The sequence below is a fragment of the Cryptomeria japonica genome, chromosome 11 (genome assembly GCF_030272615.1).
Source record: "Cryptomeria japonica chromosome 11, Sugi_1.0, whole genome shotgun sequence".
NCBI lineage: Eukaryota > Viridiplantae > Streptophyta > Pinopsida > Cupressales > Cupressaceae > Cryptomeria > Cryptomeria japonica.
The window spans coordinates 267,192,280-267,336,458 of record NC_081415.1 but is presented as its reverse complement, the minus strand read 5'-3'; the positions used below and the strand labels follow the sequence as shown (position 1 = coordinate 267,336,458).

General features: G+C 36.6%; 1 protein-coding gene across 1 annotated transcript; it reads left to right on the top strand.

Annotated features, from left to right (window-relative positions):
- Positions 1–32,922: 32,922 nt before the first annotated feature.
- On the top strand, positions 32,923–108,689 carry LOC131069725 (uncharacterized). The gene is made up of 5 exons (XM_058005260.2): positions 32,923–33,541; positions 43,543–43,654; positions 96,659–96,751; positions 103,810–104,007; positions 108,084–108,689. The coding sequence occupies exons 1-5, from the start codon at positions 33,219–33,221 to the stop codon at positions 108,333–108,335; spliced, it is 978 nt and encodes a 325-aa protein (XP_057861243.2). The 5' UTR covers positions 32,923–33,218; the 3' UTR covers positions 108,336–108,689.
- The last annotated feature ends 35,490 nt before the right edge of the window (positions 108,690–144,179 follow it).

Here is a 144,179-nt window from a genome sequence, read left to right as displayed (position 1 = left end):
GTATGTGGGGATGCTATGAATAATTTTATGTGCAAATTTATTAGAAGATCATATGCACTTTGAGAGGGAGTTCTAATGATGATGAAAACATACATGAGCTAGGTATTCAACCTTGAAGGTCTGCAATTCATCTTTTATAATCTTGTTTGAGGGGATTGGTGTCTCCTATAGGTTGGTGCCTACAAATTCATTATAAGGGGATCGATGTCTTTGTTGGGTTGGTTTTCATAAACAATTGTAGGTTTTATATTTATTTGTGAGGATATCCTCACCGTGGGTTTTCCCTTTTTTTGTTTCCATGTATATTTGGTATTCTCTTTTGTGGATGTGTGTTTATGTTTATCATTTTCTTGGTGGTTTTAATGATAAATTAAGGTCCAAAATTGTTGGTAATGTTGAATTGGATTTGAAGTCGAGAATTGTCCTATATTAATACAACCCCCCTCTCAGTATATTGTGTTCCCTTCATCACTTTCTCCTCCTTCTATGTATTCACCTATTATATATTTATGGAAAACTTATGTGCCTCCTATGTCCTCATATGTGTCCTTGGCTCACTCACAATGTCATACATATAGGTCATTCCCAATACATGATTTCAAGTGTCTTGGTTTCTTTCTTTCTTCTCATACAATTTTGGAATTTATATTCTTCTACCTAACAGAGTGTTTCTTGTTAAATTTTTTATTCATATACTTCTATTATGTACATTTTCCCTCTTTCTTATTGAATTAGTTAATTATAAAATTCTTTATAACATAATTAATTCGTGTAATTAGGATGTACATGTATTCTTCACCTATAATAGCTAGACATAAAAAAAAATCATTCAAAAAATAATTTAAACATTTAATTTTATAATATTAAAATATTATCATATAATCATAATACACATGTACGTACATAATCTAAACTAAATGCATCCATAAATAACAACAATCCATATGAAAATCTCACAATACATGCAATAGGTTGGTAAAAAAATCTATATGTATAAATATCTCAAAATATTTACATATGAATCACTCAATACAATAACAAGAGTCCAACACTATAAAAAAATATTATGTGAATACACACATTGACATCTAGGCATGTATCTCTAACCTCTCAGCTAACACATTGTGATCCTTGGGAGTAAGTGACATGTAATAACCCACCATAATTCATCCCACAAAAATTGAGTATATTTTTTTTTCTTTATTATGTTTTATTCAATTGCATACTCTAGGCATCCATCCAATTAGGATTAGGCATTCATCCATTCGGGATGAGCTTCTAACCATACGGGTTAGGCAATTGTCCATACGGGACGTAAATCCATCTATCCAATACGGGATAGGCATCTACCCATACGGGGTAGGCATCCATCCAAACGGGATAGGAGATGCTCTAGCCAGAGACTTAGACTCATCGAGACCATTCGGGTCCTGAGCCCCTCACTAAGTACTACATTCTTCTAGCAAGAATGCACCGAGGTCGCCGTCCTTAGGAGTAATTTAAAAATAACACAAGCTTGAATTCCGCCTCGGAATTTGGCTTAAAGCCTCGGGAAGTCAAGCGAATCCATACGGGATTCCTTCCGAGTATGCATTGAATTAAATTGATTATCTTATTTTTCATTTAGGATTCTTACTCAATCAACCCTAGACCCCACCCACGAACGCCTGAGTACGAGGGACAACTCCGTCCCAAGACTGCCTACATACCCGCTTCGGCACGGGATCAAGGCGTAAAGTATGTAGTTCTATTTTCTAATCTATGGTTTGATGTAAACTGATTTGTGGGTACGCAACCCTTTCTAGGGTCAGTGTCCCAGACAGTTTCTCTGCGGTTGCTACCCACGATGGTAGCACTTAAGCGAAGGCTCAAGATGGCCTATTGCTTGTGGCCTAAACAAAAAACTAGGTCCTAATACTTATCATGAGTGTCACCCAATTGCAAATCACCAATATCCCTTCGAGATGAATAAATAAATAAAGAAAGTAAATTTCATGAGAGCTCTTAACTTGACCATCCCTAAGAGGGGTTTACCTTGGTTTATCTCAACGGATGTGAAATTCATTCAAAAGTTATCTTATTAAATTATCGATCCAAGGGGGATTACCCGCCCCTCGGATTTTAACTTCCAAATGTCCCTTATTACTCCCCGACGATTTATAGGGACGATGCCACAGACGTCGTTAATGCAGCTTTATTAGGCGTTAAGTGCAGTAGTTCAACACGACGTCATTACTCGTAAGCGTGACCCAGAGGCACCATATATACCGAACACTGCTAGTTTTGGTTTTCCAACTTCCTTTGTTTAGTTTTCTAACTACGAATAACAAAAAGAAAGCGTAATTAATTGAAGTAACTACTTTGAAGTGTAATTTGCATAACAAATGAAACTTGCATAATAGTAATTGCATGAAAGATATAATTATTCTATAAATAATTTGCATGCTATGAATCCAAAATAACAATTAAATTTAAGCATTTGTATTAAAGACCAATCAAGTGTCCCAACGATTCTTAATGGGTTGAGTAACTAAATTTTAAAAGAATATAGTCTATGATTTTAAAACTTACTAAGGCAATTTAATTATGAGCTTGCTACATATTAACCCAATTTTTCTAAGTCGAAATACATTATCTTATAGCTTACACAAAAAAAAAGAATTCATTATTCTTAAATGCCATTTCTATCAACTAAAGTAAATAATAAAAATTTAAATTAAATAACAAGGGATATTAATTTACATATAAAAAAATTTCCAATTTAAAATGTCAATTTACAAATTTAAAAAGGGAAGAGAAAACTTTAAAATTAAATACATGTATTACTTGGTAGTGATAGGGCGGGGGTGGGGACCACGGGTCCCATCACCCCTGCGGCCCTGCATGCGCAGGTCCGCAGAGGTGAGGGGACCCGCGGGCCCCCCGTACTCTGCGACGGTTACTACGTAACCGTCCAGGCACCTTTGCCGACGTCCAATTAGTGCGAAAACGCCATGCGTTACGGGGTGTTGGGAGATTTTTCTAACGTTCGATATGATTTCTTATTTTTTGGTTATTTATATATATATATATATATATATATATATATATATATATATATATATATATATATATATATATATATATATATATATATATATAAATTTATATATATGTTATAATATTATTATTATCATTTTTCTTACACAGGAGTATTATAATTTTTTTAAAATAAATTATTGAAGATTACTCAGAGCAGGGTAAATAATAGGCAAATAACAATGTTGCAAATTAATTCCAGGGACAAAATGAAGCAGTAACCAGAGGGGTTCTTCTGCTCTTCTTTTCCCATTTCTTTTGTTTTCTACACAGGGAGATTCAATCACAGAGAAGGGAATAGTTTATCTCTTTTTCATTCCTTTTGTTTTTCACACAGGGAAATTCTTTCACAGAGAAAGGAATAGTTTATATCTTTTTTCTTTCATTTCTTTTGTTTCCTACACAGGGAAATTCATTCACAGATAAAGAAGTAAATTATATCTTTTTCTTTCATTTCTTTTGTTCTTTACACAGGGAAATCTATTCACAGAGAAGGAAGATTTATTTATACACACAGGGAGATTTGTTCACAGAGAAAATTGTTTGCACACACAGGGAGATCTAATTTTTATCAAAAATAAACTGAAGGCAATGAATCTAATTTCCATTTACTCTACTTCTTTCAAATCTGAAACTAATTTCTTATCAGAATTAAAACAATGAATCTCATTCTCTACAAAATCTGAAACTAAGAATTTAAACAATGAATCTCATTCTCTACAAAATCTGAAACTAATTTCTTATCAAAAATTTAAACAATGAATCTCATTCTCTACAAAATCTGAAACTAATTTCATATCAAGGATTTAAACAATGAATCTCATTCTCTACAAAATTTGAAACTAATTTCTTATCAAAAATTTAAACAATGAATCTCATTCTCTACAAAATCTAAAACTAAGAATTTAAACAATGAATCTCATTCTCTACAAAATCTGAAACTAATTTCTTATCAAAAATTTAAACAATGAATCTCATTTAAACAATAAATCTCATTCTCTACAAAATCTAAAACTAATTCTTAACAAAACACAAATGAATTTCATTCTCATAAATAGTTTAATCAAATCTAATCTACCACAAGAATAAGATGCATAAACTAAGTTGAAGGAACCTGGGTGCTTGCAAAATGGTGTAGAGTCTTCCTTGATCCTCCCAAATTGAAGAGAAATCCTCCCAACAAAATCTTGGCTGCCAATGAAAATGGACTACAAAGGAGAATTTAACTTGCAGAATTTCTTATGGAATAGCCAACACTCATTTTGAAACTTGTACCTATTTTATAAAAGAAATTTCAAATTCCCACTACCTAATTTTTTAATTGAAAAAAAGAGATTCTCTCCCAATTTGGCCTCCATGCAAATTGATTAGGCTTAGTGGGAGGAGTTACATGCAAGGAGGTGGAGAAGCCTCTAGAAGCTTCTTATTCCTCCTACAACATGTGCCTTAATTTGGGTGAGGGAAATTAAATAACTAATTAAAATATATATGCATTTTCCATGTGTGTGTGGTTTATTATTTTTATTCCCTTACAATATTCATTCAATAATTTATCCAAAGAATATAATAGAGTTTGTATTTTAAATCAAAAAGGTGATAAAGGAGGGTTGTGACATGACAATGTTAGTGCCTATAGTGATGGTTATCTATGTGTCTATGATATTGAAGTCCCTAGCTATATATGAGTTTATGGAATATTCTAATCTTGTATACCTTAAATCTCAAGTTTGTATTTGATCACTCTCTCACACAATCTTGCAACCTTGCATAGAAAGGCATACACTTATTAGTTCTATAATGTAAGATTTGTAGGACTTGATATAGTGTTGTGGCTCTAAACTAGTCCACCTTCATTTATAATGTACTTCCTTTCGCCTATCCTTAGTATCTCTAATCTCCTATTTTTATCTCTAAAGTGAGAGCTATGACCTACATGAAATATCTATTTGATCTCTCATGCACTTAGTCCCTCTCTAATTTTACTACCTATGCCTCTGAAGTGAGTGCTATGACCACCATGATAGCTCTATGTAGTCTATTTTATTGATCCTTGTATGAAATTCTTACATGGGTTGTGGGAGTAAAAATATTGGTATGTTTTCCTTTGTTAGTTATGGTTATTAGCTAATACACACATCATGCTCTAGTTGGACTTGTGGAACAACTATTTCCATTACTCATTTCATAAAGTTAAATCTCTCTTGGACTCTAGCTGCAAAAATCAACTAAAATCATAATCAATACTATTCTATTTTTAGTGTCAACTGTAAATTTTACTCCCTTAATTATGAGTCTAATTTCACACTCTCCTAGAACTTGCTTTATTATTCCACTCCCCTAAGAACTTTGGGATTGTAGGAATCTAAAAATGGTCAACACTTGTGGTACCATACTTTAACATGTCTGTGTGACCTTCTTTTAGGGTTTTCGCATCTTATTGACATTTCCTCTATTTCACACATTCGATCTTCATTGTTTGTCAATATTGTGTCATTCCTCTATATTTCTTTCTTATTCAATTCTAAGTCTCTTGCATTTGAATTAGGTATGTCAATATAATTTTTCAATTGCAATAGTTGGTTGTGATCAATTTTTTCATATCAATGCTAATTTGTGTCGAATTAGGGTTTTTGTCCTAGCTTTCAATCATTTTCAATCATGTTCAATCATTTTCGATCATTTTGATCCTATTTCAATTGTCTATTATCAGTTAATCTTGTCAATTTGTGATTAATTTATCATCAGGCTCTGTCAATCTCAGTATCATGTCAACTTTCATCAAGTCGACCTTTTATCAATCTTTGATCAATTTGTCATCGATCTCAATCAATCATCAATCTTCGTCAATTTTGGATCAATTATTCATTGATCCTTTATCAATTGTCGTCTATCAATTTGATCCTTTTGTCAATCTTGATTAATTTGTCATTGATCTTCATTAGTCAATATCGATTTCTTGTCAGTTATCAAATATTTGTCATTTTGTCCTTTTGATTGTGATCTTTATTGGCTTCAATTTTTTCATGACCTAATTCCTCCTAGGGTTTAATGATTTATTCATTTAATCCTACTAACTTTTCTCTTTAGGATAAATAAATTTGTTTATCCTAGGTCTGTTGTGTCACAATTAAATACTTCATTTAATTGGCAAATTAGTCTTTTTTGTCTTAATTAATAAATGAGAATTTGTCAATTAATGTCACCTAATTCCTATTTCCTAATTTTCTAATTTCTCTAATTTCCCCTTTTTCCATCTAATTTCAAATTTGTACTAATTATTCTCACTAATTGGCTCCTCTTTTTGTGCTCAATCATGTCATAAGTTATGATGCTATTTTCTCTCTTATGTGTCATTCAATCAAGGAGCAATTATTGCTCTCAATTTGTCATAAATCAAAGGGCTATTTTTCCTCCTAATCATTTCATATTCATTTTGCACCAATATCTCCTAATTTGTCATATTTTCAAAAGGAATTTGTCATGAAATTTTTCCAATCAAATTTGTCATACTCTTGTCACAAGTCATGCCAATTTCTTATTTTGTTGCCCTTTTTGAATCCTCATCAATAGGTTTATAAATGGAGCAATTTTTTTTTCAATAAAAAAACTAACCATGCTTTGAGTACCCTTATGTTGTCGTTTTCACTTTGCAAACTTGCTTCCAATTAAACTTTTCACTTGTACGTGAAATCCACAAAATCCCATTTGAAGGTGAAAGGACAATGGAATCACATGGAGGAGATTTTGCATTTTGGTTTGTGTTTACTTTACTTTGAATCTTGTCTTCATGCTTTCATTGATTGAATTAGGAGTGTTTTTCATAACTTGTTAGTTTTCGTGGTTAGATAATGCTATGTTATGAATCCTTTATCGAAATTCGTAGTTGCAGGGACCATCTCCAAAGTTGAATAAAACCTTCAACTCAAGAGGATTGGTCTTATCCTATTTTAATTTTCAACACACTTTATTGTACATTTAATTGTTGTCAATTAAAAATATTGTCTGGATCCAATATTATGATCCTGATATCTCACTTTTCATAAAAGCGAGGCCTATTTTGTCAAGTCATTTCCAATTCACTCTAGTGTCTGACTCTTATATGTCAAAATTTTGGGAGATTAATGTGTTGGCCTTAACATTGCAGAATTTTGTCTCAATTTTTGGATATGGTTGTTTTATGTTGGTCATTTATCAAAATAAAGCTTGTAACTCATATATAAACAATTTACTTTTCTCATTTGTGAGATCAATCTAGAATAATGCAACTTTATGATATCCTTATGATGCAAAATTATTGCCAAAAGTGAGTCTATTTAAGTCTGTAAATACAAGGAATAATCAACAACATCAAATATTCATCAAACATTGTTCATCATGATGAAAAATTCAATGAATGTTGGAGGATGATAGTGAATAACTAATTGATGATTGGCTTGCATCTCTCCTTAAGGGTTTGGTACAATTTCATGTCATTCTTACATTTTTACATTTTAGCTTCAAATATGAGTTCTGCTTTGATCTATGTTCATTTTTGTGATTCATGTATTCTTGAGTTGATATATGCATCATATTTGATCGTCTCATTTAGGGTTCACTCTAACACACTTGATTAGGGCTCTTGTTTATGTTTATTCTCATCACAATCTTAGACACACTTAAGGTTCAAAGCACATACTATTGTTTCATATTTAAATTAGCTATCTGTGGAGGTGGAAATCACCAAAGTGAGGGGTTAACCGAGGCAAGCCCCTATACAACCACAAAAAAATTTCCCTCTTCTTTTATGTGTTTATAAATTCATATATAGGTTCAAACCTAGATTACAGGTATAGGAGCATAGTGTATACAAAGATAGAAGTTTCCAAAAAAAATTTACCAAAAAAGGTATGGTCTAGGGCACCTAGCACCAGTGACTTGCCCATTTGACTTGAAAATTTAAGGGAAGCAAGTTTAAGGGCCTCTAAGACCATATCTGGCATTCATATTCATCTGGATACATGTTAGGACTGGCATCTAGTTCTAGTGATCGACCATTTTGAGCTCTACTTGCTATCATAGGTATACCTCTGTATCATTGTTCTAGTTTTGTACTTTCCTATAGATTCATGTTTATTTATTAATCTATTTTATCAGTTTGTATGTTCATTTGTGCATGCTTTAGGACCTAATTAGCTCACATCTATACCAGTTTATTTTATTAGTTTGTATGTTCATTTGTGCATGCTTTAGGACCTAATTAGCTCACATCTATACCAATCAAGCAATTCTTCATGCAAGAAAGGAATAGAGACTAGGTTGCTTGATTCTCTTTGAGTAAGGGTTAATCAAGCATAACACTTTTGTGGTTTGTATTCCAATGTTTAAAATGAAATAGGGTTTGCTTCTAGTTACATTACTAGCTAATTGTTTATTTCTCTTTCATCATAAATACTATTACATCATAATCTAAATTATAAATACGCAATTTTATTATTCTCATGAATAATAAATAAATATATTCATAAATATATCGAGGCCATACTTTGGTCTCCCACTTGTCAAATAAGATTTGTGGGTGTTTTCACTCTTAGTGTTGGTTTCCTTGTGCCTAATCTCATCTCTAATATTTATGTTACAACCTTGCTTCTATCTCCCTAATACCCATATGGCTACACCAATAGCCACAACCTAAATTTGTTGCCTTTACCTCCCATCCCCTAAAACATCCTTTCAACACTTCCTACTATATTGCCTATCCTCCTATTTCACATAATCATATCTATCATCTCTATAATATCCTCTATATGGCCTTATATGCCCTATCATTGTATTTATAAGATAAATGGGTGCAGGCCTTGTCTTAACTCACTACGTGATATTTTATGTTGCCATGGATACATCATCCATTTTTGGAGTTAAACAGGTGTTAAATCTAGACTCGTCATCACCAACTATTGATGTTTTTTTAATCAATAGGCGATGAATCCCTCTTGGTCTCATTACACTTTGATGTGATCTCATACACATAGTTAGTTGTGGGGGCACATTCTCCACAAAGACAAAATACTATGTAACCATCTCATAGTGGAACTTGCTATGATATAATCTATTTGGTCTGTCAACCATTACAACCTTCAAATAATGCAACTTGTGGTGTGATCCTCACCCAAATTTGTATCCTTATGTTTATTATGAACACATCCTTTGTTATCACTATCATCTCTCCTTCGGGCAACAAAAATACAAATGCATCTAGATCCCACTACCTCCACAATATGATTGACACCTAATTGTTGCAACTGGTGTTGGGTATCATGTACACCCAATATAATTCAAAATTACATTGGTGTAGTTACCCCTCAAGTGTGAAGTCTTAATATTGTTCACGTAGCAAGATAAGAACTTGATTTTGTGACCTCTTCTATAGCTTAGATCTATCCTACAAGCATGATTTTTTTTTTGTCTATTGTACTAAAAACACATTGTAGTAATATTCAATTCTAAATACTTTATTTGACCATCAATTTTTGCAATACATTCACTTATAAATACTTTATTTTTACCCTCAAATTTTGAATTCCTTTTCTAACTTTCTATTAGATGTTTGCCCAATTTGTAGATGCTTCTATGTTTCATATGTCTTTGATTAATTTCTATATATTTTTATGTCTTGTAGATGCCTACCATCTCTTATAATGCTATATGATTCATAGATCCCTATACAATTTGAGGAATCCACCACATTTTGTTACCTTGATGCCACCCTAAAATTATATTAAAAAAATACCAAAAATAGAGATGTTAAAACATATTTTTATAACCCAAATTCCTCACTTGATCTATGCTCATAATAGTTCTAATCTAGATGGGTATAATAGTTATCGAAGCATTTTAAATCCACTAAATTTAATATTCTCATATTGTATTAATTTAAATAAAAACTAAACCTATACTCTTTTTTTTTTTTTCAATGAACCCTTATGATCCTTTCTCCTCTACCTCTTCTATGGAATTTATGATAGATTATGAATCGTGACTTTAATATTCATTTGGTAACTTCCATATAAGTCTCTACTTTACATTCTTCCATAACATCTAAATTTCAGCTCATCATTACTAATGATATTTTCTATACACTCTCTTTCCAAATGTGTATTTATTTCTTTTTCCTATCACCTCTATTGTCACTCTAACTTGCTACTTTAATTTATTGTGATATATTTACAGGTATATTTTGCACATTCATATGTATATTTTTCTCTATTCGTGGTCTTGTCTATCATTTCATTTTAGGAAATCTCACAAGGGAAATACATTCGCATCAATAAATTATCAATTGTTGATATAGTTGGAAAATATTGAAAAAAAATGATGACTCGATATCAAGAGCATATAGGAAACTTTTAACGTAAATATTTAGTAAAAAAGACATTACCAGAAACATGTTATGTGTTTTTGGAATTTCCTTTATTATAAATTTGTATAGCATTTTTCACATTAAACATTTCAAGAGCGGTATTCAAACTAGTAACAAAAATTGAAAAACATAATGAATTCATCTAAAACATTTCACTAAAGGATATTTGGCTAGATTGTATGCAATGAAAATTGGTTCACTTGTAGATACAGTTAGGTCTTGGCCATATAATGCCAAGAGGAAAAGAAATTATAAATGGGATCTAAGTATTATGACAATTATTCTAAGATTCACCATCATACCTACATATTAATTAAAAAAATGAGTTAACTTTTGGTGGCTGAAGCAATTGTTTTACAAGACATTTTGTAATATACAAGGAGATATCACACTTGATGCTATTATAAATACATCAAATTGAGAGTCAATTATAATCCATGTGATTTGTAATGGAGGATTATAATAAATAAAATCATATTGCTTTTGAGATAAAGATGTTCTACCTATTGATCAAAATATAATTAAACACGAATGATAGATCACCTCAAGACGACATTGTAGAAATATTATGGATCTAAAAGAAGTATATATGAAGGGTAGAAGATATCTTGATTGACAAAACTATGGAGTAATGAATATTGAGGAGAAGATTACACAAATAAAGAAATAAATTTAATCAACACCATGAAAGAGAAGAGGTTGCTATTAGCCAATGATATAATATCAAATATAATATATGAAAGCTTTAATGTTAATAAAAATAAGCACTTGATATTATCACATCACATTATTACCAAGATAATGTCATGCCATTATGCATGACAATTAAAGGAACAACAAGAACAAGTATATCATATCTAATTCATGTGATTCTTCATGCTCTTTAAGATGTATCAATTCCACAATGTTGTCCCCTACTATTAATTTTACTTATTGGAGTACACTTTTCAATATTGGTGCATGAATAATCCATCTAACACTAAGAATTCCAGTTACATATTTTGTTGAATTACAAGGAAAAAGACACACAAAATTTCAAGAAGAAATTCGGTATATAAAATACATATTGATAATTAGATGAAATAATATTTTATTAAACATAATTTGCCACAAAATATAGATTCATGATTGTGTCAAATATTATTTGAAAAAGCAAAATTGAGTTTGGATATGAAGACTAATCATTTTGGTAGGAGATTTGGGAAAACTACCCCCCATTAGGGCTAAATCACCACATGATATAAATATGCATACAAAATTACTATAGGTATATTTTAATTTAGTTGTTACTTTGGGTAAGGTAATTATATGCAAACGTGAAAGCAATGACTAATAAAGTGTTGGCATTTTGGATATGTTGATATGGTTTTGTCATTGATGTCAACACCTATCATCACTTGTCAACAATTATCAGCACTTGGAGATTTTGGTTATGTTCACTAGCAAGTCAGAGACTTATGCACAGTCACCAGTCACTAGTACATTTGGGCCTAATTTCTGACAGCTAATTGTCCGAATTGCGACGACACCACATCGGACTTGCAACCAACTTTACCGTCGAAAACTCATCGTCGGGCTTCCCAACGATGCCATTTGTGTCGATTGTCCGACAACGTTATGAACTCCTCCAACGGTGACTATATTTGCTCCTCTGACCACAAATTTTGGCGGATTACCATCAGAATTCCGACGGATGCTATGTTTTCTCCTCAACGACTGTCTGACATGGAAGTGACATCGAATATACAACATCCTTGTTGAATGTTTCTTTAGTTGTCATCAAAATTCTGACGGTGAGAGATGATGTGGGTCAAAAGGCTTTGTCATTGGTGCATGAAAGCATTGAACGAGTTCTACTTTTAAAAATTGCATAAAACATTTATTATTTATTTGATTCAGTGTTATTTGCAAAAAGGATTATCAATGATGTTTCCTTTCTCGAAGAATTGTCTAGGATCTTTCCGTCAAATAATATGTAACATCGAATGACTAAATCTTTTCTTTACAAATGCTTATTTTATTTAATTATTATTTGAGCGTGAATTAAAATTTATATCTGTACGGAAGTAGAACATACAAGTTGTAGAATCATGTGCAAGTAAATTTTGTAAAAGAAAGCAAGCAGCCATTATCTTGAATGACATGGAAATAAGCTCATCAGCTGCCTAGAAGAGAGAAATTAGAGAAAAGAAGAGGAAAGTGTTAAAGGGTGATACATACATAGAGACTATGCAATACAAACAAACAATGTCTGGAGTGTGTGATGTGACGCATAGAGACTATGCAATACAAACAAACAATGTCTGGAGTGTGTGATGTGACATCTCTAATTTATGTCTGGAGGGACTAACTAGTTTTGGAGTTCTTGGGAAACCTATTGGGCCACGCTTGGAGGAAATATTTTTTCGATTATGAGAATGATGCTTTTGTACCAAAGGATATTTGGAAGACAATATCCAAAAATTTCTATAGTGTGGAACCAAAGTTGGCGAACTCGAAGTACTTTTCAGCTTCCAGAAGACCAAGAGGTTATGTACACAATCTCCCAATAGAAGGGCGATTTCAAGCATTACCTCTCCCCCCCATGACTATTCATGAAGCACTTCCTCAGACAAAGGACTTTTGGCCTCCATGGGATCAAAGAAAAAAATTGAAGCATAGACTCTATATGATGTGGTAGCATCCTTCATGAAGAACTCTGCACTATAATTGAAAATTCACGAGGGAAACTATAAGATAGTGAATAGAAATACATTCTTGAAAAGTGGGAAGAATGGATCTTGGTTTGGGTGGGGCCAGGTCAGGTGGTTCCTCTAGAGGTTGACGAGATAGAAATCATATTAGGATTTGAAAAAGATCACACTCGTGGAACTTCATGTGTGACTGATCAATTGCATTGTTTGGGTAATGCATTCCAAATAGATACAATTGCATACCATTTATCTGTCTTGATTAAAGCCTTTTATACTGATGGCATTAAATTAAAGTTCTTTCTCTATTTTTCGGTGATCTCTGGAGCAGAGGTTGCTTTGCATCGACCTGGGATACATTTAACTTGTGTTGTATCTGCAGAAATATGTATCCTAGGTTGATGCAATGCAACCTCTGCTCCACCAATACCAGATAGAAGAGAAAGTACTTTAATTTAATGCCATCAGGATAAAAGGCTTTACTCAAGACAAATAGATGGTATGCAGCTATATCTATTTGGAATGCATTACCCAAACAATGCAATTTATCAGTCGCACATGAAGTTCCACAAGTGTGATCTTTTTCAAATCCTAATATTATTTCTATCTCGTCAACCTCTAGAGGATCCACCTAACCTGGCCCCACCCAAACCAAGTTCCATTCTTTGCACTTTTCAAGAATGTATTTTTGTTCACTATCTTGCAGTTTCCCTCATGAATTTCTAATTATAGTGCAGAGTTCTTCACGAACGACATCACCACATCGTCTACAGTCTAGCAATTCAATTTTTTTCTTTGATCCAATGGAGGCCAACAGTCCTTTGTCTGAGAAAGTTCTTCCTGAATAGTCATAGGGGGGAGAGATAATGCTTGAAATCACCCTTCTATTGGGAGATTGTGTACATAACCTCTTGGTCTCTTGCAAGCCGAAAAGTACTTTGAATCCCCCAACTTTGGTTCCACACTATAGAAATTTTTGGATATTGTCTTCCAAATATCCTTCGGTGCAAAAGCATCATTCTCATAATAGAAAAAAGGTGGCCCTTACATGAACACATTGATTTCCTCCAAGTTTGGCCCAATAGGTTTCCTAGGAATTCCAAAACTAGTTAGTCCCTCCGGACATAAATTAGAGACGTCACATCACACACTCCAGACATTGTTTGTTTGTATTGCATAGTCTCTATGTATTTATCACCCTTTAACACTTTCCTCTTCTTTTCTCCAATTGCTCTCTTCTAGGCAGCTAATGAGCTTGTTTCCATGTCAATCAAGATAATGCCTGCTTGCTTTCTTTTATGAAATTTACTTGCACATGACTCTTCAAATTGTATGTTCTGCTTCTGCATAGATATAAATTTTAATTCATGCTTAGATGATAATTAAACAAAATAAGCATTTGTAAAGAAAATATTTAGTCATTGGATGTTACATATTATCTGACAGAAAGATCCTAGATCCAATTCTTGGAGAAATGAAACATCATTGATAAAAAAAAATTCAAATAACACTGAATCAAATAAATTAAAAATGTTTCATGTAATTTTTAAAAAGTAGAACTCATGCAATGCTTTCATGCACCGATGACAAAGCCGTCTTACCCAGGTCCCACACCATTATCCATAACAGAACAAATCACTATAATAGGCTATTATAAAGAATCTATACAAAAATATGAAAGAACATTAAATTACCATTACAAACCCATAAACCATTAAATAGTGAAAATAGATATAAATTTGTAAATGTCTCCCTACAAACACCACAACCATAACCAAAACAAAAAAAATCCTTACCCACAAAAACTAAGTAGCTGGTGAGTTGCAAGTCTACAACATCTCTCAGATGATCGAACCGTTTCTTAATTTTGTTCTTCTGATTAGTTAATGGATTTAGTTGCATGTACAAGTTTTCTATTTGAAGCCTTTTGTTTCCTTCTGCATCATTCTTCATGTCTATAGTATTGGATAGTTGTACAATTTGTGATGCTACAATATCTATGTGACCCTTAATAATATCCTTAGTATATTTAGGCCATTGCCTTTAAAACATGTATGTCGCCACTACATCCTTTACACTTTTCTTAAAAAAAATTATGCTTTCTTGTAGTTGGATATGTGTTGTTGCACATCTAATCACCAAAAATTTTAGTCTTTTCTCTTCCACCTTCTACTCTACATCCTTCAAAACTTTGGCTTCCAATTTGAAAGAATGTTCCTTAAATCCATTAAGTATCAATTGTTTTTTCTCTGCACTTGATAAAGACTCATCCAAAAATACTTCTAGAAGTCCTTCATGAAGGACTTTCACTGCATCATTAATAAGTTATGATCCCTATATTTGAGACTTAATAAAATTCTTGTGAGTAGAATGGTGAAGTTTATCACCCAAACAAATCATATGCAAGGGAGACAATCACTTAAGGTCCATTTGATCTTGAGACATTGATGCCCACTTTAGCATGTCACATCCTAAATTGACAAGACTCATGATTGGGACCCAAAATATGACCCCTCATTTCTTGCCTCATGTGTGAGAAAAAATTCAAACACTTTATGTATGATTAGGTATAAAAGGAAGCCTACCCTGTCATTTGAAGGGGTATACCTACAATTCAAGTGATCTCTTAATTATAAAATCAATTCAATTCCAAGTGAACAAGAAATCAAGCATTCATCAAGCATTGAAGGAAAATTCAAGTTAAAGCACAAAATTCATGATCAACAATCTGCATGGCATCCTAAAACCTTGTGAGAGGATTCAAGAAAGATTCATCAAGGTATCATGTTCAATTTTAAGCATTTTTAGATTAGATCTAAAGGGATCATTTTAAAGAGGGAGGAAGAGATCTTTTCCTAAAGATGTCTACCTCCAAAAATAGAGGAGATATTTAATAAAGATAACATCTTTTAAATTAAGAAATGGGCAGGAGATTAAGAATACAAACCTTCCATATTGCACACTTCAAGGTATATTCAAACCTATTTGACCTAGGAAAGCCCCCATCAACAAACCTATTTTCGTCATTTTGTGTGTAGGAAATTGATTGAGGAGTTACATGTGAAGAATTTGGCAAAGTAAATGATGACAATCAAACTCAAATCTTGATGGCATGAAAAGCAGAAGAGTAGGCCAGTTCACACCTCCTAGTCCCAAGAAGGAAAGATTTTGATAGTAGATTCTGTGTACCATCCTAATCCAAAAAGCATTCATTTTGTCTACAATCGATAGTCATTTCTAAAATCAATTTAACATGTATTCATTTAGGGACCTTTCATAAAATATTCTCAACTTACACATCATAAAAGGATCTTAAAATATTCATTGTTTATAATGATAAGAATTTGGTTGTTCCATACACCTTCCTTTATTATTTTAAAAATATCATCGACCAAAGTATTGTGTAACAGTAGTATGGAGTGCATTTCATCATTTTATGCCCAAATATTTCATCATACCACTTTCTTTTCAAAGGCGGCTGATCGATTGCGTTGTTTGGGTAATGCATTCCAAATAGATACAATTGCATACCATTTATCTGTCTTGAAAGCCTTTTATCTTGATGGCATTAAATTAAAGTTCTTTCTTTATTTTTTGGTGATCTTTGGAGCAGAGGTTTCTTTGCATCGACCTGGGATACATTTAACTTGTGTTGTATCTACAGAAATATGTATCCTAGGTCGATGCAATGCAACCTCTGCTCCACCAATACTAGATAGAAGAGAAAGTACTTTAATTTAATGCCATTAGGATAAAATGCTTTCAAGACATATATTAGGTATAAAAGGAAGCCTACCCTGTCATTTGAAGGGGTCTACCTACAATTCAAGTGATCTCTTAATTATAAAATCAATTCAATTCCAAGTGAACAAGCAATCAAGCATTCATCAAGCATTGAAGGAAAAGTCAAGTTGGTGCAGGTGCATTTGGAAGACCAAAGGACTCAATGAAGCCATTAAAGACTTTTGAAGGTCTTAGGAGTGAAGAGCCAATCAATTATGATGTCTTAAGGTCCATTATGGCCTTTAATGATGAAAATTGTAATAATTTTGTAATTTGTCCTAAAGGGCCTTGTAAGGACCTTAGGACCAACAAAAGGATGTAATAGGAATTTATGGCTTAGGGAGTCTACAAGAGTTTAGGCAAGTTCAATAAATCATTTCATGACCTTGTGTGTCAGCAATTAAGAGTTTTTGATCAAATGGTTGATGTAATGCTTTGTAGGCAAAGAATGCTGGTGTACGGACTAGGACAAGCAATAACAACAAATTTTTGTTTTCTTGAAATTTTTTGGTGTTTTGGCTTCTGGTAACTTTGTCTTGAGTGTGTATTCGAATTCCTAATATATTGAAGAGACCTTGAACATATTATTTGCAGGGAAGATGCACTGATAATCTATTTGTCTTATACTTTAGACTAGTTGCATTGACTATTCTAACATATTTGTGCAATTTGGCATTTGATTTGGTTGATTTACAATGAGAATGGTCATTCCATGAATGTAAAAGGCCTAATATTCATAGTTACAGGACATAGTTACAGGACACCATATACTTTCCAAAGCAACCATATGCAATCTTCTGGTATGTTGAAGAGAAGACAAATGGGTGTCTGAATATCCAAATTTCTTGTTTAGTTGTTTAGGAAAGTTGAGAGAAAACAATTCATTTTCCTTGCTGGAGGACTAATTGGGCAACTACGCCTAGAAGGCTAAAAAGAGGGCTTTACACTTAAACAAGTTCTTGGAACCACAAAACCAATTAAAACAACTTATTTGGAGGTAGTACAAACATTCCATACCTTTGGAACCATTTGAAAAAGTGTTGGTTTTCATTTGACCTATTTGAGCCATTTGGGTGCTAGTAGGCCTAGGACCTTGTAATTCCCTTATAAATATTAAAGGTTCATTTATCACACCCTTCCTCTGCATCACAAGTTAAAGCACAACATTCATGATCAACACTCTACATGACATCCTAAAACCTTGTGTGAGGATTCAAGAAAGATTCATCAAGGTATCATGTTCAATTTTAAGCATTTTTAGATTAGATCTATCCTTCCCCTCAAAAGGAAAACATTATACTTCAAGGTTAATTCACAACCCGAGGTTTGACCTAGGAAATCCCCCATCAAAAAACCTATTTTTTGTCATTTTGTGTGTAGGAAATTGATTCAGGAGTTACATGTGAATAATTTGGCAAAGAAAATGATGACAATCAAACTCAAATTTTGATGGCATGAAAAGCATAAGAGTAGGCCATTTCACACCTCCTAGTCCCAAGAATTTTTGACAACCTTTTGATAGTATATTCTGTGTACCATCCTAATCCAAAAAGCATTCATTTTGTCTACATCCGATAGTCATTGCTAAAATCAATTTAAAGTGTATTCATTTAGGGACCTTTCATAAAATATTCTCAACTTACACATCATAAAAGGATCTTAAAATATTCATTGTTTATAATGATAAGAATTTGGTTGTTCCATACACCTTCCTTTACTATTTTAAAAATATCATTGACCAAAATATTGTGCAGTAGTAGTATGGAGTGCATTTCATCTATTTTATGCCCAAATATTTCATCATACCACTTTCTTTTCAAAGGCGACTGATCGATTGCGCTATTTGGGTAATGCATTCCAAATAGATACAGTTGCATACCATTTATCTATCTTGAAAGCCTTTTATCTATGGAGCAGAGGTTGCTTTGCATTGACCTAGGATACATTTAACTTGTGTTGTATATGCGGAAATATGTATCCTAGGTCGATGCAATGCAACCTCTGCTCCACCAATACCAGATAGAAGAGAAAGTACTTTAATTTAAAGCCATCAGGATAAAATGCTTTCAAGACATATATTAGGTATAAAAGAAAGCCTACCCTGTCATTTCAAGGGGTTTACCTACAATTCAAGTGATCTCTTAATTATAAAATCAATTCAATTCCAAGTGAACAAGCAATCAAGAATTCATCGATGTATTTATCACTTAACAAACCACCTGATCCTAATTACTACTGTCCTAAACCTTGCATTGACCGTCACAATTTCATAGTGAGTTGAGTTAGTCCATTAGTGAGATTGGGAAAGAGTTTGGTATTGAGTTAGGTGTTGGTGGAAGGTTTAAGGAGGTACACTATCATCATAATTAATGTTAGAGAGTGTTGTGTGAAGAAGAATGGCCATGAAAGGAGTGACTGTCCTAAGTGCTTGAGGTTGTCACAAAAAGTGAGTGTTGCAGTAGTGAATCTTCCTTTGACCTTTGGGTGTTTGGGAGGGTAAAGACCCATGGTGGTATATGTTGAGTGGTTGGGAGGGTAAAGACCCACATATAAACTATCTATTTTGACATCCTAGGATGGTGTCCACCTACTCTAAAACCTTGTGGGCACTCTCTGTCTGATATTAACATATATATAACATGTGCCTCTCATATAACCCTATGTTGGCTAGGCCCCACCATAATTAGAAGATCCTAACTACTAAAAACACTAGATTCTCCCCTAAAAGGTTGTTGAGTCATAGGAGGCCTGGCTTGATAGCCCTATAGTCTCTCATACCTAAAATATCCTTGTGTCGATGATGGTCACATGTGACTACCCTATGGCCCCTACTATGCTCTAGACCTTTGTCCCTAATATTGATACTATTGGGTTTTTCTTTGTAAATCATATAGTAAGTCTAAATTGTCCTTTGAAGGATGGGGAGGCCTATGGACACTTTAGTCCCTTCATCAAGGTTTCAAACTCCTCTCATGCCTCTTGTGTCCTCCCATGTACCTCCTTTTCCATAAGAGACTTTGCCATAGCAACCCTAAAGTCATTTGGATTGGCCATGTGTAGGAAAACTGAAATTTTGGGCTTTCCAACCCTAATGAAATAATTGACAAGTAACTTGTCTTGAATGTAATCTACAAACTACAAGAACTCCAAAAACTAACTCTCATGTTGAGCCACTATGAAACCTTATTATGTAAATTGTGAAACTCATCTATGCATCTCTGTCAAAAATATTTTGAAATAGAACACACTTTGAAGCACTCCAAAATGGTATCTGGAGAGGGTTTCCAGTGTGAGTTGGTGCATTTTATCCTCCCAGTACCACAAGGTGGAAGCAAGTCCTCTCAAAAATTGCATTGAAAATTATGCCTTTAGGTTGCTCACATATAGATGCAACGCAAAGCATAAGTCCAAGCTAAGTAACCAAGACTTATCCTCAACCCCATTTGTGGATCTTAAAAATGTAGATGATTGGAGATGAAGCAACTCTCAAATATGATCCTTTGGCTCATGATATGTGCTTGATATAGTATATACCTCTTGTATTTATGCGTGATGAGGCTAGGTAATGTGTATTGATCAATATTCTATCTCCTCTATGTGTATTTCCCAAATTCAAGGTGAACTCCTAATAAGCTCCCAAGATGCAAGTATATGCTCCTCTACTACAAGTGGATCCTCATGGATTGTAAGATTTGAGGTCCATACTCGGGCTACTCATCTTGGTGAAAACTCTCAAAGTGATATGACCCTTCCTTCCATTTCCTACACCCTATTTTCTAACCCACACCTCATAACCTTTACCTCACTTCCTATCATTGTTACCTTCCATCTACCTTTCATATCCCCTATCTTAACCTCCTCCACTTTCCTACATCCTATCCTAAACCTTAACCTCATACACACTTACTTTTACTTCACCTACCTAACCCCATTCCATCCTTCGCATCCTTTTATCTCCCCCCATTCACTTTCCTGCCTTCCAAACCCCTAACATATCCTAACTTACTCTTTCACCATTACATCCTTAATCACTTACCTCCCTCTCTTATCCTAACCCACACCTCATAACCTTATACCTCTCAACTTCCATTTTATACCACCTTCCTAATGGTACACTTATGCTCCCTTCCAAAACATCGACAAAAAATAGCACTCGATCACTACACAGTGCTGTCACGGTTTTGCAGCAGGGATTTTCTGTCACAACCATATATACCAGCATCCATAATTAGGATATATTTTACATAATGACACTCGATCATGCAAGTTTAGGTCATCCCTCTCCTTAATTAGGATATATTTTAAATATGGAAAGTAGTGTTAATATGTTTCAAGCTTACAATATTGTTCATTATTTAAAATACAGTGTTTAATTAATACATGATTGTAGGATTGTTCAAGGGTTTAGGTCTTGTAAGAAATTATTCTTTTAAATCGATCATATCATATTACAGAAACCTCTCACCATCTCTGCTATTGGCAATTAATCTGATAAATCTATAATAAACTCTGAATCTAAATATTTGAATATGCATAACAATGAATTGGCTGATTATACCCTACCTTTCTTCTTCAACTGGATCTTGGGATGATAATTGAAATGGATGCCTTGACAAACACATCCTTTGGCTCAAATGTGGAAGGAAAGGAAAGCGATGCTACAATAGTTGACCATTCCTACATCCTGCAACGATTAAACCCACAGGTTCCCTGCCAGAGGAGACTTATCCAAGTTGACCATTCCTACATCCTGCAGCGATCAAACCCACAGGTTCCCTGCCAGAGGAGACTTATCCAAGCTGGAGCTTTTTTAATGGCAGAGGTTGACGGGATGAAGAAGCGGGATTTATGAAATGACTTGGTCTTTTTTTTTTTTTAAAGTAATGCCTGCGGTCGTCGGAATTTCGACGAACGCGGATACTTTTTCTAAAAAACACAAATTTCATTGCCAAATCCTTCTCCGTAGAAACCAAATGTTGCATTATCATCAAAATTCCGATGAAAGCGGGCATTTTTTCAAAAAAAATCAAATTTGATCACAATATACCTTCTCCGTCGGAAACCGCCGTCGAAATTTTAAGCCAAATGTATTAGTGGGTATTTGGTTCATCGGTAGATTATATTGTTCACCGACACTTGGAATGAATTGGAAAATACTTGGTTATATCAAAGACATTATTTGATCACTTGGTTTTGGCAATTTGGTTAATTGTTTATCCGGGTTCGCATATTTGTTGTTACCGACAAATTGGTCTAGGATATGCATCAATAGGTATATCTATTCTAGATCAACACGACATGTTATAGAGATGATTTATTATTATTGTAAATGCATTGAGCTGACATCATGCATCAGATATTGATTTACTTGTAATTGATTTTATTGTAATATCTTTTAGTGAGCCGACCTATTGAAATTGGTCTTAGGTTATGATATAAATGTAAGATCTCATTTGTGAGATTAAAATGTGATTGTGAAAAGGATTGTAATAAGGTATATGTGAAAATAAGTAGAGCTATACACGCAGACATCATTTGAAGGTTGAAGGAAGGCTTTTGTGAAGGCAATCAGAACTAAACTGGTACTGAATCCAGCATATGAAGATGCTATTTTGTGCAGTACATTATCATTGGATATAACCATCCAATTGTAGTCCGTGTGACTCTCATTTTGTGATTGAGCAATGAGCTCTAGGCAGTTGGCCTTTCTGCATGTGCAGAATCCATATTGTACACACATACTATCTACAGTAGTATCATTTGATTAAGGGTAAGGCTTCCCACGGTGGTTTTTCCCCTTACAGGTTTTCCACATACAAATATTTATGTTATGTGTTGTGGATGTTATTATCTTTCTGTTTCATGCATTAATCTTTACCAGTACTGTAATTAATTGTTAAGACTGTCTACCGGCATAAAGTTTGGTTTACCGGTATTAAGCATTAAGTTTTGGTTAAGTTAATTTTGGTTGAATTTATTGGACAACTGATTCACCCCCCCCCCAGTTGTCTCCGGGACCTAAAAATTGGTATCAGAGCCTAGTCTTCTTTTTGCAGAAGTTTAACAGCTTGAGGAGATCCAATGTCTTCTAACTATTTTGGGAAGGACAGTTTGAAACTTGATGGAACTAACTATGGCATATGGAAGATCAGGATGGAGACACATTTGAATTGCATTGGAAAGGACATATGGGATGTTACAAAGAATGGCTATACTGCTCCTACTCGAGGTCAACCTAATACACCTAACTTGGCTAAAGATGAGAAAAATGATTGCAAAGCAAGAGAAGCACTTTTGAGCAAATTGTTAGATCAGCAAGTCATGGGATTATCAGATAGATCTATTGCTAAAGGTATTTGGGATAAACTAGAAACATTGAATGAAGGAGATTCCACAGTCAAAATTGCAAAACTTGAATGCTTCTAGGTCAGGTATGAAAGTCTGAAAATGGAAGAAGAAGAAAGAATTTTTGCTTTTATGGAAAGAGTAAATGAAATTGGTTTGGGTATACAATGTTGTGGAGGAACCTTAAGTGAAGATGAGATTGTTTCTAAAGTTTTAAGAGCTTTGCCACCGGCATATAAAATGAAAGTTAATGCTATAAATGAATCGAGAACAATGCCTAATGCATCAGTATCTAGAGACACTTTGGTTGGAAAACTTTTAGCTTTTGAGCTTGAGGAATTTGGTCCTATTACTACTATCAAGATAGATCTATCTTTCAAGGCATCATCATCAAATGCAACATCATCATCATTATCTGATAAATCTGATTGGAAAGCCTTCTATGCAAGAGAACTTGAAGAAAGCAGGAGAGAAAATGAATAACTTGAAGCACTATTTGCAAGGAAAATGCCTAAAGGTCCAATTGGAAGCAAGTATGAAGGTAAAGCACCCTTTAAATGTTTTAACTATAATAAGATTGGTCATATGGCTTCTAGATGTCCTGATAGACATGCAAGATTAAAAGAAGAAGCTAAAAGAACATATAAGCCTAACCCTGACTATTAGAAATACAAGTTTAGGAAGAATAGAGACAAATCTTGTTATTATGCTGATGAAGGAGTTACTGATGATTCTGATGAGGATCCGACAAACAATGGATGAGATTTTGTTGCTATAACAAAAGATCAACTGACACCTACTGTTCAACTGGTAGAGCAGGCCCTGACAACTAAAATTGAAGATAAGGATGAATGGATTATTGATTTAGGATGTTCACATCATATGACTAGTGATAAGAGTAAATTCTTAACCTTTCAGGATTACAATGGAGGTCTAGTAAGATTTGGAGATGATAAAGCTTGTCTAATCAAAGGAAAAGGCACTATATCTTTTGATGGTAAGCATAATACTGATAATGTTTACTATGTTGAAGGTTTGAAGCATAATCTTTTGAGTGTTGGTCAATTAGTTGAGAAAAGATTTCAGTTACAATTCAAGAATGGTAAATGCAAAATCTTAAATAGAAATTGCAACCAGTAATCAAACTAGAGGTAATATCTTTCATTTGAACAACAATGAGAAAGCATGTTTGATTTCACATATTGATGAAAGTTGGTTATGGCATAAGAGACTTTGTCATATAAATTTTGATTGCATTGTGAAAATCAGTACTACTAAGGCAGTTAGAGATTTACCTAAGATTGTTAAACCTCACAATCTGGTATGTAAGGAATGTCAATTTGGAAAGCAAGTTAGAGCAACTTTTAGGAGTATTCCAGAGAAGTCTAGCAATGTTCTTGATTTAATTCATACTGATTTATGTGGTCCAGCAAGAACTAGAAGTATACAAGGAGATAGGTATTTTATTCTAATCATTGATGACTATTCTAGAATGTGTTGGGTTACTTTTCTCAGGGAGAAATCTGAAGCATTTGGGAAATTCAAACTATTCAAGGTGATGGTAGAAATGAAACCAACAAGAAAATCAAATGTTTGAGATCAGATCAAGGAGGTGAATTCACATCTAAGGAATTTAATACATTCGGTGAAGTGAATGGGATCACAAGACAATTATCAGTACCCCGGACACCCCAGCAAAATGAGTTGTGGAAAGGAAAAATATAACTATCTTGGATGCAGCCAGAAGTATGATATCAGAAGCAAATCTACCTCATATATACTAGAGAGAAGCGGTCAATACAACAGTTTATACATTCAACAGAGTTCACATCAGAGGAGAAACCGGCAAGACCCCACATGAACTATGGTTTGGTAATACTCCTACTCTTAAATATTTCAGAATATTTATTAGAAGAGATGAGTATATTGGCAAATTTGATCCTAGAAGTGATGAAGGAATATTTCTTGGTTATTCATCTAAGAGCAAGGCATATAGATGTTTTAACAAGAGATTGCAGAAAATTGTTGAGAGTGCAAATGTGAAGATTGATGAACAGTTTAGAGGAAATTCATGGTACACAGACTCTGAACCGGCAATAGAGATAATCACAAATGAACCTACAATGAATACAGTGGTACAGAATGGTGATCTAGTGACATCGGCATTATCTGGAGATTCAATAGTCACTGAAGAACAACAACAAGTAAAAACACCTCGGTATGTAAGACTAAATCATTCTGAAGATCAGATTATTGGAAACAAATTTTAAGGAGTTATGACTAGAGGAAGATTGGCAAATGAAGAGGTATGTCTTATTTCTCAAATTGAACCTACATCAATTAATGAGGCATGTGAAGATAAATATTGGATTAAAGATATGGAAGATGAATTGGAACAAATTGAAAGGAATAACACTTGGTCATTAGTTCCCCGGCCTAAAGACAAAAATGTAATTGGAACTAAATGGGTTTTCAGAAATAAACTTAATGAAGATGGTATGGTAATAAAAAACAAAGCAAGATTAGTGTGTAAGGGGTATTCACAGAAAGAAGGAATTGACTACAATGAAACCTTTGCACCGGTAGCTAGAATTGAGGCAGTTAGACTTTTATTGGCTTTTGCAGCACACAAGAACTATAAAGTATATCAAATGGATGTTAATTGTGCATTTCTGAATGGAGATCTTGAAGAAGTTTATATTGAACAACTTGATGGATTTTCTTTGATAGATAACAAAGACATGGTTTGTAGGTTAAGGAAAGATTTATATGGATTGAAACAAGCTCCTAGAGCTTGGTATGCTAGATTGGACAAATATCTTTTGAAGCTTGGATACACTAAAGGTAATGCTGACATCAATCTATACTACAAAGTGACTAATTATGACATCTTGGTTATTGAATTTTTTGTTGATGATATAATCTTTGGAGGAGAAGATGGTTTGTGTAAAGACTTTTCTAACAAAATGCAACAAGAATTTGAAATGTCTATGATTGGAGAGATAAAATTCTTTTTAGGATTGCAGATTTCACAAACTGATAAAGGTATATTCCTATGTCAATCTAAGTACTTGAAGGAATTACTGAAGAAATTTGGCATGGAAAATTGTAAACCGATAAGCACACCTATGACTACAACTAATAAATTATCTTTGAAGGATGAATCTACACCTATTAATCCAACTAGATACAAGTCTATGATAGGAGGTTTATTGTATTTGACACAAACAAGACCTGATATTATGAATGCAATATGTATTGTTTCAAGATTTCAGAGTAATCCTAAAGAAAATCATGAATCAGCAGTGAAAAGGATTTTCCGGTACCTACAAAGCACTACAAATCTTGGTTTATGGTATCCTAGAGATGAAAATTTTGACTTATGTGCATACACAAATGCCAAGATGTAGATGACAACAAAAGCACCACTGATGGAGCATTTTTTCTTGACAACAGACTAATTTCATGGTTGAGCAAGAAACAAAGTTGTATAAGTCTATCAACAACATAATCAGAATATGTTGCGGCAACAACTAATTGTACACAAGTATTATGGATCAAGCAAATGTTGAAGGACATAAAGGTAAAATTCAAGGAACCTATAACTATTTACTGTGATAATATGGCAACAATTGATATATCAAAGAACCTAGTTTTTCACTCTAAAACTAAACATGTTTCTATCAAATTCAATTTTCTAAAGGAAAATGTTGAAGCAAAAGAAGTGAAATTGGTTTATGTGAATACTAAAGAGCAGATTGATATTTTTACGAAGCCTTTGCCTAAGGAAACATTTGAGTATCTCAGAGAGCAACTTGGAGTCCTACCCCCACCGGTAGAGACTTAGACAGTTGATGTTTGTCATCAACTGGCAAAACTAATAGATAAGTATTTTATTCCAGCTTTGATGAGGAGAGCTACTTCTCAGGGGGAGTAGTTGGTATAATAAGTTGATATTTTGTATTTGGTTTTGTATTACTTTGGCATTTGATGTCAAAAGGGGAAAGATTGATATGGAAAAACACATTATCTTTTTCTTTTAGGGAGAGATTATTCCTAGGGGGAGATATATTATGTATTTTGATTTCTGGTTAATGATCTCTTTGAGAGATTGTTGGTTTTTGGTTTGTGGCATTTCTATTTTGGCACTTTGATGGTTTTTGCATCTTGTGTTGCCATCAATGCCAAAGGGGGAGATTGTTGGCATTTTGGATATGTTGATATGGTTTTGTCATTGATGTCAACACCTGTCATCACTTGTCAACACTTATCAACACTTGGAGATTTTGGTTATTATCACCGACAAGTTAGAGACTTATGCATAGTCACTGGTATTTGGTTCACCGACACTTGGAATGACTTGGAAACTACTTGGTTATGTCAAAGACATTATTCGATCACTTGGTTTTGGCAATTTGGTTGATTGTTTATCCGGGTTTGCATATTTACTGTTACTGGCAAATTGGTCCAGGATATGCACTGACAAGTATATCTATTCCAGATCAGCACGACACATTATGGAGATGATTTATTATTATTGTAAATGTATTGAGTCGACATCATGCATTGGATATTGATTTAATTGTAATTGATTTTATTGTATTGTCTTTTAGTGAGCCGACCTATTCAAATTGGTCTTAGGTTATGATACAAATGTAAGATCTCATTTGTGAGATTAAAATGTGATTGCGAAAAGGATTGTAATAAGGTATATGCGAAAATAAGCAGAGCTATACACACAAACATCATTTGAAGGTTGAAGGAAGGTTTTTGTGAAGGCAATCAGAACTAAACTGGTATTGAATCCAACATATGAAGATGCTATTTTGTGCAGTACATTATCATTGGATCTAACCATCCAATTGTAGTCAGTGTGACTCTCATTTTGTGATTGAGCAGTGAGCTCTAGGCAGCTGGCCTTTTTGCATGTGTAGAATCCATATTGTACACACATACTATCTGCAGTAGTATCATTTGATTGTGGGTAAGGCTTCCAACCGTGGTTTTTCCCCGTACAGGATTTCCACGTACAAATATTTGTGTTATGTATTGTGGATGCTATTATCTTTTTGTTTAATGCATTAATCTTTATCGGTACTGTAATTAACTGTTAAGACTGTCTACCGGCATAAAGTTTGGTTTACCGGTATTAAGCATTAAGTTTTGGTTAAGTTAATTTTGGTTGAATTTATTGGACAACTGGTTCACCCCCCCACCCCCCTCTCTTAGTTGTCTTCGGGACCTAACATAAAGGTTTCATCAACCACTCATAAATATTAGAGATGTACACCCAACAATCGATGACCAAAAATGATTGATGACAATAATTGATCAATTGTATTACATCTAACAATTAAGGAAAATTTTGAAAAAAAATTCTATCTATTTGAAACAAATGATAATGTACATGGAGCCATAATATAATAAAGTTGTATTTATGTGAACACTGATAACTCATAAGATTATGTAACCAGATAATTGAGTATTGATCCATTAAGAGACATTAATCATGAATCAAATGTTGACTTATTGATTTCTAAGGATGCAAGGGTCATGTTAATATCTAATTCATGAATAGAAGTAGATCTAATATATGAATCTATATGATATGTTTAGAGTATCATATACAAATCTAGAAGTGCCCCACCAAATACACTAGCATACACGATGATTAGATTTGACAATTACTCTAGAATTCCATTTGAAAATGCATCTTCAACTTTACTTTCAATTTCAACAATAAAAATGGGATGTACATATCGATTGCCTTTATAATTAGCTTGAATCTAGTCATCCACAAATTATAAGGATTGACACTTTTTAAAGCAACAATTGATATAAGATAAAGAGAACTTAGAGCAAGGTGATTATCTGTTACTATATCACATGTTAATTCTTTGGATTGACCAAGAATTTCTCCTCCAGTTTTCAATGATCATTATGAAAAAAATGAAAAAATGAAAAAAAAAATTCCAAAATGAAAGTTGAGGAAGAGAGACTGAAATATTTGGAAATATGTAAGTTTTATGTAATTCATACATTTTTAAAATATACTTTTTCCATTAAACTTATTATTCATCTAATATCATGTACATTCTATTTTTATATAAATATGAAACAACTTGTTGATCACTTTATTATATGTTATATATTGCACATTTGGATAAAATAAAATACTTAAAAATGTTCCATTAATAGGATTTATATTATATATTTCGATAAATATGTATACTTCCTTATTTGTAAAGGAAAATAATAGTTTACAGAAACATAAAAAAAGATGTTAAATTAACATTTTGCATATCACATTGTGGATGCTACTAGTATATATATGTTAAATATATCTAATATATATCTTAAATATATCTATTTAAAAGACACTGGGAGATATTAGCCTTGAGTTGCTTATCTATTTTGAATTAAAATCTCAGTATAGACACCTCAAGATTGATATCTCTTAGTGTCTTTAGATAGACATATATAGGATGTCTTTTACTTAAGATTTTAATATATAGAAGATTATAGATAGTTTTAGTTGTATTAGTTTTATAATAATATATCGAGTATGTATTAAAAGTTAAATAACATAATTAATCGTAAAAAGTATGCACTATTTTCAAAAAGTTAGATTATGCATTATGTTTACAGGGTTTAATAGATAGATCTTTATTGAGTCACAAGTTTAATTTGGCCCCACATTTCAAGGGGGACCTTCCCTCCTTTAATAATTTCAATTTAGAACCATTTAGTTAAATTTATTCGAGTAAGAAGCTACAACAGAAGCCCAAGAGTAGGCACTGAGAATTTGAACTTAAAATGTCACTTTGGAGATTCAAACATGGATCTATATCTTGAGAACCTTATAATCATGCCATTTAAGCACAACCCCATTGGCACAAGTAAATTAGATTATATTTATATTAATTATAATATAATTATAAAAAAATATTATAGACATACATTAAAATTATATGTATATTATTTAAATTTTATTTATATATTATGATTCTAATTATAATATAATAGAAGTACAATATAAATATAGTTATATTAATTATTATAATTGACAATTTATTATAAATCTATATTTTTTATTATCGGTGAAAAGACATAAGGGACCTATACATCATATATTAATTTTGAACAAATAATTACAATTTTGGCATCACCAATGTAGGCCACTTCTATTACAACACAAAATTGGTCTTATGACAAAGACCTTACTGGTCATGTGATGTATCATACTAGATTATTATGTATATCTATAGGGAAAGACTACTAGTAAAATAATTGTATACATAATATGAATATTAGCTATATTTAAAACAAGGCACTAGAATATTGGGATGACCTCACATTAGTTGTCCTCTGCACAAGCCACCAAGGTGAACAACTAGTCCACAATGCCTCCATTCAAAACTAGCCCCTACAAATTATGAGGCAATAATTAAACTTACCCTAAATTTGCAATCTAATTTCATGAAGGTGTCCTTAAAACCATCTTTACCACCCTCAAGACAATCATAGAGCTAGTCTTAAAAACTATCTTTAGCCTCTTCTTTGAAATGGCCCCAATGAAGGTAATTTGGTGAGATTTGGTCATCAAAAACATTGATGACTCCATAATCACACCTCCAAATGATTGTAAAAATAATGAGCAAACAAGGAACCACTTCTAATTCATGGATTTGTGACATAACATATTAGAATTGCATCTCACACATCACACAAAGTTCCTAGGAGGAATCCATTAGCCTAAGGCCCTACAAATGTGTGAAGGCTATCATTATTGGAGTGTGATAAAAACATGACAATATGAGCACCATCTAATCATAAATGAATGTCCTGCTAGCCTTTGAATCATCAATGGCTAGGTTGGCCAAAGAGTCCATATCCTTATTTTCCTCACAATATACATGGACATTGTTGAGTTCATCAAACCTTTTAAAAAGCTGCAAATGCATTCTTAGCATGCTATTTAGTTTCCAAAATTTGAGGCTTCTAACTCTTAGGACATTGATTATTATTAAGGATTCCTTTTTGATTACTAGGTTTTTGAAACCAAGTGCCATACCTTAGACTTGAAGACCATGGAGGAAGACCTACTATTCAACTACATTATTTGTACTGAGGGGGAGTGAAATACTCATTTTATTTAATAATTCATCTCTGCATTTTTTGACGATACAACCAACACCATAAATACTCGAGTTACCTCTAGAAGCTCCATTAAACTTTAATTTAATTCATCCATCTTTTGAAGGTGGCCACTTAGGATTAACCCTCGAGGTCCCATGAATATACTTGATTGAGAAGACTTAGGATTAATCCTTGAGGTCCCATGAATGGGGGAATAGACAAGCCAAACCATGCTTTTTTTATTTCATCATCGTTCAAAATAAAGGAGTTATGTTTCAAGTTTTTGTTTCTTGCTATATTGTTGACCACCTCAACAATAACAACTTCAAACTTCTTGGAGAAGGTATCTAGATCCATAGATTTGTCTCAATTTTTTTTCCTTTCCTCTCTTTCCAAGTCTCCCAAATAATAATAGAAGGGGTTGGCAACCCATAAGTTGGCAAAAGTAGACCATTTTTGTAGGCATGACTAAGCATTGGCAAGAGATAAAATACAAGGGGGAATGCAATACACTATTTCAATTTTCACAATACCCATTTCCAACAATGCTCTAGAAGGGACAACCTAGAAGAAGGTGGTCTACATTTTCTTCTACACTTTTATAAAGCACACAAACATGTGGGCCAATGAAACCCAACTTCTTTTTTTGAAGAGTTGCCCAAACAAAGACACTAATCTTGGTAACACACCATTTACTCTAGCAAAGGTGAGCACCAAATCAACATCGTTCAACATCCTTCATTGCGCTGCTAGATATTGTATAACCCATTTTGATGCTATAGGATTTTCATCAATACAAGAGAGGTAATCCCTAACATGATGACCCCATAAGTGTTTTAGAGTCTCTTAGGCATCATGTAATTCTTGGCAATTAGTGAAAGCGAGAGCTCCATTCTAGGAATCCTCCTAGAAAAAAACCTTCCCACCACCTTTGACATTCGGTTCACATTTAGCCTAACGAGGATTTGAACCTTGGTGGCACCATCAACAATGCCACAACTTAACCATCACACAATGAGAGATGAACCTCAATTCTTTATTATTTTTATTTCCTTTTATTACTCTAAATTATATTTGTGTTTGATATTATATTCATATGTTACAATTTCAAAATAATATTATCCAATCTTTTTAATATGTTCTTCATTAGTCAATATTATAAAAAGATTTGTTGACAATATTAAATCAATTCTTTCATTTATTTCATTTTAAATTAAATATTACAAAATTTTTATCCTCACATAAAATTCTAAAATAAAACCAATTCTATAATTATAATTCTTTACACTTATTCTAAAACAAATCTAAAACAAACATTTTTCATCATTACATATAATAGGCTTAGCTTAGGAACAACCTAGTCTAAAATTTAAAAGCAATATAAATATAATTTTTTCACTGAATACTAATCTGCTCCAGAGTAGATTCAAAGTGAGTAGTAATGAAATTACTGTGGTTTTAATCATGCTACCCAATAAATAGACACGCTCCATTTCATCTGCCAAACCATGAGAGATCAATGTTCCAATCGTTACAGCCCTGTCATTCTCTACAGATGTCCCGAATGCCAAAATTATAATATTAATCATCAATCAGGCTCTTTAATATATTAATCATCCAATCAGGCTCTTTAATATAAATAAATATTACTTATCCAATCGGGCTCTTTATTATCCCTACATGTCGGCCACGTTTGACCCCAATGCAATTTTGGCATTGGGAAATCTGTAGAGAATGACAGGGCTGTAACGATTGGAAAATTGAGTTCACATAGTTTGGCAGCTGAAATGGAGCTTGTCTATTTATTGGGTAGCATGATTAAAACCACAGTAATTTCATTACTACTCAGTTTGAATCTCCTCTGGAGGAGATTAATAATGAGTGAAAAAACCAGTAGCTCTGGAAATGAGAAGGATGAAGATTCATTGATACTGTACGAGGGGAAGGTGTGGCACGAGCGAAGGCAACCTGTTGTTCACAGGTTTGATTACACAGTGAGATATGCTCTCATCAATTTGAACAACCCACCTCCTTGGATTTTGCCTATCATCAGCAGCAACCACATGAATGCCAGCCAAGTGCAGGCCATTGCAGGCACTAATGGACCAGTGTGAGTTTTTAATTCGCATTAGTACAAATTGTTCTTAGGAAAGGCCATTGTTTTAATAGGTTTTCACTTCTGAGATTAAATTTCCAATCTTCATCTGATTTTCTTGATTTAAGTAATTGTGCGATAAGGCCATGAGACTACGACTGCAAAATATACTAATTGAGCTTGTTATCAGTATAAGGTGGGCTGTTTTAAAGGAAATGTAACCTAAGTCATGAACCTTACAGGATTCTTTGTTATCGAGGTGGGCTCATTTGCCAATGTCTATGTTTCCCTGTCTAGTTGTCCTATGGGAAATTTCCCCCCCTTGGATGAAAAGAAGGGAAGATTCATGTTTTTTAGTTCTTTAGCTGTTCTATAAACAGCAGGTCTTTCAAAGCTATATAATTCCTAGCTAGGAAAGGCAGCAATGATACGCATCTCTTTGTATTTGTTGGTGGAAAAAAATGTACTCCGAGGTGCGTATTGTTAGAAGGCTATCAACGGATGCCTTCTTTTAAATTGCTTAGCGAATTCGTAATCAAATCCAGTGGGCGGTGTGCTGTCAGGCTTATCACCCACTCATAAGAAGTCAACTACTAAGCGTTTGTCTAGAAGACTGTTCCATGGACGTATATTCTACCGAATAATTTGCATGGGCCTTGACACTAGTCTCTTTGGTTAAGCAGGACCGTCTGATGAGTATCCATTCCGTCACGGAGGAAAAGCTCAATTCCATGTGTATCTATCACAGAAATATTCTTGTGGAACTTGAGCCTTCCCTTCTCAGTAATAAGCTTTGCAAGGTGGCTGTTTATTCTGCTAAAATTTTCCAACATGATGTTGGCTATTTGATTTTGGAGACTGATCTTCAGGGCTCAAGACAGAAGAAGAAGGCTGAAAAGGCCCTCGCTCTTCATCAAATACCACATCTCCACTGAATATGAGACGATAAATGTCAACATCGATCAATCTATAAGCCTCGTTAGTGTCACTGTAGCTTGTGAACATCAATTTCTGGCTCTTGGAATCTAGCTTCGTGCACTCGGCATCTGAAATCCAAACACATGCAGTAGAGCCAAAAATCTTCAAATGACCGATTTTGGGTTTTCTGCTAGACCAAGCTTCCTCTGGATTCATCTTCTTACTGGCATGTGTGGGAGACTGGTTCAGAAGATAAACTCAAGTGTAGATTGCATCCACCCAAAATTTCTTTGGAACATTTCTATGCTCCAAAATAGATCGGGCCATCTTAGTGACTGTACAGTTCTTGCATTCAACAACACCATTCTGCTGAGGGGTGTAAGGTGTGGTAAGCTGATGCTTAATGCCATGTGATGCACAAAAGTTGGAGAAATCTATAGAACAAAATTCCAGCCATTGTTGGACCGAAGAGCGACTATTTGACAGCTAAACTCTTTTTCCACTAAGGCCTTAAACTTTTGAAACATGCTGAACATCTTTGATTTCTGCTTAAGAAAATACACTCACATGCGTCTGCTGAAATTATCAACAAACAGTAGAAAATACCTTCATCCAGTGACTGATGGAGTGTTCATGGGACCACAGCTATTTGCATGAACCAACTGCAAGACCTTGGATGTTCTTCAAGTATCACCATCTAAAAACAGAGTCCTATGTTGCTTTCCAACTTAACAAGCTCCACAAACTCCATGATTCCGAGTCTTAATCTCAAGTAACCCAACAACTAGACCCTCCTGAACCAACTGAGAGAGACAGTGAATATTGAGGTGCCCATATCGCTGATGCCAAAGATTGCTAATGGAAGTACTTTTGGCTGCTAAGGCATGCTCCCGAGAATCACCAAAATCAACAAGTCTATAAAGACCATGATCTTCAATGCCAACAACAACTGTAGTGCGGGTCTCCCTATCAACAATGTTTTGGATTAAGGCAAAAACAGGTTTTGAAGGGGTCCCAAAACCCTTTACAAAATGATTCTAAGAGGGATAGAATCAGATATAAACATCCAAAACAAAACGGGCTGCATGGATAAGCATAAGAAACAACAGCCAAAGAGACAACAAAAGCCCAGCCAGGCACAAAAAGACAGCAAGGAGACCAAACGTAGGCACAAACAGAGCCACCAACCAGAAAACAAAAAACAACACAGACCCAGTTACATAAGGCTTTTGAGGGTCTCAGCGACCTCAGCCTCAAGGGCATTCATTGTATCAGTAGCAGTCTTCATAGCTTTGTAATCCACATTCTGAATAGCCGCCTTTTTCTTCATATTCCCACGAGTCCTTTTCCACCTAGAGTCACCTCAGCATCATCCCCAATAATAACAACAACCCTATCCGGCTTTTCCAGACTATTCACCATAGTATTCATAACCACTGCAAACTATTTGACAATTTTGTGACTGCTTACCATAATAGTTTTGAGGGTGTCTTGGATCTTGTTATAGCCTTCCTCAACACGGGTAATGCGATCGTCTAGCCTTTTCTTCAGCTGATCAACCCCTTCATCCGTCTTCTTGATGCAATCCATAACCGACTTCTTCTCAACCTCAGTCCAACTCCTTCCTTATTCTGATTACCTTGAGTAGAACCGGCAGGGATCGCTTCCATTTTGCTTCCCAGGGCTCTTTGGTTGATCCTTATCTCCTTAAGTTCATCGAACAACCATTTGAACATGCTGAAAGTGTCAATAGCATGTTCACGAGCCATGATCAACACATTATCATAATCCTCCCTCTTATCGTTAAGCTCATCACTTTTGGGATGAAGGTCTTCAATACCAACCGCGCCCACATTACCAGTCTCCTTATAGGAAGAAGGAGAGGCCGGGACATTACGACATTTAGGGTCCTTACCATCTTCTGCCTTCTTGGTGGAAGAGGGGGAGCCATTCTTAGCAGAAGTAGAGGAGGAGGACATAACAATGTTCTTTTGCCCTTTGATACCCTTCCTCACCTTAGGTTTTGAACTCGAGGGAATTTCAATTTTAGCTTTTTTCAGGGGAGGGGAATTCTCTTCAGACCCATACCCAAAGGCTTCATTATTAGAGTTGCCCACAGTAGTTTCATCATTCTCAGAAACAATGTGGATATATTCATCAGGGGGAGGAAGAGCACAGAAATGGGCATCAATAAGGACCAGCAGGCCTTCGTGCAAGATGGGAAACTTGGAAGTGTCCTTGCGGTGGTCACTAAAATTAACCCTAAGAGCTGACATGAGATAGAAAGGGAAAGACATCTTCACACCATGGCGGAAATGATTCAAAACAACAAAGTGATGACCATAGCGACTATCCAAAGTAAGGTAATTTATGATTACCTTAAGAAGCTTCTGCCAGAAAGACTTAATGACCGCAATGTCATAGTAGCTGGCCGTCTTTCTTGGGGAAATTCTACATAGCTTGCTCAGTATACACTCTGTCTCTGTAATACTTCATAGTTCATACCCTCCATAGATAACCCTGTGACTTGTGCAATAAGGGCTTCATTAACCAGGACCTTCTGACCATGGAGAACAATCGTTCCATCCTTCCAGTTTTGAGCAAAATAGTTCGTGACATCCTGATTACGCCCTTGTAGCCTCTCAATGTAGGGAATGAACCCCCCTTTCTCCAAAATCTGCCATAGCTTCTTTTCATTCTTCAATTGCACACAGCTAGGTGGCTCAATTCTTTTTCTCGCACCACTCATTCTATCTTGCTCTCTGTTACACTCTCTGCAAAGAATTTTCAGAGTGAAAGTAAGACTCCAGAAAATATTTAAAATTGCCCACAAAGCATGCGAAATAAGTTCGCATCGATTCTCATGTCCTCTCTGGCCACCTGTCTCAAAAAGGAAGGTATCAGTAACTCTAGAAACACTCGAAGTCATTATGGCACAAGTTATCATTAAATTTACTCCCCTGACTTCGCTCGTGGAACAAATGCATAGCAAATTCCGAGTCCAGCCTGTCACCACGGGTCCAACTAAGCTGGGCTTTACACGTCACTCCCCTATTGGCAAGGAAGTCGACAACCACATTAGCTTGTCTGTATACATGAACAATAATGCATCTATCAAAGGTTTTAATAATATCTTTTGCCTTCTTCATCCAAATATCAACATTCCAAGCCGGAGTAGATTTGCCCTTTAGGTAGTTGATAATATTCTTTGAGTCCCCCTCGACCCAAACAAGCTTAAAGTTGTTCTGTTTAGCAAGTTTTAAACTGTGATAAGCTCCTATAGCTTCTGCAACATTATTAGTCTGTTTTCCAAGAGGGAGAGCAATAGCAGAAATGAAGTTGCCATAGTGATCCCGTATCACCCCTCCACAGCCAGCTTGACCAGGGTTCCCTCTAGCCGCACCATCAAAATTGATTTTCACCCATCCTTGGGGTGGAAAGTTCCAACTAATGTTGTCCCTAGGATTGACCTTAGGTTTGACCAAATGAAGAAGATGACCAAAATCCCAATCCTTGACAACATTGGCTTCATACTCCTTAAGGATTCCACTTCGAGAGAGAACATTGGAGCTAATAGTTGAGAGATTATCAGAGATGGCTCTAGAAATTTTCTTGAAGATAATATCAAGAGGGAGATGGATATTCCTGAAGATACAATTATTACGTTCTTTCCATAAACCCCATGCCATGTGAGGAAACACAAAGGACCATAGCTTCTTCAGGAAGAGATTTCTTGAGGGCGGGTTCCATTGGTGAACGAACTCCTTTATGGCCCCCGGGAGAGTCCAACAAAGATCCCATTTCTGAGGCACCAGACCCCAAATCTCAGAAGTATAAGAATAGTGTAAAAACAGATGATCAACAGATGCAACATCCCTCATACACAAGTAGCATCTATTTGGGATAGAAAAGCCTCTCTTAACAAGATTGTCTGTAGTTAAGATTTTTTTAAAAAAGAGGAGCCAAAAAAACATATTGACCTTAGGGGAAAGGTCCTTGATCCACACCTTAGAACATCAAGACACATGGGGTTCATTACAACAATCTACAAAAGCAACAGAAAACTTCCAATTAGGAGTGAATTTCCAAATAAGCTCATCTTCCACACCATCCTCCAAACCAAAAGAATTTAGGGAAAGTTGCAAATGAGTAAAAGAAGGATTAACAACAGGAAGATTCACCCACTTACCCTCCTTCCAATAGTCAGCCACCATTAAGCCAAAAGAAGCAACACAAAGATCCCTTAAAGATCCCAATGTAGGATCAAAAGCAAGCGAGTGATTCCTGATCCAGCAATCATCCTCCCTATCAACAATATTGCACTTGTGTGCACTAAAGACATCCAACTTAGGAGAATGATGCATAATTTGACTGATTGACAGTAGATTGAGCTTTATACCTGGGACAAAGTATACATTGAGAAAGATCAAATCTCTCCCTCCAAATGAAATCTGAACATTGCCCTTGCCGACAACAGTATACTCTTTGCCTCCTCCAAAGATCACTTTATTAGTGAAAGGTGTGTACTTTGTAAACCAATCCTGATGATGTGTTAAATGCTGAGAGGTGTAGAAGTCAATGTATTGGGCAAATGAATTCTCTTGATCGGATGGGCATGTGGCCACTAACGCATAGAAGGCAGACTCCTTTTGATTAGAATGCGTAGCAGCTTGGGCCTTTTGTTTAGACCCACCCTGTTGAGATTGCTTAGATGCCAATTGTTTCTTGCAATCTTTCTACATGTCGCCAAACTTGTGACAATAGTTGCACTAGACACTTTTCTTCTTGGAAAACTCCTAAGATTGACCTTGTGTTTTGTACTGGGAGGATTGAGGTTTACTCTTATTTTCATTCAAGGCTTTGGTTGTGAAGGCTTGTTCAGTGGAGGACGAACTAGCACCATTTCCAAACTGTTGCTTCCACCTATCCTGCTGCAGAAGCTTGTTGCAGAGATCAGGAAACTTCAGATCAACACTAATAGAGGTAATATTGAGCATCTCAATGCAATGCTCATAGGATTGGGGTAGGCTTTTCAGCCTAATCACTACCATATCCTCTTCCTCCATGTTGCGGCCAATAGCCTCCAACTAGTCACAGATGCCCTTGATCTTCGTGAGATGTGCTTGGAGAGATATCTTCTCATCCATCATGATGGAAAATAGCATATTCTTCAAAAAGAAAGCTTGGCTCTTGTCAGACATTTCATGAAGATCCTTCAAGAGATCCTAGATCTCTTTAGCTCTTTTTATGGATGGTACCTGAGGGAGCTGATCATCTGTGACATAATTTGATTAGCACATTAGCCTCTCGATTTTGCTCATCAAATTTGTCTCGGTCTTTACTTGTTGCTTCAGGATGCATAATCTTGCCCAAAACAACTTGATCAAGGCAACGATACTCAAAAATTGTCGTCATGCGCTATTTCCAGGTGTTGTAGTTGCGACCATTGTACTTCTGACTGTGCTCCGACATGATGTTGGTCAAAGAGGCCATCATAGAAACCAAGGCCACAACCTTGTGAAGGCACAAAAAATGAGGTAGAAGAATTTGATTAAAAAATCAGAACAAAAACATTCGGCACAGGCGCAAAATTCTAGAAAACCCAGAAGATAAAAAATTCTACAAATCTGAAACCTGTAATTTTCCTGAAAAAAAAATCTGCAGAAAGAAAATACTGGCCGAAACCCTAGGTCGCGGCAGAAAAAAATGTGTAGAACAAAAACCTAGATCATGGGCTGCAAAAGGTAGGAAAAAAACACGAAAACCGCCATCGCGTCGCGTGCCCATGAAAACCGCCATAAAAAAAATCAAGAGTTGTAGGAAATCGTGCTCAAAAACATAGTCGAGTCTGAAAAAACGCAGACAAATAAATTCGCCCAAAAACCCTCAGAAATTTCAAACAAAAACTACCTTCGAAGATCCTAAGCTTTGATAACTTGAAAAAATTATTGGATGCTTTATTCATGAATGTACAATGTATATATAGAGAATTACAAGACGGTGTTCTAAAAAGAACAAATCATTCAACTGAAGCTTCAATCTGAAGTGAAAAAGCTAAATACGCTTAAAAATGCTAAAGAGCTAAAAACTAAAAAGCTAACCACACCTTCTAATAAAAGAAGCAATAGTTAAACTAAAAATCTAAATGAACTGGAAAATTAAATGACCATCAATAATAGAACTGAAGATAACTGACTAAAATATAATTAAATATTCTAATACTTTGTGCAACTATTTTTTCCCTGTTGGTGTAGGTTTAAATTCTCTATAGTCCTCTCCAGAAAAAAATGAACCAACCTTCAAAACCTAGCAATGGCAGCTTGGATAAAAAAATGCAGTTTTTGGCCATTTGTGTTTGTCAATCGAGTTACAAACTTGTTAAAACTCTCACTTTAAGGCAACCAATGCTTTTTGCAAGTGTTTATTTTTATGAGTTTTTAAATTACTTTTTTAGACCCACTAGCCATGCGTACATCAGTTCCCTTGGGCACACCAAAAACTACATCCACTTCCCTAATAGGGATAAAAAACAGTTTTGAATCTAGTTGATAATTTCCCATTTAGAGTTTTATATGATGGCGTTTACCACCACAAGGTAACCGTTTCCCATTAGCTATCATGACTTGAAAATTAGAGACTAGGTAAACAAAACAATTAAGCTCATTAGCTAATCTTCTATCAATAAAGTTATGTGTGCTACCAATATCATCTAACACTTTCACAATTTTCTTTTTGTATTACCAATTACTTTGAGTGTTTGTGGTGCATTTGTTCTATTCAATGCATTTAGGGAGATGGTAGTGCTTTCTTTTTCCTTGGAATCCTTATTCTTGAGTTTTATATCTGGTTCTTTTGTAGGTACTTCTTCAACCTCATTTTTTTTCTCACTACAAGAGTACTTATGACACTTTCACCATTTGCTATCACAATTCCAATATAGGCCTTTTTCTCTCTTCTTTATCTCTTGTGGAGGAGAGAGCTTACTAATTTCTCCTTCCTCCATATTTTTGCTATCAGGATTAGTCACATTTTTGTTAGTTATTCTCATGGTTTTACCGTAGTGGTGTTTTGTTTCTCAATATGCAATGCTTGTTGCATAGCTTTCATAAGTGTATAAGGTTTCAGAAAACGAACATGTTGAATTGGTTCCATAAGTCCATTGATGTACAATTGTAGCTTTTAGTAAGGTGTTGTCTTAGGAGCTTGAATTGCCAATCTTAAATGCTTAGAATTATATTCAGCTATAGACCTTAATTGTTTAAAATTTTTTAGTTGGCTAAAATAGCTTCCAATGCATGATTGTTCATAAAAGGTTGCTAAATCCTCACCAAATTCTTTCCAACTTAACATTTGTCCTTGCTTGTCACTCATCTTCCATTGGTAAGATCCTAATTCAAAATATTGTAATGCTTTGTCGACCATGGCATTATATGGTAAATTAAGGAATGTTTTTGGCATCTAATAGTAAATTATAAAGAACTAACCCTACATAAATTTTAATCAACTTTCCAAAAATGTAAAATTTGTTAAAAAATTCCATAAATTGAAGCCTATAAAGCAAATTAATGAAAATTTTGACTAAACTTTGATTACTAAATTAAAGGAAATATTTTGTCTAACAATAAAATAAAAAAGAACTAACCTTGCCAAATTTTTTTGATAAGCTTTCCAAAAATGTAAATTTAAAAAAAAAATTCAGAAAATTGTGGTCTATAGAACAAATTAATGAAAAGCAATAAAATCTCAATAAATTTCAGAAAATTTACTTTCAAAGTCATTAATCTTTTTTGAGAGCTTATCTAATACATGCCTCAAAACCTAGAAAAAATTAGATCCAAATTTGTACTCGTTTGGAAGTTATGGTGGAAACAAAAATGTTGGCCCAAATGGTAGCTCTGATACCCTTGTGATGAATTTGTTGGAAATATTTGTAAAAATCAGAAATATAGCATATCACTTTGAGGGGGTGACCTCCAATAGTCAGATAACAATATATGAATTCAATATTTGGTGATACAATGATTTTGGATAGAGTTCTCTTCATTATTTTTAGGCTTAATTATGTAGGGACTTTCATCCTAATTAAGAAGGATTAGTGTATTAACTAATATTTATGTCAGGATTAAGCATGCCACAATTGTTATCCTTATTATACTTAGGAATATATCATATTAGGATCATAACATCGTTGGCAAAGAATTAGGAGAGTGAGAGAGGAGGTCCACATTTCAAAAAACAATATATTAGTTAAAACATAATTTTATTAACAACCATTGTCTACACGAGTATGCTGCCCAATAAATTCTTCAAGCTTATCAGCTCAAATACCAAAATGGATTGACAATAGAGGACAGTTTTGTTTGATACCATATTTAGCATGAACAAAATCAGATAGACCACAAAAAGTTCCAGGATTTGCCAAGGACTATTTTTAATAATGTCATAATGGAATTTTGAAATACCAACATCATGCAGCCTCTTGGAAAGTTAAATGTCCTGGAACAGAATTAAAGGCCTTCCTAAAGCCTACAAAACAGCAGAATGCTTTAGAAGATTGATGTGGAGTTTCCTCAACAATTGCCAAGTGTAAAAATGTGGTCAGTAATCTGGAAGTCTCTTTTGAAGCTTAACTTCTCCCTCCCTTTGAGAGATCAACTGAACTTGCACAATGGAGGCAGCTATTAATGCCATTTTCATCATGATTCTCATGGTGGCCAATTAGACAGATCAAAGTAAGTTCACTTTGGTCACCATCTCTGGAATAGCATTTTCAGTTTCTTACTGGAGTGTGGGACTTGGCTGCTAATGGCACCTTTGCACTCTTCAATGTTTATGGCTACCAGACAAAATGAAAATCTTGATCATGCCAAAAAAAATAAAAAATTGAAGAAAATCCAGTTGTCATTTCAAGACATTTTATTTAGTAGTATTAATCTGGTTTCATAGCTTCATTTTGTTTCAAGGGACTAAATATTTTGATTTGAACCAGCCTCATGCCTGCACAACTGTTATTTTTTCTTCATATTTCAATTAAAAATTTGCAAGGTTCCATGAAACAAGTTTGGTAATCATAACAAAAACCAAAAATTATCTTGCAGATATCTCCTTACAATGCCTACAAGTGTTGGATATGAACAGAATCCTCTAAGTGTTTATTACTGCTATGATGTAGAAGGAACCATTAAATTTCTCAGAAAATGCATTGCTGAGGTGAGCTATAAAACTTTGTTATAGTTTATGGTTTATTAATTTTAGCTACAACTTGAAAACTCACCTTGAAATATTGGAATATTCCATGCAAGCCAGTTTTGTCATTCTTTTTATAAATTTTCTCATTGGATTCTTCTTTATTCTTGTTTAGTACTTCATTTTTGAGTTAGAATTCTTAAGTGGTCCTTGGTTTCTATAAATGCTTGATTAGTAGAAAATACTAGACAAAATTTGGAAAAGTGAGCTCCCAATGAGCATGATAAATAATACACCAATTAGCATGATCAATTTGAAAGTAGTAATTCACTATATTAAAAAATTTCCTCTTGGAACATCTGGATTACTTGCCTCTATTAGGAATGAAAACAATAAGTCACTAGCTTGCTTGAAGACCAAGTAAAAACTTTGTACTTTTTCTAACTATATTCAGTGTTCACTAATGGATAAAATATCCATATTTTTGCATAAGTTATAACTAGATTTAATATTTTCTCCAAAATTTGCAAATGCTGTTAGATATTCTTCAATTTCAGTACATACTAGAATTTGGTATCTGTCTTTCCTATTGTATCAAATGGAAAGCTTTGCTCACTGATCAATATTTATTAAAAGAAAACTCCAGTTAAAGTTTTGCATGCTTGAAGCAGTGTTTATTATAGTCATTAAAATATCTCAAATCAGAAAGTCCATTCAAGGGGATCTCAACATAATTAGGAGCTGTCACAATCTACATTCAAGTCATTATCACTCTTAATGAATTATGACCCCCAAAAGGTGAATAAAACTATAGATAGCATGATCTTTAAAACCATAAAGTGAACGCATCCAGGAAAAAGAACCATATGAAAAAATCCCTCAGGAAAAGTTATAGAGGAAATTCAAGAAGTCATATGATATTCTAGGAGAACAACTTGACTGGTTTATTAGTAATGTAAACCTCACTTTTGCATGGTAGCGTGCACCATGGATTAGATAAGGTCTAGTGTCGTGTAATTGTATGGCCTCTGTTTCATGGCATGAAGTGGTTCATTCAAGCGTTGGATAGCCAGGTGCAAATGCTTAGAGGTTAGCAAAGACCCAGTTCCTCATGTTGTTATCCTAAACCCCTTAATTACCGTCATCCATTAATCGTCTGTTATCTGGTAAATGATTAACAGGATCACCAGAAACTGAAGTGGTAATTAATTGAGGCCATATTGACTAGATGTTATATGGTTGAAGTGTGGATTTATTTGCTAGGAGTCTTTTACTAAAAATTAATGCATCTAATGATATCATTTTGCTGATGATTTGTGAAGAGGCATTGCATGATGGATTGAGCTGGCCATGTTGCTTGCTCTTGGAGAAATCATGCTCTATATAACAGTGTTGAATGTGTGTCATATTTTTACAATCCCATAGAGATTGAATGGGCACATATGACTTAGTGTGGTGTAAACCTGGGTGAGCAATTTTTTTTTTCAACCCTTGCAATAAATTATAGGAATTTGCAAATCCCATGTAAATGAACCAAAGGATTGCTGTCAGACCAAGAAGGTTTCTGATAACATTTGTGTTTAAGCTTTTGAAAGCATAAATCCTTCAAAACCAACATCTGACACCTTTATTTCATGTATTCTGTGGAAATGAAGGAATCGATAAGAGTTGCCAATATTTAATGTTTGAAAATTCTTTCATCTTCTTTATTTGCCTATGAAATCTGAAGATGAGGTCAGATATCAGCCTTAAATTGGCTATCTTTTTTGTGCATGCCTTAAGTTTCTTGCTTTTATGAGGACGGAAGGACCTTTGCTGCCACTGGTCATGAATGATTGAATGATATTTGTGATCACCACCTTTTTAATCCCTTTACCTTCTTAGGGTGAAGATCCTTTACAGCTTTGAATCACATATCATCTCATGGCCCTTTGACACCCATCCTCATTTTATTCTACAATATGAAGTGAGTCTTGAGATTTGATCTTGACCATAGATCTTAGTGCAATGATGGTGAAAGATATGAATGTGTCATAGAGCTGCAGTTTGGGGGCTACTTAAGGAAATTAAATATTCACTATTGACCAGTCCCAGCTGTAAGTTTGCTTCTGTGAAAATCTTGTACTTTCATTGAGGAGAGAGTGAATGAGAGTTGTAAGTCATGAATAATTGAATGGTATTTTGTGACCTTCCTTGCATTTTCAATTGATTGTCAGATTTGAGAGAGAAGGGAAATTTTGAACATTGAAGAGCTAATTAGTAATGATCTAATGATCATTCAAGACTTTTATCATCATTTAACTACTTTCAATGAGGAATAACAAGCTTTTGTAGCTGTTGATTGGCTTACCATCCAATAGTCCTTCAAGATCCAACCTCTTCTTGTACCAACCACTTACTTTTTTCCATTTGTCATCCATTTATATTGCAATCATTCTAAAATACAGGGGTTCTTCACTTAACCGGTTGCTTGAGCAGACTTTTCCTTGTGCAATTCATTGTAATATAAATTATCTTTATAAGCAATCAAAAAGTTTTTCATGTGAACAACGTGGGATAATAATTGCACCACGAATATGCTAGTGTATAGAACACAATGGAATCAATGGCAGGTTTAAGTCTTGACTTGCAAAGGGTATTAATGGCCCATCTAATTTATTTCAAGGATTTCAAACCAGTAGTGAATTAAAGGGAGGACAGAGAAATGAACTGACTGGTTCCTTATACTTTAGATATTCAAACCTGACCAGAAACCTAAAATAGGACAAGTAATAAGGTGGTCTGAAAGACGCTTTGGAAAAAGTTGAGTACAATCCAAGCTAGCAATTTTTTTTCTACTTAGCTAGAAAGGATCTAGTGGATCTAATGATGAAAATTGTAGGACATTTATATTTTGATGCAAAGTCTTATATAACAAAATAAGGTAATGGAGAAAGGCCATTGAAATTTTATTTTCTTTCTTACCATTGGAATATTCTAAAACCTATTGAATGTTTATAGAGGAGTTTGTAAGAACCCACACCTGGTGGACTCTAACCAACCACAATTTTCTGCCTTTGTTTGATTTTTCAATGTTTTCAGTGTTTGGGTTTTGCTTGAGTTTTCAATGATGTTTCACCAAGGAATAAAGAAAGTACAAATAACATATGCTGCAAACTAGAGTATGGAAATGAGAGCTACAGCCATAAGCATTTTATCGAACATTTGCCATGCAATTCCTATTATGAAATGTTGACTTTCAGCTAGGGACATTAAGACAAACAGTTATCTTGCAAACTGAAATAAATACTACAAATATATCATATGCAACTCCTTTTTATTGATGTCCCAATTACCACAGATATGAAAGGGCCAAGACTCTTGGCTGACAGCTGAATATGATATGAAACAAAATACCCAGGTCTGAATACAATGGCAGCATACAACCAACTTCGAATGTCTATTAAATACTGAAATTAAATGCAAGAGAACCTGATCCAATGAAGCGCCTACGTTGTGGGTAATGTAGCAACTCAAATACCATGTAAATTGTGAAGCAACATGTGTGGCTGCTGCTGCTATAGTACGGCCTCCAACAATTATAAATTCTGCCCAAATTTCAATGTCATGACAGCAGCAACTAATCTGGAAATGAGCAGCAATTAAAACCCTTGAAGAACCCTTGAGTAGACTCAACTAAGATGCAATATATTGTAGCGATTTTACTATTCACGCATCACTGTAGCGCGGCACTATTCACGCGGGTACTATTCACGCGAGTACTATAGTAGTGGATGAAGAAACTTGCACAAATACTGTAGCGCGGCGCTGTTCACGCGCACTGTTCATGCGCATTGTTCACGCGCACTGTAGCAGCAAGCACAAACTTGCAATCTGCTCTTAAAACCTTGAATAATTTGTTGATAATCTCTCCCAACAAGAATGATATAACTCCATGTGCCAAAGAAGGATGATTCACAACCAACTATAAATGTTCTTCAACAATAAACTTCAAACCCTTGTAGAAAACTCCACCAATTTGCACAAATGAAAGAACTGAAGTATTCTTTCCCACAACTGCAATAATTCAGGTGTTATTTCACACCTTTAAAATTGCTATCAATAGGAAGTTTCCGTTTCCTATGATCAAAGAAGAAAATTGCGAAAGCCCTAGGCTCCACAATAAAAATCAATCAAAATACTATTCATCAACTGGATGCCGAGAATGAACTCTTGCCTTTCCTTTTATTCTTTCCTTAAGAGAGCTCAAACACCTTCCTGGCCAATGTGGGATAAAAGATTTATTCCCACATTAAATTATTCACTTAACGAACTTATTATATTAAAGTGACTTTATTATTATAAAGTTACTTTAGAACTTTATAATAATATTAAAATATTAAATAAATCACTTAAGTCACTTAAACTTTAATATCTCTTGATGTACTTGTTTGATTGCTAAACCATCTGAGCCAGGAGTCGACTCTCCTTGTTCTCCATGTGATTGGATGCTTGTCTAAAAATAGAAACCCTGAATAGTAACTTACTATAAATAGTAAGTGTGCCAATCTGAGTCAAAAAACCTGTGCAAAGGCCAAAACCTGAATCCAGCTGAAGAGTAATGTCTCTAATCACCAAGTAACTGCCACACGAGGCCCTCTATCAATAATTATTAGCCTACGAGGGTCAAATGATAGTCTAATTCTTACAAACTCTGATGCTCGCAAAATGGGGACATTACAGAGTTTCATAGTGAAGAATGTATAATCAAGATCTTACGTAAGAAAACTATGAGATTATAGATAATAGTATGTGTATATAATAATGTGTGAATGTAATGAGGATTTCTCTGATTAAATAAGCTCTGAAGTGCAAGAAAGTATGCATGTAAAAAATGATCAAGGTTGGGAGGCAAGGGAATACCTCATCTCAAATCTATAATTGTAGAGGTAGTCACTATTAAGAATGTGTGGAAAATGAAGAAAACAAAAGTCAAAATAATCTGAAAGGATAATGGAATTTTATGAGGTGTATCCTTGTAATAAAAGAGGGTGGACAAAAGAAAGGCCTTAGGAGAACACGATTATATTGAGAAGTTGGGGGGGGTGGTGTGTGAATCAGTATAACACAATCCTTTACTTATTAAAATTCAACAACCACAATAAAGCATCCACACAAAATCTAGTGACTAGGAAACACAAGATTTACGTGGAAACCCTTTGGGAGAAAACCACAAATGATTGCTTGGATCTTGTTGGCTTGATGATGATTGTATTGTATTCATCACTTGTTGTCATTGATGAAACACTCTCACACACACATATGATTACATTGACTACCGGTGTAACTTCAATTGGTTTACACTGTCAACCGGTATGTTTAAGGTTTATCTCTAACTGGTACTCTGTGTGAACCAGTATGTGCTTAAGAGATAACCTGTGGCTACACTAAGTCGACATCAAAATGAAGATGAAGATGAAGATGGAGATCAAGCGAAAGATTCCAAGACAACGGATCACATGTTTTGTTCCAACCGGTATTTGATTTTGTGATGAGTTATCAGCACCGACTTCTTGATGGTCATTTTTGTGATGAGTTATGATTACTTGTCTAGATACATTGCACCTAGGAAATTGTGTTTTGATTTACTTAGGCCAACATAAGATTTGAATGTCTATATTAAGACATCTTAGTGAATCATTTGAAATATATAGTGATAGAGAGGAGATTATGCGAATACTGATATGCATAAAGAGTGAAAGCTTTTGTTGAAGAGCGATAAGTGTTAAGATGAAGAGTAGTGTTGAATGTACTTAGAATGATCTGATCAAGCAAGTATTGTGCTACTCAGAACAGATCAAACCATTCTTGTTGTTCTCTAATCATTACAACAGAATCAAATCCCCTAACCGGGTAAGCTCTAACAAGCTTCATTGTACAAATCCTCTAACAAGGTGATCCATTAGTTTGGATTCTCAAATCCTCTAGCGAGGTTACTCCTAACAGGGTAGTACTCGTAACAGGGTATAAGCTTCTAATCAAGCTTGGGATCTCTAACAAGATTCGCTCCTAGCAGAGCACTTTGTAAGACCTTAACCGGTCAGTTATCTATTACTACAGATAGTTAACTTGTGAGTTCCATCTCACCGTGGTTTTTACCTATTTGGGTTTTCCATGTATAAACACTTGTGTTATGGTGGATGCTTTACTTTTTGTGGATGCTATTATATCCTTTTGGATAGCATGTATTTTGTTTAAATGCTTGATTAAGTTCATCTACTGGTTATTGTTTGAAGTAGTGTTTTATTTGGTGTCACTGATTCACCCCCCCCTCTCAATGCTTTTCAAGTCCATCAATTGGTATCGGAGCCTAACTTCTTTGAAGCCTAACCGCTTAGAAGGGAGTCTTGAAACTACTATGGGGGATAGGAGCTACTTCGAGATGGCTAGAGAGCTAGAAGCTAGTAGAAATGAAGTTGAATCCCTTAGGGGCAAACTAAAAGCTTTTCAAGTCAAAAGGAGAGAGCTATCTGAAAAACTGTTAGAAATATCTGATAATAGTTCTTTAGATGAAGCCAATATTGAATCTTTAGTAGATGAAGTTGAAAAGGTGAACGGTGAGAAACTGAATCTAAGGAGACAGCTAGAAGGTCTCACTATCTGCATGATTCAGGAACTGGAAGCCAAAAGAGCTGCTGAAGATCTTATCGAGGTAAGAGATTATAAAGATCAAACAGGAAAAAGACACTATGCATGAGAACTTGATTGCTGAAACTGAAGAAAAAGAGAACCTAAAGCTAGATCTTGAGTTAGCATCGTCTCTGAAAGAGAACCTGTCTAAGCATAATGAAGATCTTGTCAAAAAGCTTACTGAAGCCAATGAGAAATTGGAGAAGTTCGTCAAAAGTTCTACCATGCTGGAAGAACAAATTCAATCATAGAGAATGAAGGGTGATATCTCTGGACTTGGTTTTCGTACAACTGAAAAAGGTGAATCCTTCGGTACAAAGAACAAAACTGCTCCTAAAGTCAATAAGACTACCGGTAAGAAGGTTTTTAAACCTGTCTGCTTTGTTTGTCATAAGCCTGGTCATACTGCAAATGTTTGTAGAGACAAACCTAACAGAAATACAAATTACAACACTAATGCTAGGTATGTGTCTAGAAAGTTTGAAGGTCATTGCTACACATGTGGAATGTATGGGCATAGACATATTGAGTGCAGATATGGATCAAACAATCCTGTACCACACATGCATCCTAGACCAAATGGTGACCGGATAAGGAACTTTGATAACTGGGTAAACCTGAACTGGCAAAGATCCTATGGCAACCGGTTTAGTCCATTCGAGATGGAAAATGTAACAATGTTGTTTGTACCTTCTGTAATAACTTTGGTCATGTGGCTATGAACTGCAAAAGAAGAACAGGAAGAGGAAATGCAAGACCCTGGAGATCATTTGGTATGGTTTGTTACCACTGCAACAAACCGGGGCACTTAGTAGCAAAATTTTGTAGATCAAGAAATAGCAAACCGGTCAACTCTTTCAAGGATCAGAAAGGCAAGCAGAAAGTTGATGTTGAGGAAACCAGAGAAGATATGAATCAGATTTGGAAAAAGAAAGGTGATGACTTGCATGGAGAAGAAACTGTTTCTTCACCCAGTGAAGAGAACCCAACATCGGTGACGTAAGCCTGTTTAACACGGCTAAGGGGAGCTTAATGGTAAAACATCTCCGGACCCCTTGTAAAATGAGCGGGAAAGAGCTTTTGAATTATGAATTTTGGTGACTTTTTGTTGACGTGTTATCAACCGGTATTTCACTTAAGCGGTGAAATTAGGGTTTGTAACCTAAAGTGCAAGCATTTATTACAGTTGGTAAAAAGGGACAAAAGCAAGTTTTACTTTATCTTTTTTACCCTAACTCTTTCGAGAAATAAATTTGAAGTGATTGCAGAGCTGAACAAGATTGTCTTGGTATCAATTGGTGAATTGATTTGTGATTAGAGGAATCAAGTTGAATCGAAAGTTGCAGAGAGGTGGATGGGTGTGCATTTGGACATTTCAACCGAGAAACGGAGCATCGTGCAAGAAACAAGGTATTTCTTTGAGTATACCGCTTCGAAACTTGTTTATCTAGAATGACATCTACTTCTAAGTCTGTAGAGAGGTTAATGATCACTGATGAGCCTGAGGAAGCTCTAAAGGTAGACCAAATTATGTCTTATAATGCATTGTCACAAGTCCCGAGTGGTGTTGTGGTCAAAGGTGACTTGTCCAGCTATATAGATTGCAAGATAGAAGATTTAGGAACTCTACACATCTATACACAGTTGAAATCACTCTATGATAAGAGCGGAAAGATTGAAACAAAATATGCTAGTGTTTTTGAAAAAGGTTTTCATAATGCCGCCTATTTTCTTTAAGATTTTGAGGAAGAACACATAAGAATCATTTTAAGTCGAGTCCATGGAGAGAATATGTATTTGGAAAGGACTCATACAATAACCAAGGAAGCTATTAGGGCTATAACGGGTTATTTCTCAACCAGTGAAATTCCTGTGCTAGGAAGAATTTCAAAGGATACTGTCTTCAAATTAACCGGTTCTACATCTGATAAGCGTGCTTTTTCTATCAACAATATTAGAGACCCTACAGTGAAACTAGTAGCAATGGTGATAGGCTACTGGGTATTCTACTCCAGTAGACTTAACAATGTTCCATCTGCAGCAATTCACACAACACATAGAATGATTGTTGATAATGCAGATTATGATATCTGTGAAGCCATCAGAGTGCAATTATTTCAAAATTTGCAATCCATTAAGAACAACACTCAAAAGTTCAAATATGGTCAACTATTAGCCGGATTATTTTTCTATTTTCAGAACTTCCTACCGGGTATTGGAGATATTGAATGGTCCAAAGACCTACCGGTCACTGCACAGATCAAGAACAACATTAAGGCTGTGAAGAATACTTTTTCAGCTGCCGTGAATAAGTATTTTAATGAATTTCAGAAAAAAGATGAGCATGAGAATGAGGTTACCTGAAGATGTGGTAAAACACTTCGAAAAAGACATAGTCTTCATTGTTACCACTGACTTTTGCTTGATGCAAGCAATTGAACCTAGAGAGGGAGAGATGGAAGATATGAGCTACGAGGTTAATCATGATTTACTGGTTGGCTATGCTAATACCCTGTTAGCATCGTCTAAAGATAAAAAGAAGGCAAAATTGGACATTGTGGCAGTCCAAGTTGCACCAACAGAAACCGGTACTGCACCTGTAGCTAATGTGAAAGGAAAGAAAAAGAAGTCTGATGAAAAATCTCCTGTGAAAAAGACCACAAAGGTGACTCAGAGTGTCCTAACCAAGAAGGAACCAACACCTAAAGTATATGTAAAGAAGGAGAGTGCACCAAAGAAGAGAAATCAAAAATTGATTTTGCAACCAGAGTTTGAGGGTACATAATCTGAAGAAGAACCAAAGAAGGAAAAAGCAACCGGAAGAACACCCAAGAAGGTAAAGGTAGTGCCGAAGGCAACTACACCTATAGATATTGCTACCTACAAACCTGACACAGTTTTTGAGAGAACAATGAAGACATTAGGAAGAAATAGGTTTGACAATGTCAGTATATTTTGATTTTAAAATGAGAAGATTGAAGCTTCTTAATGCAAAAAGGACAGTTATTGAGTCTGAGACACATCAGCTAGCCTGTGTAATCAAAAAGAGGGAAGAGGTTGTCCACTCTAGCAATAAGGATAATACTACAGATGATGTTCCTCGACCGGAAATGGATGAAGAGGAGATTGTTCAAGCTGACATAGTCTATCCAATCAAGAAGAAGGATGAATCCATTATTCTTGTTGATGAAGATGATTAGAATACAGTAGACCTATCTACAGACATTACTGCACCAGATATGGAGCCTCCTACAATCATTGAAGTACAGGTTACATTAGTTGATCAATCAGCTGTTCAACTAAAAGTGGATAATGAACCGACAACAGAACAACTGGAGAAACCCCAATCTCCACCGGTCATTGAAAATACTCAAAAGGAGTCTACTAAGAAAGTTGTCACTCAATTACCTGGAGAAACTATAGAGTAGAACACAGAGAGAGCTATCATTAAGAGTGTACCCCTTGAATCGGCGAAGCAGAAACTACTTGAAGATGATGATGATGACTCTTTGTATTTCAGGACCCATTGACATGAACACCTTGAGTGCATCAGAAATGATGAAGATTGCTAATGTTATGCAATCTCGACCACACAAGAAGAGACTAAAAGAGCAAAGGATTGAAGCAGAGACAATCCAGAATGCAGTAGAAATTTTGTTTGGTTTACTACCGGAAACAGCTGTTGCACATCTTCCTACACCCATTAGCAAACTTGGTCAGTTAGTTGTTGATGCATCTGATCAAATCAAGTCGCTTTAAGATGCTGCTCAAATGTCTGCTGAGAAGAGCCACAAGAAGAAATATGGAGATAAATTGGCAAAGAACATTGAAAGTGGCAAAATGGCTCTATCTAATAATGGAAGTCTGTTGAAGAAAGCTATTGAATCTAGAGGAAAGTATCTTGCCTCTACCTCCAATGTTTCTTTCTTTTACTCTGATATTTCTAAGAGTCAAATTGAAATAGAGCAAGAAATGGAATGGATATGCAAGGCATATGTCCCACTCCAGGACTCCATTCATGCCTTTAACCGGTCTGTAGGTGATTTGCATGACAGACTGAACAAGAATGATAATGAGAAGGCTAAGAGATTTCGATCTCTAAAAGAGCTCAAGAGTCAACTCACCTCACGGATTGACATTCTTCAGAGAGCCTACACCAATGTAGAAGCTATTCTTGCTACTCCTGAAACCTGCACACTAGACTCAATGGAAGAATTTCATTCCCAGTTGATGTCTACATTTGAGTACACTGCTAACATACTGGAATCATGGGAAAATGCTTTATCCCAGATGAAGCAGAACTTCAATGATTTTTTTATGAGATTAGCCAATGCATGAACCATTTTTTTAAGTTGTAAGATATGCTGAACACTTTGATACAGACTTTCTATATATATATGTATATTTTTTACTTTATCATTTTGGCATTGTTGTCAAAGGGGGAGTTTTTGAAAATTTTGTATTTATGCATGCATTAAGGGGGAGTATTGCATTAAAGGGGAGTATGAGCACATGTGTAAATATGTTGTGTATGCATTATGCACACTTAGCGGTATTGTATTACTCTAAACTTTTTTTTAAGTGTTGCCATCAATGCCAAAGGGGGAGATTGTTGGCTTGATGATGATTGTATTGTATTCATCACTTGTTGTCATTGATGAAACACTCTCACACACACATATGATTACATTGACTACCAGTGTAACTTCAATTGGTTTACACTGTCAACCAGTATGTTTAAGGTTTATCTTTAATCGGTACTCTGTGTCAGCCAGTATGTGCTTAAGAGATAAACTGTGGCTACACTAAGTCGACATCAAAATGAAGATGAAGATGAAGATGGAGATCGACCGGAAGATTCCAGGACAACGGATCACATGTTTTGTTCCAACCAGTATTGACTATTCTAACCGGTATCTGATTTTGTGATGAGTTATCAACACCGACTTCTTGACGGTCATTTTTGTGATGAGTTATGATTACTTGTCTAGATACACTTCACCTAGGAAATTGTGTTTTGATTTCCTTAGGCCGACACAAGATTTGAATGTTTATATTAAGACATCTTAGTGAATCATTTGAAATATATAGTGATAGAGAGGAGATTATGCGAATACTGATATGCATAAAGAGTGAAAGCTTTTGTTGAAGAGCGATAAGTGTTAAGATGAAGAGCAGTGTTGAATGTACTTAGAATGATCTGATCAAGCAAGTATTGTGCTACTCAGAACAGATCAAACCATTCTTGTTGTTTTCTAATCATTACAACAGAATCAAATCCCCTAATTGGGTAAGTTCTAACAAGCTTCATTGTACAAATCCTCTAACAAGGTGATCCATTAGTTTGGATTCTCAAATCCTCCAACGAGGTTACTCCTAACAGGGTAGTACTCGTAACAGGGTATAAGCTTCTAATCAAGCTTGGGATCTCTAACAAGATTCGCTCCTAGCAGAGCACTTTGTAAGACCTTAACCGGTCAGTTATCTATTACTGCAGATAGTTAACTTGTGAGTTCCATCTCACCGTGGTTTTTACCTATTTGGGTTTTCCACGTATAAACACTTGTGTTATGGTGGACGCTTTACTTTTTGTGGATGTTATATCCTTTTGGATAGCATGTATTTTGTTTACATGCTTGATTAAGTTCATCTACCAGTTAGTATTTGAAGTAGTGTTTTATTTGGTGTCACTGATTCACCCCCCCCTCTCAGTGCTTTTCAAGTCCATCAAATCTATCGTCCAAATCCAGCCACAAAAATAGCAGATGAAGATATAGAGAGAGAACAAAATAGAGAGTTTAGCTCAGGATTTTTGGACAGTGGGATATAGATTTTTGTAATGTATGTTCATATTGCTGATTATTTTGCATACTGCATAGTGCATAAAAAATAACTGGATGCTAATAGCTTTCAAATTTTCAATTGCCAAAAAATCAGATGTAGCCAATGACTCTTGTACGAAGAGGGCTACACTAGAGACTTGCAGGTCCTGATGATGCTCTTAGTCAAGGCCTCTGCTAAGTTGTTCAACTAGATCACCATCAGGGTTGACTCTATTAGGATATCAAAATCATCAGGATCAAGAATGTATCATTTGCAATCAACTCAGAATTTGGATTGATCTCAAGGTCAATTGGCTGGTCTTCCTCAATGGTACTTAATATTTTCCTTATAGAAATTGATTCGGCAATCGAAAGTGAAATTAAAAAAAACAATGATTACAATTTATAATTATGATTGCAAGTATTCCAAAACTCTCTCATCGAGCTTTCTTTAACTTCAAGCAGAGGTTATGGTGAATGAACACCAAGTCATTCATTTGTTGTTGTGTTAGATGGTTGCATTTCTTCAAATGTATGTGTTCAAAAACACTCTAAGTACATTTGCAAGTGGATGAACTGCATTGTTTGCACAAAATGCACATTACCATCCACTGAATATTTTTGGCTTCTCCAATGCTTTAGAGTTCTCCAACACATTTTATTGAAGGCGGTCTTTGGTAAAACTTTGAAAAGTGAATATTTGAAATAGATGATCATTATTTACTTAGTGGAATTAAATATTAGAATCATAACAATTCTCCAGTGTTTTTAAAATATAAATTTATATACTTAAATGTATATAATATTTAAGATATTATATAATTACAAAAGAGTTCAAATTCATATTTGAACTAAAATAGACAATTTTAATTATTTAAATTTATGTTAACTAATTAAGTTACAAGAGTAATTTGAGGATAAAATACTCTATTATCTCTCAAATTTTCATCAATACAAAACAATATATATTATAATTAAGTAAACATACGAGTGCATCCAAAACAATATAATAAAACGTTTTTTTATATGTCACTATTCATATTATTAGAATTGAAATGTTATTTATGACAATATATTACATGGTTTGATTAAACATATTTATAAAATACATGTAATTAATATATATGTTATATTTATATGAAAATGTCTTTTTATCAGTGTAATCCGTATTACAATCGGAGATTAGAAAATTGCTCGAAACTCGCCGAACTCAGCGAGTCCGAGTCCGAGACATGCTCACCGAGTCTCTGGAGCTTGGACTCGGGCTCGACTGAGGTTGGCATAAACTCGCCAAACTTGGCGAGTCCTGTGCGTGGGACTCGGCCGGCGGCAAGGCCCAAAAAAGGCCAAAAAATGCATTTTAAAATTTTTTTTGTAAAATGAATAATCTCATCTTTGTTCACTACAACCTCTGCCTGAGAATGAGAAAAATTAGGGTTACAACATGTCAGCCAATAGAAAAATAACACCTGATGCCTTTACTAAATAATAAAAGTCTTTTTGGCCTCGTGGGGCGCTGCCCCTTGACCCCTCCTTGTATTGCGATAGGGAGCACTGCCCCAAACCCTCGTTGATAAATATGGGGGGAAACTGCGTCGATAGAAGTAGGGAAAATTTAACCTCCGAGTCTGACATTGATTGGATCGACCAGGTAGATAGAGAGGTTGAGGCTGTAGCCATGGCAGAGGAGCAGAGAGCACGAGGAGAGACAAGAGATACTGATAGTGACATAGATGTTCCTGATGTTGGTGAGCATGGCATGGTGTCATGGGGAGGGACTATGGCTGCCGAATCATCTAGGACCTACCTTAAATGCCTTCGCAGGGGGCCAGGGTGAGAGGGTGCACGCTCCTCTGAGCCATAGGCTTGTAGTTGTATTTACCTTTGGTATTTGTGTGGAACATTTGATGATGATCATATGATGACATGGATTTTTTATTCCATGAGTTTTGCAATATTGTATACATTTGACAATATTTATATATTTATGTTTGTTATTTCCTTCAACTACAATTTGCATTTATGCTAATGTGATTGATGTATACTTGTGTATGTAATCAAATGAGCCGAGTTTGATGATGTTATTGTGTTTTTAAGGTGTATTCAATAAAGGGTGCATGAAACAAGTTTTAAATCTATAAAAATCTCTAAATTTCTTGAGTTTTTCACTTTTCCGAGTCCAACCAAGTCTGAAGCCGAGTCTAAGTTTGAGTCCCGAGTCCGAGTCCGATTCGGCCTTTCCCAGTCCGAGTCCCGTTTCTTTGATTACAATATATAATATGATTTAAAAGAAAAATTAGTTGGAGAGTAACTCATTTATGAGTGTATTTGCAAAAATTATGATCCAAATTTGATTGACATATATTCAACTTGAATTTCCTATACTGGTATACTATTTTAAATAAAAAATTATAAAATTCATCCCAATCAACACAATAATTGATAAATTTTCTTGGTGGAATGGGAGAGCTAGGGGGAGTAGGAAGCGACAATGGGAGAATTCAAAATTCAAATTCTCTGCAAGGCGGGAACTCTGGTTCCAATGGTGGGAGTGGCCAGAACAATGTAGCTGGCCCCATAGGAGAGAAGGATAAGCCTTCGGACATTTCAGAGGCTGTTGACATCCCGCAGACTGGTGGTACTCTGCCAAAGAAGAAAGAGGGTTCCTTTGGGCTTTTGGGGGAGGGGTCCAACGGGGGGCCCATCCCACGTGATGAGTCCTTGGAGAGCAGAAAAGAAACAAAAAAATGGTCTTCCCTTTTTGGAACTAAACCATCTGGTAAATCCTCTTTAACTCCTGTCAAGAATATTTTTGATCCTTCTGGTGGAAAGTTCGCTATCTCTATTCCTGATCTGGTTCAGGATCATAATATAAATAGTATGTCAAATTCCTTGGTAGGCAAATTTATGGGTTCGCGTCCTAATATCGAAGTTGTTAGGGCTTATGTCAAACGAAAATGGGCCCTGAAGGGTAATGTTGAAATCTCGGCCTTACCTAAAGGCCTCCTGTCTTTTACTTTTTCATGTGAAGAAGATAAATTAAGAATACTATGTGGGAGTCCCTGGATGGTAGGAAAGACAGCTTTAGTTCTTAGAAAATGGCATCCGAATTTGAACATGAATGACTCTCTTTTGGCACAAGTCCCAGTATGGGTAAAGCTACTAGGTTTGCCTCTTGAATATTGGGCAGAAAGCATCTTCTCAGGAATTGCAAACTCCTTTGGTGAACTCCTCTCTATAGACCCAGTCACAGCTTCAAAAAGGAGACTCACTCATGCAAGGTTTTGTGGAGGGATAGCCCATGACGCAGATATGCTGGAATAGATAGATCTAGTGTCAAAGTTGGGAACATGGAAACAACAAATTGAATATGAATCTTTCCCCTTTGCCTGCTTACATTGTAAAAAAGTAGGTCACTGGGCAAAATCCTGTCCAATCAAGCCGAAAGTAGAATCCAAGCAGTCTAAACCCCAGACTGAAAATCAAAAGGTTCTAGAAAAAATGGTATGGCAAGTTAAAAACTCAGAGAACAAGGAAGCAGACTATAATCAGTTTGATCCATTGGGGGAGAATAAGGAAGTGTCCTTAACTTCTGTCTCTAGCCCTTCAACCCAGGAAGTATTGAGAAATGAGTCAACCGAAGTCAACACCTTGGTTACAACTTGAACAGAGGAACTGAAAGATCAGACTGAATCTTCAAATGACATAGCCGAAGTGGTAGTTGACACTTATGCGGGAAAGGAACTGCAAGAGAAAGATGACCAACTTGAGGAAGGGGAGATATCCTAGCTCCCAAGAAGAAAAGACTGACTCTTCACTGCTCATGACAAGTTCTGAAATACAAGAAGCCCAAAAATGTGCAATACTGGGTATGAACCTTTTGGACTCAGACCAGAGCTCAAAAACAGTAAACAATGATTTAAATGCTTCTAGAATCCCTAACTGGGGTAACGAAGAAGAAATTTCCAAAATCCTCAGTAACCCGAAAGCGGCTCCTGATACAGATCTTGAGTGGAAAATACCAAAATATAGGAACAAGAAAGGAACCACTCCCTCGGCTTCTCATCTAAGGAAATCCAGCAAAATAGCTCAAGTTGATGTTGGGTATATCTCCTCTTCCCCAGGTCAACCCTCTAACCATAAAGTCAGAGACAAGGAGGCCAGTAAGAATATTGCAGATGGGACCCAGAAGACTCTTAAGGAGTTAGGAATCGGTAACTATGAAGATTATCTCTTGGAATATTAGGGGACTCAATAATCCTCATAAACATGACATCATTAGGAATATGATAAGGGATAGTAAACCTGATGTTTTTCTAATTCAAGAAACCAAAATGAGTAGAGAAAAAGTTGAATCTTTGAAGTTTTTCAAAAATGGTAATGTCAGTGGTGGTAGTTTGGAAGGTGCTTCAGGAGGCATAGCTACCATCTGGAACCTTAATACTGTCAAAGGCCATGTTCTTATTCAGGAAAATAATTTCTCTTGTATTAAATTTGAGCATTTAAAAGATGGTACTTCATGGGTCCTCACTAACATTTATTCTCCCAATACTTTGAAGGCTAGAAATTCCTTTTGGAAAAAACTTATAGAAGCTAGGGACAGCTTCAAAAATCTTAGCTAGCTGGGCATGGGAGACTTCAATACTCCATTGAGAGAGGAGAAAAAATTTGGAGGAAGCCCCTCATAGCTGGAAAGTAGGTTGGCCCTTATGGACTTCATTAATACTCAGGCTCTCAATGATGTGGAAATACAAGGATGCAATTACACTTGGACTAACAGGAGAACTGGTAATGATCTTATCCAAGTTTGTCTTGACAGGACTCTCATCTCTGATGACTGGTATAGTCATTATTTCTGTTCTATGTCCGCCCACATTCGGGCTGGGTCAGATCACTTTCCTATCACCTTCATTGTTGACTCAATTAATAGGAGACACTTCCCCTTTAGATTTGAAAAAATGTGGACCCTTCACCCTGATATCAAAAGTAATATTCAGAAATGGTGGAGTATCCAATTTGAGGGAACTGCTATGTATAGAGTTGTGTTGACGTGTATTTTGTACACTATCAAACACAGAATAAAATACCTAAAGGTACCTTATCCTCTCTTGAGTAAAGTTTCCGAATGCTGAAGATATCGCGAAAAGGATCAATCGGAGAAACTTCAAGGTTCTTGTATGTAGGATCTCTATGTGTGGATAAGCTCTCTGTGGTATGATGTGATTTGCTGGAATCACAAGGGGACTTACACTTGATGAATGAACTTCTGATTTGCTTTGAATATTGCTGGAACACAGGATTTTACTGCCTTAGATTTGGAAAAAAGGAAAAAAGACGAGGGCGAGGAATGGATCTAATCCTAACACTTAAGAATGTAAGAGCAATGAATGATCTTTGATGAAATTCTAACTAAGTCTTGTTTTGACATCGCAGGACCATCTCTGCAAGGCTAGTGCGATCTTCGAAGGAAAGCTTTATGATGTTTGAATCATCACTGCAGGCATAGACACCATCAGGCTGATGCATATCAATGAAGAAGCGATAATTGAAGTTAAGCTTAAGCTGAATGATTCCAGTTGACTACGCAAGGCAAGTCTGCAATCAACAAACTGCTAGTAGTATGGATATACGAATTTCACCATCAATCAAACACATTTCTTCCACTCATCTAATAACATGAAATCAAACATGAGAAGTATAGAGACCATGCAAATTGTCAAATCGACCCATAAATTTCACCATTTCTTCAATGAAGTTTCATAAGTCTTTTACAACAACATCTTGGCAACAATCTTTGCCTTCTCCCTCTACTCTACTCTAATTACTAGACTAATTTGCTATTCTAACTACTGACTCTCTATCTTCTATTCTATTCTCCTTTCTAACTCCTTCTAACTGCCTTTACAAAATGAAGAGTCGGGGCTTATATAGTGCCCACAATACAATTCGATGGCTAAGATCAATTCGAGATCAATGGCCAAGATTCAATAATGAAACCCTAATTAGGGTTTGTTACAACCATTACATAACATTTAATGCTTGACCAATGATAAAATTGTATTTTAAGGACACATGTCTTCTCTGGAAAATTCAACCAATGGAAAATTCTCTGGGGTAGGTACATCGAAGTTTGTGCCACCTTCCATGAGTTAGGTACATTGATTCTGGACATGCTGAGGTGGACCACACTGACTAGAGAAGTGATGACTAGGATGCCACCTCGTCTGACACTTGTAACTTGGTAGATATTCAACTTGATGTTGTTGAGAAGCTAGCTTTAATTAACTCTTATGAAACTATCTGCTTCTTCAACGAACCCTTGCTCTGACTTCTTTTTCTTTGATGTGTAGGACGATTGATATACCTCGCCTTGGAATGCTGGATTGGAGAAGTCGCCCTTGATGACGTTAGTCCAAAGAAGGCCGTCCTTGCTTGATCGTCCTTGATCTGGCTTGATTTTCTAACTCTGGGATCTCCATTTGATGTCTACACAAAATATTAAAGTTAGTCTTTTGAGCATCAAACCTCAAAGCATGAAATTTAAGACCTTTCAAAGGTAAAACTTAAGATATTAATTTGAAAAAAGCCATGATAAATCAAGAATTATGCATTTTCAAATTAATAATGAATGGAATTTGGATCTTCAAGACTTAGATTTTACAAAATTGCAATGGGATCACAATAAGTCTTGAATAAGAACTTCAAAAATGATTCTTCATACCTCCTCTTTGATTGCTTAACTACAAAACCTTGGCAAAAGATGAAAGAAAACCGGATTTTGATGGACAAGCTTAGATTATAGTCCTCCCTTGGATAAAATGTGCCTCCTTTAGCTTGGAAAAGAACTCCACCTTCCACTAGCTTCTTCAAGATCTGGAAATTCGCCTTCAAATGTCTTCAAAAATCTGGAAATTATCCTCCAAACTAGCAAGAAATTCACCTCTCCAATAGCCTTCAATATGAATTTCGCCCTCCTTAGTCTCCACACTTAGTAGAAATTCGCTCCACTCCAGCTAGATTTCGCACCTTCAATTAGCTCTCCAAATTCGCACTTGAAAGGATGATTGAATGATTTGAATTGTGAAAAAACACCTCCAATATATAGAGCACTCACCTTCCACTTACCCATGAGGCCGACCTAGCAAATAAAAGGTGAAATAATAAATAAAACCTCAAAAGGAGTAGGCCGACTTGTCAAATAAAGGCAAAATAATGCCTTGTGCGCTCAACTTTTAATTTTTTATTTCACAAAAATTAATTTTAAATGCCTTTATAATAGAAATTCGATTTTTTGAGGCCCAAAATTAATTTATTAAATGCCAATTTAATTAATTTTTTCAAATATTCCAAAGTTAGCAAATTTTGTTGAATTTCAAGGAATGTCAACGTTCAATTAATGCAAAAAATGAAGGATATCATCAATTTTGCCTTGGACCCTTGGTGAAGGCCAGGAGCGATTTTTCAATCTAGACCTTGCATATCTCCTTTTTTCATCCAAAACTTCATCTAGGCATTTTTAACTGGAGCTTCGAGTTTAATTTTATTTGATCTCTAGAAGGGAAGTGCATTAGGACATTTTCGCCCTGGACCCTAGGTGAGGGACAGGAGCGCCTTTTCACTTTGTCCTCAATCCTTCATCTTTTAATTGCCAATTCTCATTGTGGGGGTAAGCAATGATCCCCTTCGTTCATTCTATGCATGCTTAACTTGTTCTTTGCAAGGCAAAATTGATGTTCTAAAGATTTTCACCTTGGTCCTTCAATGAGGGACAGGAGCGCTTTTGCATTTTAGGCTAGGATTCTCAAATTTTTGAAGGCAATTCCTTGTTCACCATGTTTTAGAAGACCTTTCCAATTCTTGCTCAACTTTGCCTTAGCATAATCTCGAAGGGAAATTGTTGATTTCATAAAAATTGCCCTAGTCCTTCAGTGAGGGACAGGAGCGCTTATGAGTCCTTGTGCAAATTCTTAATCGCTTTGATCTTCAAATTATCCCTAGGGCGTAGGACATCATTCCCCCACTCCTTCTTGAGCCTTGGAAATAAAAATAGCATCTCAAAATGTAAGGTAAATGGGCACATTTGGAAATTTCACCCTGGTCCGTTGGAGAGGGACAGGAGCACTTTTGTCAATTGTCATCAAAATTTGCAAATTTCGCATCTTAATTCCACCTCGAAGCATTTTAAACATCATTTCAAACCTGTGTCAAGGCCTAGATTTGTCCAAAATTGGCGAGAAGGACTAGATTTTAGGTTTTTTGCCCTGGTCCCTTGGAGAGGGACAGGGGCGCTTTTGCAATTACAAGCTTATCTGTCCTTTGCTAGCCTTCCAAATTATCTTCAATGGGCCAATCATGCCTTCTTCCATTTATTTCAATCACAAAACTTGCCTTGTCTTTGCAAGAAATTTGTACTTTTTAGAAAATCGCTCCGGTCCCTTGGAGAGGGACAGGAGCACTTTTTTTACATCTTGGTATATTTCCTTGTCTTTTAAATCCTCAATTGCATCGAAGGCACAAAACATCTTTTCTCCCTCCTATCCAACTCAGGTTTTGCCTCAAAATCTTAAACAAAGAGGAGAATTTTTAAAAAAACGCCATGGTCCTTCAGTGAGGGACAGGAGCGCTTTTTGTCATTTGGGTTGATTTCCTCCTTTGTGGACCACTTAAATTATATTCAATGGATAAATCATGTTTTCCTTGGTCTCTTCAAATCATAAAATTGTCTTGATCCTACAAGAACAGTGCAAATTTGAAAATCAAGCTCCGGTCCTTTAGTGAGGGACAGGAGCGCTTTTTGTCTTCTAGGCCAAAGTGCTTCATCCTTCATCTCGAAATTCCTTTGCTAGGGAAGATATCATCTCATTACACACCATGAATAAGAGTTCAAACCCAAGAAAGGTATAAAAAATGTGTATATAAAGAAAATCGCTCTGGTCCTTCATAGAGGGACAGGAGCGCTTTTACCTTTCTAGACAAAAACTCCATCATTTCATTGACTTTAATCAAGTCTGGATGTTCTATCACGTTCATTTCGTCCTCAACCATGCCTTTGATGTCTCAATTTGACCAAACAAGGTCAAGAATGACTCCAATAAGCTTTTTCGCCCTGGACCCTTGGTGAGGGACAGGAGCGCTTCACCTTGGACCCTTGGAGAGGGACAGGAGCGCTTTTCGCTCTGGATCCTCAGTGAAGGACAAGAGCGCCTTTTGACTTTTTGAACTCTCTATTAGGATAATTTTTATGGAATATAACATTTAAGTATAAGTGACATTTCCTTCTATCTTTCTTCTTTTCCATATATACTTTCAGGATGTTTAAGAGTGGTTTCAGACCTCTAGGAGCTATATTGCAAAATCTAATTTTTGGAGGTTTTTCAGTTTCCAGACTTAGTCAAATTTCAGGATCAGGACTTTCCAGACTTAGCCAAAATTTCAGGATCAGGACTTTCCAGACTTAGCCAAAATTTCAGGATCAGAACATCACTCAAGCCGGACTTGCTATCCATGTGATCCCCTTGGCGACACTCAAAAATGCAAAGGCTAACCGACAAAACCCTAAAAGACCTAAAAAAAACAAACCCTAAAAAGCAAAAAGCAGGGGTCCCCATCTGCAATGGGGCGATGTGTGAAAACGTCACAACAAGTTGTTAAGAAGCTTAAAAGTGTAAAGGATAACATAAGACTCTGGAATAAATCCAACTTTGGGAATATTTTTGAGGCTAAAGGTAAAGTTCAGGAAGACCTTAAAAAAATACAAGCCCAAATTCAGAAGGATGGTTTTAGTACCGTGTCCATTGCTGATGAAAATGACACTCTCAAAAAATACCATGATATCATTGCTAAAGAGGAAACTTTCTGGAAGTAGAGATCAAGATGCATTTGGCTTAAGGAGATAGGAATACTATATTCTTTCATATGTCTACGATCAAGCATAAAGCAGCTAATAAGATAACCAAACTAATGGTGGATAATGGGGAGTTGGTCAAGGAGGAAGAAATAAGGAACGAAGCTAAAAGGTATTTCTCGGAACTGCTCAAGAGGGATCACAAATTGGATGCTGAAGCTCAAACTTCTTTTCTTCATAACATCCCCTGTCTCATTGATGATCAAATGAACGTTTCCCTCTCTTCCATTCCTTCAATCTTGGAAATAAAAAATGCTGTTTTTTCTTTTGATGGTAACAAAGCGCCTGGCCCAGATGGTTTCCCCATGTTCTTTTTCCAAGATTTCTGGGACATTGTCGGGAAAGATGTCTCCAATGGGGTCAAGGAATTTTTTGGGGCTAGAAATTTTTTGAAAGAAATCAATGGTACTTTCATTGCTCTCATCCCCAAAACCCAAGGTGCAGATTCTATGGACAAGTTTAGACCTATCAATCTTTGCAATTCTTTTTATAAGATTATCTCCAAGGTTCTTACTACTAGAATTTTGTCTGTCCTTCCTGCTTTGATTAATCACAAGCAAAATGGTTTTGTCCCTGGAAGACAAATTCTTGATTCTATTACAACTGTCCATGAGAACATTCATTCTCTTGTTAGAGCTAAGAAGCAGGGTCTCATCCTCAAGCTTGATCTCTCCAAAGCCTATGACAGGGTTGACTGGCCTTTTCTTGTGAAGGTTCTAATGGCTTATGGTTTCTCCACTAGAGTTATTGACCTCTTCAGCCATCTTATCACCTTTGCCTCTTTTGCTGTTCTTGTCAATGGTTCCCCATCCCCCTTTTTCCAAGCTTCCAGAGGACTAAGGCAAGGGGATCCCATTTCCCCCATCCTCTTCATCATTATGGCAGAATGTTTTGGAAGGTCAATGGAAAATATGGTTATGCAAGGCTCCTTTAAGGGACTCCAACCTTCTTCTGTTGACCTCATTTGCTCCCACCAACAGTTTGTCAATGATACTATTATCATGGGGGAATCTAGTATCTCTGAAGCTAAAATCCTGAAGAGTACTCTTTGTAAGTTTGCCTCAGCTTCTAGTCATCTTATTAATTGGGTCAAAAGAAAAGTTTTTTTCATCAACACTCCTGACAGAAGACAACAGAGAATCAGTAAAATCCTGGATTGTAGGATTGCTGATCTTCCTGCGACCTATCTTGGTCTCCCCATGGGCATTGCACCTCCTGATCCTTTTTGGAGCTCTCTAGTGGATAAATTTCATAAAAAACTAGCTGGTTGGAAAGGAGCCCTTTTAAGTCAGGCTGGAAAGCTCCAACTACTTAAAGCTTCTCTTCAAAGTATACCGATTTATACCCTAAGTCTTTTTAGAATTCCAGTTAAGTATGTTGACGCAATTGAGAAAATTCAAAGAAAATTCCTATGGTCTGGGGTTGAGGACAAGAAAAGAATGTCTCTGGTGGCTTGGGACCAGGTTTGTAGACCGAAAAGTAAAGGAGGTTTGGGCCTAAGGAGAATCCGAACCTTAAATGAAGCTCTCCTGTCCAAACAGGTCTGGAGAATGTTCCATTCAGACACTGAATGGTGTAAAATCTTGCAAAGTAAGTACTCTTCTGTCCTCCTCTCTTTCTTCTTTTATCAATTCGGAATTTAGTATTAATGGTTCCCATATATGGAATCATGCCTCTAAGTGCAAAGAAAGCATTGCTAAAGGTGTGATTTGGAAAGTAGGAAATGGCAGGAAAGTTAAATTCTCGGAGGACCCCTGGCTTTTTGATAAACCCTTGACTGAAATCAATGAATGGGCCCCTCATGCTCCCTCCAGTATTAGAATTTTCGGCTCTTTAGTTGCAAAGTATTGGTTTGACAATAAATGGCAGAACATTGAAAGTATCCACCCTAGCCTTACTAAGCTCAAGATCCATCTGTCTTCGGTCTGGTTGAATAAAGAGGAAGACTCCCTTATTTGGAAACATGAACCCAAAGGAATTATAACTGTTTCCTCAATGTATGGTGTCCTTTCCCCCACCCCTCCTGTTAATCCTTTCTGGTCTAAAGCCTGGATTAAGGGTCTGACCCCCAAAATCAATTTTTTCTATTGGACCATCCTTTAAAATAAGATCTTGACCCTAGACAACCTCAAGGGCAGAGGTTTTGTCTTCCCTAATAGGTGTGCTTTGTGTCTTCAGGAGGAAGAGTCTGTGGACCACCTGGCCATCCATTATTCCTATTCTACCTCAATCTGGGAAAGATTTCTTAAAAGTTTTAGCATTGATTGGGTGTTTCCTAACACTATCAGTGAACCGTTCTCCTCCTAGAATTTTCATTGGACTAACTCCTTTTTGAGATCTTTGTGGTAACTATCTCTTCCTCACATCCTGTGGGGATTATGGAAAGAAAAATAATCGTATCTTCAGGGACTTGTCCCTCAGTTAGGATATTGTGTTCCAGAAAATACAATGGGCAATTGTGGAGAATATTGGGATCATTGAGGGTCCTTGTTTTTCGACCAAACCCTTGGAATCCAACATTTTAAGCTCCTGGAATTTTAAGATTGCTGGCAGTTCTGACCCTAATCAAAATAAAAGACTTGAAGCTAGGTGGCTGTTGGTGTCTATTTATCATCTACCAAACATTAGGATAGGATACCCGAAGGTATTCTATCCTCTCCTGAAAAATCACTACTGATTCCAAGGTCTATATGTGCAAACAAGCGACTTTAGTGGAATAGCTTCTTGGGTAGTGTATGTTGAAATTTTCAAGGGGGACTTACATTTGACAAGTATTCTTGAATTGTTGGACTTAGATGGATATAGCAATTTTAGGCTCTTCTTCCTCTTTTTTTTTTGGGATTTTTTGGGATTTAGACTTTCAAAAGAAAGGGAAAAAGAGATAGGGTTTAGGAAGGCTAATCTAATCCTACGAATTCTGGAGACAGTATCAACTAGATGCTTTCGAGAAACCAAACCCTGCTTCGCCACACTAGGGACAACTACACAAGGTCGGTGCAATCTTCAATGGGTTGTGCTTATGATCAAGATGATGGGATGCACGGGGGACGGGCTCAGACTAACTTAGCACGATAGAATGGAAATCATCCATTTACCAAAAGTATGAGCGGAGATACACCATAGTTTTGACACTCATCAAATCCTTCATTCAACTTAACAGCAATGCAAGAAAATCTAGATTAATTCTAACTAAGTGTTGAGGCAATTGAAACCATGCAAATCATTCAAATAATAGAGATTACAAAGCAGCGCACATGCAATATATTATCTGGAAATGACCTTAAGCAACAATACATCAAAAACCTCACCCTTTTCAAATGAGAGGAGGCAACCTTATATAGTTTCTCAAAAATAAATGAACGGCTGAGATCAAACAGTGATCAAGGGCCAAGATTGAAAGTCCTAAACCTAATTAGGGTTTCCTGAAATACTATCAGTTCAAGCAAATGAAAGAGTGACAAGTGGCGTAGCTGCTAATTTTACTGAGGTGACTGGCCACTTTCCTCTTTTAGAGATTCAATGTATCTGGACACCATGAGCTTGACCTCCTCCATGGTGACACTTGGCAAACCGCCAATTTGGAAGTCGACGAGATCCACATCGTCGGCGCATGTAGCAAGGATGCCTTCCCACTCCATTGCTTGGGTGAGGAAGTTGTCATCGATGGAGAGGAAGTTTGCAATCTTCGAAAGATCGCCTTTGTCAATCATCCCTGAATCTCGGAAGAAGCTTGTCTGAATCCTGGCTCTCAGGTTTTCTGCTTGTAAATGCTTCTCTCTTAGGCTTTCCTTCTACCAGATCTTTGACGCCACCCGGAATACCTTGCCCAGGATTTCTCTAACCCTTGCCTCTATCTCAAAACACTTGGTCTCGGATTTCTTCAGAATCTCAATCCGAGTGACCAGAGCATAGTACCATGTGCCGAAGTCGTACCTGTCTCCTGTCTATATGATGCCTGCATCCACTAAGCTCTTCTTTGACATGCCTCGGATAACTTTCAGGTGAGGGAGTATTTCATTCTGAATTTCATCCACTTCTTCCCAATTGGATGATAGATCTTGGATACGATCAATCAACAAAGAAGTTGCCTCATGTGCTGATACTAAGTTTTCTACCAAGGTGTCAGCACGTATCACAACGTCTGAAATCCATTCCTTTTCTTGAGTGTATGATCCCTTCATCTCATCATAGTCCTTCATTGATCCTTGCTGAAGAGGCTGTGGTGGAGTAGCTGGGACTTCATGGTTGAGCGGGCTGGTAAGGTGAAGTACATACTTCCTCCACTGCTGGTTCTCTTCTTCCACTTTCTTTCTCTTTTCTTTCTCACGAGCCAGCCTTGTCTTTAGAACATTACAGGAGTCGTCAAAATATTGGATCTCCTGGTCCTAGTTAGGCTTACCCATCTCTATGGTGGTGATTTTGTAGTCATTTGCGGTGACATTGTCCCTAGTCTTCCCTTCTTTGGGCACTGCTATCTGGACTGTCTTGAATCTGGCACTGTCTCTCTGAATCAAGGAGAACTTTCTGGCTAGTTTGGGTGGTTTAGCTGGGGCAGGTTCATTCACCTTCTCTAGGAATGCTGCGGTAACCTCCTCGGTTGAGTGGACATCCTTGGGAACCTTGGCCTTTATCCTTGCTCTGAGCCAATCAGGAATGGTCGATTGTTCTACGGTGTTCCGATCAAACTCATTGTTTGCTTCTCCTGGGTTCGCTGGTATGCCATCCAAGAAGATTATAGGGGCTTCATCCTGCCCTCTGTCTGGAGTTCGGAAGACCTTCTCCACCACCTCCTCAACTGGCTGTGAAAGCACTCTTACTTCATCATCACTCACATAGATGTTCATCTCTTGTTCCCCAATTGTACTCTGATCAGGCGCAATGGAAGCAGCACTTAGGATGGAGTGACTTTTGCTGGATTCTCTTCTCTCAACTACAGCCCTTTTCCCTGTGCACTTTGTGGAGCTTCCACCCAACTCCTTTCTCTTTCGAGATCCAACACTTTCCGGATTCCGAGCATCACCAGCGGAGGTACAAGGGTGGACGGACAGAGTATCATCCACTCCCATTAATTTATAAGTTAGAACCATACCTTTGGCCTTCAACTGTTTAGTCTTTTCAAATGCCCACCACCTTGAGTACTCAACCACTGACCTCATGAGGTCTGCTAGATCTAATTTTTCTCCCTCTGTCCAATCTATCAAGACTAAAGGTTCATTCTTCATCTTCTCAAAACCCAGCTGCTGAAGTTCTAGGCTTTCTTCCACCTGATCGGCAACTTTGAATACTTCCGTTGCTCTCACCATACTTAAAGGAATTCTTGACCAGAATCTCTTCTGGATCTCGAAACTATGGGCTTGTTGATGTGTATTTTGTACACGACCAAACACAGAATAAAATACCTAAAGGTACCTTATCCTCTCTTGAGTAAAGTCTCCGAATGTTGAAGATGTCGCAAAAAGGATCAATTGGGATGACTTCAAGGTTCTGCTTTGTAGGATCTCTACCTGTGGATAAGCTCTTCGCGGTATGATGTGATTTTGCTGGAATCACAAGGGGACTTACACTTGATGACCTAAACGTCTGCTTTGCTGGAATCACAGGATTTCACTGGCTTAGATTTTAAAAAAAGGAAAAAGGACGAGGGCGAGGAACGGATCTAATTCTGATACTAAGAAATGTAGGAGCAATGATTGATCTTTGATGAGATTCTAACTAAGTCTTGTTTTGACATCCCAGGACCATCTCCACAAGGTTAGTGCGATCTTCGGAGGAAAGCTTTATGATGTTCAGATCATCACTACAGGCATAGACACCATCAGGCTGATGCATATCAATGAAGAAGCGACAATTGAAGTTAAGCTTAAGCTGAATGATTCCAGTTGACTACGCAAGGCAAGTCTGCAATCAACAAACTGCTAGTAGTATGGATATACGAATTTCACCATCAATCAAACACATTTCTTCCACTTGTCTAATAACATGAAATCAAAATTGAGAAGTATAGAGACCATGCAAATTGTTGAATTGACCCATAGATTTCACCATTTCTTCAATGAAGTTTTATAAGTCTTTTACAACAACATCTTGGCAACAATCTTTGCCTTCTCTCTCTATTCTACTCTAATTGCTATTCTATCAACTGACTATTCACTAACTATTTACCCACTATTTTTCCACTATTCACTAACTACTTTCTATTAGCCTTTACAAATGAAGAGCCGGGGCTTATATAGTGCCCTTAATACAATTCAATGGCTAAGATCAATTTGAGATCAATGGCCAAGATTCTACAATGAAAACCCTAATTAGGGTTTGTTACAACAAACTCAATTATGACCAATGAAATATTTGTATTAATTGGACACATGTCTTCTCTGGAATATTCTACCAATGGATCGCTGGGGTAGGTACATTGAAGTTTGTGCCACCTTTAATGAGTCAGGTACATTGAATTTGGACATGCTGAGGTGGACCAATCCGACTGGAGGAATGATGACTAGGATGCCACCTTGTCTAACACTTGGTTGATGCTCAATTTGGTGATGCTTTCCTTCAAATGCTGGACTGGAAGATAGATGGAGAAGGTCGTCCTTGTTGATGCTGGATTTGGAGGAGGTCGTCCTTGTTGATGCTAGACTGGAGGAGGTCGTCCCTGTCTTGGCTTGATCTTCTTTGATGAGGGTCCGCGAAGTAATTGATCCTCCGACTCTGGGGCCGCCATTTGATGCCTACACAAAAGATTAAAGTTAGTCTTTGAGCATCAAACCTTAAAGCATAGAATTTAGGACCTTCCAAGAGAATGATTTAAGATATTAATTTGGAAATGACATGATAAATCCAAAATTCTAATTTATCAAATTAATGGCAATGAAATCAAAATAAATCTTGAATAAGAACTTCAAAACGATTCTTCATACCTTCTCCTTTGAAAGCCTAACTATAAAACCTTGGAAAATGATGAAAGAAGACTGGATTTTGCTGGACAAGGGTTGAATTGTGGTCTTCCTTTGGATGAATTATGCCTCCATTAGCCTCCAAAAAAGCCTCACCTGCACTAGCCTCCAACTCTTAGCAAATTCTGGAAATTATCCTCCAATCTAGCAAGAAATTCGCCTCTCCAATCTGCTCCTCAAATTCGCATTTAGAACAATGAATGAATGATTTGCAACTTGAAGCAATACTCCCCCATTATATAGAACGCTCACCCTACTCCCTTCAAGGCCGACTTGGCAAATAAGGGGTAAAATAAATAAAATTTCCTTGAAAAGGTGGCCGACTTGCCTATAAAGGCAAAATAATGTTTTTTGAGCGCTCATTTGTATTTTTTAATTTTAAAAATTAATTTTAGTGCTTCCAAGGTAAATTTTTTTTAATTATTTCAAGGCCTAAAAATTAATTTATTAAATTAAAAATGCCTTTAATTAATGCGAATTTAATTTAATCCTCCCAAATGTTTCGAATTTGGCAAATTTGGTGATTTAGTACAAATTGGAGAATATCAACGTTCAATCAAGGCCTAATGAAGCTTCCTAATGACTTCGCCCTGGACCCTCTGGAAGGGTCAGGAGCGATTTTCTCAATTTGGTCCTGAATATCTCATACCTTGACTCCAAAATCTCCCAGAAGGCGAGCTTATGTTTGTTTTGACCTAATCAAGTCTTGCATTTCAATTTTTTATCTGGAAATTAGGTGAAAATGTGAATTTCGCCCTGGACCCTCTGGAAGGGTCAGGAGCGATTTTTTAATTTTAGGCCAAAATTTCACCTTAGTTTGATCATTAAACTCCTTCAAGGCGATCTCCAGGGTTCATTCACCTCCATCACTGGGCTAGCTCATCAAAACTTTGAAGGAAACATTGCATTTTTGGGAATTTCGCTCTGGACCCTTTGGAAGGGTCAGGAGCAAAATCCTCTCCTGAGCTCGAAATTCTCATTTTTCAAAGTTCACAACCCCTTCAAGGCATCCCAAATAGGCTTTTTCATTGCATTCCAGACTTAGTTTTATTCAACTTAGGAGGAAAAGTGTGATTTTAGGGTTTTTCGCCTTGGACCCTCTGGAAGGGTCAGGAGCGATTTTTCCTCCTTAGGCTAATTCCTTCATCATCTTTCGTTGAATCCTTCACTCATCGCTAGGCAATATTCTTCCTTATTCATTCCACCCAAGTTTGTCTTGTTTCTGCAAGGTAAAATAGGGTTTTTTCAAATTTTCGCCCTGGGCCATCTAGAAGGGTCAGGAGTGATTTTTTGGTTTTAGGACAATTCCTTCATCCTTTCCAACTTCAAATCACTTCCAAGGCATGGAACATCATGCCTTGCTCCCCTTTGACTCATGAATAGCAAGATTTTGTCTTGAATTTGCAAGAAAAGGGGAGGACTTGGAAATTTCGCTCTGGACCCTTTGGAAGGGTTAGGAGCGAATTTCCTTCTTGGCTTCAAAACTTTCACTTTCAACAATTTCTCTTCACTTCAAGGCAATTCAATTATTGTTTTAAACCCATGCCTAGGCTCAGCTTCGTTCAAACTTTGGAGGAAAACATAGGTTTTAGAATTCTCGCCCTGGACCCTCAGGAAGGGTCAGGAGCGATTTTCCCTTTTTTGGGCTTGGTTGCTTCTTGTTGGCCATCCAAATTATCTTCAAAGGGTAAAACATACCTTTTCACATCCACTCCAACCATAAAAATCACTTTGACCTTGCAAGGAAAATGTGTTTTTGAGAATTTCGCTTTGGACCTCCTGAGAGGGTCAGGAGCGAATTTTGCAATTTTGACGGAAATGTTTCACTTTTCACCTTGAAACCTCTTTGCCAAGTAAGATTTCATCTTGCACTGTGCTAAGAATAGGAGGATTTCATGTCCAAGAAAGGCCAAAAAATGTGTTTAGAAGGAATTTCGCTTTGGACCCTCTAGGAGGGTCAGGAACAAAATTGCCTTTCCTGGACAAAACTCCTTCATTCTTTCATCTCCAAACAGGCCTTGGGGCTTCATCATGTTCATTTCACCTTTCATCATGCCTTTGATACTCCAATTCGCCCAAACTGAGCAAGAAATGTCTTCTGCTAAGATTTTCGCCCTGGACCTTCTGGGAGGGTCAGGAGCGAAATTTTGGTTTTAGGCAAAATCCTTTATTCTTTTAAGTTGAAACTTCTCTGGAGGGTAAAAGGGAGTTGTCCTTGTTTCACTCATGCCCAAAACTTGACCCTTTTTATTGCGAGATAAGAGATATTCAAAAATTAGCTCATGACCCTCTGAAAGCGTCAGGAGCGAATTTGCCTTCTTTGTCCAAAATTCATCATCTTGCATGCTTCCAAGTCTTCAAATGTATCAAACGACGTCCAATCTTCATTCCCAGAGACCCTGCACATAAAAAGTTAGCCAAAATTAGTGATAAATAAGCTCAAATAAGATTTTCGCTCTGGACCCTCTGGAAGGGTCAGGAGCGAAATCTTCATTCCAGGCTAAACTGCTCAATTTTTTTGTTTCAAACCATTTCATAGGGCAAGGTTAGATCATTTTCAAGGCCAGGAACAAGGTTTCAAGCTCAAACAAGGTGGGAAATGAAGTTTATGATGAATTTTGCTCTGGACCCTCTGGGAGGGTCAGGAGCGAAATTCCTCTTCTTGGCCAAAATCCTGACTTCATTTTCACATTTTTCCATCCAATTGAGTGTTTTGCCCTCAAAGATGCCTGGGAATGAGTTGGTTCTAAGTTTGGGTTAAACTAGAATGTCTTATGGAGATTTTCGCTCTGGACCCTTTGGAAGGGTCAAGAGCGAAATTCGCTTTGGACCCTTTGGAAGGGTCAGGAGCGAAATTTGACATTTTAGACTCTCCATCAGGATCATTTTATGGAATATAACATTTAAGTATAAGAAATATCACTTATACTTTAAGTTATATTCCATATATACTTTCAAGATGTTTGAGAGTGGTTTTGGACTTCCACGAGCTATATTGCAAAATCTAGTTTTTGGAGGATTTTTAGTTTTCCAGACTTAGTTAAATTTCAGGATCAGGACATTCCAGACTTAGCCAAATTTCAAGATCAGGACATTCCAGACTTAGCCAAATTTCAGGATCAGGACATTCCAGACTTCACTCACCAACTTGACCTAACTCAAGCATAACCTGCTATCCAATGATCCCCTCGACAACACTCATTCTGCAAAGGCTAACAGACAAAACCCTAAAAGACCTAGAAAAACAAACCCTAGAAAGCAAAAAGTAGGGGTCCCCATTTTCAATGGGGCGATGTGTGAATACGTCACAACACAGTTGCATTAGCCCAGTAGTCTTCTAGATCCAGTCTGTGCTCAAACGTTGACCCTTCGAAATTCTTTATCCTATGGAATGGATCGAAATCTTTTCTTGCCTTGTATTGGTAGAAGGGATACCAGGCCAGTTCTTTCTCAGCGGTAGCTGCAGCCTGTGATGATGGACATGTTTCTAGCCCATTACCAATTGTAAGTGAGGATGTCCCTGCCTTCTTCTGCTTATCCCTTTGAATCACTATATACTCCTCCAATTGTCTCACAACTTCGAGCAACACCACTCGGTTGGTAGGGTAAGCTGGAAGCTTGTATGGAGGACCAGAGAATCCTTGAATTCAAAGGTAAGTGAATTTTGGATATTGGATGTACCAACACCCGAACTGATCGATGAAGTCCATAGACTCTTGAGAGAGCCTTTGGTGCAGGCCACCCTGAAGGGTCCGGGTAATGTGCATCAGGAAGGCATCATTCACCCTTTTGAAATGGAACTTCTCCTCCATATGTAGCTGGGGATAGCAATCATATACCGGAAATTGGTTCTCCTTGTTCCCAACTTCTCCTCTACAAGTGAGACCTCTGTACCTGTAGGTCCTGGCTAAAGAATAGAACAAGTAAGAACTCATGAAGAAAGTCCTATTTGCCTCCAGATTCCTTAGCTGGCTGTCTAAACTGTCGCTGATCATACGGGCCCAGTCTATCATTTTTATTCCATTGATTATTTCATTAATGAAATAATACATCCAGGGTTCGAATGGAGCTCCTTGAGGATTTCCTATTATTCTATTGAGCAAGACAATCATGTCCCCAATGTCCTCCTTGAAGTATGCTCGCACTAGACTTTTTCTCTTGAGGTTAGAGGCGCCCTTCCTCGGCTTGGCTAGCCAGGAATGATTAACTATGGCATCATATTCTTCCAGGTGATCATGGTACAGACTGTCAGCTTCGTCCTTGGTCATATATACTGTGTTGTGGTACTCAGGGATCCTGAAGGCCTCTCTGATGGCCTCATCGCTAACATTCGCCAACACTCTTCCATCAGGTGCAACAATATCCTTACTGATGGGGTTGTAGTGTTTGGCATATTCAACTACTAGTTCATTGCACTGCATGGTGGGGAGGAAGCCGACAGCGTGCACGATACCACTCTTCATCATTTTCCGCGCAATGGTGGTAGGCACAAGGTTGTCCAGACCAAACATTCACTTCTTAAACTCCCTCAGATTGATGTGTCCAAGGTTGGTGTCACTGATGTTCTTCCACTTGGAAGTCATCCTTGACTCTGGAGGAGCATCTTTATCTACCTGGAACTTCATGGTGCTTAGGACCTGCAGATGAATGATAAAAACTTTAAGTTAGAAAAATTCTGCAGAATTTTGAAAAAAAAATAACGGGGCCATGAAATGGCTAAGTGTTGGAAAAATTTCCATTTTTTCACTCTCATACTTAGCCACAAAAGTTGAATTTTCACCTCCAAACCCTCAAGGCTGGTTGAAGTCACCATCAAGTGTTAAAACTTTCGAAAATTTTCATACTAAGCCAAAAAAATTGAATTTTCACCTCCAGACCCTCAGCCTTGAGGTCGGTTGAAGTTACCATCAAGTGTTAAAATTTTCAAAAAATTTCATACTTAGCCAAAAAAATTGAATTTTCACCTCTAGACCCTCAGCCTTAAGGTTGGTTGAAGTCACCATCAAGTGTTTAAATTTTCGAAAAAATTTCATACTTAGCCAAAAAAATATTTTATTTTTTTTCAAAAAATTTTGAAAAAAATATTTCTCAAGTTCTTGAAAATATTCAGAAAAATCCATTAAATCTGCATTTTGAATTTGATTTTACCTTCGAATGTGCAGAAACAGGGCTAGAAGTCCTCTCAAAAATATTCAGAAAATTTTACGAAGGTTTAATAATTTTCTCGCGCTTGATTATTTTCCAAAAATCCGCAAAAAATCTGGTCTAAAGCGATTATCCAGCTTCCAAAAAAAAAGTCAAAATCCTTGTCCAGATGTTCTTCGAACTGAACTTTCACCAAGCTTTCCTTAGTAATTTCGAACTCTTTGATGCAATAATGAAGTTAAAATGAAGTATTTGTCAGCAAGGTCAAATTCTCAAGTAGAAATCTTTAAGATAATACTTCTAATTTCATCTCCAGTTCTTTTAGAAAGTTTTTTCGCTATGTTTCCAATTTTGAAAATATCTTCCAAAAGTTTCTATTTTGGTTTATAAGTTCAAAATATTAATTAATCCTCCAATGTTCTTCTCTGGAAACTTTCTATTTTGGTTGAGGTTGGAAAATATATGACAATCCATGAATTTTCTTTTTAGAAACTTTCTATTCCAGCTTTGGAGTTCGAAATCCTTATTAATCTTCCAATATTCCTTTTCAAAAAAAAACTTTCCATTTTGAATTAATATCTCAATAATTTTTAATATTCTCTCAATATTCTCAAAAAAAACTTTCCATTTTGGATTTATTTTGAGGATTTTTTTTTATTTAGATATTTCTTCATTTTGGATTTAATTTTAAAATCTCTGTGGATTTTGTGACATCATGTTGACTTTGTTTGATCTTCCATGTGTAGGTTGATTTTTCGAATTTTATTTCCATCTTTTTCAAATTTTGGCGAACTTTAAACACATCTCCAGGGTATGGTGGACTTTGGCTAGAACTCCTTCATGGCCTCCATCAACATGAAAATTTGACTAAGGCATTGGGGCAGACTTTGATGTTGACTCCTCCATGGCCTCCTTTACCTTGGCGGACTTTGGTGTTGACTCCTCCATGGCCTCTCTAGGTGGGGCGGACTTTGGCTATGACACCCATGGACCCTCCTAGCCTATGGCGGACTTTGGAGGTTGCTCCCAACACTTGGCAAGCTTGGGCGGACTTTGTTGTTAGCTCCTTCATGACCCCTTCAACCCATGGCGGACTTTGGTATCTTCTCCATCTTGAGCGGACTTTGGACTACACTCCCACCTTGAGCGGACTTTGGAGACATCTCCTAGGGCGGACTTTAGGCATCCCTCCTCTTGGGCGGACTTCAACCTTAGCCCCTTCCTGGCTTCTCAAGCTTTGGTGGACTTTGGCTTGGCCTCTTCATGGCCCCTTCAAGCCATGGCGGACTTCAAGTTACCTCCTTCATGGCCCCTCTTCTTGCTTGGGCGGACTTCAACCCTTGCTCCTCCATGGTCTCCATCAAGGTGGGGCGGACTTTAGCCTTAGCGCCTTCATGGTCTCCTTCCTCCTTGGGCGGACTTCAACCTTAGCGCCTTCATGGTCTCCTTCCTCCTTGGGCGGACTTCCACCTTAGCACCCATGTGACCTCTATAGACTTGGGCGGACTTCAACCCTTGCTCCTCCATGGTCTCCTAAGGCATGGCGGACTTTGACCCTTGCTCCTCCATGGTCTCCTTAGGTGGGGCGGACTTTGGAGTGGGCACCCATGTGACCTCCAAACTCATGGCGGACTTTAGGCAAGGCGCCCACATGGCCTCCTCAGCCTTCATGATGGGGTTTGAACCTGCAGAAACACTTCAAAACCCTTGTTAGCCAGACTTAGAAGAATTTTCAAAGAAATTTCAAAATTTCACAGTTTAATCTAATTTAACCGGATTAACTTGAAATTTGAAATCCGTGCTTAGGTGGATCATCTGAAAAAGCAAAAAAGCCTAAAATCTAGGGATTCCGCTTTTTAGATCAAAACTTGGAATTTTTGGGTTCCGGTCGAAGCAGGTCAGTAGTACAACTGTAAACCCTAGGTTTGCATCTCGGAAAAAGCAAAAAGCCTAAAATCTAGGGATTCAGCTTTTCTAGGTCAAAACTTGGAATTTTCGAGTTCCGGTCGAAGCAGGTCAGTGGCACAAGTGTAAACCCTAGGTTTGCATCCCGGAAAAAGCAAAAAGCCTAAAATCTAGGGATTTAGCTTTTCTAGGTCAAAACTTGGAATTTTCGAGATTTGGTTGGAGCTGGTCAATGGTGCAAGTGTAAACCCTAGGTTTGCATCTCGAAAAAGCAAAAAGCCTAAAATCTAAGGATTTAGCTTTTTAGGTCAAAACTTGGAATTTTTGAGTTCCGGTCGAAGCAAGTCAGTGGCACAAGTGTAAACCCTAGGTTTCCCTTCCGAAAAAGCAAAAAGCAGACATCCCTAAAAAATAGGGAAAACTTTCTAAAAATAGCCATACCGGGGATCGGGCTAAAAAGGCCAAAAACGAAACTTCCTAAAAAATAGGAAAAAGCAAAAAAGCAAACTTTCTAAAAATAGAAAGTTGTCCAAATTCATCCAAATCAATCGCGATCTTTGTCCTTTGGCCTCTCTAAGCACTCTGGTGGTGTTCACACTTCGGAATCACATAACTTGCAAAAACTAACTTTCAATCTTCAGGGCCTGAAATGCTCTGAGCTGGACAAGGCTTGGTGAAACTGCAACAAAAGGTCACAGGATACTAACAAAATCCTAGAAAGCAGGAAAAGAGAGGGTCCCCATTTGCAATGGGGCGATGTGTGGAAAAGGTCACAACAGTGGCAAACCCCCCCTCATGGCTGGTTCAAAGTCAATTTTGATGGTGCTTCAAAAGGTAACCTGGGCCTTGCGGGTTGTGGAGCTATTCTTAGAGATGATAAAGGCATTTGCAAGGAAATGGTTGCTGTCCCAATAGGGAGCCAAACAAACCATAAAGCAGAAGCAATGGCAGCTCTCCAAGGTATTCTCCTTGCTAAAAAATGGAATTGCCCCTTGTTGATGTGTTTTTTATGCACATGCAAACACAGAATAAAATACCTAAAGGTACCTTATCCTCTCTCGAGCAAAGTTTCTCGACTGCTGAAGATCTCGCCAAAGGATCAGTCGAGGCAACTTCAAGGTTCTTGTATGTAGGATCTCTACTCGTGGATAAGCTCTCTGTGCTATGATGTGATTTTGCTAGAATCACAAGGGGACTTACACTTGATGACTGAATGTCTGATTTGCTGGAATCACAAGTCCTATCTACTAGTTGAGATATAAAGAAATATCAAAAGATGAAAGGTTCAGAAAGCCTACTCTAAGACCTAGAATGCAAGAAGATGGATGAACGACTAGGTGGAATCCTACTGGGCTGGGTCTCACCATCAAGCTTGAACAATTCGACACCAACTCAGTGCGATCTTCTAAGGGATGCTTCCAAATATATCCAAATCGTACACCATCAGATACTGATCACCATTCAAGATAATGTGTGAACAACAGAGGTGCTATGACTCGGAATTAAGCTTGTTTTATGCCAGTTGACCACGCAAGGTGCTCTTACAGTTAGCAAAAGGCTAGTGGTATGGATTAGACGAATTCCACACAGGTGCATTCAACAACTTCTTTCATTCAATTTAATTATCTATCATCTAAAATGAAGATTCAACAAGAGACCAAGCATATTGCAACGAAACAACACACTTCACCATAACTTCAATGAAAATGGAGTTTGTTTACAATCACTGGCAACAATTTCTTGCCTTGTCTTTCTATTCTACACTAATTGCTATTCTAACGACTGACTATTCAATATTAGCTAACTATTTACCTTCTAACTACTGACTAACTATTAGCCTTTACAAATGAGGAGCCAGGGCTTATATAGCGCTCTCAATACAATTCAATGGCTCATATCAATTTTAGATCAATGGCCGAGATTTTACAATGAAAACCCTAATTAGGGTTTGTTACAACCAACTCAATTCTGACCAATGAAATAATTGCATTATTTGGACACATCTTCTCTGGAATATTCGACCAATGGATAACCGGGGTAGGTACATCGAAGTTTGTGCCATCTTTGATGAGTCAGGTACATTGAATCTGGACACGTTGAGGTGGACCAATCCAACTGGAGGAGTGATGACTGGGATGCCACCTTGTCTGACACTTGCAACTTGGTAGATATTCAATTTGATGATGCTGAGAAGCTAACTTTAGTTAACTCTTCTGGAACTGTCTGCTTCTTCAATGAACCCTTGCTTTAACCTCCTTTGTCTTTGATGTGCAGGATGGATGGTGTACCTTTCCTTCAAATGCTGGACTGGAAGAGGTCATCCCTGATGATGCTGGATCGGAGAAGGCCGTCCTTGTTGATGCTGGACTGGAGAAGGCCGTCCTTGTTGATGCTGGATTGGAGAAGGTCATCCTTGTCTTGGCTTGATCTTCTTTCATCTGCAAAAACAAATCAAAAGATGATTAATGACATAATAAATTCATTTCAACATAGTATTTCACATCTTAAATCATCAACAAAAGATATTAAAATGAAGTTAGTTCAAGACTCTTTCCAGGGATAGGCCCTATAAGAATTTCGCCCTGGACCCTCTGGAAGGGTCAGGAGCGAAATTAGCATTCCTGGCCAACTCGGACCTCTTTTCACTGTTACCTCACAACCAGCTCCTCGCCTGGCCCAAACAAGGTGAAAAATAATAGTTTCAAAAGATTTCGCCCTGGACCCTCTGGAAGGGTCAGGAGCGAATTTTGCATTTTTGGACAAATTCCATCATGTCTCTACTCCAAAATGTCTACCAAGGAAAGCATACACTATCCTTCTCCTCACCAAAGGCTAGGAATCTACAACCTGACCTTCCTCATGGGCAAACTAGGTGATTTTGGGAATTTCGCTCTGGACCCTCTGGAAGGGTCAGGAGCGAAATTCCTTCTTTAGGGTTCATTTTACACTCCCTTCACTTCAATTCATCTGGACTCCCCCACATTGAGTCCACTTCCCAACTTGGCAACATTGGTTTGATCTTCACAAGGCCAAAAGGTCAAATTTGCTCAAAACCTAGCCAGGGACAGGACCCATCCAGAATTTTGCTCTTGACCCTTTGGAAGGGTCAGGAGCGAAATTCCAATTTTAGCTCAAAATATGCATCTTTGATGGTCAAGAGTCTATCCAAGGCAATCCAAATGGTATCTCTCACCCTTGTTTAGGCCTGACTTCACTCAAATCTTGAGGAAAAAGGTGGTTTTAGGGTTTTTCGCTCTAGACCCTTTGGAAGGGTCTAGAGTGAATTTTTTGTTTGTAGCTCACTTCTCCATCATTTCAACTTCAAATCACTTCACAAGGCAAGGAAACACTTCTCTTCTCTCATCCAACTCCAGTTTGACTTAATTTTGCAAGGAGAAAAAGGTGATTGAAGAATTTTCGCCCTGGACCCTTTGGAAGGGTCAGGAGCGAATTTCTTCCTTTAGCCCAAAATCATCATTTCTGGAGACCACAATCAACTCAAGGGCAATCTCAAGGGCATCTTTCATCTTGGCCTAGGCATGGTTTAGCATAAATTTGAAAGGAATATGTACATTTTAGGATTTTCACTCTGGACCCTTTGGAAGGGGCAGGAGCGAAAATCTTGTTTCAGGGTTATTTCCTCATCCTTTCAACTTCAAATCACCTCCAGGACTTAGAACACCTTGCCTCCCTCCTCTCTAGGCCATAAAAATCAAAATTTTACCTTGCCTTGCAAAGAAAATAGGTGGAATTGGGATTTTCGCTCTGGACCCTTTGGAAGGGTCAGGAGCGAAAATCTTGACTTGAGCTTACTCCTTCATTATTTGTCCTCAATCAAATTCAACAGGGCAAGAACACCTCTCCTCGCACCCATCCAAGCCATTAAAACCTAACGTTTGACTAGACTTGCAAGGAAAATAGGTGGTTTTAAGATTTTCGCTCTGGACCCTTTGGAAGGGTCAGGAGTGAAAATCACTTTTTGGCTCAATTTCTTCAAATTTGATAATCATTGCTAAGTCAAAGTCATTCCTGAGGACCTCTCCCATCAAAACTCACCTTAGTCAGCACTTGGCTTGGCACAAAATTGGGAAAAAAGGTGATTTAGAGAAAATTCGCTCTGGACCCTTTGGAAGGTTCAGGAGCGAATTTCTTAATTTAGGCTTATTCCTCCATCATTTCAAGTTGCATTCACCTCAAAAGGCTAGAAAACACTTCTCCTCTCACATCCAACCCAAGTTTGACTTGATTTTGCAAGGGAAAATAGGTGTTTGAAGAATTTTCGCCCTGGACCCTTTGGAAGGGTCAGGAGCGATTTTCATCATTTGGCTTAATTCCTTCAAACTTGATAATTATTGACCATTCAAGGACATGCCTAAAGACACCTCTAATCTTGACCCACACTAGACTTGGCATAAATTTGAGGGAAAAGATAGGTTTTGCACAATTTCGCTTTGAACCCTTTGGAAGGGTCAGGAGCGATTTTCCTTTTCTAGCCCAAAATCATCATTCTTTCAATCCCAATCTTCTTTGCAAGGTGATATTTCATCTCTTTTCGCCCTAGGAACAAGGTTTTAAGCTCAAGCAAGGTAAAAAATACAGGCTTGTAAGGAATTTTGCCCTGGACCCTTTGGAAGGGTCAGGAGCGAGATTTCCTTCCTTGGCTAAAACACTCATTCCTCAACTTTTTCAAATGTCCTTAAGGATTTCAATATGCCCATTCTCTCTTTCAATATGCCTTGGACATCAAAATTTGGCCAAATAAGGAAAGAAATGAGGTCTAGGAGGGTTTTCGCTCTGGACCCTTTGGAAGGGTTAGGAGCGAAAATCTCATTCTTGGCTTGATTCTCCATTTCTTCAACTCCAATGCACTCTAGAAGACAACTAGGCATCATTCTTCACCCAAGGGATAAGGTCTTAAGCCAAAACAAGGTCAAAAGAACAGGCTTGCAAGGAATTTCGCTTTGGACCCTTTGGAAGGGTCAGGAGCGAAATTCACCTTCTTGGCTAGAATCCTTCATTTTTTCAAAGCTCTCGCACATTTCCAAAGTCCAAACATGTCCATCCTTCCTTTCAAGATGCTCTGCAAATTAAAATTTGGTCAAACTAGGGAGGAAATGAGCTTTAGGAAGATTTTCGCTCTGGACCCTTTGGAAGGGTCAGGAGCGAAAATCTCATTCTAGGCTAGATTACTCACTTTTCAAACTTCAAACCACTTCAAGAAGCAAACTTAGATCATTTTCCACCTGAGGAAGAAGGTTTCAAGGTCAAACAAGGTAGCAAATGAAGTTTATGATGAATTTTGCTTTGGACCCTTTGGAAAGGTTAGGGGTGAAATTCTCCTTTAGGCCAAAATCTTGTTCTTCAAAATCAATCAACTCCATCTCAAGGCAAGAACATACCAATTCATCCCCCAACATGCCCTAGAAACCAACACTTAGTCAAAATTTGAAAGGAAATGAGAGCTACAAAGATTTTTGCTCTCGACCCTTTGGAAGGGTTAGGAGCGAAAATCATGTTTTGGGTTGGATCCTTGACTTTTCCTATTTTCATCCTCTTTGGGAGGCAAACATAGATCCTTTCTCATGCATCTCCACCTTGGTCTTGACTCTTGCTAAAGTAAAAATGAGTGTTTTCAAGAATTTCGCTCTGGACCCTCTAGAAGGGTCAGGAGCGAAATTCATCTTCTTGACTAAAATCCTTCATCTTTCAATCTTGACAAGGCTAGAACATTCAAAAATACCTTCAAACATGCCTTAGGAACTAGAAATTTGGCCTTGATAAGTGAGAATTTGAGGTCTTCAAGGATTTTCGCTCTGGACCCTTTGGAAGGGTTAGGAACGAAATCCCTATTCTTGGCCAAGATCCTGACTTCATTTCACATTTCTTCATTCAAACAAGTGTTTTTACCTTCATTCAAGCTTGGGAATGTGTTAGTTCTAGGTTTTGGTCAAAGTAGAATGTCTTATGGAGAATTTCGCTCTGGACCCTTTGGAAGGGTCAGGAGTGAAATTTGACATTTTGGACTCTCCGTCAGGATCATTTTATGGAATATAACATTTAAAGTATAAGAAAGAAGAAAGATATTCTTTCTTATACTTTAAGTTATATTCCATATATACTGTCAGGATGTTTGAGAGTGGTTTCGGACCTCTAGGAGTTATATTGCAAAATCTAGTTTTTGGAGGATTCTTCAGTGTTCCAGACTTAGTCAAATTTCAGGATCAGGGCATTCCAGACAGCCAAATTCTTGGGCATTTGAAGATCAGGTTGACATTTTAGACTTCATCACTCACCAACTTGACCTAGCTCGGACCTTCAAGAATGATACCCACTCACAAAGCAAGACACAATTAGCAACAAGAGCAAAACCAGGCCCTAAGGAAGACTCTCAAAGAAACCCTAACCTGGAGCACCTGTTGACTTCCCTGGCTCAAGCAAAGCCTACCATCCTATTGATCCCCTGGTGACACTCAAAATGCAAAGGCTAACAGACAAACCCTAAACACCTAGAAAGCAAACCCCAGAAAGCAAAAAAGTAAGGGTCCCCATTTGCAATGGGGCGATGTGTGAATATGTCACAATACCCCTACATATGGATTGAAGGGGATTCAAACAACATCATAAATTGTCTCAAGGGGACCTCAAAGCCATCATGGTCGATCACCAATATCATTAAAGCTACTAGAGACCTTATCAGCACTTTTGAAAAAAGTAACATATCCCACATCTACCGTGAGGCCAATGGCTCTGCTGATTGGGCTGTCAACGCGGCGGTTAATAAAGATGAAATGATTACACGGACGGGAGAACAAGGACTCCTTGAGAATGTCAGACTAATCATTTTTAAGGACTGATATAAAAGCACTCCAAAGATTTTTGATGGACAGAATAATAATGAAAAGGACTAAATGGAGTACTTCGAGTTATTATAATAATGTCAGCCTCATTTATTATAATACTTATTCCATCACTTCCCATGCTTTTTGGGTTAAATTGATAGTTCCGATAAGCTTTCTGGCTAAAACTCTCTGCAAGTTTCAAAACTCGGCTCTGAACAGCAAAAATATGGGTGGTAACAGACGGCGATACGAACCTAGCAGCTGCAAGGAATGGAAACAGAAAGAGGCGGTTTGGAGCATCTTGCAGAAGGGTGGTTTTTCGAAATTCATGGAGAGACTCCACGGACGAGATGGCACGGTTACCAATTTTTTCTGCAAAAACTGGAGAAAGGGTATGCTGAAAATGGGAGACCAGATTGTTGAAATTGATGAAGACCTTATTGCCCAAGCCACGGGCCTCAGAAGGGAAGGATGCAACTTCTATAGAGACAAAAAAGTCAGTAAGGAGGCCATTGACATATCCGGAAACCGAGAAGGAGAAAAAACGCCTGGTGAAGTTAAGTAAAACTTACTATCCTCCTAGGGCTTTTGTTAAACCTTGGCGAGAGGTCCTCTTTGTTTTAATTCGCTACATTACATTAGATGGTAGGTTTACCAAAGTTTACGGCTACCATTTCATCTTGCTGAATCATTTTAGGCATGATGAGAAGGTTAATTTTCCTTATTTTCTGTTATGTTCGATGAATGCCACTATTAAGGCCTACAAAGAGAACCCCATGGGGGACACTGCCATGCATCAAGGCTTAATGGTCCTCATTTATGACCATCTCAAGGCCAATCAAATAGCCCGCCTGCAGCCCTCTATAGAGTCTAAGGAGGATGGGTCTGACTCTGTCTTTTCAGTGGATGAGGATTCCGATAGTGACCCATCGAGCGATTCTGAGGAGAGCTTGGATGTTTCGGATTTTGAAACTGGTAAAAAGAGGAAATATACGAAAACAAGACCTTCCTCTAAGGGCAAAAAACCTAAAGGCAGAATCCTCCAGATTAGCTCTTCCTCGGAGGAGGAGGTCTCTGAAGACTCAGAGAAGGAGAAACCTCAGGGTTCTCCGAAAAAGAAAACTAAAGTTCACACTCAGTCTAGAAACAAGCATAAGAGGAAGGAGGAGAATGTGAAGGAGCTGGAGGTTTATAAGCAAGAAAGGACCTCGGAAGCCGAATAGAACCTGGAGCAGGTGACCACTGGCGAGGCTCTTAGGGTTGAAGACACAGCTACTGTTCGGGTTACTCCAAAAAAGGAACAAGATATCCCCGGTAAGGTTGATCCTTCCCCTAACCCTCCTCCAGAGGGTATGCAAGGTTTCATGGGCACTGTGGAGTGGCTAATAACTGGTTACAAGAAAGCTGTGGATGACAACCAAAAACTCAGCCACAGAATTCAGATTTGGGAAACCATCAACTTTGGGGAAGGGAAGACTATGGCTGATTACATTGAGGACCTGAAAAATACCATTGCAAAAGCTGAAAACATAAGAGATTCCTTCAACCCCAGATTTGAGAAAATAGAGAAAGACCTGCTGGAAAGGAAAAATCTTGCTGACGCTAATGATCAAACTATTTCGAGCACTGCCAGTAAAGTCAGCAAAATTGAGGATTGCCTCAAGAGTATTGCAGAATAGAGTTTAAGCATCTTGAAGATTTCTGCTAGCAACACTATTACTCTCATCAGCAAATTGGACGAGGAGAAGGAGACCCTGGATATTGACCCTGACACAGAAGGCACAGGAGACGCTCAAGGACCCAGAACCAGAACCAGAGGCAAAAAGAAAGAAAAGAAACCTAACAAGGACCTGGAAGATCTCAAAGTTGTTTGGGGCCATGTTGACGTGTATTTTGTACACCATCATACACAGAATAAAATACCTAAAGGCATCTTATCCTCTCTTGAATAAAGTCTCTAACTGCTGAAGATTCGCATGAAGGATCAGTTAGGATGACTCCAATGTTCTGGTTAGTAGGGTCTCTACGTGTGGATAAGCACCAGCGGTATGATGTGATTTGCTGTGTTCTTAAGGGGCCTTACACTCCGAAAGTGTTACTAAACTAAAGAAGGTTTCAAAAAATAACAAAAGGATAGGGTTTACAAGAGATCTAATCTATTCTAACCCTAAGAATGACTTCATGTAGACAAGACTTGGCAAGATTCTACCAACTTCAGTTTCGCCATAAAATAACAACTTAATTGAAATTGGTGCGATCTTCTAAGGTAACGAAATGATTTTCAATGCATCAAAGATGAAAGACACTACCACGAAGGTACATATCCAAGATACAATAATGATTGAAGGTTAAGTGATTCAAATATCTCCAGTTGACCACGCAAGGCGTTCCTACAATCAGCAAGAAGCTAGTGGTATGGAAAGCGAATCCTACCAAAGATCAAGTCTCACACTATGTTCTTCGAATTAACACACTACTTTGATTGAGCATGATTCAAGTAAATTGAACAACCATGAAGATAACCCAGAAAGTTGCAACAAAACACCATAACTTCAATATTTCATTGATTTCAAAGTCATCATATACAACAATTGTTTGAATTCTTTCTTCAAAACTCAATCTTGCTACAAAAGTAAAATCGCTTCTAACTCTAATCTCTCTAATACATCAAACTTTCTCTCTAATCTCTTAACTATCTCTATTACAAATGAAATGAAAATGAGGGTATAAATAGCATCCTCAATTACAATGAATGGTCCAGATTGAAAGCAGATCAACGGTCAAGATCATGACACCTAAACCCTAATTAGGGTTTTATTACAAAAGTTCCCCTTTTATTGCACAACATTAAATGCATAGCCAATTATAAATTTGGCACGAAAATCTAGGAGACATAGACCAATGACAATTAAGGTGCCATGTCATCTATAACAACCTCTCATCTAGAATCTTATTCCCTTTCCAATGCTCCTTTTTAGCATATGCAATGAATCTTGATACGATTCCCTCGATCTCAGCAATTGGAATCTCGGGAAGATTCTTCATTCTTTCTTCCAAGTGGATTCCAATCACTCCTCTGTGAGGTAGTCCTGCGTACTCGAAGCTCCTGATCAAGGCATAGATGACGTATGAACTCATGTGGAAGGACTTGGTAGCTTTGAGTCTCCTCAACTGTACGTCCAAGCAATGGCTAATCATTCTAGCCCAATGAATTGTTCCTTTACCCTGAACTATCACCTGGATGAAATAGAACATCCACTTTTCAAAGTAAAAAGCTTGAGGGGCTCCTGTGACTCGGTTGAGCATTGTAATCAAATCTCTGTACTCCTCCTGGAAATCAATCCTGTGTGGTGCGTTCGGTACCTTGCTCAGGCGAGGACGACTCTTGAGTAACCAGTTCTTGTTAATGATGCTTAGGCAAGCATCTGGATCATCTTCGTACATGGACCTGGCTCCTTCTATGCTCTTGTAGACCATATCTCTATGCTCTGGAAGATGGAAAGCCTCACTTATAGCTTCCTCTGAAAGATACGCCAAAGTGTTTCCTTCCTTGGACACGATCGTTCTGGATTGAGGATCATAATGACGAGCACACTCGATCATCAACTCATGGCACTGTACTGCTGGAGGGAAGCCGGCCGCCTTAATGATGCCACTTTCAATTATCCTCCAGGCGACAGGTGATGGCTTGCCAATGTAAGGGACATCTCGAAACTTCTTTGTGCTGAAGTTGCCCAAGTTAGTATCTCCAATGTTGCTCCACTTCGACACGATCTTGGTCTCCACTTCTTCGGTCTTTTGATCTTCCTTCATGAGAGCTGGACGACTGGTGGATGCTCCCGCCTTAGGGGTCGCCATACCTACACAACATTTCACAATAAGTAACTGGATATTGCAATGCATAACATAGATTAGATTAATTTTAGGAAACTTCATGATAAGTCCTTGAGTTATCATTTCCTAAAAACGATTGAGCAACTGGAATTCAAAATTTCAAAATTCAAAACTTGAAGCAATGACGATCATAATTCAAAATTTAAAACAATAAATCAATATCGCCATACCTCAATTGAGAGCTTAACTCTTAAAATGCAAAACAAGAAAATCGCCTAGGCAAAAATCGAAATTAGATGGCTTCAACGTGATCTCCCTCAAATGAACGTCCTCGCCACCTTTGGGATGCCTTTGACGTGATCTTCAATGTCCTTGGCAAGTTCGCTCAATATGGAAACTAAGGTTCGCACCTCCTTGGATAATACTTCGCACCACCTTGGAGAATACAATTCGCACTTCTCCTTTGGATACTCCAAATCGCACTTGAATGTGGATGATAAAATGATAATGTGAAAATGAAAATCTTCACCACCCTTTATAAGCGCTCACACCACAATTACCTTGAGGTCGACTTGGTAAAAATAAGGTAATTAAAACGATTTTTAAATAAATAATAAGGCCAACCTTTCAATCCAAGCGCTCCATTTGATTTTTAATTAATTAATAATTAATTATTAAATGCCTTTGTTTTTTAAATTAACAAATTCGATTTTTTACAAGGCAAAAATAATTAATTAATATCTTGCGCAAATTTTAAATGCTATTTTAATTGAATTTTTTAATTTATCGAATTTAGCATTTAAAATAAATTCAAAAAAATGTTTGCTTTGGCGCCAAAATTTGAAGATGAAAAAATACAAACCTCATCGCCCTAGTCCCTGACTGAGGGACAGGAGCGATCTATCAACTTGGTCTTGATTCTTGCTTTTTGACGTTCAAAGTCTCCATCCTTACGTTGAAATTGGCGTTTTTGCTATGAATTTCGAACTTGGGTGACTTGACTTTGCAAATGAGTGCCTCTTGAGGTGATATCGCTCTGGTCCCTTGGAGAGGGACAGGAGCGATCCCTATGTTCTTACTTGAAATTCTTCGTTCTTGATTTTAACTCCTTGTTCATTGCCTTCCAAACGACGTTTTAAACCCTTTGTAACTTTGCTTTGACATGATCTTCAAAGGATAACAAGTTTTTTAGCAAATATCGCCCTGGTCCCTTGGTGAGGGACAGGAGCGATCTTGCTCTTGTAGGCTTCATCTCACTTATCCATGCCTTGGAATTTGCTCTTACTTGGCAAGAAATTTGTCTAAGGTAAAAATCGCTCTGGTCCCTGACTGAGGGACAGGAGCGAACTTGGGCATCTGGGTCCCTTGTTGATGTTTCGTAATCTTCAATTTGTCTTCAACGGGTTCAATTCATTGTCTTTGCTTGCCTCAAACCTAAAACTTGCTTGATCTTTGCCTGAATTTTGCCTTATAAGAAATTTCGCTCTGGTCCCTGGGAGAGGGACGGGAGCTACAATGGATTTCGCCCTGGTCCCTGACTGAGGGACAAGAGCGATTTTTGCAATTTGGTCCACTTTCTTCATGTTTGTGCCTTCAAATTATATTCATCTGGTAAAATGCACTCCCTTGGATCTCTCCAAATCGTCAAGTTGTTAAAATCCTGCAAGGATGAGGTGATGTTTGATTTTAAGCTCCGGTCCTTCACTGAGGGACAGGAGCGATTTTGCTTCCTGAGGCATTTCTGTGTTCGTGAAATTCTTCAATTTATATTCAACGGAAAGATCACGCCTTTCTTTACTACTTCCATTCGAAAAATCATCTTGATCTTGCAGAGATAGTAAGATTTTTGAAAACGAGCACCGGTCCTTCACTAAGGGACAGGAGCGATTTTGCTCCTACAGGCCAAAATATCATGATTTCACAAGTTTAATCACTTCACAAGGCAAAAACAAATCATTCCCCATGCCCAGGATCAAATATCAAAATTTTCAAAATTTGGTCAAAATCACTCAATTGGACAAAATTCGCAATTTGATCATTCATACTTCGACAAATTTAGACTCTTCATTCAAAATTCCAATTGAAAATAGACCAACTCACTTAGCCTCTGGCGAATTCACTTTATTCAAAATTGCATCCTGCGAGAGGAAGCTTCAAAAAAGCTCTCAAGACTGACTAGACTCTGGCCTGAAAACGTCAAAACGGGAACCCTAAGGCTTGACCCTAAATCCAGACAACTGACAAATTACCAAAACCCTAAAAAGCAAAGCGAAAGGCGAGCAAAAACGAGCAAAAAGAGGGGGTCCCCATTTGCAACGGGGCGATGTGTGAAATGGTCACAACAGGCCACCTATGACCAGTTGGTGAAAAAGGCGGAGGACCTTCTGAAGACTATAGCTGTGTAGTGCTTTCCTAGTTTCTTTGCTGTTTTTTTCTTTAGCTGTCCTTTTGGTTTGCTGGCTTTTTTGCCAGTCATTTTGTAAGCGGTTTATTAGCTTTGGACTTTTAATTGTCTTATCTTAATCTCCTATGTAAAAGATTTCGGGTCCTGAAAACCTGTTTTTTTTAATTAATCAGAACACAATAATTGATAGGCCTTTTCTATCTATCTACATAATAATTATTCACTACACATGTCATTTATGAAGCTCAACAAATGTTTTCAAAGTTCAAAATGCTTTAAATAATTAGCAAGCAGCAGGACATTTCTCTGACTCTTCATTCAGACATTGGTAAAGACAAGCAGACAGTCTATGCTACAGAAATCAGAAAGAATTCACAGCTAAATCTCTAAGCATGTGCAGTTGCATCATGAATATGAAATCAGAATAACATCCTCATGATTGTCTGTGTCATCTTTGTCAAAGTGTATATTTTGACTGATTTTGAGCCAATTCCTTCATTGCCATATGTTGCTAAACTTGATGTTGTAGTGAGAAAGACAAGGTAACAGCAAAAAAATAGCCTTAACAATGTCATCCAAAAAGCAACTTCAATTGTTTGAAAGCCCTAAAATGGAAAAAATTGTGGGCAAGTGAAAACATGTTCAAAATCCACATCAAGTAAGGTTTTATTAATAAACTTGATTAAATGGCAATTAAATGGTCAACATTGTTGACCATGATTTCAAGAAAAATCAGCATTTTTAAGAGGGACAAAATTGCAACTGGCAGTGATTCTTGATTAATTATGATTTTGTGATTTTTTCCTGTTGTGTACTTCTTCACTAATATGGAACATCTGTATAATGATTCAACTATGTCAACCACCATCCTCGCATAATCGACTACTTGCAATATCTCTATCAATTTTGCATGATAATACTGATTGATGTCACTGCATGAAGAATCATTAGTAATCCAACATCTTGATAGGTGATTTTCATCACCTTCCCCATTATCAGATGAGAGATGGGAAGTTGATGAAACTCCATATCACTTGACAACCAATCTGCTCCACTTTGTAATAGTCTAAGGCAACTCACACCAAAATAAACAAAAACCATCTCCTAGTCAAAATTGCCACTAAACCATCATCCCAATCTTCAAGCTACCAGCAAACTCAAGACAGGATTCTGCAAATCTCTTGAAAAACAGCTTTCTTCATAGCCCTGTGGACCAAAGTTTCTGTGAAACATGATGCTTCTATAGTGGAAGAATGTTCAGTAGAATCAACAAAATAATATATCAAAGGCTTCTTTTTGTCTTTGGATGATTTCATCCTAGAAGAGTGCAACAATGTAGTAGCATAATGTCCCAATTGTCCACACTTGTAACATCACACTTTTCTTTTGATTTTGCAATGTGGCTTGTTGATACTAGTATTGGCATATGAAGAAGTGCCATTGTGGTCATCCTTGTACTCATGGCAAGAACAGTCACATGCTTAGATATATGTGGAATTTGCATTGTATAGGAGGTGGAAACAAAAGTTTATGGCACAGACTAGGTTGTCACTTCACAATCTTGCCATTAAATTGTACTTCAAGGTGTTTTGACGATGGCTTTAGAACAGTGACCAAGAAAGGCATTCAAATCACAGGACAGATGATGAAAACATTCTTGACATCATACAACCCTTAGTCAAACTTAATTGAAACCCTACTGTTTTTTTTCCTGGCAAAAGTTGAATTCTGAAATCTGCCTCTTGAGAAAACTGTTATTATAGAAAGTCAATATTGATGTGGTAGGGTCAACATAAGAAACTGGTCAAACTTCTGTTGTGATTCAATTCAGAAAAATTCTGTACTGCCACTTGTTCAATGCAGTCAAAATTATTCCATATGAAGGTCGAATTCCAGGATGGCTGGGGACTGGCCTGCCATGGTAGATGGTACCATTAATGGATGAGCTGTAAGCAAAACTCAATGAATCTGGCAGTGGCATATGAAAAAAATAGAAGGATTAAATTTGACAGGAAATGGAGTGAAAAACTTAGATGTTACTACAAAGATAACTTAGCAGATGATGAAATCAAAAACCACAATGAACAACATTTAATAATTTTCAGATTCTGTGAATCATAGGAAGACCATCAAATTAGGAATGTGACCAAAGAGAAAAAGGCTAGATCCCAGTGTGGACCTCAGTATTATGACGTCTCACAAGACTGACTTTGATGTCTGCAATTTTTGTTGAGAAAGGTCCGGCTCTTCTATCTGGACCTCAAACTCCAATATTAACATGATTGTTACAACATTGACTGGAGGTGACTAAATAAAATATTTGAAGAATCTATGATAATGGTGGTTGGCCAAATATTAACAAGGTGCAAGCCTTTAATGAGTCAGTGATCTTGATTGTTTTATTGGACATGTGTTCTAATCCATATAAATTCATGAAAATGACCTGGCCTCTGTTGTCTATGACAAGGCTACCTGAGATGACTACCACAGTTTTTGACTTTGAGGAGCCATAAAAGTTAAATTAAGTGTATGTGTCAAATGGAAAATTCCAGCATTGGTGTCAATACATGGCTCAGCAAGAGTAGATTGATGGTAGTTTACTTGCTAGAATTGTCACAATGTCGTCTGAGCTTACATTTATTAGTCATAGGATATGTTTTATTATGAGCATGTCCGATAGTCATTTGCCTGAGATTGGACCATGGAATATTTAGTAAAGATGCAGATTCAATGTTGTTCCCTGAGACAATTCATCAGTTTTTGTGGTTCCACATTTCCCATAAGATAAAGACAGGAACCATCCTCTATAGGACATTTAGAAAAATCTTACAAGCATGCGGCTTCGATGTCCATTTTTCGAACAGTTCTATGAGAGTTGATGCTTAAGCATTGGCTAATCCATTGCATGCACATGGTGCTGTCCAAATTTTCTAGTAAGAACTACAAATTAGCAACAAAGAGTTAGTATCTTATTTGTCCTGGCAGAAGGCAATGCAACAATGGGCAATATTCCATTTTAAACAACTATATCACTACCAACTAAAGCTCATAACCCTTTTGGACAGTGTAGTAACTACTTAAACTCACTTTAGTAATTCAGCAGTTCAGTGTGTAAAATGCTTGTATCTGCTTTAGCCATCACTACAGTCTGCCACTAGTAGCTGCCATGAGGGAGACACTTTGTCTGAAAATATGGCCCACTTGCAGTCTTTGTGCGGAATTAGACTAGAGGATTAATGAGGCTTGATAGTGAGGTAGGTTCAAGAAAATTCTGAGTTGATTTCCATTTTCTTTTTCCTGGTTAGAGATGTGCTTGTGCATGCAAACTGTTTATACTAATATGGTTAAACTCTTTGGCAGGATTTTCTTTGTTTTTCATATCCAACTCATGGTTCTTATTTCGATTAGTTTAAAAGACAACAGACAGTTTTATTTCCTCTTATTTGTTTTCTTAGCTATTTTAAACATCTGTTGAACTAGAGAAAGAACACATTGCTCATGTGATTGTTTTGAAATAAGATAGAAGCTTCAACTAGTGTGTTCGTTATGGCAGGTAACAAATACACCTTGGGGAGAGAGAGTCTCATTTGTTTTTGATCCAAATTCGGACTTGGTTGCAAAACCTTTGCATGTTAGTCCTTTTATGGTAAGTTTATTCATTTAATCAGCTGCTTCTTGTGTGTTGTTTAAGGTTTTTGCTGATTTGTAATATGCTGATTAAGTTCAATTGCTTTCCTGTTCACATGTATACTGTTGATAATCTGTTAGTTTAAGTCATTTATTTCCAAAAATTATGAACTAATTCATTTCTTGGCAAGTATATGCTTTCTTAAACGCAATTTTGCCCAATACCATAGCGGTCTCTCAATTTTTTTGGTTGGTAAATTATCCTTGTGGGGTTTCCTTCAGTGTAGAAGCCATGATTGAGGGTTATCTCTTTTATTAAATTCACCTAGAATTGGGTGTGATAGTTTTCCCAATCTATTATTCAACATTTGTACATTCAATCATGTAACATGTCTCTTGGGGCCTTGAACTCAGCCTTCCAGCATGAAATATCCAATGGCTTACCACATCAGGTCACCCCTTTTGATCATGGCAGTATCTCAATTACCATAATACTGCCTTTAAAACTAACAAGGATTTTCTGCCCATTATATTTGCATTGTCCTCCATATCCTTTTTATGCTGAATAAGCCTTTCAATGAGAGATATCTGACTTCCTCCTTGTAGCCCCTCTCCATATCTTATCACCTCCCTCCAAGCTCCACCCAGCTTTGCATGATATTATAGTCCAAACAAATCCATAATTTAATATAGGCCCAGCTATACACTATAGCTATTTCTTCAAACACATTTTCTGAACATCATCATACCATACCTTTTGGTTTACAAATTGCAGGTTAAGACGTTGTATCAGTAAGAATTAAAAAACATATATCCAATGTAAGCTATTTAGGACAACCATCTCTATTTTGTTGGTTGAAAATTTTGTACCCCTGAGAAGACGTACAAAATTGTGGTTTCAGCCACAATGTGAGAGTATAAAACTCTCCTAATTTAGGGAAGGCTCCCTCTCTACTACTACTAACACTAATCTAATTTGGGTGGGATAACATCTTATTCTCTTTCTTTAGAACAAATGATATTCTTTCTCTTATTTCAGAAAAGAAGTGACAACAACAATGGTAAATACAGAAATGAAACTTTTTGTAGGATTTTTATAACATAAAGGGAAGCAAAGTTTCCATGAAAGCACAAAGACTTTTGTCGCTACCGCAGGATGGGAAATATAAATGAAAGCACAAAGTCTTCAAGACTCCTATTGTCCTATCAACCTTCTCAAAATGATAACAGTGTACAACACACAACAGCTCAAAGTCTGTCTATATGATTCACTCCACCTTACATACATAAGTCTTAAAAAAATAAAAGCAGCACAAAGTCTACAAGTTATCTCTTTACTTGAGCTTTCTACACTAGCTTCAAACGTGATAATCTGCTCAAAGTCTGCAAGACCAAGTCTGAAAGTCAAACCTATAACTCTAAATACAATTAGTAGCTCAAAGTCAGCAAGATTGAATTTAAATCCCTCTTGAACAATAGAACAAAAATCACAATCAATTCCAGATAATGTCATCACATAACAACTTGAATTGGCACAAAGTCTCAACACAACTTGCCTCTTTTATCGAAAGCAATTTGATTTACATATAAGCTCAAAATCTTAGAGTGCACACACAGACTAACATAATTTTGTTGCATTGCCAAAAGATCCTCATTACAAAGAGCACCCTCGTTTATATATACGAGAGGGGTTGAGAGCAAAATGTGGGAGAAGTCTAACCGAGACTTATTCCACAACTAACTAACTAACTATGACTTACTCAAATCACAGTCCTATTGAATTTCAACTTGTAATTTGTTTACATGCAATTACAGGTTACAAGAATGCAAGTGATATGATCTCCTGCAATTACAATTTCGGACATTACATGTAATTTGTCAAAATGAAACTACAAATGTATAATTGAAACTAAGTGTCCAGAGACGGGACTCTATCTACATCATCCTTTGTTTGATCTCCATGCTATTATAAAACACTCTGTGATTGAAGTACTCAGGTTTGGGAATGGTGTCTTGAACCGGAACAAGAAATTGCACCCATGATAGTCTTTGTGTCCTTAGCCAGCGAACTTCAACCTTATCACATGCTTGGGGTAGTACCATTTCTTCAAGAGGGAAATTCTTCTCTTCATTGTGTTCTTTCTCCATGCTTGATTTACTTTGTTATTGGATGTCTTCTATTTACAGATGACTTCATGAGGATTATTGACCCTTGTGCTGTCCCATGAGTTACTGTTGTATCTCTTCTTCTTTTGTTCATTGATGAAGAACCCATAACATCTTATTCAAGATGAAATTGTTATAAAACAATGCCCATGCCTTGATTTGTTGGTTTGATAGATCGTGTGTGCAAACAAGACTGACAAGGGAAGGGATAAATTGATGCAAAAATGGGCTCACAAGTGAATTTCGGGTTTTGAGGACTGCATTACATGTGTGGAAAAACAAGAGCATTGACTTTCAATTGTGGAGAACGAACATGCAACTTCAGATGTGTAATGGGAAAATACAAGTTTGCACTTGTAATTGGATCCTAGAGGCTCATTTTTAAGTGTTTTTGAGTGCATTTTGGACCAATTTCGGGTTTTGGAGGACTAAATGCGAGTGCAATGTAGGGAAAACTTTAACACTTCCACTTGTAATCGGGTCTTGAAGACTCGATTGCAAGTAAGAGGTACTTACAAACAAATGGAAAAAAACTTGATAATTTGCCTTTGAAGAGCAGATTTTGGGAGATTATGTGCAAGTGAACAGCATTATGAAAGTTTTGAAATCAATTGGAATCGGGTCTATGAAATCCGATTACAAGTGAACACAGCTATGTGTTTAAGTATGAACATGCAATTGTACTCATGAAACCCAAAAATTAAAGGCAAAAGATGAGGAAGAGATAATAATGAACACTTGTAATCGAGTCCTCAAAGCCCAATTACAAGTAAGAACACATTGCACTTGGCGAATAAAGCTTGTAACCGGGTCTCAAGGGCCCGATTACAAGTGTTAATACTTTGCAAAATAAACAAGTTCATGCATGTAAACCAATGAATGGGAAGGTCATGATGCAAAACGTACAAGGCTTGATTGCAATGCCAATGGTGGAACATGAAGGGCTTGCAATCGGGTTCTAGAGACCCGATTACAAGTTATTTAAACTTTGCAAAAGGAAATAACCCAGTGTTCCACCGGTGTTGGGGATGGGGGGACGGGTTTCCGGGATGGGGGGACCAAGGGCCTAAGTTTGGGGACGGCGAGGGGGGGTGGGGGGTGGCGGGGTGGTGGTGCTGATATAGTTATACATATACATATACATATAGTACTTGAAAAACTAGTTTTGAAAAGATGTATGACAGTATAATAGTATAAGAATTACATTTCAAATGAAACTATACAGAATTTGAAATACTAAATCTAAATACCAAGATTTCTTCAATGCTAATTATATTGTTATATGGAGCCTAATTAGATTCGAAGGTTAAATTTTCCCTACTTCCATCAGTGTGGTTTCCCCCTATATTTTTCGACGGGGGTTTAGGGGTAGCGCCCCACGAGGCCAAAAATACTTTTATTATTTTATAAGGCATCGGGTGTTACTTTTCTATTGGCTCACGTCCAATTAGGGTTACCCCTTAACCCCCCCAAAAGTCAATTTTTAAATTTTTTTTAAAATTTTAATTTTAAACATTGCATATACGTGGGGGCGACAGGAGACATCTGGGCGTCTCCCCATCCCACGAGAGACGTCAGCACGTCTCTCGAAGGATAGGGAGACGCACGGACGTCTCCCAAGGAGACATGGAGACGTCCCCATCCCACGAGAGACGTCAGCACGTCTCTCGAAGGATAGGGAGACGCACGGACGTCTCCCAAGGAGACATGGAGACGTCTCCACATCTCTTTGGGAGACACGGAGACGTTTCCCTGTCTCCAATGGTGCTTGGGTGGCAGCGGGACGGCGGGGGACGTCGCGTCGCCGTCCCCCCGTCGCGGCCAAAAAGGGGGGGGACTTCTCCCCGTGGAACACTAAAATAACCCCAACATACTTGCAGTTGGGTTTCTAGAACCCAATTGCAAGTGACCAAAGTAAACCCAACTGCAAGTGACCAAAGTGTCTCTTTTCTTTTATAAAGTGAACTTGTAATCGGGTCCTAAAAACCCGACCGCAAGTAAAATATACTTTATAAAAACAAACTAACTTGTAATAGGGGTTTAGAAACCCGACTGCAAGTAAAGTTAACTTGCAATGACTACAAAAATTTCCTACTTTCAGTGACTGATCTGAAACCCGAAATTGCATAGAAAACTAGGAAAATGAAGGCTAAAACTAACCAAAACTTGGACACCAATGACAAATACACTCCCTGAAGATTGGACATTAGCAAATGTGAGTTTTGTATTAGAATATTTAATTATTATTTGATTAGTATTTTAATGGTTATTAGAGTATTTTTGCTTTATTTAGCTTTCTATTTTTGGCTTCTATATTTTAGGAGCAGTTGTTTCTTTTTTAGAAATATCACCGTTTGTAATCATCTATTTAAATGACTCTACAATTGAATAAAGTGATATGATTATTTGAGCAATAATTTTTCATGGTATCAGAGCGGGTCGATGGGATTTTTTAGAGTTTGGCGAATTTTTCCAGAATTTTTTTTTTTATGAAAAAAATCTTATTGGCTACTAGGCGATTTGGAGGTCGTGGGTAGAAGGGTTTCTGAAGATTCTGAAAATTCTTTTCATGCTTGTTTGTGAGAGTGCGGATTTGCTGGTTCGTGGGTTTTTCTCTGGGCACTGCGTGCTTTTTAATTACAAACACGATTTTAGTAGGTTCATGAAGGTTCTTTTGTGAAAATTGTGGGTTTTGGAGATTGTTTTTTGCATCTACCTGCGTTTTTTTTTGCGCCTTCTATTTTGGTCTTTGCTCTTTCCGCGCAGGGTTTTTGGATTATGCGGCGGCATTTTCGCGATTTGTTCTGGGTTTTGACAGGTTTTGCAATTTTCTTTGGCAGATCTTCATGGCAATGTCTGAGGGTTTATTTTTCGCGATTTTTTCTTTCACGTTTTTTCGTTCGACGTGGTTTTCTACCCACAGTTTGCATTTTCTATAGCGATTTTCGCATCTTTTATCAACAAAGGCACATGTGACACGATCTGCAAAAGCGATGTGATTTTTTGGGTGAAATTTTGACACATGACGCAATTTTTTTTCGTGATTTACAGCTCGGGCTTCGTTTTTTGGCGGCAGCGGACATTTTCTGTGTTTTTTTGGGGGCCACTTGTGCCGGCTAGGGCACAAATATTTTTGTGTGGTTAGGGCTTCAACAAGTTTTTTTTAACAAAAAAAAATCATGTTCATTTATGCTTTTTTTTGAAAAATCAGATATTATTTTTGCAGATAATTGTTTTTTTTCTGATTTTTTTCAGAAAAAAATATATACATATTTCAACATTGCAGAAATTTTTTCTGTTTTTTTCCAGAATTTTGAACCTTGGGTTCCATGCCAGATTTTCATCTTGGGTTCCATGCCTAGATTTGTGCCTCGGGAGCTGTGCCATTTTTTGTTCCTAATTATTTTTTTTGTGACGTAGGGGTTGTAGGAATTTTTTTTTGGTTTCTCAACAATTTGCACATTAATTTGTGCCTCGAATTCTGTTCTAGGGTTTCCGATTCTTTGTGCAGCTGATTTTGTCTTGTGCCTTCACTAGTTTGGCCTTGTTCAACCTTGGTTTCTGTGATGGCAACTTTGCCCAACATCATGTTGGAACACAATCAAAAGTTCAACAACCGCAACAACACTTGGCAACAATGCCTAATGATGATATTTGAATATCATTGCCTTGATCGGATTGATTTGGGCCAGACCTCTCGTCCTACAGGTCTTAGGGTTTTCACGATTTTTTCTTGAAAACTTGTCTGTGGGTTTTCTGATTTTTTCGCCATTAAAAAGCATGGGAGGGTTTTGCTTGATTTTTTCCTCAAAAATCAGGTTCTACCGCGTGATGTCTTGTGTTTTGCAATGTGATGTTTGGTGTTCTACCGCGTAATGTTTGATGTTTACCGTGTGATATTTGATGTTTTACTGCGTGATGTTTTGGGTCTTGCCGCGCAACTATTCAGGGTTTTGTTCGTTTTAGGGTTTTTGGTCCTGTTTAGGGTTTTTACCATTTTTTTCCACAAAAAATGATGATTTTTCAGTTTTGGAGGGTTTGCCGATTTTTCCTCAAAATCGTGGTTTCAGGTTGGTTGCCCAACCTCAAGTTGGATGGATTCTGGTATTCTTGATCATAAACACTTTGCAGATCTTAGGAGGGTGTCTGCTGCAACAAAGTGTTCTTTCCGTTTGTGATCAAAAGACCTGTAGTGTCTTCTGTAGGGTAGTTAGTAGATAGAATGACGACTAAGGGAGGGTATTAGAATATTTAATTATTATTTAATTAGTCTTTTAATGGTCATTAGAGTATTTTTTGTTTTATTTAGTTTTCTATTTTTTAGGAGCGGTTGTTTCTTTTTTAGAAACATCACCGTTTGTAATCATTTATTTAAATGGCTCTACAATTGAATAAAGTGATCTGATTATTTGAGCAATATTTTTTTCATTTTGCACCTCTTAAAACATGCTTTAGAGACAAAAACGACACATTTTGAGCAAAAATTTGTAGGGGTTGTCAAGTTTTTGAAAATTCAAAAATTGGGACAACATATTTTATGCTAGAAATTTTGCAAATTGACATGCTCAAAAGTCCTTATCTTTGGCTTATTGATTAAACAGATCCTCATGTTCTCATCTTCCATGACCATCTTGCTTTTCTAAGCCAGGTTCCTCCATTTTCATATCCATTGAATATTAAGATCACAAATTTGAATGTCTCTTCTGTATCTTTGGTTAGAATTACATGTGGCATCGTTTTCAAATCTCTAAACTTAATCTCTAAAACTTTTTAAGATTTTTTGGATCTTCATTTAATAAATGGTAATTTCTATCAAGGCATTCTAGTAGTTTCTAATGTTGAACATCAAGTATGCTTTTAGTCACTGGATTTGTGAAGAGCTGAGCTGAACTACATATCTATCATTTGCAGGATATGCTTGGGAATTGGAAAATGCATGCAAGTCTTCCTGGAAGTAGTCTTGCATTGACAATTTTGGTACAACACCCCGAATTTGGTAACTATTTCACTGCAACCCTACAAGCAAAGAAGGTGGAGCAACTGATAGTAAATCCAGAAATATTTTTATGGTTGATGCCCCACAAAGTAGCAATTTGGATATATTGGCAGGTATAATTGGTAAATGTCAATGGAAATTACAATTCTTTTGCTCATTATCTATCTGTTTTCTTGTGTGACAAATAAGATTGGTTTATAAATTTTCAAAATGAATTACTGTGACGATTTCTTTGACTTCAAACTTACTCAAGAGCTCTTTCCATAGCTGCATTCCATGCAGCATATAGAAATTAAAAAAAAAAATCTATTTCTTATCATACACAGACTGAAGCTCACATAAACACATATATCTATTGGCTATTTGTTTGCTAGGATCAGTTTTAGATATTTAAGTATCTGATGCTTATTGACTCCTGTCCACAGAAAAGGATTTAAATTGTGATATGGTATGGGTCAAGAAGCTTGATGAAATTAAATTGACTCCACACCATTACACCGCACATTAAAAGAGATTTATTACAAATATCAAATATGTAATGTTACATTAATCTTTTATGTCACTACCAATCAAGACACTAGTTTGGTGTATGAGACCCCATTTTGGAAGCCCGTAAGAGAATTTTGTTTTACTTACCTTATAGTGTTGTTCAGATTTTGTACTTTTGACTTTGACCTCGTGACCAAAGCAAACTCAAAGTTGCCAATATGTAACAAGGCTGTAAATAATTATAAATATTTTGTGGGCCCTTTCAGCGATTTAAAAAAGTTGTGATTAAAATCTGAGGCCTCTATAGAATTCTGGGGAATAAATGAAATTAATGACATAACCATGAAAAGAGAACTGCACTGTACCTAAGTACATTTTGAGATCTTTTTGGTGATGTACCATTTCAGTTGGTGTTTTTTTTATGCACGCGCAACTCAGAATAAATACCTTGAGATATCCTATTCTCTCTTGATCAAAATCTTCTATGTGCTAAACAGACTGGCTGTGTGATCAGAAAGTCGACTCCAAGGTTCTAGATTCATGCGGATAGTCTCAGTTGGTTCATTGTGATATACTTGGAGTGTCTTCATGCCAACAGGGGCGGAGTTTACTTGCTGTTAGGACAATCCTTTTGGAAGGGGCAGACTTCATCACATGTCATGCAAGTCATGTTTACAAGCATGGGTGGAGTTTGCTGTATGCTATGCAATTGCACTTCCTAAAATATCTCCTCCTTCATATGTTGGTGGACTTGAGCATGTGTTGTGCAATCTTTCTACATGCTTGGGCGAACTTGCATGCCCTCAAATATCTCCTCCCTTGCTTTTGCCATGAACATTTGGATGATTTTCTTTGATTTTCAACCTTAGAGGTGTAAATTTTCAATTTCGAAAGCAGGAAGCCCACTACCCTAACTTGACCTTTCCAAAAATAGAAAAAAGCAATGATCCCTAAAAAATAGGAAAACCTTTCTAAAAATAGCCATTTCGGGGATCGTGCCAAAAGTGCCAAAAATGAAACTTCCTAAAAATTAAGAAAAAGAAAACTTTCTAAAAATATAAAGTTGTCCAAATTGACCCAAATCAGTTGCGTTCATCGTCCTCTTGGCCTTCTAAGCTCTTTGATGGTGTCCAAACACTGTTTTGATGACTGACTCCCTGATTGACTTGGATGACCACCCAAAAACTCTACTCCAGACTCTCAAAGATTGACAACTAAGAACCCTAAGAAGCAAAAGCAACCGGGGGTCCCCATTTGCAACGGGGTGATGTGTGCAAAGGTCACAACACAGCCAAGACAAAATGAGACTTGATTAGTGAATGCGAGTCTGTCAAGAAATAGGCTGAGATGGAAAAATTGCTCATGGTGAACATTGAAAACCAACGTGTGAGGTTAGGTTTCTAAGTGCAATAGATGTCCAAGAAATGGCTGAGATAATTAAAAAACTCTGAGCTTTGGAAATATGGCTATAAGAGGATCACTATGTGAAAAATGCAACAAATCAAGCAAAGTGAGATAGGGAATAAAATGATCCCATCTAGAATAGAGAAACATCATTCGATCTTGAGCTGGTGAAGATGAAGATTAGAGCGATGAAATGAGTTGAGCATTAGCGAAAGATGAAATCTCAGATGGAAATCCAAAGATGGATTTGAGATACATATTGCAGAGTTCAAGACCAACACATAAAAAATGGTGAAGCTTTACTACGAGACAAACCAAGAGAAAGAAAGGATCAGTGTGGGCGAACCTTGGAGGAGGGGATCAATGTAGGATAATTTCTTGATCATTGTATAATATCCCCTGAATAAATGAAATAAAAGAGTGGAAATAGTAAGGTTATTATTGTTTTTATGATGCATATGAGTTGGATTAGTTTTAAAAATTTAGTTAGTTGTTGGAGATAGTTCTCAATATTGATGATTGTTGCTACCTATTGGTCATAATACTTTTGGAAAATATATATGTGAGTTGTGTTAGGTGGTTTGGGAAAATCAACCCATTTTATCATTTGATCATTAGTGAATCATCAGACCTGACTTTGGCAATTGTACCTAATGGTTGATTTTGTTAAGTGGTATGGGAAAATCAACCCATCTTATTATTGATCAGTATGTGAATTGTTAGGCCCGACGACAATTTTACCTAATGGCTGATGTATTAAGAAGACCTTTTTCCATATATTATGTGTTTATGTGTTATATGTTCTCTGAGTAAGTATTTCATCTGTGTATGCCATGTTCATTTTGCTCATTTCACTTTAATAAATATTTATCATTAGACATGTCTCTTTTTTGCAAGGGAAAAAGTGACAAGACATGTAAACGGACAAATTAGTGACCAGTATTTATCAACATCGACATGAAATTTATTCACATGTTAAAAGAAAACAAGCTGAAAAACTATGTGAACCTTCACCTCTAAGATTTATCTAACTAGGAGCTATGGTATTGGTAGAAAAAATATTCAGTGTACATATCAAGGTATTGTTTGAAACTGCAAGATTTTTTAGATCAATCCAGTGTCAGATCAGATATTGTTTTTGTCACTCTAGGGCCAGATCAGAGAACAAAAACAGATTTGATCTCTCTAAAGCCAGATGTGAGGACACCTTCAGTGTAAAATGCACCTCAAACTTATCCATTACAAATTTTTCCAAGATCTTCTTTCCCAGCTTGCTTGAATATTTTTTTAGGATATCTGGTCTGAGGGGACTCCTTCAAGGAAAGACACCATTCTGATGAAGACAATGTTTTTCCAGCTATTGCTAATAAGAGGTTGATTAATGGTGGAGGAAATCCACTATTATTTTCCTAATTGGTTCAGGTCCTGTTTGGAGGAAGGTTAAGAGCCGATTGGACCCAGTCCCACTACCAAAGCAAGCAGTTTCCCAAACAGGAATCAAAGAATTTTAAAGTACAGAGAACCCTGCAGAGAAACTAGAGTTACTGTGGTCTGATTGAACAAAGTTGGAGCTAATTTGCGGTGAACTAACACTTGATTTGAGTCCAGCATTCCCATCCTAAAGCATAAATAAAATTTAGGCCAAAAACTTTCTTTAGGCCATACTAAACTCATAGTTTTCAATATTTACCATTACAAATGGGTGTACTTTGAACCTCAAGGTAATTAATTTGATGAGTATACTTCCTGTTGATCTTCAAATCATTCAATTACAATAGATGTTCTAGGGATTGCTACAAAATTGTCATATGAGAAAGTCAATTAATATTATATGGCTACAGTTTTGAGTACTTCAAAACAAATGAATATCAATATAATGAATCCCTTTGATTTCATATTTTTGGATTTTTCATTATTCCATTTTATAAAATAAATTTTAATAAACAATTACTATTCCAAGCTGCCTAATAGTATACAATAAATTAGCCTATTACATCAATTTAAGGCAATTATCCTACTATTACTTTAAGAAATCTACTAATTAAAAATTTCATCCTCTAACCCTGCCTAGTAGTGTTACACAGTTGTTTGTCATTAAGAATTGATGTCTTCTGAAACCAAAATTTCAATCCTAATGCATGCATGTGCACATACATAGACAACATGAAAATTCAATTTCAAGACTAAAATATAGGTTTATTCTCATACATAATCTAATATTTCAAATAAGAAAAATTAGTTGATTTACAATAAATTAAAGTTGCAAAATTCGTTGTGTTGTGCCTTTCATGTGCAGGCCCTTCAACTGTGGTGGAAAGGCGTGCCTTTCGTATCACACCCTAAGTATTCAAATGGTAATTCTTACAGAGATCAAGCTCTGCAGCGTGATAGTCAATTGCAATCTGCCCCAGTATGTGGCCAGCATGAAAACTTGTGCCAGAAAAGGCACGAAACCTTTAGCCAAAAATTTGTGCCTTGCTTGAATAAATGTAACACTGAGTGTGGAAGGTGGTTTGTTTGGAGAGATGCTCGGTGGCCATGGTCATAAATTGATCAAATTTGACTCCTTGATGTAGTGTAAGATTTGTTAAAGAATTAATGCTCCATTTTTTTGATATTTTCTCTATCTAGAATTAAATTTGCACTGTTCATTTCATATCTTTACACTCTTCAATTAACGTTGTGTATGCCTATGTGGAACAACCTTGATAGTGTGATTGTTAGAACTTAGGAAATTGCAACATGTACTGTCTACTGGGTATAAAAGCTTAAGGAACACTTTTGTAGAATATGCTACCACAACATTTGGAGAAGATAACTGAACTCCGGATGATAGCACAAGGCACATATAAATGTTACCAGTAAAAGTGGAAGAAATAAAGAGACAAAAAGGGTTTGACTTTTTCTCTATCACTTAGTTTGGGTAGTTAGATGTACTCCTTTTTAAGGGTTAGATGCTCAACAATGATAACTTCAAATGGTTAATCACAATGTAATTAGGGCGTCAGTATTACTTCTTCTAAGCTGGAATATTATATGTAGCTTTTCATTTAGATAATAGAAATACGAATTGGAAAAAGAACAATTTCTTTTCCTTTAACATGTCATTCCCATAACCCATTTTTACTCTAATTGTACTTTCATGCCTTTAGTTGGCTATGCAAATGTCTAGGAGAATTTGAACAAACTAGTTATTCTCATGAAGTTTTGATGGAAGCTTTTAATATCCTCCTAGTTTAGGAGAAACCTTTGCAATCCTTAATTGGATATTCATCTTTTGTCACGATTATTGTACTTTGTGTATATATTCAATAGTCTTTTCCTACTTGACAAAGCCTATCCAGTTAGGATGATTTTTGTAATTTAGTTTTTGTGTATGTAGTGAAATTGCTCTTGATATCTCACTAATCTTGCCTTCTACCTTGTCATAGGCTATCGAGTAAAAGTACGGACCTATGTCCCACTTTTGGCTAAGTGGGAGACCGAAAATGAGTACCACTTGATCGAGTGGTACCCGATTGAATCCGTGTGGCTCCACGTGGAGCCTACGTGGAGGGCAGGTGGTGAGGGGGGCTTGGCCGAGTACCACTCGGTCATGCCCCCCCTTCGTATATACCCCCCGCGATCTCCTAGCCCCTCATTTCCACAGTTCGAAAAACTTGGAGTCGGTGAGGGGCTAGGACAACCTTCGGCCGAGTAAGGTAGGGTCAAGTACCCCCCCTTTTTTTTTTAAGTTTTAAATGGTTTTTTTTTTTTTTAATATATATATATATATATATGTAAAATATAATGTTTTTTTCATGTTTTTAATATATATGTGTAAAATATAAAGTTTTTTTCATGTTTTGTCAAATTTTTTTATTCTATACATTCTTTTAAGTTAAAATTTATTTTTCTTTTGAATATTAGGAATAATTCAAAACTTCTTGAAAACTTAAAATTTCTGCAACAACTTTCCCATGGTCGAATTATGCAAAACATAACTTGGATAGAACATGCATTTAAACCCCTTAATCTACCCATTTGACCCCTAATAGGACCTACTATGATATTAAGACACCTTAATCTACCCCTTTGACCCCTAATGGGACATATTATCACATAATAGGTGGTATTACGACATAATAGGGCCTATTATGTGATACTAGGACCTATTACGACATAATAGGGCCTATTATCACATAATAGGCCCTATTATGTCGTAAAAGGTTATCACATAATAGGCCCTATTATGTCGTAATAGGACCTATTATGATATTAAGACCTAGGTTTGACCCCTTAAGAATACTAAGACCTCTTTGAACACTCAAGACCACTATGACCCCTTAAGACCCCTACAATCGGGCTTAAGACCACTAAGACCTCTTTGACCCCAAGTAAGACCCCTTAAGACCCCTAATAGGACCTATTATGTGATAATAGGTACTATTATGACATAATAGGACCTATTGTCACACAATAGGTCATATTACGACACAATAGGACCTATTATCACACAATAGGTCCTATTATGTCGTAATAGGACCTATTATCACATAATAGGTCCTACTATGTCATAATACGACCTATTATAATAGGTCGTATTATGACATAGTAGGACCTATTATGTGATAATAGGTCCTATTTCGACATAATAGGACCTATTACGACATAATAGGACCTATTGTGTGATAATAGGTCCTATTACGACATAATAGGACCTATTGTGTGATAATAGTCCTATTATGTCGTAATAGGACCTATTGTGTGATAGTAGGTCCTATTATGTCATAATAGTACATATTATCACATAATAGGTCCTATTAGGGGTCTTACTTGGGGTCAAAGAGGTCTTAGTGGTCTTAAGCCCGCTCATAGGGGTCTTAAGGGGTCATAGTGGTCTTGAGGGTTCAAAGAGGTCTTAGTAGTCTTAAGGGGTCAAACTTGGGTCTTAATATCATAATAGGTCCTATTACGACATAATGGGGCCTATTATGTAATACTAGGACCTATTACGACACAATATGGCCTATTATGTGATACTAGGACCTATTACGACATAATAGGCCCCATTATGTCGTAATAGGACCTATTATGATATTAAGACCCATGTTTGACCCCTTAAGACTACTAAGACCTCTTTGAACCCTCAAGACCACTATGACCCCTTAAGACCCCTAATAGGACCTATTATGTGATAATAGGTACTATTGTCACACAATATGACCTATTGTCACACAATAGGTCCTATTACGACATAATAGGAGCTATTATCACATAATAGGCCCTATTATCACATAATATGCCCTATTATGTCGTAATAGGACCTATTATCACATAGTAGGTCGTATTACGACATAATAGGACCTATTATGTGATAATAGGCCCTATTATGTCGTAATAGGTCCTAGTATCACATTAAAGGCCCCATTATGTCATAATAGGGCCTATTATGTGTAATAGGGCCTATTATGTGTAATAGGGCCTATTATGTGTAATAGGACCTATTATGTGTAATAGGACCTATTATGTCATAATAGGACTTATTATCACATAATAGGTCCTATAATAGGTTCTATTACGACATAATGGGACCTATTATGTGATAATAGGTCCTATAGTGATAATAGGTCCTATTTCGACATTATAGGACCTATTATCACATAATAGGCCCCTTAAGATCACTATGACCCCTTAAGACCACTAAGACCTTTTTGAACCCTTAAGACCAAGTTATGACCCCTTAAGACCACTATGACCCCTTAAGACCACTAAGACCTCTTTGACCCCTTAAGACCGTGTTATGACCCCTTAAGACCCCTATGACCAACCACATATTTCTTTTCAAAAGATTCCTCCCACATGTTTTTGCAATGCAATTTAATTGTGCTTTCAAGTACCATGTGTTCAGATGAAATTTGACTGAAAAGAGAATCCTCATTCATCTCCATGAAATTTCTCATGATAGAAGAAATATTTGTCCCTTGACTACTACCAATTTCTTCCCGTACTTGAGTTGCATCTTCTTCAACATCATCAAGATCTTCAACATCAATAGGTTGCTCTTGATTACGTTTTGTATGGCCTTTCATTGTGTCATCCTTAATACGATCATACTTTTTCTCTCTATTCTTTTTATTCCCCATTACACAAATTGCTGAAATTTGCTCTCCAAAAATCGCTTCAATACTCCTTAAGAAAAAAAAAACCACTTCAATACTACTTAAGAAAAAAAAAATCACCTCCTTCGAAAAGAATCACTTTTGTACCCCTTCAACTTCAATAAAACTTGATTTAAAACAATTAAAATATATTTTGTTTTTTGTTTTTTGTATTTAAAAAATAAAAAAACGACCTCAAATAAATATAAGGCTAAGGTGAGTGGTCACTCACCCACACGACCGCTCACAGGGCATCCCACCCCTTGGACCGAGTAGGACTTGGTCAATTCCTCCTATGTGGCATGCCAAGTGGTTGCCTACTCATTAAAAAATACACTTTTTCCAGAACTTTCAACTTTTGCAATGGATTTCTCAGTAAAAAATAAACAATCTGAGAAAACTGAAAATACCCTTTTGTAGAGCTCGGAGTTAGGAATATTGTCTTATAATTTTTATAGTATTTTGATTAGAATTAGTATATTAAAATTACAAAATATTGCGAGTAGGTATACTAACATTCGAGAAGACTCTGATTTGATAAAAAACAAAAAAAAATAGTAAATCATATCTAAAAATTATATATAACACTAGAGGATAAGAGTCCTCTTCAAGAATATATAATTTGTTTTGGGATTGGTATATATTTGATAGGGGAAATATGGTGGGAGACGAAAACTATCGATTTCGGGTAAGTTTGACTTTGAATTGTTATAACAGTGAAAATATACATCGAAAACAATTCTTTTTTTTTTTTTTTTAATTGCTGCACTGGCTATGCATGTCGTCTAAAACATATTTCAAAATTAGAGAAAAACAAGAATATTTACATAGAGTTTTTTGGTGGGAGGTGAAACCTATGATTTGTAGTATTTTTCAGCAATTAAAAAATGGACTTTAAAAATTAAAAAAACATATCAAATCTTGTTCAATTCTTTTTATAAAATAATAGGCATAAGCTTCATCCAGTTTTACACATTTCATCAGTTTACATCATCTTCAAATATGAAATAGAAATGCCACTTTTGTGCTGTTGAAGTTGAACAATTTTAGTGTTGTTAGCCTTTTCCTTTATAAAAGTGGAACACGGGTTTGTACTTTTACCCTACCACTTTTGCTTGTTATTTGGTTGCATTCTTGTCCAAATCAACTATCATTATTAGTAAATAGTGTATTCACATTGGGACCACATTTGCTTGCTATTTGGTTGCATTCTTGTCCAAATTAACAATCATTATTTACACAGTGGATCCACATTGACATTCTCAACACTTCAATTTGAATATGGATCAATGTCATTAAGGTCTAGTATATGATGCATGTTGTGCTCTTGTACCTTATTTTTATGCAATTGAAATTCATAGTGTACAAAGACGAGGGCATTCAAGTGATTTTGGGTGAACTTATTGCACTTGTGTGAAAGGTTTAAAAAACAACCTAACTATGTTCAACCATAAGCACTAAAAGGTTGAGATAAAACATACATTAATTTTTGAGATTAGGTGGTGGCACTATTTCCACCACAAATTTGCAATTAAAAAACATTTCAAAATTAAAATAATGTAAACTTCCACTATTATTGCAGAGTATTTTCTAATTAAATATGAGCTATTGATCTAATCAAATATAATTTATACAAAAACCATAATGACTACTGTCTCTATCCCTAGTCGCTTAAATAAATAGATCATATTACATTAGTCATCCCACTATTGCTAGGAGTCAATAGATATTTAAATTACCCAAGTTCAATTACACGAATTGCATCATGAATGATTGTAGGAGGCAAAATAAAGTGTTTTGAAGTTAGTAGTTGTTACCCAACAACACACAGTTCACAAACAATTGCTACAGAAGGTACAATATCAAGTTTACAAGTAATAGTATGGCCTTTCCTTCCTTGTTGTCTGCAAGATTAGAAACACCTAATGTTAATACCAAGGTCCTCCACCAAGGTCCATTGTAGTTTTATTATGTTGGTGATTAGGATAAAATCCTTGGATTGCCTAAAAAGTGATTCCAAATCCCTCGTAAGGTTTGTTGCAGGTTTATTGTGGTTGTGATTGGGATAGATTTCATTGGTTGCCTCCTAAAATGCTTCCATTCTTCCACAATGATAGATGTTGATCTACTTCCAAATCTCTCTTAATATGTGCTAGGTCTAAAATTGAGCTAAAAATCCTTCACAATAGAGTACACCAGATTTGAATAGGTAATCACCTCCTCTCTACTACCTCTGACGAAACTTTGGTCCTCGAGAAAGGCTCCTAAACTTTAAATCTTTGAAATTTTAGTAGGAAATGATGAAATGTTGTGATTGAGGTTACGATTCCTATCCTACCTCAAAAAATTAACCCAAAGAAAGGGTTTTCATCACTTCGAAGTAGATTGCAAAATGCAATAATAAAAAATATCTTAAGTCCCTATTAAATGCTGCATTCATCTCCCTTTCTACTATCATGCAAGGTGGTTTTAGATGGGTGTAAAACTAGGCCAACATGTAGTTTTGAATTATCTTTATTTAATTTTATTTATTACCATTCTGTTGGCCCAAAACTATATATATATATATATATATATAAAAGTAAGCAAAACTCCCCCATCCATACATATTTTGACCCAATGCTCGCCTTTAGTATAGTAGGGCGTCCACACCGAAATTAAATGGGGTGTTAAAAAATAACTTTTGAGTTGTTAGCTAAAGAGGGGATACAATAGTCCTCTCTTCCCCAAATTGCTTGCTCTCAAGAAATTTCAAGCTTGGGTGCTCAAAGATCTTCCTTCCTTCGTATGTAACTATAGTGTCCTAAATTGTATCTTTTTATAGTTTCACACTTAGTTTGGACCTATTGGGATTAAGGTGTCTCAACCTTTGCAAGTCCTAAAATTGGTTATTGGATTTTTATTTAATATTTGATTTAATTTTATTAGCCTACTATACAATTGTTTTTGCACATGATATTTCATCATCTTGTGGGAGTTGGTGAAGGGAGTTCAACTGGTTGTTTGTCCTAAAAGATGCTTATGTTTAGGAAATTGCTACCATCCCAGTTAAGGATCTCACAAAAGGCTGTTAAACCATATTACATATCCTATGACAATATGCTAGACATGTTCCAACAATCTCCCTCTCAGCATTACCTGAGGGGATTCAAACTTGTTGCCCCACTTTGATACCACTTGAAGGGAGTTGAGGTGGCTGTTTCTCCCAAAAGATGCATCTATACAGGAAACCACTACCATCTTAACTATTGATCTCATAGGAGGCTGTCAAACCATGTCACAAATATTGAGGGAATATGCTAGACACGTTTCAATAATTGGCATGTTGACTTGTAATCCTACTAGGGAGGTAACATGGATTTTTTGTCCTCACGTGAGGAAGTAGGTGTCCCACTTAGAGGATCTTGGATTATTGATATGTAGGTGCCATGCGTCATGTAATGACAAATTTATGATAGAATCTATGACAGGTACTATGACACACTTACATTTGACAACCTATGATAAAATTTATGACAAAACGGACAAGTGTCAAGAGACATCTTTGTATGGAGAAGGTGGATGCCCAAATCGGGTTATGACAGGCTATAAGAGAATCAACTATTAATAGTTAGTTATGACAAATTCTCTTACACCTATTGCGGGAGATCTAAGTCTCTTGGAAAGTCCAAGGCAATATGTTGGAATCATGATAAGAGAAAGAATGTAAGGAGGAGAAAAAGAAGAAAAACAACCCTCTTAAGATGTCGGTGAAGCCTTTGTCACAGTCTTGGCAATCAATGCATTAGAAGATGTGTGGCTGATAGATTCAGGTGCATCATTCCACATGACCTCACATCGGGATTGTTTCACAAAGTATGAAGAATATGATTGTGGGAAGGTGTATCTTGGTGACGATTCTCATCTAGAGATCATTGGATGTGGAAGAGTCAAATTTAGATTCCCTCATGGTAAAGTGAAGGAGATCAATGGTGTTTTGCATATCCTAGGTTTGGGATGGAACCTACTCTTTGTAAGTAAATTGAATAATGCGACTGTGTAGATTGTTTTCTTGCAAGTTGGATGCAGGATGACTAGAGGAGTTGTGGTGCTTACTAATGGTGTTCAGATTGAGACTCTATAAGTTGGATGCATACACTATTCAGGGCAATAATTCTGTAGAGTTAAAAAAGAGAGCTTGGGATTCCTCATCCTCACTGTGAGATCGAGTTGTAAAGAAGTGCACTGCTTCTACATCTAATGGTCGTGCTTTCTAGGTACCTAAGGGTGCCAATACTTTGGAGATGAAACTTCCAGTGGAGAAGACAATGTTAATGGCACCAAAGAGTTGATCACATAACTCATAACGATCTCAAAACCCTGAAAAATAAAAGCCTCATTAAGGGGCTTGATGATTTTGTAATCTTGAGCTATTTTTTGCAAACATTATATATATGGGAAGCAAAATTGTGTTCATTCTTACTATATTTCTCACAAATCTTATGGGTTATTGGATTTGATACATTTTGATGTATTTGGTCCAATAAATGTTCCTTTGATTTCTAGATTTGTGTATTTTGTGTTATTCAATGATGACTACAATGGAAGACATTTATATATTATCTTAGAAGCAAATTTGAAGTCTTTAGTCAGTTTGAGTTTAAGGCTCTTGTTGTGAATTAGACAAGTATAAAGATTAAGTGTTTGAGGACTAATAATGGTGGTGAGTTTTGTTTGACATAATTTGATAGGTTCTGCAAGGACCATGAGATTGAGAGGCATAAGGAAACTCCATACATCCCTCAATGGAATGAAGTTCTGGAGAGGATGAACATGATGTTGATGGAGAGGGCTAGGAGTATGCTTAGTGGTGCTATCCTCAAACAAAAGTTTTTTGCCAAAGCTATAGCCATTGCTTGCTATTTGGTAAATAGATCTCCTACATCAACACTTGTTGACAAGACACCCATGGAGGTGTGGTTAGGAAAGAAGGCTTCAATGAGACGTCTCAAAGTATTTGATTGAGGCATATGCTTATGTGTTGAATGATAAAAGATCTAAATTGGAAAACAAGGTAGTTAAGTGTATCTTTATTGACTATGGTGTCGGTGTAAAGGGTACAATCATTGGGAACTAGTGACAAAGAAGGTTCTCTATAAGAGAAGTGTTATCTTCAAAGAGATGAAACCTTCCACTATTGAGTTGCAGCCAGAAAAAGAAGAGAAACAAAACAAGGAGGTAGTTTAGGTTCTTTCTACCCTTGTGAAAGAGGAACTATGAGCTTCTGATGATGAGAAGAGCTCAAGCAACTTTGCAAGTTCAAAAGAAGAACTTCAACCTCATCCTTTGAGGAGGTCTACAAGAATGAGACAACAACTAGATAGGTTTGGTTATTCAATATTAGATTATAGTCGTATTTTTGCTTTGATTGCTAACACTAATGAGCCTAGGACTATTAGAGAATCTATGGGTATGAGTGACGCAAATTTTGGATGAAAGCCATGGACAAAAATATGACTTCTTTGAAGAAGAATAATGCATGGGATTTGGTACCTTTTGTTAAAGGATGTAAGCTCGTAGGATGTAAATGGGTGTTCAAGAAAAATATAGTCATGATGGTAATGTTGAGAAGCATAAAACACAATTGGTTGTGAAGGGGTATTACCAAATTGAGGCAATAGATTATGGTGAGATGTTATCTCTTGTTGCAAAGTTGACATCTATTTGGTTCTTGTTATCACTTGCTACAACTCATGACTATGAAATCAAGCAAATGGTTGTGAAGACAACATTCCTTCATGGTGATTTGGAGGAAGAAATTTATATGTCACAACCAAGGTATTTCATGGTAAAAGTTAAATAAAATCTAGTGTGCAAGTTGAAGAAGTCTCTGTATGTTTGAAAATAGTCTGTTAGGATGTGGTACCAAAATTCATACCTGTGTGTTGAGTTTAGCAATTCAGAGGTCTAAATCCAATCATTGTGTTTACTTCAAAACTGACAATGGTCAAATTCTCATTATTGCATTATATGTTGATGGTGTATTACTATTTAGGAATGAATATTTGATTTTTGACTCGAAGTCGTAGTTGTTAGCACAATTTGAAATGAATTATTTAGGTGCATCTAGGTACATTCTAGGAATGGAGACTAGAATGGACAAAATGAACAAACATCTTTGGCTAAGCCAGAGAAAGTATGTGAATTACATGTTGGAGAGATTCAAAATGATAGCTTTTAGATCCATGATAGTTCCTATTGCACAAGAATAAAGTTATCTATGGAGGATTGTCCAAATCTTCCTTTTGAGATGGAAGACAATGCTAGTAGACCATATGTGAGTGTTTTGGGTAGTCTTATGTATGCCATGGTTTGTACTAGCCCACACATTGCCCAAGTAGTGGGAGTCTTGAATCGATATATGGCTAATCTTGAATGAGTGCATTGGGATGTAGTTAAGAGAGCGTTTAGATACTTGAGAGGTACTTCTAAGTATTCCTTGTGTTTTCATGGTTTTCCTATTGGACCTCGACATTCTGTGAGTATTCATGGATATGTGGATTCAGATTGGGAAGATGACATTAACAATAGAAGATCCACCAGTGGTTATGTTTTTTACTATGTTTAGTGGTGTTTTTAGTTGGATGAGTAAGTGACTCTTTTTGCATGACAAAAGCATATGATATGACACCTGCTTATGCTTGTAAGGAAGCCATTTGGCTTAGATGGTTGTGTTCTTATATTGGGTTTAATGCAGGGATGATTACTATCTATTGTGATAGTTAAGTGTTATTTTCTCAGCAAAGAATATGACTTTCCATGCCAAAATAGAGAACATTGATGTTTAGTTCCATTTTGTTCTAGATATGATGGAGGATGGGAAGGTAAAATTGGAGAAGATTGACACTTTGATGAATTTTGTAGATGCATTGACAAAACATGAGTACAAAGAAGTTCAAATGGTTTTCCAGTTCCATGGGTCACTTGGCCACTTGCAATCGGTTGATAGGTTCTTGAAAGGTTTTTGATAAGTGGGAGAATGTTGGGATTAAAGTGTCTCAACCTTTGCAAGTCCTAACATTGGTAATTGGATTTATCTATTTAATATTTGATTTAATTTTAGTAGCCTACTATACAATTTGTTTGCACATGCTATTTTTTCATCTTGAGGGAGTTGGCATGTTGATTTGTCATTGTATTGGGAAGGTGACAAGGAATTTTTTTCCTCACATGAGGAATTAGGAATCCCACTTAAAGGATCTTGGATTATTGATATGTAGGTGCCATGTGTCATGTAATGACAAATTTATGACAAAATCTATGACATATATTATGACACACACACATATGACAACCTATGACAAATTGTATGATAGAATGAACAATTATCGAGAGACATATTTGAATGGAGAAGGTGGAGACCCAAGTTGGGCTATGCTAGGCTATAAGAGAATTAACTATGAATAGTCAATCATGACAAATTCTTTTCCATCTATAAGTGATGTAAGTTATGACAGATTTTATGATAGCTGTAAGATGTGTAGGAGAATCTGTCCTACCTAAATATAATAAATTTTTGGGTGCCCAACTTTGAAGGTTTGAATGATGAGTCAAAGGATGATGTACATGTGTAATCTACATGCTTACATCTGGTTGGAAAATGTGGCAAGTGTTTATGGGTGCCAATCTCTTCTAGCTTCCTCTAGAAGCTAGCTCTATACTTGTATTTCTCTATATAAGGTTGTCTTGGAGAGAATTATGTATGTTAAGTTTAATGTAGGTGTAATGGTGTAATTTGGAATTGGAGTCAATTAAGATGATAAAACCACTAGCAATCCCAAATTAACTATAACAAGGTGGAAAGAGGGGTGAACCTAATAGATCTAATCTCAATCCAAATAAGGAAAGGGTTGAAAGTCTAGTTATATTCACTTGGATTAGGTTTTTCCTCTTTCCTAAGTTGAGATTGATTGATAATTGTAAATCAGGGAAAAACAATGAACAATTGAAGTAAATCATCGCAAAAGACTACTACATATATTACACAGAGCCACAAATTGAGATATGGGAAAAATAAGATGTTTAGAAATTATTCCCAAAAGTCCAACCTATTTTTTCGGGACTAGGTAGTACAATTCCACCCTAGTCCTTTGAATTTTTTGTCGTCAAAAGTTGAACCTGTTTGTCACTGTTGACTCTGTTGAAATTCTAAAGTATAGCTTCCGCACTTGTTCCTTGCACACAAAACGATAGAAAATAGGTTGAGAATAGGGGTTTGCCTTAGCTCAAACCACGGTTTTAGAATTAACTATGAAAATGAAATGATAAATGTAATGAAAAACTGTAATAAAATACTTTCCTTTTGAGGAAAAGATTGGATTTGAAATGAAATTCTTGAAGCAACAATATATACCTTGATGAAGTTTTTTTTGCCCTTCACACAAAGGTTTTAGGGTTTCATGTAGAATGCCTTCATAAAACATTGATCATGGATGCCATCTTCAATACTTGAACTTGACTTCACTTCCACTCTAATGCTTGATGAATGATTTATTGCTTGCTTATTTGAATTTGCTAGAGTGTAGTTAAGATCTTGATTTCCGTTAGGTTTCAATTGAGAGGGGTATACCTCCTGTATACTTGATTTCTCGAAAACAAGTTAAATTTTTGAAGTAGGTCGACACAGGATCAAATTTCTCACTCATTTGAGATGACTGTTGTGAGGGCCAAAAATGGGCCCTAATTGAGAGGACCAGCGCACCCAATGCCCTGGTCTTGTCAATTAGGAATCAGTCTTGGAGGGAAGGCAGAGAAGGTGGTGTGAGCATAATCAACATTGCTATTAGGCCTTGGAAGTTGAAGTGCCAAGGTGAACTCTAGGTGAGGATGAAATTGTAAGCGAGTACAATTTACAATGCTACATTTAACCCTCACTTTAGTGGGAGTATGAGACTCAACATACTCATGGTAAAGTACTAAGTTGCATTGAAATTTCTTCACTAAGATATCAAAGAGAGAAGATGTGCTAAGCCTCTAGGGACTTTAGGATCTTACTACTCTAATATCGATATAAAGGGACAACATATGAAAGAGAAAGAGAGAACATGACTACACTAGCCTAGTAAGAGTTACTTACTATGAGTCATGAAAAAGAAAAATATCAAATTACAAAGCAAAAGGCCCAGTTTGCAAAGTAACTTGAGTATCGAAAACATGTCATGGTGTGTGCATAAAGTGTAACATTGAGCAAAGTGTTTGCCCCCATGTTAAATTGATTGCATATGCCTTATCGGGAGCAATTGCTTTAAGGTAGCATGCATCCAAAAGACAAGCACATGACCACAATGAGATGCCCCAAAGAAAGGACAAATCAAACGATAATGGTCACAAAACACATAGGAAAAAGCACATAAGGGATCTCCACTAACTATGGGGTCAGTATGCTCTATGATAAATAATGTATATCAAGAATATTTGTATTGAATTGATGTCATCCCCCAAAGGTAGTGGAAATACGAACACAATGGAAGAAGAGCATATGTCTTTTTGAGTCAACATGGAAGAGACCAAAAAGAGGTCTCAACGCTTTGCATCGTCCCCAAGTAGACAACACAAGGCACACCATATAAAAGAAATGAGATACAAATAGAAGAATGTCACAATGGATTTGACCTCTTTTTTACCTTGCACCAATGGAGTAACAAGGCTCATCCAAACATAACACAAAAACATATCAAGCAACACATCATAGGGGAAACACATTATGAACACGCAAACACACAAAAGAGAATCTATGACATGAATGAAGCTAGTTAAGAAAATCATCCACCTCCCAATATTGCTAGTTCATTTAGGGATGGTGGACAAGATGCAAGAGGAGCCACTTCAAGCACAACAAGTGGAGCTACTAAAAGTTCTAAACAAGGGCCATGCTCTAATAATGAGTCACTTTGTCACTAGGAGCTAGGGTTAATGCTTTTGAAAAATTTGAAGATAAATCATGATTAATGTCAACAAGCTCATACATATCATCAAAATCATTACAATCAACATTGTTAGCATGAACAACACCGTCATTCATATAATCATCTAGATTAAAATAATAATAGGATCTCTAACACGAAAAGAACTTGAATTTTGGTGATTTGAGTTGTACTTCCTACCTAGGGTTCGGCGAAGGCTGGACGAATGAGATCAAGTCAACATTTGGTCTCTTTGGGGAGGAAATGGTTTGGGAAGCAAGCTCATGAGCCTTGGCACAACATATTCACCGCCGTTGTCTTGCATAACGATTCCTTATAGTTTTAGTTGAGGGTTGTGAAGGTTGAGGATCAATAAACATGGGCTTCTTTTCTTCCCTTAAAGGGGGCGGAACAGAAGAAACTCCAATAGGTTGAAATATAGAAGATGTCAAGTGCTTTCCTTTGTAAGATGTAGGAGGTGGGACTGAGGCATATATAGGAGGAACATGAGTAGGAATAATACCAGGTCCATCATAAGGAGGAGGAATATATATAGGTATAGGTTCTTTAAGTTTACTCAAGGACATGATCATCTCATTTTCCTCTTTTGGTAAGATAAGAAAAGGATATCACTTCGAGGCTTAAGAGGTTTAGGTTGTTTAGGCCAAAAGTAATTAAGGGTGAAATTTCCATGCTTCGCTATGGGTTGATAAAGGTTATGATTAATTGTTATGATAGTACTATTATAAGGGAGTTTCAAACATTTATGAATTGTAGAAGGGATAGCTTTCATGGAAGAGAGCGAAGGATGTCCCAACTTCACATGAAATTGGTTGATCTGATGTAAGAATAATAACAAAATTGACATCTAAGTGCTTAGTACCAATCTCAATAGGGTGAGTAATAGAACCAATAGTAGGGCAAGAGAAACCATCATACACCTTAACCATAAAATCAGATTTATCATATGTGACTTGATGCAATTGTAAGATATAAAGATATTCTTTAGTAATCACATTCACCATATGCACTAGATCAATAAGCATCCCTCGTGAGAGTTTATCTTTGATCTTCGCAATGATATATAATGGACCATCATGTGCAACAATAGTCTCACTAGGATCAAAAGTAATGCATAGGTCCTTAGGAGGTGTAGGTTTATCAACAAGATTCACAACATTATTAGATTCTACACCAAAGTCATTAGGAGAAAAGGTAAGAAACTCAAACTCAATAACATTGGTAGACTGAGAAGGTAAAGGATTGGTGAAGCTCTAGAGATTTTGATTAGGACGAGCTACGAACTTGTTTCCTTTGTCATTCACACTAGCTATAGACATAGTATTATTATTAATGAAGTATTGAATCTTATTCCTCAATGTATAATATTTCTTAGAATTATGACTAGGTTGAGGATGATATTGACAAAAGGCTTTGGGATCATGGTAAGATGGAAATGGTTTAGAAGTGTAAATTGGCTTTATGGGAGTAAGTTGCAACACATTATCATTTATCAACTTCAACATTATATTATGCAAAGGCTCAGAAAAAAGGAGTTAATTATTTTCTAAAGTATTTGGATAAAGGGACCACACTTGAGGTTGTGGTTATTACTTGAGTTTTAATGTTGTCATTTATATTTATGTCTTTGTTGGGTTTAAATTTCACAAATGATTGTTGGGCACCCTCATTCTTATCAACTGGAGTCATTGAAGAGGATAATTCAAATTGACTCACTTGAAGCTAATAATTATGAAGTAGTGCACACAATTGTGTAAAAGAAGTAAACTAAAAAAACCAAAGATTATCTCTAATATCCTTTAGTAAATTAGCAATAAAGATTCCTTGAACATCATGATCAAACACACGATAAGCAATTTGTGAATGCAAATATTTATATCTACCAATAAAATCAGTCATTTTCTTTAACTCCTTGCTTACAATGAATCAAATTAGTCAAAGTAATTTTAGGACAAATATTATTTTAAAATTGTTGAATGAAAGCATTAGCCAATTGTTAAAAAGAAGTAATAGAATAAGGGGACAAAGACCAATACCATTGCAAAGATTTTCTCTAAAGGTTCTAGTAAACAATTTAGCCATAAGTTTTTGGTAATAAGCAAAATCACTACACAAAGTTTGAAATGTCTTCACATGAGTCAAGGGGTCACCTTTTTCATTATACAACTCCAATTAAGGGACTTCCATATGCTTAGGGGGAATTGCATGAATAGTTTCATCACATATTGGGCTCGCTACATAAAATGTGGGAACATTGAACTACTTGAGTATTGGAAGCCAATTAATGTTGTAGGGATCTAACAATTTGGGCTAGCTTATTGATGGTTGACTTGGTGGATGGATTGGAATTAGAAATATTGGATTGTGATGGAGGAGTAACATTGTTGTATGTAGGTGGAGGTTGAGAATAGGATGTGGAATATTGTGGTATGTTGGTATGGGAGATAGTTGTGAAACAAATGGAAGACTCGTAGAAGGAGGTATGTAAGAATATTGATTAATAATATTTCCCCCATGACTAACATGTGTAGGATTAACATTTTGTGTTGAAGTAGTCATGATAGAAGTTTTGAATATAGGCTCACTAGGCAAGGATGTAGGCATAGGAATGAAATGATTAACTTGACTAGTGGGTTGAGAATAACCAAGGACTTCGACACAACTTTTGGTTGGCATGATATTAGTGTCAACAATATGAGCAAGGCCACTCAACAAATCAACACCTATTTTATCACTTTGCACCATTCTTTTTAATCCTTCAATCACATGGATTGCCTCACTTTCTAGGTATTGTTGACTCATCCATTGTTGAAGATTTTCAAATTCATAGTTAATCTTATCCAATTGGTCAATATTAACCCTAGTTAGTGATTCATCCACATCATGAGAAGTATGAGGGGAATGGGGATAAATGATGTCATTTGTTGGATTAGAGGAAACACCAACATTCTCATGGAACAAGCTATCTAACTGAGGCTCCATATCCTTAGTGTTTAAACCTTGGGAAGCATTAAGTGTACAACTTTGTCTCGCTAAAATATTATATGTAGGATAATGGTAACAAAACTCATGCACAAAGAAGGGAAATTTGAATGCAAAAATTATAAGCTATGATTAATCAATGCAATTTGTTGTAAAAATGGTTGATTAACCAATAAATTAAACAATGTGAATTATGAATTTGAACAATAAATGCTTTTAAATCATAACATAACATGTCATAATAATCAAATATGAAAATATAGTTGAAAAATTATGCAACCCACAAGTTAACTTTAGAATAAAAAATTAAGGTTTTTGTAAGTTTAACTTCTAAATTTATGGAATTCAATCGAAAATAAAAACTATGACTACGAATTTGAATTTTAAAATGCATACAAAATCATATCTGAGACAATAAATTAGAATTTAGATGTTGGGTTCACCAAAATGTAATGGTGTAATTTAAAATTGGGATCAATTAAGGTAATAAAACCACTACCAATCCCAAATTAACCATAACAAGGTGGAAATAGGGATGAAATTAATAGATCTAGCCTAAATCCAAATAAGGAAGGGTTGAAAGCCTGATTAGATTCACCTGGATTAGGGTTTTCCTCTTTCCTAAGTTGAAATTGAATGATAATTGCAAAATAATGAATAATTGAAGTAAATCACCACAAATAGACTACTACAATTATTCCACAAAGTCATAAACTGTGATCCGGGCAAAACAAGATGTTTAGAACATGTTCCCAGAAGTTTGGCCTGATTTTTTAGCACTAGGTAGTACAGATTTGCCCCGATCTTCTGAATTTCCCGCCATTGAAAGTTGAACATGTTCGTCACTATGTACTCTGCTAGAATTCTTGAGTTAGCTCCTACACCCATTTCTTGCACACAGAAAGATATGAAATAGATTGGGAATAGGGGTTTGCCTTAGGTCAAACCCTAGTTTTGAAATTAACCATGAAATTAAAATGAGAAACAATAATAAAATACTTTCCTTTTGAAGGAAAGGCTGGATCTGAAATGAAATGCTTGAAAAAACAATGCATACCTTGATGAAGTTTTGTTTGACCTTCACACAAATGTTTTAGGCTTTCGTGTAGAATGCCTTCATAAAATATTGATCATGGATGTAATTTTCAATACTTGAATTTGACTTCACTTCTACTCCAATGCTTGATGAATGATTGATTGCTTGCTCACTTGAATTTGCTAGAGTGTAATTGAGATCTTGATTCCAGTTAGGTTTCAAATGAGAGGAGTAGACCTCATTTATACTTGACTTTTCGAAAGCAAATTAAATTTTCAAAGTAAGTTGACACGGGATCAAATATCCCACTCATTTGAGATGATCATTGTGAGGGCCAAAAATGGGCCCTAATTTAGAGGACCAAGGCACCCAACACCCTGATACTGTCAATCAGGACTCAATATTAGAGGGAAGGAATAGAAGGAATGCAACATATTGTTGGATTGATTGTTGAAGAATCTTATTGAAGAAGCTTTTAGTTAATACAAAGTACTATGCTTTTGGAGTTTGGGGGTTTTGTCTTGAAAGGGTTTTGCCCACGTATTTTGTGTCTTCATTGTCTTAATATTTATGCATGTTTAATATTTCCTTCTACATGTGTTTTTTATTTTTTAACAGTTAAATATTTGTAAGAAAAATTGCACTATCTCCCCCACTAAATTATGTTAGGAAGTGTTTCTACATTTTGCTTCCTTTTAGGACCCACTTTGGTGGTTGTGCCTAAATTATGTTTGATTGTGCTCTATTTTGAGATTGTTTCCATAAAATTGGTGCATGCCCCTATTCTTGGTTGTTGTTATGACTTGTTTTGCCTAGACTAAGGCACTAAATACCCCTATCTATGCAATCTTGGTCCAAATTTTAATATGGGGAAGTCGGCTTTGTAAATAGTGGGAATTTACCTCCCTGATGTTGGCTACTCATAAATTAAATTTGTAAAGGTGTAAATTACATATAAATACAACTCCCTGTCTCATTTTAAACTCCTACCAACTATTATGTCCTACAAGCACATTTAATCAAGCATCTTTGAATCAATTGAGCATACATTAACAATCATGGAGCAAAACATTCTAGCATACATCTTTGTTATAACAATCATTATCAACCACATTGTGCTTCTCCATGATGAAAACATGTTCTAGCAATATCAAGTCTTGTGTGAGACTTTGTGCATATGATTTCATAGTTGAGGTTGTAGCGTCCTAAAATTGCACCCCTTGTAATTTTTGATCATATTTGGTCTTTGCCTTAGTGTTTGCGCCCCTTGGCTTCATTAGAGACTTGATTATGCTCATACATGCCAAAAACAACATCTAGCTCAAGGTGAACTTCACATGCCACCTTTATCATGTCCCGAAATAGGGTAGGACTAGGGCGTGGCACCCTGGTCCCCCCTAATGGTGACCTATTTTGGATCCCCTGGCCTATCTCAAATTTGAGCAAGAAAAACCCCTCCATGTCAAGATTTCAAGCATTGAAGAGGAGCTCATCATCCTAATTCATGAAGTCCTAATTATATGTGGAGGCAAACAAAACTTCACAAGGAGGTATAAGCATTTCATTTTCAGTCAATTCAAAATCCCCTCAAAGAGGAGGATTTCTACTTTCAATCGTTTCAATTACATTATTTCAACCACTTGGTTAATTCCAAAACTAGGGTTTGAACTAAAGGAAAACCCCTATCCCCAACACATTTCCCTTTCCTTTTTTGTGCAAAAAAACAGGTGCGCAACTGTAACCCTCGGGATAAGCTTCAGATACAGAGATGGAAAAACCCTTTTCGGTGATTGGAAAATTCAGAGGACCAAAAGGGGTTGTACATGGTCCCTGCTATTTTTGGCAGTTTTTGCAGAGTGGCTCCAAATCATCTCATACTTCTCAGATCGAGGTGCATGATGAAATCTTGAATTTACAACTCACTGTTTTCTTATATTTGTCTTCATTTCTTGCATTTAGTCTTAATTCAACTAGTCAACTTACAAAAGATGGTCAAACACATTCCATTTTAGTCAATCTACTTAGTATTCAGTCCTAATCTGATTAGTGACCGAATCTAATGGATTTACCCCCTCTTTTGAATGTAAAGGCATCTCCCTATTCAAGTGAAAATAGGTGATTTGGTGATTTCTCCTTCTATCTTGCAAATTGCCAAGTCACCTAATTTTCTCCTTTGCAGAGGTAATATTTGTCATTTTAAGAATTTTCATTATTGTTTAGCCTCTGTCTTTTAGAGGATACACACATTTTCTATCATTCATAATTTTTGTGGAGGTGGGAACACCAACATGGGGTTTGAATTAGGAAAGCTCTTATACAACACATCCTTTTCCCCCTTTTTTCATGTGTGCGGGTTGATATCCAACAATGAACATGTTATAGATGCACAAAGAAAAGTAATATAGGTTTTGGCAAAATTTTAACAAGTGAAAAAACCTAGACTAGAGCATCCAACACACATGTCTGATTTTATTTCCAAGAGATAGACCTACAAAAAAATTTGTAGCATGTCGAATTCACCAAAATGAAATGGTGGGAAAAGCAATCCTAGCTTATGGATGTAAACTAAGATCTCAATTGCCCAAAATTATCATTGGGAACATAAATAGGTTCAATTAAAGTCCTAATAGGAGAGTTGAACACTTGCAATTATGTTCCTTTTTTAGGGTTGGAGTTTATATTGATATGTGATCTAGGGTTAATGATAGAAAAATGATGAATTTCAATAATAATAGTAAATTACATTAAAAATGCAAACACGGTGAGCCAAATCTAGAAACAAGACACACAAAAAAAACATAGATCTCGAAACTAAAGTTGTAAGCTCTAGAGTAGTGTGCTAAGCACCCCAATCTGAGGTTTTTGTGACTTACAAAGTGGAGCAGAATTGCATTCATGTTTAAATTGCATTTACATATCTAATTTGTATATGTTTAATTGGTTTATGCTTGTAATTATTTTTGAAATCTATCACTTATGTCTTACGTTACATGCATGTAGAGAGCTAGTTTACCAACACATTTCATTTTGGTGATTTTGACTTGCATTGCAATTGCATTTTTTAATTTCAAAGCATGGATTTGATTTATGTGAATATATTTATGATTTGGGTGCAATCACTTTTGAAATTTATTGTTTATGTACTTGCATTTAATTAGTTAGTTAATCAATCACATCATTGTTATTGCATATCACCCAATATATTGGTTAATTAATCACATTTGTCTTTGCATATCATTTAATTTTGGTTAATTTATTGCATTTACAATAAATTTTGTGAGTTAAACCACAACAGTAAAGACATAAACAAACTCCCCTTGTTATGAGTTTCATAACTTGTTATTTTGAATTTAAGATATATAAGAAGTTATCAACTCATGGTTTCGTATGCTTTAACTAGTAATGTTGTTGATCTTGAGTTGCATGTTGAGTTATTTCGATCGAGAAACTCAGGAGATCAATTTTTTATTAATTTAATAAACATTTTTCCTAGTATACTTGAAAACCATTCCCCTGATAATTTCAGTGATGAGGATGACCTTGCAATCCAAGTGTCTAACAAAAATTCAAAGAAGATGGACAAGTTATTGAAAGGATTTCAAAAATTTATGAGTAGAGAACACCTATTTGGAGAGGCAATCCCCTTGATTGAGAGTCTAAAGAGATTTGTACAAAGTGATTCACATGGTGTAGATGTTATAGGTAGCATAGCTAAAACAACATAGAAGTGCTTGGAGACACAACTCCTCAAAACCAAGTAGAGACCTAAGTACCAGTGCCCACAACATTACCTTCTATCCTTACATACTCTTCCTCTTTTATCTCTACTATTGCATAAAATGGTAATTCCATCCATGTTAGGTATGGATCTAATCCTATCAACCAATATACCTATGTTCCACCTTTCTCTACTCTCCCTTTTGTTTCTCAAAATATTCTCACTTACAATAATGTTCCATCTACCTACCATAATGTCTCTCCACCTACATACAATCCCAATCCACCATCACAATCCAATTTTTCACAAGCAACTCACCCTTCAATTTCATCATTAACTAGTTGTTGCAAAATGCTTCATCACTACAATAATAATTAGCCAACATAAGACAAATCCAATACCAACTAATCCTTCAATCATATTACACAAGTAGTCCACTTTTATATACCATCGTAAAGACTACCACCCCACAACATATAGAAGTACCGCGTTTTGAGAAATACAATGGAAAAAGTTACCCTAACACTCATGCAGCAACATTCACCACTTTATACAATGATTTTATTCTTGAGGATGCTCTTCTTGCAAAATTCTCTCCTTGTTATTTAAAGAAATAACCTTTGATTAGATTTTCTGTCTAGCTAGTAATTCAATTAATTCTTTCTCACAACTTGTTAATCAATTTTTACAACATTTTCAAAATAATATTTGAACACATCGAATATTATTTGATTTGGTGCATTGTAAACAAGGCGTGAAAGAAAAAGAGATTGATTTCATTGGTAGATATCAAACTTTGAATTTACAAATTTCTTATTATTTTCTAAACCTAATGTTTAGAGAGTTTTTATTGGTAATTTACAACCACAAATTAGAGATAAGATATTGTTCATGAAATTTCCTTCATTCACACCACTTGTGTACAACACTCCATGATTATCAACTTTTAGTTAGTTATGAATCTAGTTGAGAAATTTGACAAGGCTCCTCAAACTTATCAAGCATTTAAGAAAAAAAACATAAAATTCAAAATGCTCATTCTTCTAATAACATTGAAACTCAAGTTGTAGCTACAACACCTCTTATTGTCGCTCAATATTCTTCAAAATCAAAGAATTGACACTTCAGACAACTTTTTGAGTCCTTACATTAAACTATGCTCCAATTGGTAAACAACGACTTGATTAACCCCCCCACCCCCACCCCCCCTAGACACTTCCAAACCTTTACCTCCTTCATTTAACCTGAAGTCCTTTTGTCAATATCATCATACTCCTAGACATGATAATGAGTAATGTATGCATCTATGATATGAGCTCCAAGAGCTCATTGACTCTAATATCATATAGGTGGTTGGTGTGAATGATAAAGGAAATATATTCATTTTAGCTCCTAATAAAAACTTGCAACTTTTGACTAATCCTTTTACTTCCCATACCACAAATGTTGTTGATCCTAGTTTGGATTACATAGACATGGATTCACTAACTAACCAAGTTGAACATGTAGTTAATGTGATAGAATCTTGTTTTAAACAAGATAAATCTAAACTTAGTTTGAATCTAGTATCACTTTACCCAAAGTGATAACTCAATGCATGTGATTGATGGACCACGATACATTATTGCTAGAATTAATGACAAACCCACACATGGGGTGCTTATTGATCTAGTATATATTGTTAATGTGGTTACTGTTACCAAAATTTTGCACATGCCAAATTTGGTGCCCTAATGAAGCCTTGTATTCATTTTGAAAAGGTCCAAATCATGAGCAAGAAATAAAAAATACACCTTTTTTCTCTAACCTGTTTGCTTCATGTGCAGATATAGGAAAATAAGACAGCATGCAGGTTAAAATGTGGCTCCCACGAGGGTTGAGCTCAGCATGCTGTAGATCACAGAGACATTTATGCTCCATTGCAGATGAAATGGCGTGGCTGATGTAAGGCCAAAAGAAACTCAGAGCAAATACAATCGGCCTGTGTAAAGTTTTTTACTTAGGTGCCAAAGAAGGTTTTAAAAGGCCTTAGAGTTTCCAAGCGGTTTCAGTTGCTAGGCAGGAAGAACTTTTATCCCACATTGGCCATGCGGAGGGAGTTTATCACATTTAAATATAAGGTCACATATAACTATAGTGTCAAAGCTTACAGGATTTTGGCAAGAAGAGGCTCGTTGCCCTGTGGACCCTGCACGCGTGCACATATTAAGGCGACCCAAATTTTGCGTCAGACTGAAAAGACCAAGAGTAAAGACCAAGTAGATTGATCACATCCAACGATTAGGCAAAAAGATTAGATGGTGGTCGCTAAGGCGCAATGGAAAGCTGCACACCAGGATATCATTGTGACTTGGTGACTAATGATGTGGTAGAACAAAGAGTATAAGACCAAAGACAGGTGGTGGTATAGTGGCTGGTGACATGGCACAGATGATTGACATCGAGCAGACCTTGGTCGCAATGAGTCCTGAAAAGGTTTCATCGAAAGCTTAGTTCCATCAACATCGAGAAGACCTTGGCCGCGATGAGTCCTGAAAAATTTTCACCGAAGGCTCAGTTCCATCGACATTGAGTAGACCTTGGCCGCGATGAGTCCCGAAAAAGTTTCACCAAAGGCTCAATTCCATCGACATAGGGTATATCAAAGAAATTAGAAGCAGTTCCACCGAAAGAATAATATCGATGAAACTGCTGGTTCGATGAGACTGGTAAACGACTCAATGAGGGAGTAGTTTGGCTGAAAGAAGGATATTCGAAAGAGAAAGACGCGTGGCAGGCCTGATAAACAGGTGGTGCCTAGACGAATCTCCGGTGCCAATCAGGGGGTGACACATGTTGACACGTGGCACAAGAGAGAAGATCAACCAGGGTTAAAGGTGGAGCAAATTAAGAGAAGATCAATGGTAGTCCGAAAGATCTAAGGGCTATCGCTATACCGCTATAGAAAGAAGCTCACCAATTACCTCAACGACTTGGTGACAAAGCACCTGCGGAAAAGGCAAAGGGGAAGTGAGCGGCTAAGGTGTTAAAGATCGAGCAGTTTGAGGGTAGATCAACGACCGTTGCTATACTACATGATGAAGACGCTTGATAGTTATTCCCCACGACATAGCGGCTAATGACGTGGCAGTAGAGGTGGCCGCCCAGGTGGGCTAAGAACAAATGAGGATGCACCACGGGATAGAGAGTACTTAGCGACAAGGTGAGTCTAGTCCAAATGGTAGACAAAGTGGACCCACGAGCAAATCAGAGGCTGACACATGGCAAAAGTCTACAGACGAGCGAATGTCTATATTGTTTAAGTCAACTTTGAACTTGAACTTTGAACCTGTTCAAAGTGGTTCAATGGTTCAAAGTAGTTCAATGGTTCAAAGTTCATTATCGTCGCTCATTCCCGTGGGCCCAAGATGAAGAGATCTATAGGAGTGATAAAAGCAAACAAGTAGAGCTAAAAAGAAAGTAGGTTCCTGACATATCAGACGGTGGTCGCCATATCGCAGTAAAAAACTGCTCGATGGATAATCATGCGGATTTGGCGACAAACAGTTGGGCCCGCTAGGAAGTAAACAAAATAGTTAATGCAAGCAGCCATGGTCAATGCAGATGATCTAGTGACTGACAATAATAAAAAATTGCATAGTGGACTCAGAACTGGTTGTTTGAATGGTGAAAAGCCCGCCAAGCAAGGAGAGAATTTCTACATGAAAGATTAATGCAGATGCTTATTGATTGTCTGAATATGCAATTGTTACATACCGTTGGAAAGCTCGTGAAATAGGGAGATCATTTCCACAACCATTTTTAACAGAAGTTTTCAACATAGAGAGTAGTTGCCAGGGAATGCATAGGATTTTCTCAGTGGGATTTCTTTTTAATATAGTCACAATTCAATTCATCATGCAACTTTCACATGGGGATAGTTATTTTTTGCATTTAGACATGCATATTTTTAAACAGAAGGATCAATGGTAGTCCTTTTGAGCAGTAAAGATTATTATTTTACAGTATTATGCATGAATTTTTATGCCATTTTTTGGGGCAAATTTGCCCAAGGCTTTTCTCATGCAGTCTTTTTAGGTTTTTGAAGAGGATTCATCATGATTTATATATTTTCCTTCTCTCCTTCTTTTTTCCCTCTGGTTCTTTTTGTTTTGCATACACATTTTTGCAAAAAAGCATTGTAGCTCAATAGTATTTTAGTTTTTGTAACAACACTACTTTTTTAGTTTTCAGTAATATAGCAGCAAATTTCCTTCTTGGTACTTCTTGTATTATGTAGCAAATGAATGATTTGATAATTTTCTATGATTTTTATCCTCTAATTTATATCATTCAGTCAATTTGTGGTGGAAGGAGATACGTGTTAGTTGTAGGTTCTAGTTTGTGTTAGTTGATTTTATTTGCTTGAAGTTGTAAAAACTTGTTGTTTTCCTTCGTGCATGCATTAAATTCATCCCTTTCTAGGAAATGTTTATGCATCTACATGTTCAGTTGAGTTGTGAAGCAATCAAAGTTATTTGTTGAAGGTTTTGTGAGTTAAGCAGGTTGTAGACCTCATATAAGATATTTGGTGCATCACCTTCATTAGAATATATTTTTAATTACATGCAAGGTTTCTATCCATTTCTATCCCTTTTCTTATCAAAAGTATTTACAAGAGATTCACCAAAGAGGAAGCCGACCTGATCTCCGGAGATTCACCTTCACTTTGAGAAACTCATAGGCTCGAAGGTGTTTCCATGTTTCACAAGATTGGTTGTTTTTGAACTTAGCATCACGGGTGCAATCCTTAGTGACAACAATTTTTGGCACGCCCGGTGGGACACGTTTGAGCTATCATAGCTTAAAGAAAATCTATTTTTGCTGTTGTTTTGGTATTGACAACAATATTTCAGTCTATTGAGGTTATTTTTTCTAAGTACCCGGCGACTCAATTTCTTGGTTTTATGTGCAGAACAGGTCTCAACAACATATGAAAAAGTATCAAACCAGACAGAGAGAGGTTCTGGTTGAGCATATTGAGCTACCACCATCGCAGAGAAGGTCAAGGACAACGAAAAAGATAGAAAAAACAATAAATTCAGTAGTTGAGTTTCCAAAAAGTTCATCAGTTGAAGTTTTTCTTGAAACTCCAGATTCTAATCTCTTGTCTAATTCTTCTCCTCTACCTAATTCTCAGCCTAATTTTGCCACCCATATAAATCCTCTTTTTGTAACTACTCCAATTCAACCATCTATTACCTAGAATCCACTAGTAAATCCTCCAGTATTTACAATGGCAGTACCAAGAGCGCATACTTTTGTACCCTTAAATGGAGGCATCCCTTTGAATTTGACCCAACATGATCCTATACCAAGAGCACCTTTGAAAAGTCTTCCTAGTTTCACTAGTGAAAACCACGTTACACCCATTGAGCACATAAGAGATATAACATCTCTATGTGCAGTTCACCATATAACCCAAGAGAACGTAGCACTCTGGCTACTAGCAACATCATTCAAAGGCAAAACACTACAATGGTTCATGGGTTTGCAAATTAATTCAGTTACTGATTGGGATGATTTGGGTGATAAGCTAACAAAGCAGTTTGTAGATAAATCGGATCACCTATCATTGGTTGAGCAGATGACCACTATCAAGAGGGCACTGCAAGAGCAGATGACTGATTTCAATTACTGTTTTGAACAAACCTGGAATAGAATTCCTACAATGGTAAAACCCTCTCCTGAACATGCATTTTTATATTATTTGAGAGCTTTAAATAGTGATATTGCTGTTATGATTCAATCTATGGGTGGGGTTACATTACCAACAACTTATGATATATCTATTAGAGCAGAAAACAACCTTATACAAGCTAGTAAAATTGCACCTAGGCCTCCTATGCCTATTTTTCCTAATATACAACCATTAATGCCTTTACAAGTAGCGCCTATAGCTGCAATACCTGTTGTTCCGACACTAGGTTTTCAAAATTATGTTCAAAATAGTGTTGTAGCTGACTCGTCAAAGCAACTACAGATGTTACAAGAGATGTTTATAAAGAATGTTGAAGCAATTCAACAAATCCAGTAGACTATGCAAAATTTTAGCAATGAATTGGTGAACCTTAAGAAAAATTAGAACCAAAATCAAAGGTATCAAGCCCCATATCAAGCTCCTTATCAACCCAATAGGCCTAACTACCAAGTTGATGCTCAGAATCAAAGGAGGAATTACAACAATAGGCAAAACCAACAGTATAATCAAAATACTACTAGCAATTCTAAGGAAATTGTTCCTGCTCAGAACAATATGGCACAAGAGTGGTGTTTTCCTTGCCAACAACCTCATAATCAAGCATCATACCAAAATGCAATGAATGCTCAATCACAAGCTTTGATGGTTTAGAATAACATGTCTTATTAGGGTGCAAGTATAAATGAGGAACCAAAAGATCCCGAGGTGGCTATGATAAATTGGCAAGGTGAGGAATTTTGTGGAGTTAATCATCCGCAAGCACAAAATAGACCTTTTTCACCTGTTGCAGAAAATACAAGGTTAAAGAAACGTGCTATTGATATTGGACAATAAGCTGCAAATAATCAACCACAAGCTATAAATAATGGACAACAACAAAATAAATTTGAGCTGCAGCCAGATAAAGGAAAACAACAAGCTATTACAAGTCAGCAAGCTGTTAGTACATCTCCACCTATCCAGAATGTGCATATTTTACCAAGAGGACAGCCTGCAACACCTAAAGAACAACATAAGGTTAAATCTCAGTTAAAACCAACCCATCAAGAGCCTTCTATTCCAAAAGTACAACACAAGGTTAGTAGTGTTCCATTTAATATTGTTGAATCTATGGCAAAAACCACTATTTCCATGACAATGATAGATGCATTGCAAATTCCTGGATAAAAGAAATTGCTGAGAGATAAATTGGATAATTTTTCCTTGACTAATGAGCCTTAGAAAGATCAGCCTAGAGTTGCATTAGCTAATGATATCCCAGTTAAGAATAATCAACCAATCCAAACACCAAAGCCTCCTCCATTTTTTGTAACATTGATAATTGACAACTGTTGTTCTCAAATTCGGATTTCCCCAATCCCCTCTGTAAGAAAATTTGAAACCTCTGTTGCATATGGAGAGGACAACTAGAAAATAGAATTCCAGAAAAACATATAACAAGGTTTCTACAAAACCTTCTACACTCTAAGCTTATCCAAAGCTCAGGTGGGTATACCTCTTGTGAATACTTCCACAATTTTAATATGAGATCCACAACAAACCAATGCTAAAAAACCTATGAACCTCATCACCTCAATAATACTGAAACATTAAAAGAAAACATGTGTTCATTTTCAGTCTTGACCCCAAGAAAGATAGAAAAAACTCCACAACTGATATCAGTGCCTTATCCAAGTTACAAAGTCACCCAATTTAAACAAGAGTTCCAAATCTAGACATTCTCATACATCTCATCACTTCGGCTTTCATTAACCTAATATATGCTTGACACATATATAAGTTCTTTCCCTTTAAGCTAAAACTATTTATCAAATTCAAAGCAACAAACAATTGATTCACTAATAGAGATATTTCAAGTATATTTAATTCCTCTCCTAAAGAGAAAAACCTAAAACATATCTGTAATATTGCCTTGCAATCCCTATTCAATCAAATAACCCTAAATTATCCAAAAGAAACCAGTAAATCAATGAATGCACACAAGAAGACAACGAAGATTTAGGCTCAAAAAGTTTTGATCTGTATATTAATATTCATTTTGAAAGTCTTACGTAACTCAAGGTGATTTCTAAAAGAACTAGAAAACCCTAGATATATTTCAGTAGAGTTTCTTTATAAATTCTTGTGATCCTTTTTTTCTAAAGTCCTGGAATCCATTTATAATGATATGGATGCAAACAAGCTTCAGAATTCCCTAGGAAAAGTTTGTTACAACCATGATTCTCGGTGAAAAGAAATTACAATCATTTCATTCCTAACGGCTTTGAAGTTTGTTATTCTACTGTAGCATCTTCTAACTATTCTTGAACCTCCACTTCTTGCACTGCATACTTGTTTTTCCACTCTTCGAACACGTCATCATCAGGTCAGGAGAAGTTAACAATTTTCTTCTTCAGTTTATTCAACCTTTTCCATGTGTTCCTTAATTGCTTAATCTCTGTCTCCAAAAAACCATAATATGACTTCATTTTCTCAATTTCTTCAATCGTCCGAATAAATAAAGATGTGTCCTCTGTGTTGATGACTTCATTTATCCATTGAGACAAGTTATATCCTAGCTCATCAAGCCACACCTTTTCATCTTTCAACTGACTTGAACTAACAAAACCCTCGGGAAACAATTCAAACTTATGGTTAGCATATTCGTTTCTATACAAGTTGGCCTTTCTCTCTACACCGGCCCTTCCTTCTACTAATATGGTCATGCTTTTCACTAACTCACAAGTGGATTTAATATTTATATCAGCCTATGCCTCTTCACAAGATGAACACATAAGTTCCAAATCCACCTCTCTAGGCATCCACTTATTCAAAATTGGCTCCAAAGTAGCCTTGTCTTCTTTCAGATCAATCAACATATTCAAAATTCTCTTCATATAAATGTACACAATAGAAGCTCCTACCGTGTCAACAAATTTTAAGATCGTGCCTCTGACTTTTTCCTCATACTTATTTGCAAACAGGGCCTGAGCTTGTTTTGACTTTTCCATTTCATCTTGTATGGTCTCAGTTGTTTGAAAACCAAAAGTCATAGGAGAAGGGGGAAATTCAATGATTGGACTGGTGGGTGGAGGTTTTGCTAGAGAAGAGGCAATCAATAAAGTGGAAGATTCACATTTCTGGTATTGCCTTGCTAATTGTTTCTGCAACTTGGCAATGATGCTATCATTGTGGGATATCTCTCCTTTGGCTTCATTATAAGCCTTTAGAATCGTTTCTAGTTTTACCTAGAGGTCAACTTTTTCTGTGGCTTCCTTTTCGGCTACTACCACGCTAAATTTTGCTGATTCCAAAACTATGTTGGCAGCTTCTACTACCCCTGTGTCCTGCACTCTTTTCACAATCATGTCTCCAAGGTAGCTGGACCCTGAAGTGTCCTTCCTCTTTCTGCTCTCATCCCTCCTTAGAGACCACATGACCAAAGCAACATGATCCTTGCTAAATGTCACTCCTTCTAAGGGCTTTGTTTCTTTCCTTACTACTTCAAGCACGAGTGCATCTACTATATCCTAATCAGGGAGAATTAGGACACCAACTTTTGCTACCATTTCTCTCCCCTGCTCAGGAGTAATGGTTTTGAATTATGTCATCATTTGTTGTTTTACTTCTTCCTCCACTATAGATGAATCTTTGTGGGGCTATTCACTTTTCCTCTTTTCACATTTGGCTTTGAATTTTTCTATATTTTGCTTCCAAACAAATTGCATGAAAGATCCTGTTGTAACAAAATCATTATCAGCCAAGAACTCTTCACTGGCCTATTTGATGCTAAGATCTAACTCTTTCCCTTTAAACTCCTCTGTAGTCAAATCCATTTCAGCACTTGGTGGCTCTTCAAGCATCCCTTCTTGTACTTCTTCATAAGTATAAGCAATCTCCCCAAGACTTTCTAACTACAATAATTGCTCAGCCACTACATGTTCATCTCCCACATGGATTGGGGATTGGGATGGAGAGTATAAAGGCTCACCTGTTAGCACCTCTTTTCCCACCCTTTTCCTTTTAGGGGAATCTTGGATGTCAACTACATCTTCTATTGCTCTTTTCCCTTTTGAAGCAGAAGGCTCACCTCTGACTGGCACTAGCACACTGTATTTTGGCCTCTTGTGCATCACATATTCACTTGGAGGGATGGCCTTAGCAAAGACAAGCCTGGATAGAACCAACTTAGGCTTTTCAGGATTATTTTTCAATATAACTTCCCTTTTCTCCTTTAAGGTCTGCATTAAATCTTCAAAATAAATATCAAGAATTTAGCTTTTTCCTCAAAGGGAGTAAAACTAGACAAATGGTCATAACCAATATCAAATTGGTGGATAAAATCAAGAGCCCTTTTATATGCTATCCATTTTTCCTTTCTTAATTCCTATTCATCAAGGTTGAATTCATTTATGATCAAATCCTCAGAAAAATGGAACTGGTGTGGTCTACCTTTACATACGACTCTCTTCTTGAACATACCATTAAATAAATCTCCAGGGTCAGCAAACCTTGATATGGCAGTAGACAACCTGTATGGCTGTAGGAAATCATCAAAATGTTTCCAACCACCCTTGGTGATTACAAATTGATGTGCAATGGTGACAGTTGGGAAAATTGTCCCTTTCCCCCTATTTGTTAATTCTTCTTCTTGCAAACCTCCGATTTTCCTCAGGACCTCTGCAATTCCTATCTTCAATGGGACTTGATAGGGGAACAAATATGGAGTTCCTCTGAAACCATAGACTTTGAACACAGTAGAGACAAGGTACAAGCATATATCACCCCAATTATGAACAATCTTAATATCTTGAGCAAATTCCTTAGGCCTAAGGAATTCAAGGAGAGCTTTAGGAATTCTAGGGTTTTGTGGGCACAAGAGGATCCTAAGCCTAGATGCAAAACATCTATCAAACTTCAAGTAACTCGCATCCTCTCTATCCAGGAAAAAATTGTGCTCCACAATTGAACATGCATCTTCTCATTATCCTTTTCCTAAATCAGGTCCATATCATTAGCAAAATAATCAACACCTTTGAATAAAAACATGTGCATAAGAAGAGAATAACATCCAAAAGGTCTGTCTACCTTGGCATTTTTTTTATCCCCATCAACCCTTCATGAATGGCATCAGTGAGATAAGATGCAAAGTCAAAAGTTACTACCAGAGATGGGTTCAAAATCTGTGCTAACATGAGCATGTAATGGGTTGGCATGGTTGTTTCAGCATCTTACCCAAAAATATGACATAGTGACCACTACATCCCTTTAGCCCTCAAAGTAAATAGATTTAGAGAGAAAGGTTCCATGGTGCTAGGGCCTACAATAGTCAATCCTCCTATTTTGACAAAAAAATCTTTCAAAGGGCCACTCCTGAGGTGATCTCTCTGCACATTATAGACCTATGCAAGTGTTTCAAAATTGATGGGCTCTAAATAATTTGACACCTCACTGAGTCTGAATACTTTCCTAAAATCATCATCATTTATTTCAGTTAATGATCCCCCATTCACATTTCTCACACATCTGGCAATAGGGTCATAGTTATTTGCAATCTAGGTCAACAGGTCCACATCCATGAAAACCCCAGGGACTATGAGTTTTCCAACATCTAACTCCCATATACCATTCATTGGAGTAGAGGAATTTGTCTAGCCAAATCCCACTTTGAAGAGTCCTAGACCTGATATCCCTATCTGTGAATCCCTTAACCAGTTCCCTTTGTCATATAAATCATCACCAATTTTCAGGTGGGGAACTTTGGTCACTAATTCTTTCATTTTTGTTGCGGTATTAGTAGACATAGTTAATTGTTCTAAGAAATCATCACAAATGGCTCTCTCCTAATAATTCACCTTCCCCGTGAAATCTCTTTGAGGTGCCATCTTTGAATTACAGTTATTTCAATTAAAACTTAACAGACCTCTGAGAATTCAAGCACCTAGTGATACCAATTCAAATTGTAACTGTCAAGCAATATGCAGAAACTTACTTGTTGGCCTGAAGAAATTTGCTCTGTGCACTAGTTCCTCTGCAAGACTCTTTGAAATGATGCCAAGGTTTCAGTTGATGTGAAGCTTATTATGGAAATTGAGCATTGAATAGAAACATTAAGCCACATGCTTTGGCAATCAATTTGCAATTGAATTCAAAAATATGGCTCCAACGGACCACAAAGAATTTTATAAGTGTCTTGCCATTTCGTTGTTTCGTGAAGGATAAAAACCCCACATCTTTTCATTGTGAAACAATGCCGTCCATCGGATCCTGAAAAACAAGCACATTCTTTACCTTACCTAGGTCATCCTGCTTAGAAATGGGCCCCACCTTCCTTTCATTGTTTTGCGAAGCATAAACCTCATGCATCTTTTCCATGCGAAATAGCACTGACCATTGGATCTTCTATCATGTGCTCGACTGTTATTCTCCATAGTGACTGCTAGTCTATTTAACTAACCACATGAAACCTTCACCGCTAATGGTTTTCACTGTTTCGCGAAGCATAATCACCTCACATCTCCACCATGTGAAACAACATGCATCATTGGATCAATTTTGAGATGTGCATCTTTTAACTCCTTTAACCTTCAAAGTGGGCCCTCTACGCGCAATCCACTTGTCCTACCAGTTTTCGGCAAATAGCCTCCACATGTTGGCCATTCATTCGCTCAAAAACTTTGTCAGTCTCCACATCTGAACTGCCACATGTCTTATTTGGCCGTGGATTTCATCAATATTGCCGCTTAATCAAATGGGCCCCTCACGATCCATTTGGAGCCACATGTCCTACTGACAAATCACCTTTTTCTTTAGCCGGACATCCAGCTGTATTGCCACCTCATCCACTGCGTAACTGCTAGCTCCTTTTTTCTACTTCGCGAAGAGTAAACTTCATGTTGCTTCGGGCTGCGAAACAACACAGATCATTGGATCTTCTTGGAGATGCACTTATTTTATCTTGCAAGCCACCCTTTCGCTCGGCCCACTCCCCTTTCGCTACTTCGCGAAAGGTAAACTTTGCACATCTCTACCATGCAAAACAACGCTGACCGTTAGATCATGGACAAAATGCATGATTTTTAAGTCATTCTTTAGCCTACCTGCTGGGCCCACCAATCTTTTGCTGTTTCACAAAGCATAAATCTCACCCATCTTTTCATCATGAAACAATGCGGACCGTTAGATCTACTGGAAGATATTTGTCCTTTAGCCTTCCTTGCGACCGCTTTACTCGGGCCTGCCACCTTTTTGCCATTTTGCGAAAGGTAAACTTCACGCATCTTCCCTTTGCAAGATCACGCACACCATTGGATCTATTAGCACTTGCATGATCTTTATGAAGCCCCACAAAGAAATAAAAACTTAGGAGAAGGCAAAAAATAAAAACATTATTAAAGACCCGCCTAAGGCAAAAATAAAAGGGGGAACCTCTTCTCACGATGGACCGACCCTTCCACTTAAGTGGAAAAAGTAACAAGGAAATATAACGCAAGGATTTCAAGATAGAAGAAGGGTAAATTACAAAAACCTTAAACCCTTAGACCAATAACCCTCAAAGGCAAAATGAAATACTAAGCACAATTTTGCAGATCTTAGCGGATTAGAGAACAAAATCACCCAATAGTCAAAATAGTGATAACAACAACCATCTAGTCCACAATTGCTTGATAGACTCAGGAGCTAGTAGTTCAATTATGCCCAAAGACCTTGCAGATAAACTTGGTCTAATTTATGAGCCTGTTTCTAGAGGAGTTGTAAAGTTAGATGGAACAACAATTAAGTCAGTTGGATTGGTCAAAGATCTTGGTTTGACCTTGCATGCTTGTCCTAATTTTGTAATACCTCAAGACATGTACATAGCTGACTTACCTCCACACTTTGCTATTTGCCTATCTAGAGATTTCACAACAAAATTAGGAGGATACCTTTCTGCTGATTGGTCACACTTGTTTTTTAGAATTTGATATGGTACTAAGGTTACCATTAAGTCAGAACCCCAAGCCACTTGCCACTTAGAACCATATACCCCAAGTCCTATAAATGTAGATCTTTCCATCAAAGATTATGAGGATTTACCACCTATCCAGGATCCAGATACACTTGTTCAAGGCATACTTGATGTGAATTTGGATGAGTGGGCAGCCCAAAATACTGCAGAAGATCCTTTCATCAACATGGATGAAATAGGTCTTGGTGTTTATATGATTCATGAGGAGGATTATGTTATTCCTAAGCTTGAAAAAGAGGATATTTCGCTTGACCAACAGTCAGAACAACAACAAAAATCAGGTTTGGTAGCTCTATTTTGATGGTTCAAGAGGTAAAAATGGTTTCAGAGGTGGTGTTATGCCAGTTTCACTCGAAGGTATGAGATACTACATTGCTTTCAGATTTTCTTTTAGCCGTACAAACAATACAGTTGAGTATGAATCATTAGCACATGGCTTAGAATGGGCTAGGCAGAAAAAAGTTAAATGTTTACAAGTTTTTGGTGATAGTGAACTAGTTGTGAACCAAGTAAGGAATATCCATGTCACCAAAAATGATGCTTTGAAGATGTACAAGCATAGAATTTGGGATTTAATTGAAGATTTTGATGCATTTAATTTGTTGTCCATACCTAGAAGTCAAAATAAAGAAGCGGATAGGCTTGCTATTTTAGCAGCTTAGATTAATATTCCAATAGAACTAGAAAATATTGATCGACAACAGTATGTTAAAGTTGTAGTAAGGCCCTCAGTTCCAGATAACACTGTTAATTGGTAGGTTTTTGACTCAGATGAGCAAATTACTAATTTCTTAATTGAAGAAGCTGAGTTTTCTGTTGGAAATCGG

Excerpts from the sequence above, each read along its gene's own strand:
- LOC131069725 (XM_058005260.2), top strand. The coding sequence starts at position 33,219 with ATGGAGCTTGTCTATTTATTGGGTAGCATGATTAAAACCACAGTAATT. Across the intron at positions 96,752-103,809 it reads TGCATGTTAGTCCTTTTATG|GATATGCTTGGGAATTGGAA; the intron begins GTAAGTTTATTC and ends TATCATTTGCAG. Across the intron at positions 104,008-108,083 it reads CAATTTGGATATATTGGCAG|GCCCTTCAACTGTGGTGGAA; the intron begins GTATAATTGGTA and ends TTTCATGTGCAG.